Below are 143406 nucleotides of genomic sequence, written 5' to 3' on the forward strand. Positions count from 1 at the left end.
TATCTCTCCCACACCCTCATTAGTGATCTCCTAATTATATGATTGTAGAATCCCTTGTGGACTTTTACTTCCCCATACCATAAGTATGCATGCCATTCAAGTCTGTTATCATGACCTTCCAGATCTAATGTTTCTTCCTTTTCCAGTTTTATTCAGTCCCTAATCCATACCAAACATGCAGCCTCGTAGTATAATTTGAGGTCTGGGAGGGCAAACCCACCTCTTTCTTTTATATCTGTAAGTATCTTATGTTTAATCCTCGGCCTTTTTATCTCAGACCACCCTTTTTCATAATTGTCTTTGTAAACATTTATGGGTTTTGCTGTTAACCATATCCCTAAATATTTTACTTTTTTATGAACTTCTATCTCAATGCTTTGCATCAACTCTTTTTTCTCTTCTTCCTTCAATTTTTTTACTAATAGCTTAGTATTATTTCTGTTTAATTTAAATCCTGCCACTTCCCCAAATTCTTGAATCTTTTCTATCACTCTACTGAAACAAAGTTGTTAACCCAAGGTAGTATTTCTGGGTTGGTGGAGTCTGTAACCTGAAGTGTCTGTAACCCGAGGTACCACTGTATCATTGAATTTGTCCATTGCCAGTCTGCGTTTATGTGCAAGTTGTTCATATGTTGCAAGTTTGTATAAGTTTCCAATTCAATCGTAGAAGTGAGCCGCATTTTTCTTTTTCCAATTCATCAATATCAGTCTTTTTGCTGTGGTAGGGGCACAGAGAGTCCACTCATAATGTCCTTTTGTAAGGTTCTACCTTGTACTTTTGTAACTTAGATAGTAGATTTAAACTTTCCTTCATTCTGCTACTGTAACTACTGCTTCGAGACCTAGATTAAGTAAGTAAACACTACTTTTATTCACAAAACAATGTTTGTGAGATATTTTTTTTAAGGGGGAGAAAAGGGGTAATACCAGGAAAATCCAGTCTGCCTTACAGCACCCTGGATTATTGTTTGCAGAAGGTTAAATCAACCTTGTCTTAGCTTCCAAATTTAAGCAGCAAAGGATGGTATTCTGCTGATCTCACAAACATGAGCAAGGAAGGATAATAACTAAGCAATATAACCTCTCCTAGTGTCAAAACCCGTTCCTACAATTTTTACTCTGCTTAAATAGGTATTTGCATTCTCACACAAGTGAGAGGAGGAAAGATAATTAATAAATAAAATATCTTCTCCTACTCAACCAAATCCATCCAGCAAAGTGCAAGGCAGAGAGGCAGGGAGAAGCTGGAAGAAGAAGAGGGAAAAGTGGGAATGTGGACTTTGGTGGTAAAAGGAAAGTTAAATCCAGTCAAAGGCAACTTTGGGGCGGGCACTCATCTCGCTTCAGGCCGAGGGAGTTTGTCCATAGACAGCTTTCTGGGTCATGTGGCCAGCATGACAAAACCACTTCTGGTGCAATGGAACACCATGACAGAACTCAGAATGCACGGAAACACCGTTTACCTTCCTGCCGCAGCGATACCTATTTCTCTTGCACTGGTGTGCTTTCAAACTGATAGGTTGGCAGAAGCTGGGACAGAGCAATGGGAGCTCACCCTGTCACAGGGATTCGAACCTGTGTTTGGCAAGCCCAAGAGACTCAGTGGTTTCTCTGAACTTCAGGTGGTGCTAGAATCAGAGATGGAAGGAAGGATCCCCAAGGAGAGCTTGCCCAGCAACTCTCCTTATCCACCAAGATAAAACTATGCAGAACAGAAAACAAAGGAGAGATCTATCTATGGCTACTAGACATGATGTCTATGCTCTGCTCTCCACAGCTGGAAGCAGCAGGCAGCAATGCTTCTGAACAGCAGTTGCCTTAAATCACAGGACAAGTGAGTACTCTTGTGCCCAGGTCCTGATTGCTGGTTTCCCACAGGTATCTGGCTGGGCACGGTGAGAACAGAATGCTGGACTAGATAGGCCATTGGCCTGATCCAGCAGGCTCTTCTTATGATTGCTGCAAACCAAGGGCAAGCTGGTGGCTGAGGTTTACAGGATGCCCCACGAGAGAGGAGCCAGGACCACCTTTGTGGCCTCCATGCCAGGGAAAAGTCAAACATGCTCTCCTGGGTTCTAACCAAACTACAAGTCTCTGAACTGACCCAAATTTCCAGCACTTGGGTGTGAATGTTCTGAGAGGTTATTTTTAAAACAATCTGCTAATTAGTTGCTCAATGCTGCTTAAGAAAAAGTAGTGAAAACAAGTTCAGACTGTGTGTCATATTGAGACCTGCTTGTCTAAAAAAAGGTGTTGGTGACACAAAGGCAAGAGGCACCTGCTGTGTCACATATGAGTTTGCTCTTTTCTGTAGAGGTCCCAGTGCCAGCCCAGCCCCTGCTATGATCGTGTGATGGCAGACAGAACCACTATGGGGAGGACCCTGTCCCAGATGATGCAGCCACAAGCAAGCCCATGGATTTCACTGGGAAGGGCCCCATAGCACTATCTGGGGTTCTGACATTATTTCATGGGTGGCTCTCACATGGTTTACAAATCTAAGATTTGCCTTCCCCATGTATGTGGAACGTTGTCCTTGACTCCATAGTGGCAGCCAGCCAGCCAGCCAGCCAGCCAGCCAGCCAGCCAGCTGTGGAGTTCTGAGGAGCTGCTCCACCCAGAAGAAGTCTCCATTGCCCACAACCCAGTCATGGCCCACAATCCAAGCGGGTGCAAAGGGCAGGAAAGTCAGTGGCACATTCCTGGGCCAAGGGGAACTAGGAGCACAGCTTGCATCATCTACTGGCCTGGGACATTGTCTTAGAATCATAGAATCATAGAATGAGTTGGAATAGACCACAAGGGCCATCGAGTCCAACCCCCTGCCAAGCAGGAAACACCATCAGAGCACTCCTGACATATGGTTGTCAAGCCTCTGCTTAAAGACCTCCAAAGAAGGAGACTCCACCACACTCCTTGGCAGAAAATTCCACTGTCAAACAGCTCTTACTGTCAGGAAGTTCTTCCTAATGTTTAGGTGGCATCTTCTTTCTTGTAGTTTGGATCCATTGCTCCGTGTCCACTTCTCTGGAGCAGCAGAAAACAACCTTTCTCCCTCCTCTATATGACATCTTTTTATATATTTGAACATGGCTATCATATCACCCCTTAACCTCCTCTTCTCCAGGCTAAACATGCCCAGCTCCCTTAGCCGTTCCTCATAAGGCATCATTTCCAGGCCTTTGACCATTTTGGTTGCCCTCCTCTGGACACGTTCTAGTTTGTCAGTGTCCTCCTTGAACTGTGGTGCCCAGAACTGGACACAGTACTCCAGGTGAGGTCTGACCAGAGCAGAATACAGTGGCACTATTACTTCCCTTGATCTAGATGCTATACTCCTATTGATGCAGCCCAGAATTGCATTGGCTTTTTTAGCTGCCGCGTCACACTGTTGGCTCATGTCAAGTTTGTGGTCAACCAAGACTCCTAGATCCTTTTCACATATACTGCTCTCAAGCCAGGTGTCACCCATCTTGTATTTGTGCCTCTCATTTTTTTTGCCCAAGTGCAATACTTTACATTTCTCCCTGTTAAAGTTCATCTTGTTTGTTTTGGCCCAGTTCTCTAATCTGTCAAGGTCGTTTTGAAGTGTGATCCTGTCCTCTGGGGTGTTAGCCACCCCTCCCAGTTTGGTGTCATCTGCAAATTTGATCAGGATGCCCTTGAGTCCATCATCCAAGTCATTGATAAAGATGTTGAATAAGACCCGGCCCAAGACAGAACCCTGTGGCACCCCACTAGTCACTCTTCTCCAGGATGAAGAGGAACCATTGATGAGCACCCTTTGGGTTCGGTCAGTCAGCCAGTTACAAATCCACTGATTTTCTTGTTTTCTCTCAATGGAAGGAGAAAATCTGAAGCAGTTTTGTTGGATGATTTGGACAAAGTGCTTTACCTGTAGGCTCAAGCCTTTCCACCACCATTGCTAATTTTATCTAGCAGGGAAGGAATGTCAATCTGGGTCTAGGTGGCTCTCTGTAAATGTTTCTCTAAGAGAGTAGGGGTGCTGTCTGTAAGTAAAAAAAGAAAAAGACCCCTCCTGAAAAAATGAGACCTGTCCCTGGAAAAAATGGAAAGCTATAGGCTTTTTATGATCCCTGAAAGGAAATAGGATCCCCACCCACCCCTACCCTGTACCCCACAGACCTTTAGGGAAAGGATTGGGGCAGGGAGTTAATCTGCTCCTTGCGACAAATCTATCCTTTGCCCCATGGGTACACTTATGGGAACTGATAATGTGGAACAGGATATATGCAATATAATTCAAATGGAGGGATTTTCTTGCAATTCCCCATCCCAATTCTTTCCAGTCCCAGCTTAGGCATAGCTATAGGGCTGAGTTTGGTGCCTTTGCCTGCACTACATGATTTGGGCCAGGTGCTTCTTCCCCCTGCCACCACTGCTGCTTTCAGAGGAGCCCTGCATTGTGTGTGTGCACGCTGCTATTTTCCCTTATGGGCCCTGCTCAGTTTCTCATGGCCTATGGTAACCCCAGGAGACTGTTATCCTGCAGAAACCTGCACATGGCAAAGCTGACCTCAGGGGCTGTTGCCTCCAAGAGGTTTTCCAGTGCTGCTGTACTCAACTTCAGTAGCATCTATCTCTGGGCCCAGGGGAGAGCTTGACCCTTGCATCTGCACTGCTGGCCCCTTGGGGACTGGCACAGATGCTGTGATGAGTCTCCTGTGCCTTGCATCTGCCAAGGAAAGGCAATTATTTTGCAGTTGATTGGAGAGCATTTCAGGGCAGGCAGCAGGAGTGCACCTAGGGACCATCTGTGGCAAAGACTACATTCAGCCAAGAGAGGGGTGTGCACGGCCAAGCATATTTAAAGTCCCCACTTCCCACACCTGGCAGGAAAGCAGGATGGGTGGCTGACAAAAGCCTTTGCTGTGTTGGTTTTTGGGTTTTTTTTTTTTGCATTATCAGGGGTGGAGGGCTTTCCATACCCCAAGGTCCAAATACATTTCCACATGGGGTGGAGAAGGACATACTTCTACCCAAGCAGAGGACACTGGATGACAGACAGATAGAGGGATCTGGGGCTGGTCAGTGAGGCCCATTTAACATTTTGGGATCCCTAAACCAACTCTGATCTCTTTTTTGTCATTATGTAGAGAAGTTGCAGTTTCTGTCTCTGTTCAATCTGACACTTAATCTGTTGTGGATGGAAGGAAATCCACTAGGTGCTCAAGGGACACATCAGGTGGCCAGGCTAAAAAGTACCCCCTCTCAAAGAGGTCATTGAGCACCATTCATTGCTGCCCTCTGTGACCATATTTATGTTCAGGCTGATTACCCCAATGCTGTCCTCAAACCAAACACCCTGGGAAGACTCCTATTGATCATCCTCCAGGAACCCAAGATAGAGTCTGGTTTTAATGCTGCACTGGATATTTCTATGACTGTGGTATTTCACTTTTGAGTTCTTTAAGGGCTCAACTCTTGAACAAATGTCAGTGATCCAGGCACCCAACTCGGCCTAGTTTGCTGATGCCTTGTTCTTTGCCATCTCCCTGCTTTGGTTCTGCTGAGGTGGGAAACCCATGTAGAAATGACTGAGGTGTGGCTCAGCTCCTTCTGTGAGGAAGGAGCTGAGGCGGGAGAGGGGAACCTTCCTTTCCCATAGGTATCAGCATTAACATAAGTCCACTTTCCTCATTCCCCCAACATCTTCTGTGTCTGATATGGTTAAGATTTTTTAGTTGTTGCTCTTTACAGCAAAGTCATTTGAAATTTCTTAGGCTGCCTTATTTCAGGTTCCATTAAGTTTTACTGATTTCAGGAAAGAGCAATTAGGGTGGATGAAGCCTTAGTGCATGTCATGGTCGACTTGGTGCTGCTGTGAGCCCCTATGTGCAGCCTTTTTTATGTTTTTCCTTCTGCTTCTGCTTTGTTTTTACATTTAGCAGCCTCTCTCTAGAATTTCCACTGTTTGGAGTTAAACATGGCTGATGGGGCCATCTTCCCACCCATGTAAACATTGTCATCTAACAATGTGCTGACTGTTGCCAAGCTCTGCCTATGATAAGCTCTGAAGCTTCTCCTTTGGTTGGCTCTCACAACTCCTTAAGAACACAAGAAGAACCATGAGTCTGATCAAAGGGGGTCCATTTAAATCCAGCACCCAGTCCTCACACTAGCCAGCCATGTGTCCCAGTGTGAAGCCTATGAGGAAATGAATACAATTCTCCACTCCTGCTCTTGATCTTGCTCCCAGGCAACTGATATTGGGTGGCTACTATTGTTGACTTTACTCTCCTCTGTTGGTTGTCCATGTTCCAGTGTTTTGAGAGAAGCAAGCTCTAAAATGCTGTTTTTGAGATTAGGCAACAAAGCACTGTATACAATCTTGCTCTGTTTGATTTGCATGAAGGCCTTGGCCTTTCCTTGCATTGTATCCTCCTGTCAGCTCAGCCTTTCCAGTGGAAGCTGCTGCTTTTGCTCTAGTTTGGATCTTGGTGAGAGAGTGGCTGCTGCCCTCAGATCTAGTTTGTGGACCTCCCTTGGGGGCATCTGGTCAACCACTGTGGGAACTTTAGCCTCATCCATCAGCCAGGCTCTTCTTATGTTCTCACAGACTGCAGCCACAGCCACCCTGATCCTGCCCACCAGAGCAGTCCACCGCCTCCTCCAGCAGTTCCCCTCTACCCTGCACCACTGATTGCTCTTTCATCAGTCCACACCCTGCCTCTATCTGGCTCTGCTTTTAATAGCATTCATTTCTATTTGTCCTGCTTCTGCACACACACACCCATGTTCAAGGCAGATTTTCCCCATCCACCAGGCCTTTGGCCAACAAGTGACTTCTCCTTTATAGAAGATAAGGTGGTCTGTGGGGTCTGACTGACACTTCAGGGTCTACCAGTGGGCATTGTGAAACGGTGAAGGAACCTGTTGGAAGGACTGGCTCAGACACCCCTGCTGATCTCTCTCGTCTACGGAGCTCCCAGGTGGGCCATGCAGTACCCACCATGAGGCTAGCCGTCTGCCTCTAGCGGTGTGGGCAGAAAAGAGAGCGGTTGGAAAGAAGACCCTCCCCATGCTTTACTTCTAGTCAATGGTGCGCCATTGATGCGCCTTTTCTGTTTGTTGCTTTTGGGGAAGACGGGAGGGAGATACAGTATTGCTAAACCCTCCTCCAAGGAGGAGGAGGGGAGGGAGGAGGCTGCCTTGCTTTCCTTCATATTGTCAGTCTCAGGGTAACAGCGAGCAGAGAGTGGCGATAGAAGGCTGATCTTGCAACCCTCTGGAAGACGGAGAGACCACGAGGTTCGCGCGTCAGCCGAAACACCCAAGGTTTAAATGCGTTCATCTCCTCCTCTGGATCTGTCCACCGCTGGATCAGCCGCTGCCACAGTCTGCTCCTCGTCACCCGAGACAGAAGCGCCAGACTCTCGGGGGCGCAAAGGCAGGACTGAGAGAGAGCAGCCGCGAGTGCCGCCCCAGTAGGTTTCTGGATCCAGCAGCAGCTCCGCAGGAGGTAAGGACCTGGCCCTCGGCTGTTTGCTCTTCGGGGTTGGGATGGGGCTGGCGTCGAGGGTCGCGGGGGATAAGCCACCCGCTTGCAGGCAGCCGTCGGAGCTCTTCCTAGCCTCGCCACCGAGCGGGAGCGCCTTTATTTGCTCCTCCTCTGCGTGGGAGTGGGCTCGTGGGTTCCTCGGCAGAGCTAAGGGGTGGCCCTGAGAGAAGCGTTCGAGTGCGGTGACTATCTGGCTCTCCCGGTCCCGAAGCCAAAAGGCGAGCAGAATCCTGGCTTGCGGCCCCTCACTGCTCTCCCAATGTGCAGCGCAAGCAGCAAACGCCCAGCAAAGTTGCAAAGGAGGAGATCAATCTGGGAACTGGGGAGGGGTCGGGGAAAGAGAGGTTGTGTGTGGCAGGGGCGCGGGGGGACACACAAAGGCCGGCTCTTCTCCCGCTCCTGCGGGCGGCCCTGCAAATATTCTGGAGCTTGACGTGGCCCCAGCGCAGCCTGCAAAACGCACATTGCCGGCCTTTTGCTAAAACGAGTTAGCCCAGAGGACAAAGGCACGCGGCAGCCGCTTTATCCGTTCCTTTCCTTGGTTGGCGTATGAGGCGTAGCGCTACAAGCCTTGGATTTACGCGCGTCGGCTAGTCTGTGGGTCGAGCTGCTGAGTGTTTCTAGCAAAAAGCAGGGGCCCCGCCAATTCTGCAAGGGAGACTGGGAGGGTCTCTGCGCGTGTGGCGCGGCGCTGTCCACGGTCCTGAATGGGAGGCGCGTCTTTATCTTCCTGGCTGACGCTTTTTCCAAGGGCCCGGTGGACCTGCCTTTGCGCCCCCGAGCGTCTGGCGCTTCTGTCTCAGGTGGCGGGAAGCTGACTGTGGCGGCAGTGGCTTATCCAGGGAGGAGATGAACGCATGCAGTGGGGCTCGCCCGCCCCTCATTCCATAGGCAGGCCCGCTGGCTGGTGAGGGGGACTGTCTGGATTGCCCAGGAGTGGAGCCCACCCCCTCGCCTGCCCTCCCGCAGCTTCCAGGACGCTCTGCGTCTCCCCAGCCGGACAGCCCTCTGGGTACGGCTGATTAATGTGTTGCTGCAAAGGACGGGGAGGGAGTGTTTCTCGGTTCTTCTCAGTCAGTATAGCCCCGGGCTGCATGGAGGAAGGAGCCGCCTCGCAGGGAGGACGACTCTGGAGGGCTACGCCGAACAGGCAAAGGCAGGAAGTGGATGACGCCACTGAGCCCACCGCCTGCCGTGGCGCTTTCCGCCCCCTCCCCAGTCCAGAACCGTTCCCTGTCTTGGGATTTGGAGACCGCTGAGATTTGGGGTGAGAACTGTGAGGGCCGCAGGCTCCCCGGACCATTGCGCCCTGCCAGAGAAGGAACGGTTTAGCCATAGGTGGGAGCTGTGGTGAGCAGAGGCTGAAGGGCAGGGGATGGTGGGTGGGCGAGGCTGGTTAGGATACAGGCAGAGTGGGTGGAAGAGGAAAGGAGCAGCAGCTCTGCAGGTGGGGGGGGGGAGGGGGGACAAGAGAGCCAGGCCTCTGGAGGCTGCATTTGGGGGCGGGGGCGGGAGAGACGGGAAGGGGTGTGTGTGAAAGTCTTGGGATGAATGTGCCCATGACCTTAAGCTTTAGCACAGACAGGTTCCAAGGGAATTAAAAATAGCTCTGGGTCACCCAGGATGGAGTAGAGAACAGCACCAGCAGCAGCCCAGACTTCACAGCTTCACACAGGTGACTGATGAGAGAGTTGGATGGCTGGGCTCGCAAGTGTGCCAGCTGAGGTTGCTCCTGCTGCCCCAGTAGCAAACTGGAAAAGGCTGAGCAGAAACAGATGAACTTTCCAGCAGCATTTTGCTCCATTCAGTTTTCTTATCAGGATTCTGGAGGCTTTCCATTCAGCAGCAAACACAGAAGAGCCTAGTGACTTCAAGTGGTTCTGCATGGATGCCTGGGCAAAGGTCTGTACCTTCACAATGGAAGTTCCAAAGCAGGTGCAAATCTCAGGAAGTCCCAGGCCCCTTCTGGCTTTGCCATGGGCAGTGTGGTGAATGAGCCAGCAACCCAGGATTCAGTTGCCCTGTCCTCTGGCAGCTCCAGGGCCAAATGAACAGCAAGAGCAGTGGTGTGTCTACCGAGAGTCCAGACTTTGGAGAGATGGGCACTGGGTGGTGGGGCTGGTGCAGGCTGCTAGCCCTTAGATAGTACCAGGAAGTACCTAATTCAGAAAGCAGGGGCTTGCTGGTGTGTTATTTGGTGACGGGTTAGCCAGAAAGTGATCAGTTCGTACAATGACTTTGTACGAAATGGTGTGATTTATCATCACAAATAGGATAGTAGGGGGGTCCCCCATGTGTGACTGCCTGTGCTCTCTCTCACATACACTCACTAACATACTTCTTCTCACTTTGTGCCTTTGCATGAGGCTGCTGTTCTTTGCAGAGGACACATTCTTCTCTTCCCCTCTTGCCATTGACCACCACAGGCACATCAGGCCACCCAGAATGCCTGCCCATCCATCTGGAGGATATGACCTTTCCCCTCCCTGCAGAGGGTAGCGTACATAGGATTGTTCCTTACAACTGAGGAGCACACAAAATAGCAACCTGCCTTGGAGGACTGTGGCTGGCCTGGCCATGGGGGTGGGGGTGGGGGTGGGGGTGAGCAGCTCTTGCTGCATCCAGTGCTTTCTGCTTTTTGTCTGCTGATGCATTTCTTCCCTGAAGCTGCTCTTTCTGCTGCCTTTATTCACCTTCCCATTGCTGTGTGTTGGCTCCCTTTTCCTACCTTCCCATTCAGTCATTTATCCAACTCACTCTCTCACACACACATAAACACACACACACACACAGCTCTTTTCCTCCCGAGCCAGCTTCTCTCTCTCTCTCTCTCTCCATTCCACCCTGCATGCCCCTGGCTGTCCTCTTGAATCCCCTCAACCTCATCCTTTTGCTGTGTCTCCAGCAAGAAAACCCGTCCTACTCTCTCTGTGGGTATATCCCTGCCAAATGTTTACAACAAGTAGTTCGATGTACAGACTGAATCCTGGCATAATTATACACACAGACGGAGACCGCATAGTAAATAAGCCAGCTGCTGAAGACGCCCACTTTCCTCCTCGCTTGCTTTCTTATTAGAGCTGTTGCTGCCACCGCTGCCACTCTCACCTCTTTTGCCTCTCTGACAAACCCCATTTCCAGGGCATCAGCGAATGCTCTTCTGGAAAAGAGCTCCCGGACAACCCCCACATCTGGGGAATGAATCAAAGTCGAGAGCAGAGCCCCAGTTCAAAGGGGTGCTTCTTGTCTTGTCAAGCACCCACTTGCCTGGCTCAGCTTCAGGGAAGGTGCTTCACCCCCCTGCCCCCCACAGAGCTGGCAGAGGACCCCTGGAGTTGGAGAGGTGGGGGAGTTGGAGGCTATGGCTCCCCCTCCCCACCACCCCACCCAACTGACCTGCTTATTTTACTGTTCCAACCACAAGAGGGGCAGGACTACCCACAAGTCCACCATGTGCCCTTTCCCTTCCATTAAGCATCCTTCCTAAGGAAGGACGGTCAAGAGCAGAAATGGAGGGGCTGGTGGGATGGGCAAAACATCTGGTAGCTCAGCACTATCTGTGAGCATGAACTATGACTGCTATGTGTGCAGCAGCATGGTGGTGAGTGGGGTGGTTTTTGGCTAGAGTGCTTATCTTCAATGGCAGGGGTTGTGAGTCTGGCTGGCCTGTGCTTGCTCCCCCACCCAACCCCCTGGTGTCCTCGACTAGCAGTTGCACTCTGGGACCTGTGCAGAGTTGCTGTTGCTTTGCTGTCAGTGGGCCCAGGTGGAGATTGATCCACTGACTTGGCTGGGAATCAATGTCCTCTCCTGGAGGAAGAAAAGGACACACACTGGTGTCTTATTTTTGTTTGGTGAAAATGCTGTTTGCTCAGCCTCTGGCTTGCACATCGGCCTCACCTTCAGGCATGTGTCACCAGATAAAGGCTCTGTTTGGGCATCCAATTCCCACTAAAGGCATTAGAGTTACAATGCACCTTGCCTGCTTTTATTTTTGGGACCGGATTCTATGCTTGATGCGATGAAAAGATTTCAAGGTGCATGGTGGCTTCAGCATAGATACAGTTGCTACCTTTCAAGAGATGTTTTTGAGCTGGATGCAAGATGTAACAAAGCCAGATGGTTCTGATCTATTTCCATTTCTGCTCATGGGTGACTTTAAGTGCCAGAAGGCCAGGGATATATCCAGTTGCTGGATGCTCTTTAATTCTTGTGTGGAACATCCCTTGGGATCTGTGGCAAGGGAAGGGAAGCTGCAGACTGCTTGGTCACTACCAGCAACTGCAGTGGGGGCGGCTCCATTAGGGCAGGTAGGGCACTGCCTCACTAGTCTCAGTTAACCCTCCAGTCCAGAGGATGACACCTCCTCTTCCACCTTCTCCTCTGTCTCAGCGTTACCCTTGTAGAACTCAGCAGGGAGGAAGATAATGGGAACAAAACTAGATTTAGGACTTGTCTACACTTCTGCTTTTCCCATGCCCAGAAAGCATGAGTATGAGCTGTTTCCCCCTTTACCCCACTGCTTTCCAAGGGAAAACCCACTCTTTAGTGATAGAACAAATGGCAATCATGGGGAAACCCAGATTTCTGTTTGCTCCAGAGCAGTTTTCCTTGGGGAGAAAGCAGCAGGACAAGATGAAGTGTGGACAAACCCTTAGTTGACTCTGCCTGCCATTGGCTCTGGCTCTACCTGTGGTTGGTCTCCTTGCCTTCCACCATACCAGCCACCACTTTCTACGTATAGAGTCAATAGGCACATCATCTCAAAGACTTTAAGGATAGCATGATGCTCCAATATCTGGTTCTTCTTGTTCTGCTTGGTCCAAAACTAAAACAAACTGAAATATGTAAGAGTGAGGAAGCAAAGGAAAAAAGAACTGTTGTCATATTTCTTACTTGGTTGTATGACAAACAGCATCTGCTAAATGCACCCACATAGTCAGAGGTCTGCATTATCCCCAAACAGAAGTAAACTCATTCATCTAATTGTGTTTGCCAAGGTAGCACGTAATGGGAATAAACTGGGGGACCTCATTCAGCTGGATTCCTGAGTCAGACAAAGCCCTCCTTCCCCTGATCAGGTGGCTATTAAGACTAATTACCATGAGTACCAAAACTCACTTTTCTTGGAACATAAGGCTGTCATTGGCTGCTAGCCATTATGGCTCTGCTCTGCCTCCACCATCAGAGGCAGTCATGCTTCTGGGCTTGGGTCCTGTTTGAGGGTTTCTCATGGGTGTCCACTGGGAGAACAGGATACTGGACTAGGTGGCCTTGTGCAGCAGGGCTCTTTTTGTGCTCTTTTGCATTCACTTGTCACAAATTCCAGGTAATGCTACTCCCTCCAAATCTCATTTCCTACTAGAGAGGCTGAGAAAGGAATAAAGAGGGCAGCCTCATAATCTTTCCACTACAGGTGCTCCTGCTGAAGGAAAGCTAGACCTTGGTGGGCTTGGAGGAAAGCTCTACTCCTCCCCAGCTTACCTTACAGATTCCCTTGAAGTGTGATGATGAGCCTTTGCAATTCATCACCTCTTGATACAGCTTTGCATCTGGCTCAGCTAACTAGATTTGTGGGTCTGTTAGACAAGAAAAGGCACTAATATTGTGGGGTTTTTTGATATTCAGGGGGGATGCAGAGGCGGATTTAGGGTAGCATGGCTGGTTCCTCACACACAAGGTGCCGAATAGAGAGGGCACCTTCCTGCCTCCTTCCCAAAGCCTTGTAAGCACTTACTTTGGGAAGGAGGTGTGAGGGCTCTGACAGGGTCCTAGAGTCATCCTTTATCCTTCCCAAAGCATAGTTAACGTTTGCCCAGCTTTGGGAAGGATACAGGAAAGTTGGATGTGTGTGTTAAATCTTGGCCTTGTACAGGGTACCATATTACCAAAGTCGACCCCTGGGGAGTGGTTGGGACTTGTGGGGAAATTGCAAAATTATAGGGTGCAAATATTATCCACTTGGGTACATGATTTCGGCTTCCTCAGCATTTAGCGTTTCTTAGCATATTCCCCAAATTTTGTTCTACAGCTTTTCAGGGCTCAGCATAAACTACAAGGGTTGAAGTTCTTGGGGACCTGCATTACTGATGCTCTTCTGAATGGGCCGGTCCTGAGTGACATTCTTTGTGGAGGATGTTCCTGTGTTGATGCTGTCAAGAATACTGCAGCTTTGCATGCCAGTATTCCCCAAATTGCCTTTCCTGTGGTGTCTATCCCTCCCTCCCTCCCCCTACCCCATCCTAACCCATCACCAGAAGTGATACCTCCCCCCCACCCCCACTCCCCAGGAGATGAGCTCTGTGTACCTGGGCTTCCAAATTCTGAGAATTTCAAAATGTTGCTTAGAAAATCTGGGGTTGTCTTTTTTGTTGTTCATTTACTTTAGTGCGAGGTTATGAGACATGGTGAATTGGTATAAATTACCTCCTTAGAGATAGGCATTCTAAAGAGTGCCTTAGGAGAGTAACAGTGAGAAATCAAGTAGAGAAAAGAAAGGCAGAAAAGAGAAGGAATTTTTTTAAAAAGTAAAAGGAGCACAGCTTATTTCCTTAAAAAACAAGAACAGCATTTGTCTTTCATATACCTGTCCCAGTTAAGGGCATCATCTGTGATATGGGTGCACTCAATCATGGGTGAGATACTCTGTCCCTTTTACTTCTTCCAAAAAGCAGTCATGGCTTCCCCAGTTTGTCTTGGGAGGAGCTGCTGGTCCTTCTTGCTTAGGGACATCACTTCTTCCACCTAAGAACAATTGAGCTTGGGTGGATGGGTGGGAGAAAGTGGCCACATTTAATTTCCCCAGTCCTTTCCCTTCTAGGATCTCAGTGTTGATGTTGGTTTGGGCAAACTCAAATGCCTCCTTTCAGCTGATCCCCAAACCACCTCAGTAATGAATTGTGGAGCACAGAGAGAACTATGTTTTCGTATTGCCACAGATTTGCAAGGGCTCTCTAATGGGACATGTGCGGTGGGGGGGGGAGGGCATAGTGAAACACAGGCTTTACTGGTTTATTGTTGTTAATCTGTCTGCAACCAGTGTTGTGAATACATCTAAAATTTGCTTTTATGATGCACTGCTGTTTCATATGATGTATTATCCTCCTCCTCTTTTTTTGGGACACTGCTTGGATAGTTTGACGTTCAGCTTACTAAAAATTTTGCACACACACACAAAAAAGAAAAAAAGAAAAAAAACCCCAAAGGGATCAGCTGAAATGCCACAAAAGCAGTTTATTTACTGTATTTGATTTATACCTAGTATTTCAACAAGTTCCCAAGGCATATAATGAGGGATTATGATAGGGAAGCATAATTGAGGATGACTGTATAACCCAAACATACACAACAGCAGCAAAGCTTCGGGACAGAGTTTAAGAGATGCATCTGCAGCACTCTCTACAGCTGTACAATGAAGCTGCCAGATACACCTCTGTGGGGAGGGAGTTCCACAACTTAGGGGCTGCTGCAGAGAAGGCTCTCTCTCCAGGCTACACACACAACTCAAGTTTCTGGCGGCAATGGAGGAACCAAGAGGGCCACTCCCCTGCCAATTTTAGCACCCATGAGGGTCTGTAGGGAAGCAGGTAGCCTTTTAGATATTTATACACAAACAATGTCTCACTGGCACCCGCAAGAGTTTCAGGGAGGTTGGTTAGCTGGACACAAGCCTGAGACACACATTTCATTATGGTGTGTACCCAGGGGATTTTATTTAAAAAGGTGAATATTTGTTGAATACTCACAGACATTAAATCATAAAGGACAATATTTAAATTCATCAAACGAAAGAAAATAAAACTTAACCAAACATATTGTTTTTTTAAATTAACTTAATTACTTTAAAAATGCACATTTTAAAAATGAGGCACAAAAATCCCAATTTTTTGCTTTAGTGATAACCAAAGGTATGGTCAGCTCAGAGGCATGGTGGAAAAAAAGAGTCTCTTCACAGGCAGAAGGAAATACAAAGGAAACACAAAGCAAGTGACCACACACAAAGGGTCCTCTCTAGGAAGTTCAAGAACTCTTTGTTTACTAGCCCTGTTCTTGTCTACATTTTGCTTGCAGACCCCACAAAACAGGCTTAACTTGGCTGGATCTCCCCTTTACAAACCAAAATACCACCCTGCACTTAAAGAGAGCTTACTCTTCATTTTATTTTTAAAAAGAACTACTCATTAGTAGAAGGGAATTTCTTCCTCAATATTTCCTAAAGGAGAAATTCAAATGAGCCAAAATGGTTTTAAAAAATAAAGTAAGTGTTGATGTTTAGTCTCAGTCTTACCAGTGTGCTTCTATCCATTAATACTGGTTCCCATCAAATACTTTAGCTGGTTAATTTACTATTGGAAGGATGCATTCATAATTTACTAGTCACATTATCCTACTTCTGCTCCCACTCCCCCCCTATTTCAGTTGGTTCAGTCCATCAAAACCTTCACAACTTGTCTTCCACTTTGCACCTCACCCAGCAGCTTCTCCCTCACTTTCCTCCCCACTTGCCCTATTCCACACAGCAACTGCACATCCCACTGCCCTCATTCATCACCACAGACAGATGCAGGCAGAAACTGCAGATTGATTCCATAGTGCCAGTTGATTGGGAACACCTAGACCACAGACTGAGCAGTCACACAGTTCCCTGGATGTATTGAATTTCTATTTAAATTACAGTAATGAAATATTTCTAAATTTGCATCTGCACATTTATGTCCTCTTTTTATGATGGTGGTGGTGGTGAATTTCCTCTTTTGGGGAGAAATGGACAAGTGCCCCCCCGACCCCTGGGCAAAGCAGTCTTGCAAATGCTGCAGTATATGGCAAAGTCATGCCACATGGCCTGGTGCAGCCCAGTAGCAAAATGTTTACCAGCACAATATGAATTGTGGCCTTTTCACCAGCTGCATGTTTACACACACAGGAAATAAAAATCTCCAGAACCCAACACTTCTTACCAAAACCAAACTGTGACCATCTACCATGGCAGCCCAGATCCCTCCCTCTCTCACCTTTGTTCCTTCCTCATAGTGGTTGCTGTCACTACTACCAGGAAAACCACATATCTTCTCATATGGCATGCTGACTATTTTCACTGACCAGGAGAGCAACAGCAGAAATGGACTAGAGCCACTGACTGTGAGCCCTTGACTGAAATGATCTCACAAGGAAAGGAAGGGCCAGAATTTGCCTGGTTGTGAGGAGCTTTGGTGTGCACTCACCACTTGGGCTGTGCATGTTATGCAGACTCCTACCGGGAGAATGCAGTGACAGTGTGCTAGAGGTACTGGGATCATCGTCCTGATGCGATATGGCCTTTGCTCTTATAAATACATGCATTTGCTTGTGTGGCATTTCAAAACCTCTGTGGTTACTGAGGTGCCTGAGTCATGTAATTTTGTAGGATGAGATGTCACAGTTATTGTTTAAGGAAAGACCTCTTTCATTTCCTGATCTAGACCAAAAAAGGCAGGCACGTTTTCTACAGAGGCTCCAGTTGGCTGAGATTAGTAAGCCACACTTCCTACCACAGGTGGCCATGGTGAAACTAGCTTGGCTAGGCTAAGTCCCAGTTGGGTCCATCACCTCTTGGTGCTTTCCTTTCCCCTTGATGTTCTGAGCCTGCTGCAGCTATCAGCTGTTTAGTCAGAGGCCCATAAAGCACCTCAGGGACTTTCACCACAAGCTGGCCTTTGTGCACCCAACGCCTCCATCATCAAAGAGAGTGGCTGGTCCCCTTGACCATTTTCTTTTCTCTTCCTCCTTGGCAGGTGTGGACGTTCTGCTGGATAGCATTGCTGCACCCTGAAGTGATGGCATTGACAAGGGTCTGGGCCATACCTCCGCTCTGTGTGACTAGCCTTGGCATTCTGCTGCTGGTTTATGCTCTCCCTGCAGAAGGGTAAGGTGGCAAGAGGCTGGGATTTTATTATATAGTGCAGAGGGAGTGAGGAAGGGTCTGGGGCACTCCTTCTCCCTCACTGTACCTGCAACACCCAATTGCAGTGAGGGAGGCTGTAAGGCAGGCTTTGGGACCCTGGTTAGGTTTCACCTTCTGTCTCTCTAAGACTTGGTCATGGCTCTTTGGAACCAGGAAAACCCCCAGCTTGGACCTGCAGCAAGGGCTTCTAACAATAATCCCATTTTGCCCCACACAGCCACTCTCCATGCCAGCTTTTCTCCTGACTGTGCTAGAGAATGGTTGATCTGAGAAATTTGCCAAGGTGATCTTCCCCATGCCAGAATGGTCAGGACTTTTCCAGAGGCAGTTGAAGTGCCAGGGTCCAAAATGGAATCCTGCATACACAGCAGGCAGCTGCAGGCAACTGACTAACCAGGTACCTGGAAAGCTCCAAGGAGCAAACAAAAAGCAGCTGGCAACCATAGAGACGGAGAGCAGTGGTTTGAATCACCTGGAGTTGCAAGTGCCCCTTTCCTTCCATTTTGGGAGACCTCCCCAGAGAGTGTTTACCTGACTTCCCTCCTCTCCCCCCTCCTTTTAAGGGGGAGGCAGAAGCTTTCTATTCCTGTCTAAGTGATGACATTGGGAGACCCTTTGAGGAGTGGTAGTTCTGGCCTAGAGTGCCTAGGACAACAGTCTTCCCCACCCCCAACCTGATGTCTTCCAGCTGCCAACAGCCCCAGCCATCATGGACCCCTGGATGGTGCCAGGTCAGAGAAGACTGTATGGTACCTCATTCACAAGAATTTTAGCTTTGTATCTCATTCAGCAAAAAAACAAAACAAAACAAAAAAAAACAAAACGAAAAAACAGCACACACACCAGCACCTCCAACTCAACGCATTGGACACCTTCTTTGTGCTCTCTTCAGCATCTGCTTAAAGCATGTAGATGTTGACCTTTTAAAATATTTTTTTACTGCTAATTTTAAATATCTTTAAATGTTTTAAACTGTTTTTATTGCTGCTTTTCATTTTTCTAGTAAACCACTTATATATTAAATAAAATGATTAAACAGTGTTCCCATGCTACCGGTGCCTTCATGAAGATGGTAGCACAAACGTTATTTCTTGAGTACATTTCTGTGATACTTTTGTCTAAGAGAACAGATCCAAGTTGGGTTGCAAATAATAAAACCAGCTCATGATGTGCTGGAACAGAACTCCTTCAAACACACACGCACACATACACCCAAATACAAATAGAGAGTACAAGTTGTACTTGCCCATGAGCTCAGGTGAGCTAGTTTTGTCTGGCAGCTGCTCTTGGGAGGCATAGTCCTTTCTACTGTCGTGGTAAGCAATGTACACAGAATTCTTAGGTTATCATTTCCCACCTGTTTGTTGATTTGATGGTTTGCTAATTTGTAATCAGTTTGTGTGATTATGGCATTTTAACACAGTAAGAAATGCAACTTAACAATTCTCAGTGAGACTTCTGTAATGTAAACATGTAAAAAGGGTGCCATTCCTATCTCTGGGGAAGAGCAAGAATGACAAATAAATAAATGAAAATCCACATGCATGGATGGGGGTGGGGGACAAGACAGAAAGATGAGCATGTGAGGAGGCTGCAGGCCAAGGCAAGAAATGAGTGTGACAAGCACTCTTCTCCTGTGTGAACAGACAGGTTTGTGCATCCTCTTCTGCCTAGAGAAGATTCCAGCATAAATGCAACACTCTGCACCTTCCTGCCTCTCTCTACCTGCACGCTTGGAGCAAGCAGAGGCATCCAAGAGTGATGGGACACATTAGCATTGCTCAAGACACAACTGCAAGAGTTACGGTTATGTCAGCACTTTTGTAGTAAACCCAATCCTCTTCCCAGCTGGCCCGGCATAGCAAAGACTTGGCAGCTACAGCTCATAGCCTGGTAGCAATGATTTCATCTGCTTTTCCTTCCCATTTATCACAAATCTCCTAGTAACACTGAGCAGCAAGCAATAAAATTCTGGAAATAGGAAGCTTTTGATTAAAGGCACAGTTTGCCATTGGAAGCCTCAGTTGTTCTTTGCCAGTCCATGCAGGACAGGCAATTGCCACTGCCATTTATTGCAAATGATAGATTAGCCACCAATCAGGTGTAAACACAGGGTGGTATTCAACTAAGTTTTATTCGGGATTGACCTGCTAAAATCAATGGACCCAACTCAGTTATGCTCATTCATTTCAATGGGTCTACACTAAGTAAATAACAGTCAGAAAATAGTTGAAGGCAATCATTTGACAAAGTGGTTGGTTGACAGATCTAACATCAAAATTGGGGTAGGCAACCTAAGGCCCGTGGGCTGGATGTGCCCAATAGCCTTCTCAATCTGGCCCATGGACATTCCGGGAATCAGTGTGTTTTTACATGAGTAGAATGTGTCCTTTTATTTAAAATGCATCTCTGGGTTATTTGTGGGGCATAGGAATTCAATCAGTTTTTTTCTTCAAAATGTAGTCCAGTCCACCACATGGTCTGAGGGATGGTGGACTGGTCCATGGCTGAAAAAGGTTGCTGACCCCTGATCCAAGTGAATTAATGAAAAGTGGTGGTGGTTATGGTTACCCATGTGCTTCTCTCCCTCCAAATAGCCAACCCAGAGAAAAATGGAAGGGGTGGAGGAAGGAGTAACAGCTGCCGCATCTTGTGAGGTGGCCTTAGACTGATTCACTATGCCTTCCCAAAGCAACCTCTAACCTTGGGCCCCTCAAGGCTACTGTTTTGTTGCCATAGGTATGGTCTCTGCCACATGCTCTTGGCACATTAGTGGCAAATTTATTCCGCCTTATCAGTTGCTCTGCAATGCTTGCTTGGTGCTAACACATTATTGGTGTCCAGAGGGGCTATAGAGCAAGAAAAGCGAGAGGGAAATAAACCAGAGCATTTGTGGTGTAAAAAAAGTTATAAGGTTTCAGTTATGGGAAAGGCACTGACTGGAATGTGAAGCAGTGTGAATGTGCAATTAAAAAGGATGCCTGGAGGGGTCATGACTAACAGCTACTCTGTGTCCAGTTGGAGTTAACATAAGGACATGTGGAGGCAGGGCCAGGTCCATTAAAGGTAAAAAAAGCAGAAAAATCTAGAGAAGGCCTAAAATCAGTGCAAGCCAGGGATGGGATTTTTTGTGTGTGTTTTTGTATGTGAGCACACACAGAGCATCATTGGAGAAGTGACAGACCTTAACCCTCCTGTTCTCCCTTGAAATGGCAGACTCGCTCAAAAGCATGGCCCAGATATTATCGATGATGACAACAAAGACAACATCACCATCTTCACACGCATCCTGGACCGGCTGCTGGATGGATATGACAACCGGCTGAGACCTGGGCTTGGAGGTCAGTCTACTTCAGCTAATTGTCTGTGCAAGTTTGATGGCATTTCCTGATGTCACAGCAGGGGGAAAGTGTGTGTGTGGGGGGGTACAAACAAACAAACAAACAAACAAACAAACAAACAATATATGGACCATCCCTCCAATCTAACTGCATTTCCACTTAAAGCTGCCTGCCCCACATCCTCCTTGGAGTGCTTGCATAAGGGAAGGGCCCCCCCAGTTTGGCAGAAGCAACTCCTCCTTGGGAGGGGCTATTAATCCTAGGGCTCCCTGGAGTCTCTTGCTGGGGATTTGTGGTTTCTTGGGATCCTCTCCAGCCGATTACTTGAAGTCCTTCGGCCCAACAGTTAAGATAATGAAATGTCGGTTTCTGATCCAACAGAGGCTGCTTCATGTGGCTGCCTCATCCTTACACTCACATTCATGCACACTCTCTGCTAGCTTGCTCTCCCTACAGAGCCCTTGAATGGGAGGGGGGTGGACTTTTCAAATTTCAGCAGTGCCCTGTGTGAGGCCAAAATTCAGCACCCCTGCCCCTTGCCTTCCGTTCTGCTCAATTTGGTACGTCATAGTTGCAACACGCTGCAACATCCCCTAGGGTTGGCACCCAGTGCAGTGCAAGCAGTCACACTGCTCAAAATCTGCCTCTGAATGGGGGAAGGAGATAAAGGTATGAAAGAAAAGAGAGATGATCAGCCCTCCTGCAGCAAGACCAGATGTTTCAGTTCAGGCATTGGCATTTTGCTTCTTGCTCACAGGGTCATAGGAAGCTGCCTTGAACCAAGTCAGACAATTGGTCCATCTAGCTCAGTATTGTCTACAATGACTGCCAGTACATCTGTGGTTTCAGACAGGGTCCCTCTTGCCCTACCTGGAGATGCCATTGCAGAATGAACCTGGGACCTTCTGCATGCAAACCAGATGCTCCGCCACTGAGCTTTAATTGTAGCACATGCTCACTTGCTTAGGCAGACCAGGAAGATGCTTCTGTCTCCCCACCTCCAGTAGCAGGTGGCAGTAAGGTGTGGGTCCCACTGGCAGAGGAAGAGGAGTGCGGGGGGAGCGAACCACCCCTGGCAGCATGATCCCGGTGGGGTGCCATTGTGGCTGCTCCCTCGCCTGTGCTGGGTGCCATGCCCCCGCAGGCAGCGTGCCACACCCCCAGAATGCATGCCATGTTCCTGCGGGCATTGTGCCACACCCCTGGGATGCGTGCCAGCCCCGCCCCACCTGCTCTCTGCCCCCTGATGCTGGAGCATGAAGCTCCGCCACTGATGAGTCCTTCAGGGAACTTGGAAGCAAGGTGCCACCTGCTACAACTGACCTGTCAGCATCTCATTGCCACATCTAGCATCCGTGTGGGTTGGGTACTGGTTTGTACTGAAATGGTGATCAATGAGGATGTAAAACCAGCTACAGGCAAGAGTGTCTGTCCCATGTGCTCTTTGCATTCTGTGCCACAGCAGCAGCAGCTAGACTGGGAATAAATGGCTCGGAGTGTGATGCTGGCCTCTGAACTCATGAAATGAGCACTCAGAGCTCCCAGAAGACAAAATGCAAGTCCACCAAATGACAATACATGAGACACACTAGGGCATTACAGAACTGTGGCCAAGAGCATCACCCAGGGCCTCATGGGAACCTATCACGAAATCACAGTATTGTAGATTTGGAAGGATCTTCCACAATTTCTTTTTTGGATCAATCTAACTAACTAACTAATCCCCCCCCCCCAGGAGGTACTCAAGAGTACACAGTACTGGCACCTCTTTGGTTTTTTGGGTTAAAAAGTGTGACACTTTCGGTAACAACTTCATGATGAGTACCAGCACGTATTTTTCTAGAAAAAAAGCACTGTTCTCTCTCTCTCTCTCTCTCTCTCTCTCTCTCTCTCTCTCTCTCTCTCTCTCTCACACACACACACACACACACACACACCTTATAAAGTTGTAGAGTTGGAAGGGACCCCAAGGGTCATCTAGTCTAACCCCCAGCAATACAGGAATCTCAATTAAAGCATCCATGACGGATGGCCATCCAACCTCTGCTTAAACACCTCCAAGGAGGGAGAGTCCACAGCCTCCTAAGGGAGTCCATTCCACTGTTGGACAGGGCCTCTCCTCCTCCCAGAGGGGTGGGGTTTTGAGCGGGGGTAGGCGTATTCGGCTCCCTGCTCCTGATTGCTTCTGTTGCCGCTGCCAAGCCTTCCAGCCGACCAATAGGGCTGGCTAGTGGGCGGGGCTAAACACGTTTAAACAGTCATGGCAGCGCTCTGCTCCCAGTTTGTTCCTGCTTTCTTTGGATCTCCCACCCTCCCTCCTTCTTAGGTCAGCTTCTTTTTGCATATTGACCTTGCTGTAACCAATAAAAGTTGTGGCCTAATTTTGCCCATTAACCTAAAATGATGTGTCTTATTATAATCCTATGCGGGTGGAGGGTCCTCGACTCACAACTCCTACTGTCAGAAAGCCCTGTTTCACACCACTCTTTATAGGGAAGGCACCCAAGGACGAACCCTCATACTGGATAGTTCTGTGTATTTTCTTGTGGAAGGACATGACCACATTGCAAAGATTAGGTGGGGATCCTACCTTACTGATTTATGTGAAGAGTCCTTTTCAGCTGATGAAGCCAAAGGCCTTCATCAGGTCTATGAAGGCAATGTAGAAGGGGCACCTCTGCCCTTGGCATTTCTCCTGCAGCTGGTGCAGTAAGAAAACCATGTTCACTGTTGACCTCATGGTAGTACAGCATATTATATGTAAATCATCTATGACATTTTTTTAAAAAGTCTTCCTTTAGATTTGGTTCCTGGTTGTCTAGTGTTGGTTCTTCCACTTATACTAGAGGTTGCAGTTCACATTAATTTGCTTCCTGGGGCCCATAAGATCTATCTGCAGAACTAGTTCCCTACCTTTCCCTGTCCCCAGAGGTCTTCCAAAGCACCTAATTATGACAGTGCTGCAATTTTGATTGTGCTGCAATTCCTGCATTTCAGTGAATTGGATTAAATGTTGCTTTGGTTCCTTCTAGCTCTACAGTTCTATGATTCTATGCTCTCCTCTGCCCTCCTCACTATGCGCACTGACATTCAGTTGTGCTTCCAGACAGAAGCTCTGCTTGTTGCTCTTCAGCTCTGCATGCCTTGATCCTTCTTGATCCTCTGCACCTAGCCTTGATTTGTCCTTTCCTTAGCATGGGGTAAGTTAATTCCTAGGCAGGCAAGTAGCTTTGAGAGGAGACTAGGCACTGATATAATGGCCCCTGACATCATAAAAGCATCCTTGTCTACCCTGAGCAAAGAAGGGTGGTGCAGTGGGCCCCTTCTCAGCTCTATGTGGGATGTGCACCTGGAGACCCCTTTCTTCATGATCTTCATGTTGTGCCACCTGTCCAGGCAGCTCAGTATTCTCACCCCACCCACCATACAGGCTGGTCATCCTTGTCCAGGAAGGTGCAACTTCAGCCCATACAGACTCAGATGTTCCAGGTCTGAGCCCTCTCAGCTCCAGACAGGCAGGCAGCCCTGACAGGGTTGTGCGGCTTTGGTTATTTCAATTGAACTATGGCTTGGCAACAGATTAGCCCATGTCAACAAACAGCTCTAAGCCTTTAAATCAAGTGGTGCTAGCTTCATTTCTCACTGTAGGGGTGGATGTTCAGGAGACTTCAAAACTCACTAGCGCCTTGAGATACCATGGGGCTAGAGGTGTCCTTTTCTGTGAATGAGAGCAACCAGAGGAGAGGAGAAGGGGTGGAGGGAGGGAGGCATCTGTTGGGAGGACCTGCCCATTGCATCAGGATTTGCAAATATGTGCACCTCACCTGAGAGAGAAGCCTGTGAAGAGAACCACTACTTGCATTTACAAACAAATCCAAAGCATTAATAAAATCACTGTTTTGTGAATTGAGTGAGTGTTTCATTTAAATGCTTCTCCAAAGGCACTGTGGAGCTCCTGGAGTCTAAGCTCAAAATGACTCTATTTTTGCAGAAGGCATTATGTGCTGTTTAAAGGCACTTGTAGGAAGTCATCCCTGATGAATGCCAGAGGGCCCTGATTAGAGGCCCACACACCCCATTTGTGTTTGTTTATGGAATTGGTCATTGTTCAGTGTCCACCACAACTAAGCACAAAAGTGGATCATTTGACTGTAATCCAGGGAAGGAGCAAGCCTGGAGATTTCAAACAAAGCTAAGGCAGAAATTACACAGGGAAACATTCACCATGCGAATAACCCCTAATTACCTTCTTCCCTTTTGCTTCTTCCAGATACAGTAACTGAAGTCAAGACCAACATTTATGTAACAAGTTTTGGGCCCGTCTCGGACACAGACATGGTAGGTGCTGTTGGGATGGATTTGGAAGGTAGGATAGGATCAATTATTTATTAATTATCCTTCCTCTTACATGCTTAAGTAATATTAGCATCTAGTTTAGCAGAGTTAAACATCCCATCCTTCGCAGTATTAACACGGAAACTAGGGGAAAAAGACTGTGTAGCTTTCTATCATTATCCAGGATGTCTTGGGCAGACTGCATCTTCCCCTTTATTTATCCTTCTAAACAAAATAACAACATAAAAATCTGTTATTTTAGAATATAAAAATATTGTTTAGTTACAAAAAAGTTGCAGACTTGATTCAAGCAGAAAATAGCAGTGAAATAAGTCCGGAAAAATATACTCCTAGATTACAAAATACATGATTTTAGGAGCACACAGACCCTGCATCCTATCCCTACAGTTGCATGATGAGAAAAAGAATGTTCTCCGAGCAGGAAGGAAGGAATAAGAATCATATTGCTACTGCTACCTTTCCTGCCTCTCCAAGCAGAGGATGTGACCTCACAGACTGATCTCTAGGAGTTTACAGGGAACTCTATGTGCCTTAGCCTTTTGGTCACCTAGCAAACATGGAATTTTATATTTTGACTGGAGCATCATTTCCCCACATTTGTGGAGGTAGAACATAGCGATCATGGCTAGTAGTCATTGATAGCCTTATCCTGCATGAATCCTTATCCTTCCAGACCTTTGCATCTGGTCGTGACAGGCAAGGTCCCTTTGTGGGGGTGAATGGACATGTACCAGCTGCTGATGGCAAAGTGTAAGTATCAGCTCTTCCCAGGTCAGTGCGGCTGGTGTGTCCTCTCAGCCTCTCCAAATAGCCATCCTCACCCCTGTTCCCTCCCAAAGTGGGTAGCAAGGGAAATGAAGGACAAGCTGTCATGGGAGCTAAGCACCTTTTTATGCTTGGGCAGGTAGGCAGCTCCTGCTTTCTCTACCAGGCATGCCCACTAGAAGAGCCACCTGTTTGCAGCTGATCCTTATTCCATTGGCAGCAAAGAAGAAAAGGGCAGAAGGAGATTCAAAGTGTTCGCTATCAGAAGGAAAATGTGAAGGGAGGGATGGCTGGAAGGTTGAGGGGACACAGCTGGCAGAAGCCCTAAGGACTGAATTGAGGCCTCTCTTCCCACAACTGCATGCCTAATTGAAATAGCCCAAATCATTGTCAGAAAGCAGCACACAGAGTTGCTTCTGTGCCCAAAAATCCCAAACCACAGAAAATGCTGATGAGGAATTAGTTCTTCCTGGGATTCCCCAATTAATAAAGGATGATGCAAGCTTTGTGGGTGGGGACCCTCCTCGCCAGGAGAGGTGCTTTTTATGGGCTCCATGCCCTGTTTTCCTTTCGTGTTCTGAATGTGACCATGCTAGTCTGGAGGTCTCCAAGCACGTTGAACTGGGGGAGGGGGAGGGGAGAGACACTATAGGGAGTGGCTGTTCCTTCCTTGGCAACTGGATTTGTCTTCCACAGGAAGATCAAAACAGAGCCACCAGTCTATGCTGGTGAGACTTGTGCCTGATGGAGTCAGTCTAGACCATTCTTATGGTAGCCCGGTAGAATTGAGTGTTCTATTCTGCTTGTGCTCTCCACAACCCATGCATATTGCCATTTAGGACAAGGGATGCCATTTCCACAGCCCTTCTGGTCGGCTGCTCAGGAAGAGGAAGACAAGCAGCAGAATTCCAAGTCCCAGCTACTGATTTAAGACTATATAAAATAGGGAAAAGAGAGTGAGAATGAGTGTGCACAATCAAATTGAATATAAAATGCTAAATCAGAATTTTAAAACTGGGCATATACTAAGTCACCTTTGGCTTCCAACGTCAGCTGCAGGAGGGACAACAAAATACCAGGACTCTTATCAATAAGAGGTCTTTTGTGCCCAGATGACTTTAAGTGACAGGTCACTAAGCCCAGCCAGTCACAGGACAGCCACATACCACAGGGGTGATGTTGAAGAGAGAGTTTGGGAAGAGAGATTCTTACTCTCTTGTAACAGAGACAGCAGAATGGCAATTGCTCCAAACGTATTAAAACTTGATTAGATTTGCTTCTGCCCTCAACCACCTTTAAACAAATGTTCCCCATGAAAATATTTATGGCTGGAATAAAGACACTTGGCTTTGCAAATAAGTGAAGTGTTTTATGCACAGAGTTTCAGGAGTTACAGCAAATAAGCTTCCATCCTTTGGCAGTAAAATAAAGAATAATACCCCCATGACTTAAAAATAAAGAACTTGGTTTCCTTACAAAAGGATCATGTAAGATGTAAGCAGTAAAAATCTCTTTGAGAGAGATTCATTCGTTTTTTCTACAGCTGTGGGTATTCCTGGATCCTTTGCTGTCGCTTGAGGCTCAGGAGGCCTCAGTGGCATGGAGTGCCTTCCATCAGCATCAGCTGGTGGCCCAGCTGCACCCATATCTGGACAAGGATAGTCTAACTTCTGTGGTCTATGTTTTGGCAATGTGTTATATGTAGGGCTGCCTCTGAAGACAGTTTGGAAACTTCAGCTGGTTCAGCAGCCAGGTTGCTTACCAGGGCAAGACGGGTTGAGCATATAATGCTATTCCTAGCCCAACTGCCCTGGCTACCAATTAGCTTCCAGGCCCAATTCAATGTGCTGGTTTTGATCTATAAAACGCTAAACACAATACTTCAAGGACCACTTTGCCCCATATGAACCAACCTGGGCCCTGTGATCATCATTTGTAGCCCTTCATTGTGTGTCCCCTCCATGGGAAGTCTGGAGGTTGGCAAGATAAGGACAGTTTTTTTCTGCAGTAGATCCCTGCTTGTGGAATGTTCTCCCCAGGGATGCTCATCTGGTGCCCTGCTTACATACCTTTAGGTGCCAGGTAAAAACATTCCTTTTCTCCCAGGCCTTAGGCTACTTAAACAAACTATGGGCTTTTAAATGGGGATATTGTTTTTGTTTGTATTTTGTGTTTTTATATTCCAAACCACTCTGTGATCCTTGGGTAAAAGGTGGTATAGAAACTAGCAACAACAACAAACTTTTTAGCTTAGAGCAAAGGCAAGTAAGACGTTACATGATGGAAGTTTATGAAATCAGGCATGGCATGGAGAGAGTGGATAGAGAGGTTTTTCTCCCTCTTTCATAACACTGGAACTCTTAGATATCCCATGAAGTTGAATGTTGGAAGGTTCAGGATAGAATAAAGGAAGTCCTCCTACATATAGCACAGAGTTAAACTATGAAACTCCTTCCCCCAGGAGGCAGTGATTTCCCCCCAATTTGGGTGGCTTTAGAAGAGGATTAGGCAAATTAATGGAGGATAAGACTACCAATGGTACTAGCCATGATGACTATCCATCTTCAGATTTGGAGACAGTGATGCTTCTGAATACCAGTTGCTGGAAACTGCAGGAGGGGAGAGTGTTTTTGTGCTCAATAGGCAACTGTTTTGGTGACTCTGAGAAGAGGATTCTGTGTGAGATGGGCCTACTTTGACCTAATACAGCAAGCTCTTCTTATGATCTTCCATGGATATAGACTGTGAAGCTGCTCAGTCATGGGAGCTGGACTCCAAAGGATCAGGCAGAGATTGGAGTGACTGGCCCAGCAGGGCTGGGAAATAATGTATTGTAATATCCCATTTTGAGGAGTTCCCCATCAATAAGCTCTTTCTGGCTTTAGAAGGCCCTCTTCCTCTGGGGCAAGGAGTTAATTCAGTGTTCCTGGAGCTGCTACTTTCCCACTTGGTCCGGCTTCTGACTCTTTCTCTGTCACACTCGCTTTTCTCTCTTCACACCAAAGCAAAGAGCCATAATATATTCAGTCATCCAAGCCTCAGGGAGTCTCTCATAATTACTTCTAAGGTGGAGCATATTTGAATAAGGAAGCTTGTATAATGAACTGTGGAGAACAGGGAAATGGGAGGTATTGAAGAACGGGGTGTCCCCCCCCCCCCGCTGTGTGATTTTGAAAAAGGGGCTCAGAACAAGGTTTGCTGGTAAAGAATAATATGGTCACATCCACACAAGCTTGTTTTGGTTCCACAGATGTCATCTGTGCATGGGAAATGTGATGCCCCTTTGGGTATTTTCTTTTTTGTGGGGGTTGGCATCTGAACTGAAGAAATGCTGCCGAAACTATTCCCTCTCTAGACAGAAGGGTACAGGGCTGACTCAAGGCACGTTGTTGCCTGAGGAGGGGCAGCAAATGCCCCTTCCCCAACCAAGATGCACAGAAGTAGTACCTTGCAAGGCCAGTCAAGTTATTTTGCCACCTGAGATCCAACAAATGCATTTTCCCTTCCCTGACAGTCAACACCCAATAGTAAAAAGAGGGATAAGAATGTGATACCTTTTGATGACAACCCAAATCAGCTACGTGAGCCAGTCACATCACTCCATCCAATGGCATGGCTGGTCTCCCTCCTGCACACACAAACACCCACTCACACACCCCTTTAGTATAGGGATTATTGATCAGCTACCCTGGCCAAGCCACGAGGAAACTTTGTTTGTGCCTTGTTGTTTTGGTTGAACTGGACATGTCATTACTATTATTATTTTCATTTAGGCTTGGGTGACTGAATATATTATGGCTCTTTGCTTTGGTCTGAAGAGAGAAAAAAGATTGTGACAGAGAAAGAAAGAATCAGAAGCCAGAGCAAGTGGAAAAGTAGCAGCTCCAGTAACACTAAATTTAACTCTTTTAAGAAAGATGTTGACAAACTGGAACGTGTGCATATGAAGGCAACCAAGATGATTAAGGGTCTGGAAACTAACCCGTATGAGGAGTGCTTGAAGGAGCTGGGTGTGTTTAGCCTGGAACCGATAAGAGTGAGAGGAGATATGATAGCAATCTTCAAATATCTCAAGGGCTGTCACATGGTAGAGGGAACATGCTTGTTTTCTCCTGATATGGAAGGTGGACTCAAACCCATGGCTTCAAGTTACAAGAACTGAAATTCTGACTAAGCATTTGAAAAAACGTTTTGACAGTAAGAGCTGTTCAACAGTGGAATAGACTCCGTTGGGAGGTTGTGGACTCCTCTTCCTTGGAGGTTTTTAAGCAGAGGTTGGATGGCCATCTGTCATGGATGCTTTAGCTGAGATTCCTGCATTGCAGGGGGTTGGATTAGATGACCCTTGGGTCTCTTCCAGTTCTAAGATTCTATGATTTGTATAAGGACGTTATGATAATGGCAGTTTTATTTTAAACCCCTTTCCTAACAATCCCCAGCATGGAATTTGCCTTATTCATGTCTGCCACGCATTGGCTGACATCTTCATCAAGCTATCTACTATAGCCCCAGGTTCTTGTTCCTGGTCCATCACCTGCTGTTGAGGAGGAGGGGGGAGGGAGAAGAACTGCTGCATACTGGTGTGACAGAGACTTTGAGTGGATGAGCAAGAAGGCTCCGATCCAGAAGTCACGCTGTCTTTCTTGGCTGGAGAACAGGGAGTCAGTCTGTCCATGACTCCTCACATGAAGCTGCTTGCTGGGATAGCCTTGGTCCTGAATGCTCCAACTGGGGTCAGCAGGTCTTAGTTACAGGAAGGAGGCTTCAAAAGCAGCTGTACTGGTTCAAGGCTCACCATAGCAGGGGGCATCAGAGATGAAGAAGTACTGACTTGTTGCTCGTTGGGGTGTTTCTATTCTTCCAAAGGGGAAGGAACGGGGGGGGGGGGCAGAATGCCCAGTATCTGTCAAGAGGAAGAGTAGGGCAGCACTGGATCGGGAGGAGGAGGAAGCAGCAGCAGCAGCAGCAGCAGCAACAACAACTGGTCATGTCTTGGGCACCATCTGCACTTACCAGCTGCACCAGCGTTGCCACAGAAACTGCTGCTGAAGGTTTTGTTTGCCTGAACTTGTTGCTGGGTCCTTGATACCACTGATGAATCATTGGGGGGGGGGGGAGTGCTTGGAGTGCTTGGAAAGAACTTTGCTACCCTTCCTATTCAGTTTCAGTGTTTGTGTAACTGAGAGGAGGGGTAGGGCAAGAGTATGAAATTCAGAGGAGAGTTGGGATCAGCTCTCTCATGCTCACACAAAGAATCATAGAACTGCAGAGTTGCAAGGACCCACAAGGGTCATCTAGTCCAACCCCCTGCAATGCAGGAATCTTTTGCTCAACACAGGGCTTGAGAACTCATGACATTGAGATTAAGAGTCTCATGTTCTACCAACTGAAAACATTTTATTTGGGGGTATTTTTTTTAATGTGCATTCTAATAATTAAAATAATTTGCACAAAAAAAGAATGGTATTCAGTTAACTGCTTTTTGCAGGTTGTGGGGCCTTGATACAACTTTGTGCATACACATGTGTTACTAGATTACTGTATCCCAGAATCTTCTTTTGAGATACAAGCAGGCCACCAGGACCAAAGCTGGACAGGCAGAGGGAAAGGGCAGTGCTTTTGTTTACAGTAGTTCTCTATATTCTTTTTGATTTGAGGAGACGTGAAAGGGAAAATACGATCATTTAAACTTTATCCAACCTCTTTAATTCATATACAGTCATACCTCATGTTACGTCTGCTTCATGATACGTTTTTTCGGGTTGCATCCCGCGGCGACCCAGAAGTACCAGAAAGGGTTACTTCCGGGTTTCACTGCTTGCGCATATGCAGAAGCGCAAAATGACATCACGTGCATGCGCAGAAGCAGCTAATCGCGTCCCGCGCGTGTGCAGATGCGCTGCTGCGGGTTGTGTTCTATTCATGTTGCGAACGGGCCTCCAGAACGGATCCCGTTCGCAACCAGAGGTGCCACTGTAAAGTAAAAACACCTAAAATAAGTAAAATCATAGACACATACAACTGTAGAGTTGGAAGGGACCTTGAGGGTCATCTAATCCAACCCCCTGCATTGCAGCAATCTTAACTGAAGTATCCATGACTGATGGCCATCAAACCTCTGCTTAAAAACCTCAGTAGAAGGAGAATCCACAATCTCCCAATGGAGTCCAGTCAACTGTCGAACAGCTCTTACTGTCAGAAAGTTCTTCCTGATTTTTAGCCTGAATCTCCTTTCTTGTAACTTGAAGTCATTGGTTTGAACCCTCCAGAGCAGAAAACAAGCTTGCTGCATCTTCCATGGGAAAGCTCTTTAGATATTTGAAGACTGCTATCATATTTTCTCTCAGACTCCTCTTTTCCTGGCTAAACATGCCCAGCTCCCTCAACCATTCCTCATGAGACTTGGTTTCCAGACCCTTGATCATCTTGGTCACTTTCTGCACACTTTCTAGCTTGTCTATATCTTTCTTAAATTGTGGCACTCAGAACTGGACTCAGTATTTCAGGTCTGGTCCAACAAGGGCAGAATAGACTGGTACTATTTCTTCCCTTGATCAACACTTCTGTTGATATAGCCTAGAATAGCATTAGTTCCCCACCCCACCCCGCTGCATCACACTATTGACTCATGTTACCCTTGGGGTCTACTGAGACCCCTAGGTCCTTTTCACATGTACAACTGGCAAGCCTGGTGTCTTGCATCTTATATTTATGCAGCTCATTTTTTTCTGCCTAAGTGTAGAAGCGGACATTTGTCCCAACTGAAATTCATTTTGTTAGTTTGGGCCCAGTTCTCAAATCTGTTAAGGTCACATTGAATCCCATTTCTGTCTTCTGTGGCATTAGCTAGCCCTCCCATTTGGTGTCATCTGCAAAGTTGATGAGCTTCCCTTCAATTCCTTTGTCCAAGACATTTATAAAAACATTGAACTACTGCGGGCCTGGGTCAGAACTCTGCGATACCCCTCTTGTCACTTTTTTCCAGGATGATGAGGAACCAATAATGAACACTTAGGGTTCTGTCAGTCAGCCTTTTACAAATCTACCTCATCCAGCCCACATTTTATCAGCTTCTGCGCAAGAATATCAGAGGAGACTTCATCAAAAGCCTTACCGAAATTGAGATACCCTATGTCCACCACATTCCCCTGATCTACTAAACTTGTAACTCTATCAAAGAAAGAATGAAATTCATCTGGCATGATTTATTTTTGACAAACCCATGCTGAGTCTTAGTAATCACAACTTCCTTTTCTAAGTGGTCACTGACTGACGGTTGAATTATCTGTACTTGGACCTTTCCTGAAACTGATGTTAAGCTGACCTGTCAGTAGTTATCTGGGTCCTCTCCCTCCGCTTTCAAGATGGAGACAACATTTGCTTGCCTCCAGTTTGCAAGGACCTCACTTGTTCTCCAGTAATTCTCAAATATTATAGACAGAGGCTCTGAGATTACAGTACATCTGCAAGCTCATCAGGCCCTGGAGATTCAAATTCATTTTAAGTAGCTGGGTGTTCCCTTACCTCCTATTTTGGGTTGCAGCTCAAGAAGGCAATGCTTGTGGAATGTACAGTTCCAGTTTCAGGGCCAATTTTTATTATGATTCATCCACTTACTTCTCCTATTCAAGTGTGTGTGAGTGTGTTTAAGCTGTGTGTTTTCCACTTTCAGCCGTATCTGGTTTATCAGACATATTTGCCTATTAATCAGTGATGCCCTGTCTGCAGAAACAACTCCAATCTTTATAGAAGGTGCTATGGACCATAGTACCAAACACCTTAGTTTTAACTAAAGAGCTCATCCACTCTTACCTTCTTGCCCATGCTTTCTAGGCATAGGTCCACACCTTCCTGGTCTGTGTCCGAGTGCTTGGGTTTTTTGCCACACCACTTCCCCCAGGAAAACCTACTCTTTAATGCTGAATCAGATCAAATGGCAATTCGGGTTCCCCGCAGATTGCTGTTTGCTCTGATTCAGCAGTAAAGAGTGGGTTTTCTTGGGGAAAGTACCGCGACCCAAAAGAGAGAGAAAGCAGTAGGAAAGGGGGTTTTAAAGCACAGATATGTGCTTAAAAATGAAGAGCACAGGCAAGTGAGGCTGAGCCCTGACTTGAAAAGGGGAATTGCAATCACCCTTCTTCCTCTATATGCACTGTGTAAAAGGCAGATTCCTTGCTATGGTTCATTAGAAAAGGAACTGGAAATAAAACTGCAAATACCATAACTCCATTTTGCATATCTATGGTGTGGCCACATTTAGAGTACTTTGCACAGATCTGTTTGCTTTACCTCTAAAAGGATATTATGGAGTTGGAAAAGGTTCAGCAAAGGGCCACCAGAATGGTCAAGAGGATGGTGCAATTCCCCTAAGAAGAAAGAAGACTTTTTAGTTTAGGGAAAAGGCAAGTAAGAGGCAACATGATGGGAGTTTATAAAATGATGGCATGGAGAAAGTACACAGAGAAAAATTTCTCTCTTTCATAACTCTAGAACTCCTGGACATCCAATGAAACTGGAAATTAGAAGATTTAGGATGGTTAAAAGAAAGTCCTTCACATAACTATGAAACTCACTCTCACAGGAGGCAATGATGGTCACTAACCTGGGTGGCTTTAAAAAGAATATTAGACACTTTCATGACGGTGGAGAGAGCTATCAATGGCTACTAGCCAGGATGGCTGTGCTTTCATGGTCAGAGGCAGTAATGCTTCTGAATACCAGTGGCTGGAAACCACAGAGGGGAAGTGTGTTGCCCTTGTGCATGGCATCTGGGTGGCCACTGTGAGAACAGGATGCTGGACTTGATGGGCCATGGGCCTGATCCAGCAGGCTCTTCTTACGTTATTCCTGAGTCCACACCTTTTCTCAGTAGATGATCCTTCTACAGTACTGTGTTGTGTCACTTTTAACTACCACTATTTCCTCCAGAGGAGAATTGTAGTTTTGGAGATCTGTGGCACCCCCTTCCCTCATCTGCATTCCAGACTCCTGGATAGAGGGGAGGGCTGTGAAAGCAGCTTAATCTGTAGATCTGACTAAATTCTACTAGCAGATCTATGTCATCCTCCTGGAGGCAGGATAGGGCATTGCTGAGAAGGCAAAAAAGGAAGAGCCAAGATTAGCAGCAGAGAGGAAAGGTGGCTGCCAGGAGCAGATTAGAGACAGACACAGCAGCAGCAGGGAGGCAGGCGGGCAGGCAGGCAGGCAGGCAGGCAGGCAGAGCTTGGCAGGATGGGAATGAGTGCATGTTGGAGGAGAGGTATAGAGGGGGGAAGACTATGGGGCAAATGGAAGAAGTAGTGGAAATGCTGAGGGCAGACCTCACCACACATCTGGTTCCCATGTCGGTGGGAAGAGGAGGATGTGAGCACATTGGTGGGCTCAGAATGCCAAGGACTATCCCAGTTCCTCCCCAGGCTCTCTGGCAGAAAGTAGCCCCACAACAATTATGCTGGAAAGGAATCTCTCTGTCTCTCTCCCTCTCCCCCTCTCCCTGGAAACCCCAGGCAGGGAGAGGGCTCTTGTGCTTGGATCCCACTTGCATAATCGGCATCTGGTTGGTCACTGTGAGAACAGGATGCTGGACTAGCTGGGACCCCCTTTGGCCTGATCCAGCAGAGTTCTCATATTTTCATGTCCTTATGTTCTTATATCTTTCACCTGTGGATCTAACTCTGCTGTAGGTAAGTATACAAGATAGGGAACTCCCCTGCCCCATAGATAGATGGAACAAGAATCTGCCTGGCTAAAAACATTCAAGACCAAAGTATTTTAACTTTGTGAAGTCCACTGGAACAAGGATTTATTTTATTTTTTAGAAATATTTCTGCCTATGTAGTGAACCATCTGCAAAATAACTATTTAAAATCTAAACCTGCATCTTCTCTTCTGGCAGGAGTACACAATTGATGTATTCTTCCGGCAGTCCTGGCGAGATGAGAGGCTAAAGTTTGATGGCCCCATGAAGATCCTCCCCCTCAACAACCTGCTGGCCAGCAAGATCTGGACACCTGACACCTTTTTCCACAATGGCAAGAAATCGGTGGCTCACAACATGACCACACCCAACAAGCTGCTTCGACTGGTGGACAATGGTACCCTCCTCTACACCATGAGGTAGGTGGTGGTTTTGCTTTCCAAAGGCATGTCTTCCTTACATCACCTCCTGGAAGGGATTGAGCCTCTCAGCTGAAATGGGCACCAGAGGGTTCACCTTGGGCATCTTCCTCTGGCCTTCCTGCAGCTTGACTAGCATCTCCTGCTGCCCAAGCATCTTCACAGCCCTACAACCAACCTTAGTGTGTCACAGACACTGCAGGTTAGGCTCCACTGGGAAGAGTGAGCTGCCATGCAACTTTTCTGGAGACCACACCTCAGGGGTAGTAGGAGGATATGATAAAGTATGCAGCCACTGGATCAATCCCGACAGCTTAGAGGAACCTGCAGTGCAGAATGGGATGGGGGTGGGGATCTCTGCCTTTCCCTGTCTGAGCTGTCAGCATAATCATATCACATGAGCCGTTGGCTGACTTAGTATGCATTTTCTCATTTTACTGACGGTCTTAATGATTTGCAGGATGTTGTTCAAAATCCCTGGTTCAGTCCATCTCCTCCTCCCTTGGTCTTGTAGAAGACTTGTCACTCCAACTCACAAGGAATAAAGCTTCAGCAGAATGTTCTTGGTATTTTTTTTGCAGTTTAATGACTCCCAATCCTGCAATGCCTTTGTGTCCCTTTGTACTGGGAGAAGCATGTGCTGCTTATGCAGCTTTAAGAGTATGCATTGCAATCCCCCATGGAAATGTGTGGATGTGAGCATTTGGATTACAGTGATCATTTCAGAAAGCAGTGGCCTACAGGAGCACAACTCGCTCTCAGGAAATGTCCATTATCCAACAGGGAAACTCCTTGCTTGCAGTGGATGAACAGGGTTGGCAACAGTGGGTTTAACACCTGGATATTCCATTGGCAGTGGTCATTGTTTCTTGTAGATTGACCATTCATGCGGAGTGTCCAATGCACCTGGAGGACTTCCCAATGGACGTGCATGCCTGTCCACTGAAGTTTGGGAGCTGTAAGTACTTTCCAGACAGCACAAGCAAAGTGCCCTTGCATTCTTGGCTTGAAGGCAGCAGGTATGGGTCCTTGGCAGGCTAGCTATCAGGCGAGCAAACATCCCTGAGAGTGTGAGCTTATGCGACATCCTGCATTGCTATGAACCTCTATTTTCAAAGTGGCCTTCCAAAGTGAAGCTGTCATTTTAAGGTAATTTTTTCCTCACAGATAAATGACCTTTGAGGTTTACACCTCCATCTTATACAGAATTGGGTGAAAATTGATTGTAGGACAGCAGTCTCTAGAAAAACCCCTTCTTGTAGAATACCATGCTCCCCTTAATTGTCTTAATTCTTTCTAATATTGTATTTTTTAATTATTGTAATCCACTCATCATCATCTAAAACACTTATTTCACTGGACTGGTTAAGTCCAGTCAAAGGCGACTATGAGGTGCGGTGCTCATCTTGCTTCAGGCTGAGGGAGCCGGCGTTTGTCCACAGCACAGACAGTTTTCTGGGTCATGTGGCCAGCATGACTAAACCACTTCTGGTACTACGGTATACCGTGACGGAAACCAGAGCGCACAGAAACACCATTTACCTTCCCGCCACAGCGGTACCTATTTATCTACTTGCACTGGTGTGCTTTTGAACTGCTAGGTTGGCAGGAGCTGGGACAGAGCATTGGGAGCTCACCCCATCGCATGGATTCGAGTCACGGACCTTCCAATTGGCAAGCCGAAGACACTCAGTGGTTTAGACCACAGTGCCTCCCACTCCCTATTATTTCACATGTCTCTCTATGCCCTGCAGTATAGGAAATCACAAGCTCACATGCATACAGACCAGTCTAAAGGAAAGCATCAAATAACTGCAAATGTTGTGCTTTGTTTAATAATGATAATGATAATAATAATAAATTGAACCCAAATCAATATTTGATCAACCAGCTAGGGGAAGATTTCCTTGGCACATGATATGGAAATGGGATCAATGTTGCTTTGCCATACTGGATCTAAGAGCTCCTGGACCTGGTGGCCCTATGACCCCCCCCTGCGCCCCTCTGCTCGACCAGTGGAAATATATTTAGTAGACAGAGGTGCCCCACTGCCAGCTTCACTGTGTGGTGTGTCGAGCCAAGAGTCTGGTTCCCACAGGTGTGGCCAGCCTGGCAAACATCTGGTATCTCTTTGACATGGCGCCTTAGGTGCCTCTCCTTGGGTCCCCATTTGGCCATAGACCTGGCTGCTTTTGTGGCCTCTGTTTGTCTGCCATGAGCAGCCAGGTCTAATTGGAGCAACACATAAGCAGCACAACTGAACCTCCCAAGTCAGCAGCTCCTATCCAATTGCTGCTTCTGCTGCTTCAGAGCCCCATGGAAAGGAGGTGCTGTCACAGTGCCTACAGGGCCCCACTGAGGTTGCCTTCTGGGACAAGCCTCTGAGTGTGGGCTTATTATTTTCCACCTGCTTTGGCTAACTTGAGTGCCCACTGATGCTTCAGCATGGGCTGCAGTCCAGAAATATCTCTAGTGGTCCAGTAGCCTGGTTATTGGAGAGGCCAATGGAAGCCACTGGAACCACCACTGGTCTTTTGCAGGGCGTGGAAGATCTCAGGTGGCAGCCTCCTTCCCTCCCACACCTTGAGGGAGTGCAGGGTTTCAGTCAGGCATCTCTGTGCCAGATACAGCTTTCTAATGGGTGTGTCTTTTCCTGGAGTTGGGGTTGACCTTTGGAAGCCATTCTTGGCACCATTTTGGAGATGCTCCTCATTGGGCAGGAGCTGCCAGGGTGTAGCTAAACCTCCTACATCCCATCCTTTCTGCTTTCTCCACAGATGCTTACACCAAGACAGAGGTGATCTATACCTGGACCCATGGGAAAGTGGAGGTGGCCGAAGAAGGCTCCCGCCTGAATCAGTACGACCTCCTTGGCCACAATGTGGGGAGAGACTCCATTGAATCCAGCACAGGTAATGGAGAGCCTCCTTGGATGGTTTCCTGCAGGGTGTCGGACTACATGACCCTTGGGCATCCCTTCCAACTCTACAATTCTATGATTCTCCATGATGAGCAGCAACCGCAAAGGCAGGACTAAACATCTCACTTGTTTAACGAGGCTTACAATACTAAAAAGCCCAAGCCCTGGTAAAAGAGGAATTGGGGCTTTTTTGCCTAGCACCTAAAGCTATGTAATGATGGCATCAGGTAATCCTCCCTGGGGATAGCATTGCACAAGTGGGGGGGGGGGCTACAACTGAAAACTCCCAATTCTTCTGTCCCTACTCTCTGGACCTCCCACAGATGGGGCACTCAGGGAATGGTCTCAGGTGAAAATTGCAGGGTCAGTTTTTATGTGCATTGTTTTGCAGCCCCTCCTTTTCACAAATAGGCCACTATAGAGGTGGCATTGGGGAAGGTGCTGCCAAGGAGGAAGCAGATCCAGCTTCCAAGGCGCATGCCACAGCCATTGGTGCCACCGTGGCAAAGGCAGTGGTGGTGGCAGCAGTTGGTGATGCATTCCTTGGAGGTCGGATCTGTAGATCCCCTCAAGGTGGTCCCCTTACCTTGCTTCCTGGGTGGGCCAACCCTGAGGAGGGTGGCAGTGCAAGAACAGGCCTTTTCAGTGGTGGCTCCCTGCTTGTGCAGTACTCTCCCCAGGGAGGCTCACCTTCCTCCTTCCTTACATATCTTCAGGCGCCAGGCAAAAACTTTCCTCTTCAATCAGGCCTTTGGCCTTTAACTATCTGTGACCTTTAAGAAGTGGGTGGGATGCTTTAAATGTATTCCCTCCCCTTGCTTTTAATGTATGTGGGGTTTAATCTATATGGAGTGTTTGTTTGGTTGTTTGTTTGTTTGTCTGGTTGTAAGTTGCCTTGACAAATTTAATAAATATAAACAAAAACGATTGCTTTCCATTGCAGGCTGTATCTCAACAATCATGTTTACTGGCAAGGATGCAAAAAAAAAGAAAAGAAAAAGGCAAATAAAAAAACCCTTGTATCCCTCTCTACCCCCCTCCCCTCCATATCACTGCAGGAACCTACATTGTGATGACCACTTACTTCCACCTTAAGCGTAAGATTGGGTATTTTGTGATCCAGACCTACTTACCCTGCATCATGACAGTCATCCTCTCCCAAGTCTCTTTCTGGCTCAACAGAGAGAGTGTTCCAGCACGGACAGTGTTTGGTGAGCTTCTGATGGAGGATGGTCTGAGGGCTGACTGGAGGAAACAGGGAGATGGGGAGAGCATCAAGACTGGTGCTGGAGAGAAGCAGCAGCAGCAGCAGCAGCAGCAGCAGGGACCTTCCTGCCTGTCAGCCACACTCCCTTCATGTTGATGACAGACATTTGCACAAGGCTTAAACTCTGAGGTTTCCCCCAGGAATATCTGCTAGCCATGATGGCTATGTCCTCCCTCCACTGTCAGAGGCAGTAGTGCTTCTGATTATCAGTTGCTGAGAACTGCAGGTAGGGATCCAGTTGGCTGCTGTGACAACAAGATGCTGAACCAGCTCTTCTTTAAATCAGGGGTGGCTAACCAATGCTGCTGCACTCCAGCTCCCAGCAGCCATAGTGGCTAATGGTCAGGGATAGTGATGATGATGGGATTTGTAGTCCAACATCACCAGGAGGGCCCTTACAGGTTCCCCATCGCCCTGTTTTAAATGTCTTGCTAATTTAATTCTGCAACATAATTGTATAATTAGATACAGCTCCACTGGTGTTGAAAATGGGACTGTGCTCAGGTGTGGCACTGGCTCCTTCCAGCTTTTATTGGGGCACCTAGGGCAGTGGCTTCTGTGACAAAGCAGCCCTAGGAGGCTCAATGGATCCCCCTCTACCCTCAAGAGGGAGAAAACCTCCTGTGGCCCCATTTCAGCAGTGCCTTTTCTGGTTTTGTTCCCACAGGGGTCACCACGGTCCTGACCATGACCACCCTGAGCATCAGTGCAAGAAACTCCTTGCCCAAAGTGGCATATGCAACGGCCATGGACTGGTTCATGGCTGTCTGTTATGCCTTTGTGTTCTCTGCACTGATTGAGTTTGCTGCCGTCAACTACTTCACTAAACGCAGCTGGTCTTGGGATGGCAAGAAGGTTCTGGAGGCCCAGGAATTGAAGGTGAGAGAGGGAGTCATTGGAGGGAGCAGGAGAGAAACAAAGAGGAGAGCAATCAGAACTTGATGTACAAGAAGAGGCATTGAAACCTTACTTTGGTTGACCCAAAGTGAGTGGTAGCACAGCCTGGGGGGTTGGGATTCCCTAGGGCGTAGCAGGGGGTGCAGGAGGAGTAAATGACTATCAGATTTTGGAAAGCTGCTATCACTGGATCAAGTTCATCAGTTTTGTTGAATTAATTAAATGAAAGGGTTTTAATTGGATTTTGAATAAAAGTGCAATTAATTTTCACTGTTTTGACTTATATGGTGTTGTTATCTTCCTTAGTGCGTTAGGCAAACTGCTATTCTGAATAGTGCTTTTGTAGGGTAGGGGGCACTAGGGGTGAGATCATGGAACCAAGGGGGGATTGGCCCCCAACATTTTGAGAACCTCTGTCTTACTCCAAACAGAGCTAAACATCAATGTTTTGCAGCCCAGAGAGGGGGAGAGGGAGGGAGGGAGGGAGGGAGGGAGGGGAAGGAAGGAAGGAAGGAAGGAAGGAAGGAAGGAAGGAAGGAAGGGGGAGTCCATTGCTGCTGCTGCCCCTAATCCCCCCTTTGCTTATCCTGTATGGCTTTTACGCATCACCAAAGGAGCTCTGAGAATAACTATAACCCAGAAGCATTTTTTCACCTGTGAAAGGCCAGTTGGCTTCCCACATCAGTGGAGATGATCTCAAGCCCTGCAATGTGTTAAATGTCACCTGGAATTACACAGATGACCTGCTGTATAAAGGGGTTGAGAAATCACATAGATACTGCTCCTGTTCTAAAAGGGGGGAGGGGGAGAGAAGAGAAGAGCCCTACCTGCAGATTCCCTGTGGTGTGAGGCAGCACACGTACACGATTTGAGATTTCACTGGCCATAAATTTCCTGTTGGAGATGCCATGTTTGGCAAGGACTTGTAGCATTTGCAGCTCACAACGTGGTTTACTCTAGGAACATTGGAAGCTGCTTTATACTGAGTCAGACAGTTGGTTCATCTGACTCAGCATTGTATACACTGACAATACTCTTCAGGGTATCAGGCTGGGGATCTCTCCCATCACTGCCTGGAGATGCCATTGGGGATTGAACCTGAGACCTTCTGCATGCAAAGCAGATGCTCCCCTTCCCTCTGATCCAGGTTTGACGTGGTGCATTTTTGAATTGCACCAAGTTCATCTGGTTGTTTTTTGTTTTTTGTTTTTTTTGCAAGCCTTTTATTTCTGCAGTAGCAAGTGTTTCTGGGAGCTGTTTCTGGGCTGGTTTCCAAAAACTTTTTCATTCCTCCTCAGAAAAAAGAGCCCGTCATGCTGGCAAAGAAGACCAATAACACCTACAACATTGTTGGCACAACGTATGCCCTCAATATCACCAAGGAGCCAGGCCTGCCCACCATTGCCAAGAGCGCATCAGCAACTACAGCCACACCTGTCACGGCTGCTGCTGCTGCTGCTGCTGCACCCCCAAAGGTGGCCCGGTTGGAAGAGAAGCCCCCTGAGAACAAGAAGACCTACAACAGTGTCAGCAAGGTAGACAAAATGTCCCGCATCGTCTTTCCGGTCTTGTTCACCATTTTCAACATGGTGTACTGGGCGACGTACGTCAACCGGGAGTCGGCTATCAAGGGCATGATCCCCAAGGAATGAAGCAAGCCCCTCACCCCTCTTCCATCTGTCCATGTGGCCCAGGCAGAGGAGTCTCTGTGGGGGCTCCTTTGTCCCCCGGCTGGTTCTATATTAATTTTATCTTCTTATTAATTTTATCAGCTGACTTATTCCTTCTCCCCATGCAAATCAAACTGTGATTTTTTACAAGGATAACCCCAAGAACTTTTCATTTGTTACTTGTTTGGTCTCTTCTATTTCGTTGTTGTTGTGGAGGTGTGTGGAGGTATGTGTTGAGAGGACGTATAATAGAAAAGTGGTGCCTCCCGCGTGGTGAGTCTGACATCCTTCTCCCCAGAGTCCCCTGCTTGCCCCACGCCAATGGGAGCTGGCTTCATTCCCAGTTCATTTCATGCTAAATTCTGCTGAGGAATGCAGGGCAGTTTCTTTTTCCCTTCTAGTGACCTCTAATGGTCTGCCCTGGTGTCTCCAGTGGTCACGTTTCTCATCCCTTGGTGAGTTTGTCTTGGTGGTTCCTCTTCTGCTGTGCTTCTTTCCTCCAATGATGGGGGTGGGAAATTGTGGCCCTTCAGATGTTGCCGAACTGCAACTCCTATCAGCTCCAGCAAGCAGGGATATTGGGAGTTATAATTGGGAAATATTGGGTGGATTTGGGGGATAGGGGACAGTGCACCCCATCCTCTGATGATGAGGCCTCCCAGAACCACACAGACCCCTCCTGCCCTGGGTGTCTCCTTCCCTCTGCAGTTTTTAAGCAGGGAAAAGCAACCAGACCCTCTTTCCTTTTCCATACTCCATACAAATGAGAAGTGACCCTGTTCTCCGTGCCTACCAGTGGGGAGGGGACTGGTGGCAACCACAAATTATGGGTGGCTAGTTTGCTGAGTCAAACTTTATAATCCCTGAACAAAAGTAAGCCTGTGGGATGTTAGATGGGTTTGGAGCATAGGATGAGATATTCTTCATTATTTATCCTTCCTCGTGCTCACTTGTGTGTGTTTATTGTCTGGTTAGCAGAGTTTAAAATTACCATCCCTTTGTGGTATAAAATGTGGAAACTTCTGGGACAAGGTTGCTTAACCTTAATAATTGTCCAGGGTGTTCTAGCTGACTGGACCTTCCCCCTTTTATCCGTATAAACAAAAGAATAACACAGAAGTCTGTCATGTAAGAATAAAAATATTGTTTACTTTCATAATGTCTCAGACTCAATTCAGCAGTAAGCAGCAGTGAAAAAAGACAGGCAGAATATATTTTTTCAATTACAAAATAAATGGTTGAGATAAATAATGGAATCTGTCCAGGAAAGCACAGAGAAGCATTCCTCTCTTTAGTTACATGGTAAAGGAAAACAACAACCTGAACATTTGGGAGGGAGTAAGTAGTAAGGATTATTTTCCTTTTGTTACTTTCCCCCACCTAGGAAAGCAGGGGATATGACTTCACAGAATGCCCTGTCTCCATGTGTCTTAACCCTTTGTTTGTCTAGCAACACATGAATTTTTATTTTGGCTGCAATGCTATTTACCACAGACTCCTCATACCTGCTCGAGGAGAAAGATGTTCCTGTTCTGGAGAACAATGCCATGGGGTGGTGATGGCCATCATGGGCAGCAGAAGGAAAAGATGCAAGGTTATGCAAATTTGACCTGCAAACAGTCAGGACAGCCAGGGAGTTTGTGCAGGTTCTGTTCTCAGAAACTGGCAAGTTTAAATAACCTTGTTTAAGAGTGAGCCTGAGCTACAGGTGCTGTCAGCAGTAGGAATAGGTTTATTTCACTCTCTGCACTGTCTTGGCACCCCCTGGTTTCCTTGGAGATGCTTTCAAAACCTCTCTTTCCAAACAATGGATTTTGTAGTTCTGCACTGCCTGATAGTTATCTGCCATTTTGCTGGACTTGGATTTCTAGATTTTGTTTTAAAAGGGAGGTGGGACAGAGTTGACCCTTCCTGCAGTTCTCATTCTTTCATCATCCCCCCCCCCCCGCTTCCCTCTTTGGTTGCTTTTGGGGTGAGATGCTAGGACAAATGTTCACACTGTGCCCTAAATGGTTTCTAGCCCCCTCAATGGTTTGTGTGAAGGAGTGGATTATCATCTGCATTTCTACTTTCATTCTTTGTGAATATAATGCTCCCTGTGGATTGTTACAATATCTTGACATTTGGGAGCATGAGAAATGCTTCTTTTAAAATGTTGTTGGGATATTACTTCAACCACCTCATGAAAATGGGCCTAGTTTGGAGGAAGCCAAAAGGCAAGTCAGCCTCTTCCATCTTGGCAGGCCGAGGTTTGGGAGGGGACGGAAATTTCTCAGCTGCTTGTCCCTCTAAGGAACTGAACTGTTGGACAAAGAGGAGAAATAGGAAGTCGGAGTGCTGGTCTTTGTTTGGCAGCAGTGGGCAAATACACTGGGGGTGTTGTGTTCATTTGCATGTTCGTTCAGGGGGGAAGATATAGGTAGGGAAAGTAGAATTCCTGGATGCCATGATCCAAGTTTGGGACTAGTACTCTTTGGTGAGAAAACCCCAGCAGAGATTTTAAAAACATAAAGGTTGTAGACCTTTAACATATGCCCTTGAGAGTTCCAAAACTTCTCTCTTTCCCTAGCTTCTCACACATTTGAGAAGCTAAAAATGGTTTACTTACACACTCTCTAAAGGTCACATTCATGTGCTTATCCACAAGGGCCAGGAGACTTGGCTTAGTTACTAAGTGGTAAAAGTTCCTAAATTAATCAAGAGTGGCTTGTAAGAGCCATGCAGTCTGAGCTGCAACAACCAGCTCAGATCTCCTCACATGTTGAGCTTTCCTGATAGACAGTTTACTCTATGTTCTTAACCCCTTCATGCAATAATTAGACTTAATCATGTTGGGTATATGAGGCTGGTTATCTCACATTGCACACACACATATGCACATACCATTGGCCTCCACAAGACTTCATATATGTCAGGAAGAGAGCAGCCACTCACTCACTCATTCACATCCTTGCCATGATGGGTATCTGCTGCTGGGTGTCCTTTGTGGCATTCATGGAAGCAAGCCTTCTCTCCCCACCTGGACCTGTGTGCCATTGTAGGTGGGATTCCATAAAGAGAGAAAAAATGGGAATGGACAGAAGAGAGCTGCACATGGCAAATTCTCAAATGCTACCACCACCTTCTTTACTGTCTCTGAGAGGAGCTGTCCAAGGCGACCAGAGTCTCTCGCTTCCCCTGGAAGCCCCAGCCCAATTTAGAGTAGAATTAGGAATGTCTCTCCTTATAAGAAGAATGTTGGTCTTGAAAAGGGTTTTGTTTTTGTTTTGAATCAATATGCATCAAGCAACTCTCAGGGAAATCCTGGTGCTTTTCAATTTCCCTTTTGTTGGGGCTTAAAATGTTCAGCTTGTCACGTCTTGTGTGATGTATTGTGGTGCAACTATTGAAGGTTTTTTTGAAAATTTGAAAAGCCATTTTATTTTATTATTATTTTCTCTTTTATACAAAATAATATCAAGTCTTTACAAAATCGCATCACTGTGAAAATCCTTGAGACTAGTAGGGGGAGAATTGTTTTTGAAGCCACTACTTATAAATCTAAATATCAGGACAAGGATGTTATTTTCTCCCCACATCCCATGTCACTTTCCCCCATTTTTTCCTGCTACTCAGAGTGCAGCCCTGTCAAGCCTTGGCTTAACACCAGCCAAGGGCTTGTACTGGAGCATCAAAGCTGGGTAAGCCTGATTTTGCAATCAGCATCCCTTTACCCAACTGCAGAATGGCCATAATAACCATGGCCAGTCTCACAGGACAAGCACAAAGAAAGGCCTGCATTTTGCATAATTTACTGGTGTGACAGTGACTAGACTCACCCTTTCCTTGCTACGCTTCTCTTTCCTTCCATGGCACTTTCCTTTTGGGTTCACTTTGTCCTGCCAGAACTGCATGCTTGAACTGTGTTTTTAAAGAAACGCTAATCTTGAACCCACACCTCTCAGTGTGCCGAACTTAATCAGATGTAGAGAGCAAAATGAATGTCAAGGAAGAGCATCTTGAGGCAGCAGGTTTAGCGGAGTTAAAAGAGCCTGAAAGAAGTTGTCCTTGGGAATGGCATAAATTCATAACTGATTTATTTTCAAAACTGCACAGTTGATGCAGGCAGGGTGTGCGCCTGCCCAAGGCAATGACTGAGTAGGACAAAAGCTTGAGAGACCTCACCTGGACCTCTCATGGGAAGTTTTGGGTCTTAAAATATCTGGAAATAATGTTTGCCACAAACTCAGACTGGTGGCTTGCAGATAGACCAGAGTCTCCTTCATCCTGTGCAGAAAGCTCCATAGATGAAAGGTGCTCTCAACACCTGCAGTGCTTGCTGGATTAGGAAGCACAGGTGTTAATCAGAGACACATTGGCACGTTCTTTCAAATGGGAGTCCTGCTTCTCATCCACACTACAATCATTATTTTCACCCTGAAATGTGCATCCACAATCTGGCACAAAATAGAATGGATTAGAATGCCAGCATCCTTATTCTCTAGCATCCTTATTCTCCCTCTCCCTCTCTCTCTGATTGTAGAATGATTCATTTGGAGGGAGGCACATGGGATATGCATTCTATTTTAATAGACCGTGTAGATCAGGGTGGTCCAAAATGTGGCCCTTGAGGCCTTTTTTTTTGTGGCCCTCAGCAACATTTGACCCCTTCCCCCTCAGCCCTCCCAAAGTCAGGTAAGCAAGGTGAGGTGCTGGGCTTTGGGAAGAAGGTATGAGGGCTCTGACAGAGTCCTCCTCCTTCCTTCCCAGAGCCTACTTAGCACCTTCCCAGCTTTGGGAAGAAGGTGGGCAGGATCTGGTACCCTGCTAGAGCCTCATGCCTCCTCCCCAAAGCCCAGCACCTCACTTAGCCAGTTTTGGGAAGGCAGGCTTGTGGGTGTCAAATTTTGACTTCATTCCCCCCTCCCACACAAGGCAGTGTGTGGCCTGCAGGTTTTGTGTTGAAGTATTTTTGTGGCCCACTTAGTATGAAAAGTTGGACAGCCCTGATCAAGATGGATATTGCTTCCCACCCCCAAAGGAGGCCACTGGCTTCCAACTAAATCCTGGTGAAAAGCCTATTTCATGAAAATACAGGGGAAATAGAGACCCAGTCCTTGGGGGGAAGTCTTCCTCGGTAGAAAAGGGCTGTCCAGCCCAGCAAGGCTGGTTTGCATATACAAAACCTAATAAATATCATCCCATAAAAGCAACCCACCTTCAGAAACCTCATGAGAACAAATAAATTGTAATGCAAAATGTAATCTCTGGGGAGAAGGCATTACATAAAGGAGTCTTAGATCACCAGCAACCTGCCTGGAGGGTTGATAAGCAACAGGTTCTGCTTGGATGCAGATGGACATCCTTGTGATCCATTCTGAGGCAGGATATGTGAATTCCTGAGCCTCTTCACTCTCTTAGCCATGTAACTGCCACCTACAGATCTGACTGCCATACATTTCCTTTGATGTCTGCTTAATGTATCACCATTCTAAATTATTGTGCAAACATATGAGATAAACAACCAAAGGCATTCAGGAAATCTCATTAGGCATCACAGTGCATAAGCTGAAATGGCAAATGTGATCCTCAGGTTGAAGTTTTGCTTTGCTTCAGAGGCCCAGTGAGTCAGCTGCTCTGCATCCAGTGTAGAGCTTAAAGCGTGGCAGGGGGAAGGAAAAGCCCCAGTCTCTTCTGTCTCTTTGATGCAGCACCTCAAGGTACATTTTTGGGGAAGCTCCTGAGAGTGACAAGGAGAGGTTGGAGTCACTGAGAATGCTAAGCCTGCGGTGCCCCCTAAAGCCTTGCATGTCTTCTTCTGTAACAGCAGTTCCTGGATTGTGCTTTGTTTTTTTTGGGGGGGGGGGGAGCAACTCAGATGAGCCAGTTGGGTAGGGTTGGCAAATGCTCTTTGGAGTTCTGGCTTTTTGAGAGCGATCCAGCAAAGACAGCAGCTCAGGCACCTGCTGCCTGGCTTGGCTTTCTTGGAGCAGTTTCTTTGCCTATCATGAAAGAGAGAGAAGTGGGAAGAGATGGAATGCTCTAGCCTGACTTCCATTTCTGCAAAGAGATTACTTCAGTAACCCACTTGACTTCCTTATGTCTGCTGCCCAATAGGTTATTGGGCTGATGAAGGGGATCAGCCTATCTTTGCAAGAAGCATAAGAGGGAATGGAATGGATTGACAGGGAGGGGTATGATTGATGATATGGTCAGAAGAACAAGAAGACTTAGAAGAGCAGAGAGGGTTAGGAGGAGGAGACAGAAAATAAAGTCAAAAAGGAAGCTGGGGTACCATCACAACATTTGGGTCACTCCAACATAAAGCAAGCCAAGCTTGAGGAGGAGCCACGGGTTGGTGTGCAGAGCGAGGAGGAGGTTCTCTGCTTCCTGCTACTTAACCAATTCCTGATCCACAAGAGAACCTCTCCTCTTATTCCTTATTCCTGTTATGAAGATGTCAAATCATTAAGAGAACTCTGGTTTACACACACACACACACACACACACACACACACACACACACACACACTCACATGAAGATGGAGTGTATATGTAAGAGCCCATGAAAGAGAGCCTTTCATAAATTCCAAGTCACTTCTTCATAAAAACAGCTAAAATCGAAGTTAAAGAGAGGGAGGGAGGACAGCTTATCTATAAGATTGCAAGAATTAGAAGTGAGGCTCTGTTGTGGTATGGAAGCAATGGAAGGGCAGAGCGGTGAGGAAGGGGCAATGGGCAAGAAAGAGGGCCAGGAATAGACTGTAGATCAAATGAAAAAGACAAAAACAAGGAGGCTTAAAGAAAGGAATATGTAAATGTTGGAATCCTGGCAGCTAAGACTCAAGTTTGAGGCAAGTACTCTTTGGTGAGAGAACTCCAGCAGAGATTTAGCATTGCAAAACATGCAGCAAAGAAAATCATGGAAATATAGGCTGTAAAACCTTTTAAATGTGCTAATCCAGTGAACCCCCAAATTGTCCCCTTTTAAAAGTTTCAAAAGTCAGTTTTATGTGCTTTTCCATACAGCAGTCAGGAAAAGATTCACAGGCAGTAAAACATTGCATGGGAGTACTGGTCTGAAGCAAAAGAGGTTGGTAAAAGACATGTACTGGAGCAACCAGCTCAGACCTGGGAGCTTGCGACCAGACCTTGCAAACAAGGACAAGGTTTGCTGGGGGAGACTGAAGAGAGTGAGCGTGTGTCTTTTGGAGCCTGAGGGTGTGTGTGGTTGATTGCTCTGTGGGGACACAGGATCTGATGGGGAGGAGTTACAGCTGAGAGAAAGCCGGGCTGAGGAAGGAGTTAGCAACCAGCAGCAGTCAAACTTAGCTCAGTGCAGATCCTGGGAGCTTGCGACCAGACCTCGCAAACAGGTCTGATATTCTTGCGAGGTAAAATGTGTGTTGAACAAGGTAGGTTAGGTGGATTGGTAGCTGTTGACTAACTGAACCCAAAGAGTACTATTAATGGTTCCTCGCCATCCTGGAAAAAGGGACAAGTGGGGTGCTGCAGGGTTCTGACCTGGGCCCATTGTTGTTCAATGTCTTTATAAACAAATTGGATGAAATAATTGAGGGGATGCTCATCAAATTCACAAATGACACCAAGCTGGGAGGGGTAGCTAATGCCATAGAAGACAGAATCAGAATTCAAAATGACCTTAACAGATTGGAGAACTGGGTGCAAGCTAAGAAAATGAATTTCAATAAGGACAAATGTAAGGTTATGCCCTTAGGCAGAAAGAACCAGATGCACAAATAAAGGATGGGGGACACCTGGCTTACTAGCAGTACATGTGAAAAAGATCTCAGGGTCTTGATGGACCACAAGCTTAACATGAGTCAACAGAGCAGCAAAAAAAATCTAATGCTATTATAGGCTGCATCAACGTAAGTATAGTGTCCACATCAAGGAAAATAATAGTATCACTCTATTTTGCCTTAGTCAGACCACACTTGGAATACTGTGTCCAATTCTGGGCACCACAATTTAAGAAAGATGTTGACAAGCTGGAACGTGTGCAGTGGAGGGCAACCAAGATGATCTGGAAACTAAGCCTTATGAGGAGCGCTTGAAGGAGCTGGGTATGTTTAGCCTAGAAAAGAGGAGACTGAGAGGAGATATGAGAGGAGATATGATAGCCATCTTCAAATATCTTAAGGGCTGTCACATGGAGGAGGGAGCACACTTAGTTTGAATGGCCATCTGTCATGGATGCTTTAGTTGAGATTCCTGCACTGCAGGGGGTTGAACTAGATGATCCTTGGGATCCCTTCCAACTCTAAGATTCTGTCATTCTATGATTCTATGAGCTCTAGAACTGAATTCCAGAGAGAGAGAGAGAGAGAGAGAGAGAGAGAGAGAGAGAGAGAGAGAAGGACTTGGTTAACTATTTCTTCCCAGGGTGTATGGAAATGTCATTGGTTAAGCCTGGCAGGACAGCTTACTCTATGGTTTTAACCCCTTCATGCACTAATTTGACTGGTTATATGAAGCTGGTTACCCTACAGTAAAGAGTAGCCCACCTTCCAAAGCAAGTAAATTTTTGCTGGGAGCGTCAGTCATAGCACCAAGCCACCTATACCCATTCAGCATAAAGACTAAGAGTCCATGTTGAGGTGGCCTTTCTACTGGCTGCTGCCTCTAAGGTAACAAAGATGTCTTAATTTTTGCCTCTGGCCTGGGGTGCTGGCAACGGCAGCAGCAACATTCATGAAAGCGTATACACCCGCTCTGTGAATGTGAAGCTAAATGGTGACAGGTGGTGTTCTGGAAGGAGGCCATGACTTGGTATGATATTGATAACTGCAAGGTATAAATATTTAATGTTTGACCTTGTTATTTCTCAGGCAGCCAAACGCTACCAGCTGGCTTGGGGGTGGTGCAGGCAGGGGGAAAGAAAGTGCTTTGTCTTTGTGGCTGGGGAAATGTCAGGCTTTTTGGAATGCTTTCCCTGTGTGTTTGTGTAGTAAATCTACAAAATCTGAAATTAGAATGGAGCAATGAGAACACAGGGCCCTACTTTTGGCAGCAGGAAAAGCAGAGGAGAAAAGAACCATATTTGCAGTCATGGTTCAATAGCAGTTTGCTTCTTGGGCCAATGACACAGTGGGGTAGGGTTGGGTGGAGCAGCTGGCACCTGTCAATAAAATCTGGTGCCTGGGAGGGTCACCCTTTCCACTGATGCTGCCCTCTGGTAGTCCTAGCTGGGAACACAATGTGACTTTCAAAAACCCTCAAGGCACAGCAGAAATCCTAGCAGGTGAAAATTGCTGCCTAAGTATTCTACGCTTCACATCTAAGAAGGGTAGGAAGTGGTTGTTTGGCCATATAAAGGGTAGTCTCTCATTCCCCAAGCCTTCAAAATCTTACCTGGGCTGGAGGTTCAGAAACTTCAGCTGGTGCAGAATTCAGCAGTCAGCTTGCTCACTGGGGCAAGGCAGTTTGAGCATATAACGCTAATCCTGGCCCCACTGCACCAATTAGTTTCCAGGCTGCCAATTAGTTTCCAGGCTCAAGTCAAAGTGCTGGTTTTGACCTATAAAGCCTTAAATGGCTCAGGACCACAATGCCTCCAGGACTGCCTCTCCCTATATCATGGGTAGGCAAACTAAGGCCCAGGGGCCAGATCCAGCCCAATCGCCTTCTTAATCCAGCCTGCGGAAGGTCTGGGAATCAGCGTGTTTTTACATGAGTAGAATGTGTCCTTTTATTTAAAATGCATCTCTAGGTTATTTGCAGGGCATAGGAATTCATTCATTTTTTCCCTTCAAAATATAGTCCGGCCCTCCACAAGGTCTGAGGGACAGTGGACCAGCCCCCTGCTGAAAAATTTTGCTGACCCCTGCCCTATATGAACCAACACAAACCCTGTGACCATCATCTGAGGTCCTTCTTTGTGTGCCCCCTCCACAAGGTATCCAGAGGGCAGCAAGATGAGAGAGGGCCTTTTCTGCAGTGGCTCCCCGTTTGGGGAATGCTCTCCCCAGGGAGGCTTGCCAGGCATCCTCATTGCCTATCATTAGACACAGGATAAAAAATGTTTCTCTATAACCAGGTCTTCAGCTGATTAACAACTTATGGCCTTTTGAATGTGTTTGTCAGAGGGGAGTTATTGATTTGTTTTGGTTTCAATTCCATTTCTGTGTTTTGTGTTCTTATCTTGTATATTGATGTTGTGAACTACCCTGTGATCGTTGGATGAAGGGTGGTATACAAACTTAGCAAACTCTTGCCATAAAGTGCTACATTACAAGAAAATTCTGGAAACCAGTCTGTTTGATTTCTGAATTATTCTTACCCTGGCCTGTGTTCATCCCATACTTGTGGCACCCTCTGATCCAGGTGCAAGTGTGGTGAGTTCATGGGGCAGTTCATAAAAATCATGTCTCATGGGGGGAGGCAGTGGGCTGGGCTAGACAACCTTGTTCAAATGTAGCCTTGTTTCTGTGTTCCTTTCTTTCTCTGATCAGAAGCGTTTCATGCTAGGATTTTCAGAGGATCAGCTTCTCATGCCCCAAAATCCATGTCACATTTCTTCTCATCATGGGCTGAGGTTCATATCCTTCCTCTTTGGTTGTATGCAGGGCCGTCTTACCCATAGATGCTAGGGGTGCGAGGCACCCAGGTGTGGGCTCTCAGGGGTGCCAGGCCGAGAGTCTAGGGCCTGACAGCTGAGTCCAGGGGAGAGCCTGCCCATCAGTTGGAGTGCTGCAGTGGGCTCTTATGCTGTGGGTGGTCCGCACTGCTAGTTCGGGGGTGACCTAGCCTGCGAGACGCAGAGGCGGCCAGCTGGCTCCGCCCTCCTGCACACCTGGGACTGGGCAACTGGGGGGAGGGGAACCAGGCGGATCTTTGCACCCCGGTGCCGCATATGCTTAAGACAGCGCTGGATGTGTGCTATGGAATGCCCTCCCACAGGAGGCAGGGATGGCCACCAACTTGGATGGCTGTAAAAGAAGATAAGAAGAATTCATGGAGGATGAGGCTATTAGTGGTTACTAGCTGTGCTCTGCCTTTCCAGTCTGAGGCAGTAATTCTTCTTACTACCATTTTCTGGAAACTCCAGGAGGGGAGAGTTGTGTTGCAATCAGGCAGGGGCATTGTATTTCACCCCTTGGGGTGAAATGATAATGTTTGGCCATGCCACCCCACTGCCCTTACCTGGGAAGCAGAAGAGCTTCCCACCCAACCACCATCAGAGATGTGGCACTAGCAGCAGCATATGTTTCTGGTGAGTTCTTAGAATCATATTGTAGAGTTGGAAGGACCCATCTAGCCCGACCCCCTGCAATACAGGAATCTTTTGCCCAACATGGGGCTCAAACCCACAGCCCTGAGATTAAGAGTCTCAGCTATCCCGGAGTTGTTGCAAGATCTCACAATATTTTGGTGAGATCTTTCCAGAAACCAGTGTAGCTACCAGTGCTGCTTCTCCACTGGTGGGTGGGGCACCATTTATTCAGCTTCTGCTGCCCAAAGTGGCTGCTTCACCCATACCTCATGGGCTGGCTGGCCCTGTGCTCATGTCCTGCTTTCAGATTTTCTATTGGCTGCTCATTGTGAGAACAGGATGCTGGACTAGATGGCCCCCCTTTGGCCTGATCCAACAGGCTTACCTTATGTTTTTATATTCTAAGCATCATTGGAAGGCTCCGCTTGCAACATCCAGCTTCCTCCCTTTTATCATGTTCTGCTCCCGTTATTCTGACCCGGCCAACAATTTATGGAGCCCATAAAACTGATGGTGGAATGTATGCCTGGATGGAGCAAGCTCTGTTATTCTTCCTAGGGAGCGTTTGATCTTCAGTACCTGCCACCTTGAAATCAGTATTCTCCCTCAATAAGAATCTGCTTTTGGACCTTGCCTTTATCACTCTTTCCACCTCTTCTTAGGCTTTCTCACAATAGTAGTAGTAGTAGTAGTAGTAGTAGTAGTAGTAGTAGTAATAACAGTAGTAGTAGAAAATTGCAGTGCACTGACCGTGGGTTATATCCAGCATAACTCCTTCTTAGTGAAGGTGTATTCAGATCAATAGACTTTATTTAGCTATTCGCATCTACAGAGTAGTGGGTCTACTCTGAGTAGGAGTTAGTTGGATTCTCACAGTGTACTAGATTCTCACAGGTAGACCTGCCTTTTTTCTTTTATATGGAAGACGGATGGTGTAACCTTGGACGATGCCATCTTAAAAATAAAATAAATCCCTAAGTGAGCATGGAAGGTTACAAATTCAAAGTGCAGAGTCTGATCTTGTGAAAACCAATTTTTAAAATGAATATGTTAAGCGTCAGAAACAGATCAGGCCTTGGTGGTTGTGCTCAACTAAGGCTCTTACCTGAGCTAGCCAGTGGCAACTGACTCATCTTCCTCACACTGTGTGACTAAAATATTTCAAGAAAAGGGGGCAGAGTCCAAGGTATTGCGGGGTGGACATGAGTAATATGGCACCTTGAGCAAGGACAAAATCCACATACACACCCAATTTCTTATTTTCACAATAATTCCTTTTGATGCAGTTGCTTTTTTATGGATCTTCTCAGTAGGTCCCTGTATAAATATAGGCATTATAATTATCAACCTCCTCAGCTCGGCACCCTGTGCAGGGGAAACTGCCTGCACTGGCCTAAATCTGGCGCTGAGATCTTGGCATGCTGAATGCAACCCATGGGCCTTAAGCAACTCCCACCCCACCCTTGTATCCAGTGTAGTATACTGGCGTTGGCAGTCCTTTAGCACAGCCTTCAGAAGAGGAATTATTGGGGAAAGAGGAGCCGCCATTGCAGGCTCATCAGAGGCAATGCACAGTGCAGCCTTTTGCCAGCTGATGAGCTGCAGTTTTGAAGGTGCCCAGCAAGGAAACACCAAGGCAATCCATATCAACATGGCAGCCAGGACATCCTGGAGGTCCCGATCCAACTCTGCCTTATGTTGCACCTGCTCCCTTCTGGCCTCCTCTTGTTTCCTCTCTCATCTTATGGGACTGTCTTTCCTCAGCTAAGAGAGAGAAGCGAGCCAGCAGCAGTTGAATGCATGACAATCCTCTGACTACTCCTTAGACCACATCTGTAAATAATTTGTGACTAGGGGAAAAAAAAATACATTTCCTTAATTTTGTTGTATTTTCTTTACTGAACTGGCTGTTAGCTGCCGTCTTAAGGGATGTACTCATGAAAACTGTGATTTCTTTCTCTCCTGTCTGAGATTGGTGTTCTGAGCACTTATGGTGCCCACATTTAAATGCCTGTTTGTATTTATGAATTGTATTTTTCAGCATTTGCTGTTGACTTGTACAGTTGGTTTTAACTGGCAGGATTTGCAGTCTTGCATCCCCCCTCCCCACCAGCTACTAGCTTTTTCAATAAGTTAAAGCAATTAAAATGTTAAAAAAAAACATGCAGGAGGGGATGAAATACTACTGCTACTAATGATGACAACCCAATGGAATGCTTGAGGTGAATCAGAAAAGGTGGATGAAGATCTTTCCAACTTGAGCCTTCTCCTCCTCATCCTCTGCTCCCCAAAGAACACGTGACTTCAGATGATCGTGCAGCCCCTCCTTTGCCCAAAAACATCACTCTGGCACTCACTCCACACACACTCAAAACCCAACTGAAGCAAACAAATAAAATTCATATTTTAACAGAAACTGGCCTGTTATTTTCTTTCTTGGATTGTACAGTACTGAATTGAAGAGTGATTTCGCCTGGTAGGGAATTGGGGTTGGACAAGGCAGCCTGAGCTGGAAGGACCTAATCCTTAGCAGGAAATAAATGTTGCCATTCCCAGCGGGCAGTAGCAAACAATTTATGTTTGCAAATGAATGCCCCCCAAAGAAATGAAAGCCAGCTGAAACCCTTGTGTGTTTTTCTCCAGCCATTGTGGCACTAAGAAGTGGAAACAGCATTTTTAAACGAGCATAGCTTACTTCTCTGGCTGCTTGGGGGAAGGGTGGTGGCCCATTTGCTTGGCAAGGATAAAGGGCCAGGCTCCATCCCCAATGGCAACTCTGGGTGGGGGTGGGGAGGATGGGAACACCCCCTGCTCCTTATTGAGAACAGCTCAGTGGTGTCTCCTTCTGCATGAATGTGTTGATGTTCAGGTCTCTACTTGCATTCCTGCTTCTTATCTGCCCACAACATTCCTTAGTTGTTTGGCTTGAGGAATGAGCTCCATCAAGGCCAACCAGCGCCAGGGACAAGTCCCCTGTGAATCTCAGTCTCAAGGTGGAACAGAGGAAGCTGCCTCAGCCAGACCACAGGTCCCTCTAGCTCAGTACTGTCTACACCAGTGTTTCCCAAACTTGGGTCTCCAGCTGTTTTTGGACTGTAACTCCCATTATCCCTATCTAGCAGGACCAGTGGTCAGGGATGATGGGAACTGTAGTCCAAAAAAACACACCTGGAGACCCAAATTTGGTAAACACTGGCCTATAATTTCCAGCAGTGGCTCTCCAGGGTTGCAGGCAGGGTTTCTCTCACCCCTGCCAGGAGATTCTAGGGGTTGACTTTCTGCATGTAAAGCAGGTGCTCTGCCACCTGAGCCATGGCACCATTCCTTTCCATGGAGATTACTACAGACAAATTGAATTAGTCTCTGCTAGCTGCTGGAGGTGTCAGGTCACAGCTAAGATTCTGGGGCACAGAAGTCATATCTGATCCCCATTTTTGAGAACATTAAGTGCAGCTTTTCCTAGAACAGTCTCCAATCTTAAGGGAAAAACACAGAGGTACCTCATTAGACAGTGATCAGAAATAAAAAGAAATATATGGTTTAAGGGAGATATTTCCCCACCTTCAACTTCTTGCTTATAGATGTCATTGAAACTTTTTAAGAGATCTTATAATTAGGAAAGTTCCATAGCTCAGCAGTAGATCATATGACTTTGCAAGTAATTGGTCTTGGGTTCAATCCCTGGCATCTCCAGGTCATAGCTGTCAACTTTTACCTTTTCTTGCGAGGAATCCTATTCAGAATAAGGGAACTTCCCTTAAAAAAAGGAAAACATTGACAGCTATGTTCCAGGTAGAATTGAGGGAGATTCTTGTCCCTGGAGAGATGGTGCTGTTCAGTGTAAAATAGACAATACTTGATGAATCAATGGTCTGGCTGAATACAAGTCAGCTTCCTATATTTCCTAAGCAGTTAAACAAATATGTGGGGTTTGGGGGAACAGCACTTTGGAGAAATTACTTGCTCCTTCTTTTGTATCCAGTTTAATAAAATTGGGAGTATGTACTACATACAGAAGGACAATTCTCTTATAAACCACACACACACACACACACACACACACACACACACACACACACTATTCTGCCTATGATAGCAGAGCTGCATGGAGGATAAAGCTATCTGTGGCCACTAGTCATGATGGCTATGCTCTACTTCCGCAATTGGCAGTAGTCATGCTTCTGAATACCAGTTGCTGGAAACCAAAGGAGGAAAGAGTGTTGCTCTTGTGCTCAGGTCCTGGTTGCTGGTTTCCCATTGGGACATCTGGTTGGCCACTGTGAATACAGGGTGCTGGACTAGATGGGCACCCTTTGACCTGACCCAGGAAGCTCTTTTTATGGAGAATGGGCAGTATCTCTGTTTATTTAACCTGCAATTAGCCACCTGAACATGACTTTTGACACAACTAAATTGGCACATCAGCAAGTGGTTCAAACGGGTGGATCCATGCAGAAGATAGTGTTGTATCACCTTTTTACTCAGTGGGATTTCAATAGCTTTTATAGCAAGGTAGGAGCTATGGGCTGAATTGCTGAACAGTTGGGAGGGAAATCATGGGTCTTCTTTACCAAACTACAAACCCAAGCTGCCTCCCCCCAGTCCTGATGTTGCTACTGTTGCTGCTGCTCTCCTGCTCTTGCGAACTGCCCCTTGGGTGATGGGCTCAATGCTGTCCCATTTATCCTGGCAGCTGGCTGGGTTGTGCACAACACCAAAATGCCTGGCATTTACTCTATTGTCATGTGTTGCTTTATATAACCAACCAAGTAGGTTAACACAAAACTTTTAACATCATTAAAAATGATATGAAAATCAAGGACTTTTCCTATAAGGCATCAGACATATTTTTATGTTGCAGATCACACACAGCTTCCTGTCCTTTACCTTATACTTTGGAACTCATCACCTTCAGATGTCATCCTTGCCAAGAGTATAAATGAATCAGTTCACAAAAGGCAAGAGTGGGCGCCTGAGGTTATTCATTAATGAGAGTGGCAGGTGCAATGCATGAAAACTAACCAGGCAGTCGTGCCTATGAAATGGAACACTTAAATTCACACATATGCAGTTTTAAATTTTCTGAAAATGCAAATTTTGGAAGACAAAGCCAGCTTATTCAGTCTCAGCAGTGAAATTCAGGTGAGTGAGACCCGGATTTGGGGGTCGAAGCCCAACAGAGTGCCTAGCGTTTTGCAAATGCAGTCATTGCGAGGCAGTTAAATCACCCACTCGCACCCCACTCCAGGAACTTCTTCCAGCTAGCAAGGAGGTCCCAGAAGCCATGAGCCCCAACTGGCCCCACCCAGAGCTCAGTTCATGCATGAGATTACTAGAAATAGGGCAAGCGTTGGGCCACAACACACTGTGGTGTGTGTGTTGTGTAGATCATCTGTTAAGTGAGGTGTACATGTAATCCATTTCATGTAAGCTTTAGGGGAAATGTTACTGACAGCCTTTCTGATATTGTGAGGTTAAGCGTATTTCTTTGTTTGCTTGATTTTTGCCTTGCTCCATCTTCCTGACCTGCCCCTTTCATCTGCTCTATTCATGGCAGCTCTGTGGGGACAAAGCCTGTTCTTTGGTTAGGCTGAAGCCACTTGATGATGTCATTTAAACATTGTTTGATCTGACTTGGTTTGTTGCCATGGTAACTTCCTTGGCAGGAAGGTGAAGCAGGAAGAGCACAGGTCAATGTCTGAAAGGACGCCACCCTTTCACCCTTCCGCAATGAGTTGAATTTCAAGAACCTCTTTGCTGTTTCTGGCGGAGGAAAATGCTTCCTTTTATCGGGAGGAACAGATTGGAAGTGGGATCTGATTTTTGTGCTCAAGGGATCCAGAAAGTACTTCACAGCGCTGCAAATGGAGTGAAGTGGGCACTTGCCGTGTGGACTCCTCAGCCCACATGAACAGCAGCCCCAAACAATAGTGTGCTTCAAATACCCTGACATCCGGAACAAAACAACTCCCTTGCTGGCAACTTAACTAAAGAGCTTTTTGTCGCTTTTCATTCCTGAATGTTAATTTAAAGATGGTACAGCATGTTCTCTTTGTTATTCATTTTGAATATTTACACCCCGACATTGAAGCCAAGTTCTTGAGGTGGTGTTTACAATGCGTAGTGTGATAAAATAGGCAAAAGAAATGAGGGGGTTTTTAAATCTGAAAACCAAAATGGGCAAATATTTGGTGCAACTCTAGTGATGACAATTCAACAAAAAGGGGAAATAACTGAAGAACCTTGTTGGTGGGGATTAAGTACAGCACACCTTAGCCCTCGAAGAGGAAGTTTCCTCCCCCCCCCCCACACACAAGATGGGTAAATTTGTCACTTCTACTTCTTTTAGGCGTTAGAGAGTTTCCTTTCAGGAATTCAGACTTCAGATTGCAAAGAGCTCATGCCCCAGGTGGTGGTTAAGACACCCACCCACCCACACCACTTTGAGGAGTTGAAGGATGACTGATGGCATGACACCCTCCTGGAGTGTCAGCCCAGAAGCAGAGACAGTGTTATATTTAGAAGGGACGAAGGGATGGGCAAGGGGAGGATGCCTCTTGAAAGGGGAAGTGTGTGTGTGTGTGGGGGGGGGAAACAGCGCTGTAGCTGTTGTTATGACTAGGAAGCTGCAGGGAAGATGAGAGGGAATTCTGGAAAATGTGGAAGTTCCTCCTCTCTCTGTTCCCCTGCCCTCCATCCCACAAGCCCGGTTGTTGGAGACAAACTTCTGAATGACAGCCAACTTTACGAGCTTGTTCCTATTCCAGGGGCAGGGCAGAACTGGAATTGCCTGCCAGGCCTTTCTCTCTCCTTAAATACCAGCACTCCAGAGGCCTGGCTCAACAGTGGAACAAATTGATCACCTCGGTGTGGCACCAGTACTTTGCTAATTGCAAGGCAGTGATGAGCCGCTCTGTGTATTGGCCAGGCCAAGTCAGGAGGCTCCGATAAATGTGCTGCTTGCATCCCACAACATCCTTTCCCCCTTGGAGCAGAGAGTGGCATCCTTCCAGACTCACAGGCACGTGGAGAGATGTGCAAGGTGGAGAGCAAGCCATTTGTTCAGAGAGGGAGGCCCAGAACATTTAAGAGCATAAGAAGAGCCTGCTGGAGTAGGTCAATAGTTCCATCCTGTTCTCACAGTGGCCTACCAGATGCTTCTTCTAGGAAACCCTCAAGGAGGATTAAAGCATGAGAGCACTCTTCCCTCCAGTGGCTTCCAGCAACTGCTGCCTCCAACCATGGTTTCATGACCAGGTGAGGATTTTGTGGGATAACCAGCCTCATATAACCAACATGCTTAAGTCTAATTAATTTATGAAGGGGTCAGTGCCATAGACTGTCCTGCCGGCTTAGCTAAGTCACTCCCCCTCATCTTGGGAGGAATATAATCAAGCCTATTGTTCTCCTTCATTCAACCTGAGAAGCTCAGTGTGAAAAGAGGTATGAGCTGGCTGCTCCAAGCTCCAAGCCATTCTGGTGTTCATATAACAATAATCTAGGAACGTTCACCACTGTACCTAAGGCAAGTTGTACTGCCTGTGTTTTCTGGCTGATGTATGGAAAAACACATGAAACTGATCTTTGAAGAGTTTGTAAGTAAACCATTTTTAACTAACCCAACATGGCCTTTTTCTATGCTAGGGGCAGATGGAAGTTTTTGGAACTCACAAGGGCATATTTTAAAAGTCTAACAACCTATATTTCAACGCTGCATATTTTGTGATTTTAAATATCTGTGGGAGCTCTGCCCAAAGAGTACTTGCTCCAAACCTGGATCTTGCCATCCAGGGAGTTCTCCTTTTCATACCTATCATATTTTTTCCTTGCCAGCCAATATATTTGAGCCTGGCATTTCTCACCCTATAAGCTGAAGGATGTTGCACAAAGAGGCTGAGTGTGAAAAGCCTGGAGGGGAGTGAAAAGCGGGGATGCCAGATTCAAGGAGTCTTGCAAAACAACATCAAACCTTGCATTACGTGAAATACATTCGACAAACACACAAGACATAACCGGCTGTGCATTCACATAAACAATACTCTTCTATATATTCTTATCACAACATCAAATGTTTATCTTGCGCATAAACAACAAATAAAGTGCAATAATATAGATGGAAGTCTCAGTTCATTCATAAATAAATCAGTTCATTCATAAAGACCAAATGTCTGCTAGTGTCTGTTCCACATATGTTCATAGTCCAAATTGGAGCCTACTACAGTTCCACAGTGTTGACAAGGATTTCCAGAATAATGCCTTGTTTTGCTCTCATGTGCTTCATCAGTGGTACATGTTCATATGTAGTATATCAAAGTCATAGAACTCGCCCTCCTGGTCTTCATGTGTTGTACATATTCTAAGTAATATAAATGAATATAATGTTGTAATTCAACATATTTTGACAAAATTATATAAACAATTGTGCTATAGAAGTACATACCATATATGAAGTATCAAGATAATAGAACTTACAACATAGTGGTTTCTGCAGTGAACAACAACTGTTACAATGTAAGATTATATAGACAAGGTGGCTCCCCATAGCTTTCATGTATTTACTAATCTCACTCATCTATACTTCTCCTTCTGTGCTGGAAATGGCAAGTTCTTTGAAACAGCCCCAGGGTCAGGACTTGGCCACTAACAGCCCTTCCCTTGGATAATTAGTCGTCCCCCCAGCTGCCTTCTTTGGACTAGTGGGGACCTGATGGTCCAGTTGGCTTGCTCCAATCAGCTGGGCTGCCAGCACATCCCCTCCCTGACCTTCAGGGCTCCCATCCTTCAGTGACAGCAAACAACTCCTTCATGAATGAAGTTGCCCATTCCCCCTCCCCAGCCCCTTGGCAAGCAAAGGAGGGAAGGCAGGACACCACCAAGGAGAAGCACCTCCGAAAGAGCTTTCTTTAGCACGTGTTGTTTTCAGTAAAAGCAGTTCTCTGCCCTCTTCCCTATTCTGCTTGCATCCAATCCCTTGTTTTTTTCCATGGGGAGTAGTGGGTGGGGGCTCTCCCTGCTTCCCACAGGTTGGCAGTTCCATAGTAGGAGGGTGTTTTTGTTTGTGGGTGGGGGTATGGATTAGAAGTGAGTAACAACGTTGGGAAGCCAATGGAAATGCCACTTATATTTAGCATCTAGAGGAAGTTTCTGCATCAGATTATGACACCGTTAAGTAGGTCAGAGCAAAGACACACAGTCGCGGAGGCAGCACTAGAGTCCCCTTCAAAGACGCCCGTCCCTCACTTGCTATTCCAGTCACTTCCCTCCTCCTGAAAGCCCTGTTCCTTTTGTCGGTCTCACAGTCCCTCCAGCCCAGAGCTTCCCACGACACTCCTTGTCCCTCAAGGGCTTCATTAGAGACGCCCCAGTTTCTCTCCTTTCCCCAGGGCCTGGAAGCAGGCACCTCCACTATTATTACTATTACTATTAATTATTACTATTAATCATCATTACCATTCTCTTCTGAGGGAGAAGTGCAGTGGGGAAGACAAAGGGGAAGGGCCATAGCTTAGAGGTAGAGGATCTGTCTTGCAAGCAAAAGGTCCCAGGTTCAATCCCTGGCATCTCTAGGTAGGGCTTGACAAGATCCCCCTGCCAGAAATCCTCAACAGCTTCTGTCAGTCAATGTAGACAATACTGAGCTAGATAGAGCAATGGTCTGACTCAGTATAAGGCAGCTTCCTATGTTCCTATGACCCATTCATCTTCTGGTTTCAAGTAGAAACGCTGGATAGGGAGGGGACCTTCCCTGCCAAGGAGGAGGAGGTGGCAGCTGCTAGCAGGAGGACCACACCAGCCTCCTTTTCTGCAAAATGATTTGGCTGGTGCTGCTTCAGCCTGGGGAAGCATGACACAGAACCTTGGGGCTGGAAAGGGATGTGCTGCAGGCAAAACAGGGTGCCAGAAATCTGCTGGTTGCATGTCTGAGTGAGTAATGGATGAATTCCAGAGCTGAAGCAGATGACTGGTGAGCTGAAGGTGGCAGCATCAGCCTCTTGACAGCTGCAGGAGGGAGGGACACTGGTGGGTATCTCCTGTGAAGATGGCAGAAGAACAACTTACTGCACATGGGTTTATGCACTCCCCCTTCCCAAATCTGTGGGAGCCTTTCATGAGGTCAGATGGATTGAGGAAGGAGTGCTCCAGAGATTTATGGGCCACTGTCCAGAGATTCACATTAGAGTGACACCATTATGCAGGCAACCAAAATGTCAGAAAAAGACATGGCAAAGAAATCAAAAGTGAGTTTGTGGGGGTGATTTGGCAGGTGCTGATTCAGCTTGCAGAAGCACAACAGTTGCATTGAGCTCTATGCCTGTTGATGAAGCTGTCTCTGTCTGAATCTAATATGGACCAAGGGAGTCTTGAGGACTTGAAAGCTGGCACACAGTCTTGTGACAGGTTGGTTGCTCACATTAAGGTATTGCCGTAATGCAGATTTATTTAATTTTATTTGTAGGACAATGCATGTGCTTGTTGCTTTCTGTTCAAAGGCAGTTGCATGTCATGTGCTGTTAAGAGCATCTGACTATGAGAACATAAGCAGAGCCTGCTGGAACAAGACGAAGGGGCCCATCTAATCTACCATCCTGTTCTCACAGTGGCAAACCAGATGCCCTCCAAGGAAGCCTGTTAAGGACATGAGTGTGAAAGCAAACTGGTATTCAAAGGTATACTGCTTCTGACAGTGGAAGCAGAGCATAGCCATCAAGGCTAGTAGCCATTGATAGCCCTCTCCTCCTCCATGTATTTGTGTAACTTATTTTAAAGCCAAGTTGGTGGCATCACTGCCTTCTAGAAGAGTGAGTTCTATACTTTCACTCTGCAGTGCATGAAGAAGTGATGTCTTTTCTCTGTCCTGAATCCTCCAACACTGAGCTTCACTGGATGCCCATGAGTTCTAGTGTTGAAGGAGGGAGCGGGGGGAACTGCTGTGGCTGCCTTGAGAAGAAGGCCACCGACTTGAAGCAGAGATATGTGCTGCACTGTGGATGTGCCTGAAGTGGGGGCTATATGCTTGCACAGCTCCCAGCCCAGCAAAAGAACCAGCAAGTAGAAGCTCAATTATCTGAGTTGCTGGATCTGGGGCAGCCTCACTGGTTTTTGCACCAGCCCACATACAAATATGTCATTAATCAGGTTTGCAAAGGTGCAGTAACACACACACACTTCAGGCTACTTCTGCCAGCTGGCACCAGACTCAACACCTCTAAGGATGCATTTTTTAGATATTTGTTCTCCCCCGCCCCTTCTTTTCCATTGCTGAAAATTTCAACAAACAAACTTTTTGTTAAAAGGAAAGATGCTGCCTCTTTTCTCATCTCTCTTTGGCAATTCTGCTACCCAGGTTCCAACTGACTGGCGCCCTCCATGCTGCAATTCTGGGAGTTTGGAGCATCATTTGCCCAGCAGGTTACACCAAGGTCCAAAGGGTCGTCTGCCATTTCGCTTTGCATAACTGATAGAGCGTCATTGCCACAGCCGTCATGTCTGTGTAGAAAGTGCCCTAGGACTCCACCTTCCTGTATTCCAGCCTGCTGTCAATTGCTAAGAATTGTGGGGGGTGGGGGCTGTCAGTTTCCAGCCCATTTCCTTAGAAAGTCCACAAAGTGTGTGTCAGGTTGTGGAAGAATCAGAGGGTTCTTGACATGATGCCTTCCTCTACAAGTCTCTGGGCAGGCCAGGATCCATGTGTCTGGGGGAAGCAGGCAGGCTCAAGTGGCAGCTATCACCACTAGGCAGGTCAGGAATCAGAGTCCATTTGCAAACACAGAAGGCAGGCCCACTCAGCTGTGCTGCAAAGTCTTCCACTTGTCAGATACTGTTAATCTTCCCAGTGGTTCCCTTCTTGAGGCTGTCACTGCTATGAAAGAAGTGGGAGGAAGGAGAAGGGGCATGGGCGCCACCTGGCCAGGGCTGCATTTGTTAAAGGAATTGTGAGTCCAGAAAGCTTGAGGCAATATCACTAGAGCAGAAGCCACATGATAAAACCCAGCTCCTTCCCTGCTGCACAGGCAGGCTCAGCACTGTTTGCTTTGGACTCAGGACAGCCCTTCTACTCCATGGGAAAAGAGAAGAATTGTGGTGGAGGTGGCAGCAATCTCTTCCCCATGCCAAGCAATATTGCAGAGGATGCCATCCTGCAGCTAATACCGAGGGGAATTGCTGTGGAACAGTCTCCCCATGAGTCATGTTCTGCAATGCCAAAGTTCTATACTAACTGTTCCAGGAAGGCAGGAAGAGTAATTCCCTTCAGTGAGCAAGAGCAGGAGCCTTTTTAGACTAACCCTCAAGTGTAGGAGTCGTGAGATGGGCTTTAGTAAGGTAGGAGAGGATATATTATTTACAATTTATTCCTCCAGTCTCCCATGTTTGAGGGTTTATACAGTGTTTTAAAATCCTATCCGTGGCAGCAAAAATAGAAGCTTTGGAAAATTAGCTTGCAAAGCCTTCTGTTTTGAGCAATTGCAGCTTAGGAATTAAGCTGGCTTCGCCTTGGTTTCCCCACATAACAAAGAATCAGGCAATGACTTGTAAAGTAAGCTTTAAAAATATTGTTTACTTACTTAACAGTCTTGCATTGGTTCACAGCAAAGGTAGCAGTAAAACTATGCAGGTAAAATACTTATATTTATAGCACAACCACTATCAGGATTCTGCTTGAGCTAGATCAAGCATAGCCATGTGTGCATTCGTTGCTGCTTGAAGAAGAGAGAGAGACCGAGAGAGAGTGAGAGAGAGAGAGAACGATAGAAAGGAGAAGAGTTTATATCTCTTGTTTCTTCCTGCCATTGGAAACAGGGGGAATGACACCACACAGAGCTCTCTTTCCACCAATTACATTCCTATGGTCTGAGTCTGCCCACCTAGAAATTTACAGCACCTAGACTTACTCAGGGACGTGGGTGGCACTGTGGGTTAAACCACAGAGCCTAGGACTTACTGATCAGAAGGTCGGCAGTTTGAATCCCCGTGACGAGCTGAGCTCCCATTGCTCGGTCCCTGCTCCTGCCAACCTAGCAGTTCGAAAGCACGTCAAAGTGCAAGTAGATAAATAGGTACCGCTCTGGCGGGAAGGTAAACGGCGTTTCCGTGCGCTGCTCTGGTTTGCCAGAAGCGGCTTAGTCATGCTGGCCACATGACCCGGAAACTGTATGCCGGCTCCCTCGGCCAGTAGAGCGAGATGAGCGCCGCAACCCCAGAGTTGGTCACAACTGGACCTAATGGTCAGGGGTCCCTTTACCTTTAGACTTACTCATCAACAAGAATACACATTTGTTGAATTTGACTGCAGTCTCCCACAGCAGGTACACTCATGTCCTACTTACAGGCTTCTCTTTGGGGTTTCTGGTTGACCAGTGTAAGAAGATGCTCAACAAAATGGGCCCCCTTTGTACTAATCCAGCTGCATGGCTCTTCTTACGTTTTTAACTTCTCTGTGCTATCAAAAAGCAACCCACTTACAAGGTTGCCAAGCTGGGCTAGGGGCTGCGGGGAATGTTGTCCAGAACTTAGACTGAACTTAGAGGAAGGGCTGTTTTGTCAGGGTTCATGAAAGGTGGTGCCTCAGCATCAGGGCTGAGCACTGGCCAGACTGATACCTCAACAAGGTAGGGCCTTATCCTCCACACTCCACATAGAGCTCCACACTGAGAGCCTCCTGCCCTGACCAACCCTTTCCAGGCACTAGTGGACCTAGTAGCAGAAGAGATTCAGAGTAGAGTCAACTCGCATGACACTAGGGTGAGAACTGGAGTTGAGACAATGATGCTTTTGACACAGAAGTGTGTTTCAAGTGAAATAATTATCATTACATAATAATGCATTATTTATAGCTTGCCGTCCTATTAAATGTAAAGTAGTGAACCACAGAGGCCCTGTTTGTCTGTTCTGAGGGGGACCCTGTTTGCCTGCTCCTGAGAGGGTTCTCCGCAAGGTTCTCCTTTGCTTCCCTTTCATTCTCCTTGTTTCTGTTTTTCATGTTGCTGGGGCTTCCTGAGGCCTCCTTCCTTCCTCTCCTTGGAAGGGTGTTCCTCTTTGTGATACATTTCCCCTTCATCTCTTCTAAGCATCTCAGGCTGTGGGATATCAACCCTCATATAACTAACATGCCTAAGTCTAATTAGTGCATGAAGGGGTTAACACTATAGAGAAAACTGTTCTGCCAGGCTTAGCTAGGTCACTTCCCCTCACCTTGGGAGGAAGGTATTCAAGCCTATTGTTCCCCTTCAGTCTACAAGAGAAGATCAACATGTGATGAGGTTTTGAGCTGGTTGCTGCAGCTCAGACTGCATGGCTCTTACAAGCCGCTGTTTTGTTCCTATACCAATAATTTAGGAACTTTCACCACTGTTAACTAAGCCAAGCTTTACTGCCTGTGTAATGTTTCTGGAGAGTTTGTAAGTAAACTGTTTTTAACTTACCATGCATGTGGTCCTTTTACTATGCTAGGGGAAGAGGGAAACTTCAGTAGGAACTCACAAGGGCATATTTTAAAGGTCTAACAGCATATATTTTCACACTTTACCTTGCTGGATATTTTGTGATTTTAAATATCTGCAGGAGCGCTGACCAAAGAGTACTTGCTCCAGATTTGTATTTTGCCATCCAGAGAGTTCTCTGTTATATGTTAAGTTTTTCTTTGCCACCAACAGATTTATCCTGGGTTTAAGAGTGACAAACAAGATTAGCAAACATTAGGAGAGAAGACACCCAAGAGTCACAGCAATTTGCAGTTGTGTGTGCCGTCAAAAAGAGAGTGAATTGCATGTGTGTGATCATTTGTGCAAAGAGGTGCACCACTATTTGTATTCTGAGCATTAGGGGATGTGGGATTTTGGTGTAAACCACAGTTTGCAGCACTAGCATTCCTATGTTTCAAAACCAAACTGAAATTCAGCAGAGCAGGAAGGACACACACACACACACACAGAGAGAGAGAGAGAGAGAGAGAGAGAGAGAGAGAGAGAGAAATTAGCAAATCTGCCCACAAATAATAGGGTGTGGGCCCTAGTAATAACTCCTAGATATGCTGGGAAGAAACACTCAGACACCAATTTTTCAGCCACACCACAGGAAATTTCAAAGTCACCAGAGGATACTTTTGTTGACAACAGTGAAGGGAAGGAGTTTTTAGGCAGAGCTCCGTGTATGCTTTTGTTTAATCTCACATGATGTCATCTGTTTCTTTATCTCTTTTCCACTTTGCCTGCTCTACTGGGAAATGGTTTTCTACACTGGGAGTTGGCCCTCTTGAAGAACAGAGGTGCTCAGATATATTGGGGAGGGGAGAGAGAGTAGGAGGGAAGCTACTTCTTTCCTCCCCTTTCCATCTCTTCTGAATTTCCATCTTGTCACAACTGCTCAACCTGCACTTCTAAAACACTTTCTGTTCCCTCTGTCAGCCCATGGAGCACAACCAGGCTCCTGGAAGCCAAATGAATCCTTCCTGCTTCATCCATGCAGCATCACTGGCTCTAATGATGCTGGAAGCAGAGACCAGCTGGAGGGCTGATCAATGATGTGCAAGACAGGACAGAGCATCTGCTCTGCGCTGGTTCTTCCCAGCTGGCTTGTCTGGTGTGGGACAACTGCCCTTGAAGAGGGACCATAGGACAGGAGAGATGCTTACATCATTGAGCATATTGCTCCACCCAGAGTCATCATCACCTCAGTGCGGCTTGGCTTCTCAAAGGCCCACAGGCCAGGTTACCCTTCAGTGAGTAGGGGCAGCAGTGCCACAACATGCCTTCCAATTATCATACAACAGAACAGGGCTGTAGGCTGGCACCCTTTGGAACAAATAGGGCAGCAAGCCGAGAGACCAAATGAAGCCAAATTCAGTGACCAGCAAAGCCAGTTAATCCTAGTTTTCTTCCCTCCTCCTCCTCCTCCTCTTCCCTGCCAAATTCTACAAAGGGCAACAGTGAGCTTAAGGAGAAGGAAGCTGACAAGCAGCACCATCTTCTGCACTGGTTGGAAGTAAGAAAGCAGGCAAGTGAGGGCTGGCTAATACCAGGTGGTGACTGATGCCCAAATACACCTGCCTCCTCTGGGGTTACATTTGCCAAGAGACAAACAATGCAGAACCCCAATTTTGCCTCATCACTGCCCAATAAGAATGAGCCCATTGAGGACAAGCACTGAGGGCAAGTTTGAGGGAGGGCACAGAGAGCAGGGGGCAATGGATGAAAAAGTTCATTTTGTTTGGGGCTTAGAACCTTGAGCTCCTCAAATAGAAGACTGTGTTTTAAACACAGAAAAGACACTCCTTAACAACAAACCACTTGGCCAGGAAGGGGTGGGAGATTCAGCCTTCCTGCACCAAGGACTGGAACTATCAGTGTGAATCTGAGCAGTATGACTGTCAACTGCCACTTGTACTGCAGAACTCAGCAGCACAACAACTGTTCACATGAGGCCATTGCCAGGCCACCATGAGCTGCCTTCTCGAACTTCTTATCTCTGCTGTAGCCCCAGTCTACCTCTTGAGGAAAAGGCCTGAGTTTTCCTCCCTCTCTCATAACACTAGAACTCATGGGCATCCAATGCAGGTGAATTTTGGAAGACTGGGGATGGATGAAAGGAAGTACTACCATGCAGCACATAAGCTATGGAATTCTCTCCCATGAGAGGCAGTGATGGGCACCAAATCTGATGGATTTAAAACAGTATTGGAAAAATTTATGTAGTGGCTCTTCTCTGCCTCCATGATCCGTTGTTGGAAAGCACAAGTCTCTGCTTCTTTGAGGAAGACCTTCTTGTAAAAGATGAGTTGTACCTCACAGAAGTTGGCAAGAATGTGCTTGCTAAGAGTCTTGTGAACCTGATTAGGAGAGCTTTAAACTAAATCCTGAGGGCGAGGGAAGCAACACTACAGATGACAGGGGAACTTCTGGTCCTGGGGATAATAGCTTCATTGATGCACAGGAAACTGAGGTGGTACTCCAGAAACCTGCTAAAGGGCAGGGAACTACAAGAAGGAAGCAGGTGGAGAGAATGACTCATGGTATCATTGGCTCTACACAAATGCAGAGTATGGGAAACAAGGAAGACAAATCAGAGCTTTTAATGCAGGATGGCAAATATGACCTAGTAGGCATTACTGAAACCTGGTGGGATGAAACTAAGGACTAGAATGTAGAAATACAGGTGTATTAGAGGGAATAGACTAAACAGGAAGGGAGAAGTAGTACCATTCTGCTTGTAAAGTGACCCATGACCCAGAAGGCATATTGAGAGTATATGGGTAAAAATTGTAGGATAAGGAAACAACAGAGACCTTACAGTGGGTGTTTGCCATAGATCGCCAAGCCAGACTTGGATAACGCCTTCCTAGAGCTGATTACCAAAGGTTCAAAAAGGAGAGATATAGTTGCAATGGGAGACTAGACATTTGTTGGGACTCAAACTCTGCCATGAATGTAAGGTCCAACAAATTGCTCCATAGCCTCACTGACAGTTTCATTTCCCAGAAGGTGGAAGAAGCAACAAAGGAATCATCTGTCTTGGACCTGGTCAGAAATACTCAAAAGAGAAGGGAGTCAAAGATGGATGGGAATTTCTTAGAGGTGAAATACTGAAGGCACAAATGCAGACAATTCTAACAAGAAAGAGAAGTGGGAGGCATCTAAAGAAAATGGTGGGGCTGCATAAGGAGCTTAGAGATGAGCTAAGATTTAAGAAGGGCATGTATAATAAATTGAAGAAAGAGGAAATCACAAAAGGAGAGTATGCATGAATAGCCAACAGCTGCAGGGTGAATGTCACTCAGGCCAAAGCTCAGAATGAGCTCAGGCTTGCGAGACAGGTTAAAAAGAATAAAAAAGGTTTCTTCAGCTATGTTTGAAGCAAGAGGAAGAACAAGCAAGTAGTACATCCTCTGTGTGGAGAAGGTGGAAAAATGCTATTGGGTGGCATAGAGAAGGCAGAACTGCTGAACACCTACTTTGCCTCTGTCTACATCCAAAAGGAAAGCAGTGCCAAACCTGGTGATAACAGAATAAACAATGCCAGGAAGTAGCTGCAGCCGAAGATAGGAAAAGAGGTGGTAAAGGAACACCTAGTTACTTTAAATGAATTCAAATCTCCAGGGCCTGATGAGCTGAAGCCAAGGAGCTTGTGGATGTAATCTTGGAGCTTTTGTCTATAATCCTTGAGAATTCTTGGAGAACAGGTGAAGTCCCTGCAAACTGGAGGAGAGTAAATGTTGTCTCCCTCTTCAAAGAGGGAGGGGAGAAGACCCAGGTAACTACTGTCCAGTGAGCTTGACAGTGATAACAGGAAAGGTCCTAATTAAACAATCAATCTGTGAGCACATACAAAAGGATGCTGTGATTACTAAGACCCAGCATGAGTTGCTCAAAAGCAAGTCATGCCAGACAAATCTCTTTCTTTTTGATAGATTTACAAGCTTGGTAGATCAGGGGAACTCTGTGGATGTAGTGTATCTTGATATTCTTGCAGAAAATTTGGTAAAATGTTGGCTGGGCGAGGTAACTGTTATGTGGATTTGTAGCTGGTTGAGAAAACAAGCTTGCACCATCTTCCATTTGACAGTGCTTTATATATATTTGAAAATGGCTATCATATCTCCTCTCAGAAAAAGCCCACAAGCAGAACCCAATCACAAGAGCACTCTGCTCTTACCCTGCAGTTCCCAACAACTAGTAGAAAAAAGCATTATTCCCTCTGACTGTGGAAACAGAGCAAAACCATCATGGCTGGTAGCCACTTGTGTGTATGATATCCCCCAAAGTAGTTAGAAATTTGTGAGAGCCTCATGACTTGACAGGTCCACTGAATGGGAGAGGCCTTCTCAGTGGTAGCTGCTCACAAGCAAATTTGGAATTCCCTCTCTAGAGAAGTTATACTGGCTCCCTCCTTGCTCTCCTTCTAACAGCAGGTGAAGACCTTCCAGCATTTCCCGCGCAGCCCCTTCTAGCTTCCTTCGGCGCGTCCAGACCCTCCTTCCCCCGGGAGTAGCCCTCTGACATATCGAGGGACACTGCCTTTGGGGGCCTGGGGGACGCTGCTCTTTGCCAATGTCGCCGGCTCCTTCCTCCACCCAAGACCAGCAGATGGGGCGTTAGGACCCAGTAGGATGGGAGCCGCTCTCCTGTACGCCCGCCAGCCCGGCCCGGTTGCGTCTCGCGCACACACTTCGCTTGCTGGGCCAAAACAGCGGAGGGCGGCTAGGCGGCGCGATGCTAAACTTTTACCCTTCTCTCCCGAAGGATAAGGGGGAGCCAGGAGTCGGTAGCCCAAGCAAGAGAGCGAGGAGAGGGCTGGGCTGAGAGGCTGTGGACGTGTCGATCTCGCCCGACGGGCGGCAGCGCCTAGTCGCGCTTCGGCGGAGGTTTGGCGCGACTCCCCCACTCACGCGCCCTCCAGGCTTGGGGTTCGGATCAGATTGCGCTCGGCTGTGCTCGTTGCTGCCAGCACGTCGAGGCACCCTCCTGAGGGAATGCCGGTCCCTTCGCTGCCGCCGCCGCCACTTCTCCACCGATTCCTTCTTCCTTGCTTGCTGGTAGCGGCGGCGGCAGCCACAAGTGTTTGCGCTCCCGGAGCCCAGACCGTGTAGTCCCGCGTCCCGTCCCCGCAGAGGCCGTCCCCACGGCGGATGCGCTACTGTCCGGACCAGGAGGACGGGTTTCCTGCCGACGCCGACGCCTTTCTCGTCCGGTGGTCCGGCTGCCGGCCTGCCTGCCTGCCTCCCCGAAGGTGGAGGAGTACCTCCGGGCGCCTGCGGCGGGGCTCGGGCAGCGTCCTCCTGAGGATGAGCGCTGGGAAAGTTCTCCTGATGTACCTGGTCCTCGGTTCAGCCTCCCGAACGAGGTGAGCAAGCGCCCTGCCTACGGCTCCAGCATGCCCCATACTCTCTCTGGGACCTACGACAAGTCGGCCACGGACACGTCGCCACCGCCGCCGCGCTCTGGCATATCCCAGCCCCAACAACTTGTTTGAGAATGCCACACTTGTTCCCTGCATGCTGACTGAGGAGCGCGGGAGAGCTCTGGGGACCTTTTAGTCTGAGCGCAGGCACTCCGAGTCGTGTTCCGCGGAGAAAGGTGGAAGGGGAACTGCCTGCTTGGCCTCACCCTTCGCGCCTGTAAAATGGGGATGTGTGTGTGGAGGGGGGATTCCAGGCTCTTTGCAAGCGCTTAGTGGAGCAGCATCAGGTCCCCTGGCTGGGAGGCTTCTCTGACCTTCTTTAAGACTCAAGTTAGGATGGTTCAGAACCAAGAGTGGGGAGAGAGGCAGCTGCTGGGATAGATTTGGAAGGTGGGATAGGATATATTATTTATTAACTATCTTTCCTTTTATTCACTTGAGTGAGATTCACATCTAGTTATCAGAGTTAAAAATATACCATCCTTCACAAGGAAACTAGGAACTAAGCTGTGTAGCTTTCTATAGTTATCCAGGATGCCTTTGGCAGACTGGATCTTCTCCTTTATTTATTCCTCAGTCTAAATAAAATAACAACACAGGAGTCTGTAATGTAAGGACATAAAAATATTGTTTTCTTACATAGTTGCAGACTCGAATCAAGTAGAAAATAGCAGTGAAATAAGTCAGGCAAAGTACACTTCTAGATTACAAAATACATTATTTAGATCAGGACCACACAGACCCTGCATCCTATCCCTACAGCAGCATGGTGAGAAAGAGCGTGTTCTCTGAGCAGGAAGGAGGTAATAAGAATTATATTCCTACTGTTACCTTTCCTGCCCCTCCAAGCAGAGGGTGTGACCTCACGGAGTGCCCTCTAGGAATTTACAGGTTTTCAGCCTTCCCTCTAGGAATTTACAGGTTTTCAGCCTTGTGTTTTCAGCCTTTGTTCATCCAGCAAGTATGGAATGTTACATTTTGACTGAAGCATCATTTCTCCACAACAGTGGCGTAGCGTGGGTTGTCAGCACCCGGGGCAAGGCAAGTAATTTGCGCCCCCCTAACCCGTGGATTTTAGCACTCGAGTCTCTTCCACTAGATTAGTTAGTGCTAGCGCGCCCCCCAAAATGTTGCGCCCGGTGCAGCCGGCCCCCCCTGCACCCCCCACGCTACGCCACTGCTCCACAACCCCCTTCTCAGGCATATATAACAATTTCATGCACATTTTATTAACCACCCTGAGTCCCATCTTGACTCGAAGATTCTGGAAACTGTCTCTCAGTAGAGGTTTGATGAGAAGATCAGCAGTTATTTATGTTGTCTGGCAATAAGCCAGTTCTACAAGTACATCTTGAATTGCCTCACGCACAAGGTGATAAATTCCCCCAATATGCTTGGTTCTTGAGTGAAAATTCTCACTCCATGACAGCTTCAGACAACTCTGGTTGTCCTCTATCAATCAGTCAAAAGGTCCTCTCCTGCAGTAACCCAAAGTCTTTGGTCAGTTGATTGAGCCAGGCTAACTCTCTGCACACCTCTGTAGCAGGAAGCTGCATGTTCAGACTGTGGAAGATAAACGTACTCCATTCTGTTTATAATTGCCCAAAGAAATGGGAGCCTTTGCAAACATGAGAAAAAATAAACACCTGTGGATTTAAACTCTTTAGAGTCCCCAGCCTAGTCAATGTCCATTTAACCTACGAGTTCAGGGTGACTGTCAGCTGGCAACTTAAGTTTACAGTTCAGTGGGTGGTCATACTTTTTTTGCTCAGAATTCCAACTGTGTTGCCAATATCTGGCCTAGTGGTGGTGGTCAGGTACAAAAGTTTTCCTTTTGCTGACCTGTACTGATTGTTGTCAGGCAACAGTCTTGAGTGTTCTTGGCTCTTTAAAAAGCCAGTGTTCATAGCTGTTGCAACTGAGTGTGCTTCTTGCATCTCCAGATTGTCAAGCAGTTCAGTGACACTCTGCTTTTGACTTAGAAGAAATTATTAATCTTCTTCTCTATTTGAAAACCTAAATAGTAGTGAGCTTTTCCTAATCCTTTAACTTCCATATCCTTGCTTAGATGCTTTAGCACTTGTGTGTAGTCCTGGTCATTTCAGTTGCAATAAAAACATCATCAACGAATGCCAAAACATAATGTCCATAATGTCCAAAATAGTCCATTTTTGCATTTAGTGTACAAATACTTTTCTGTGTAGCCTTGTTTGTACTCTAGTTGTATGAGCATGCTATGTAACTTTTTATTCCATGCTCTAGCACATGGGTTGGCAAACTAAGGTCCGGGGGCCGGCCCAATCACTTTCTAAATCCAGTCTGTGGATGGTCTGGGAATCAGTGTGTTTTTACATGAGTAGAATGTGTCCTTTTATTTAAAATACATCTCTGGGTTATTTGTGGGGCCTGCCCGGTGTTTTTACATGAGCAGAATGTGTGCTTTTATTTAAAATGCATCTCTGGGTTATTTGTGGGGCATAGGAATTCGTTCGGTTTTTTTGTCCCCCCCCCCAAAAAAAAATAGTCTGGCCCTCCACAAGTTCTGAGGGACAGTAGACTGGCCCGGTGCTGAAAAAGTTTGCTGATCCCTGCCTAGCAGCTTGCTTGAGGTCATAGAGTCACTTCTGAAGTTTACACACTAAATGTGCTCAATTTGGTTAGATAAAAACTTTGGGTTACTTCATGTAAATCTTGTTGTCTGAGATTTTGCTGTGCAAAAATGCTGCTTTAATGTCTATGTGTCTCACTTCTATTCGCTTAGAAGCTGCTATGCTTAAAAGCATTCTAATGGTAGTGTATCTTACAACAGGATCAAATGTTCCATCATAGTCTTCTTCATATTTCTGAGAGGAGCCACAGGTTACCAACCTCACTTTATAGCACTGAATTATCTGCACCCTGCTTTACCTTGATCACCCACTTACTTCCAATCCCCTTCTTCTGAGGAAGCTTGGTGAGAGACCAGATTTTGTTCTGGTGCAGTGCATCTATTTTTTCCTGTGCAGGATTCATCCAGAGGCAAGCTTCAGTGTCTAGCATCCCTTCTATCTCTTCCCTGGTGAAAGGTTCTAGGGGTTGCATCAACCTCACAATGCAGGACAGTCTTAGTGGTGGAACACCTCTGTTTGAACTGGCTGAGTGTCTGACCTCTGGTTCTGGAATTGCCTCAGTTTCCTCATCACTTTCTTCAAATTCAGGCATCTCCCCATCAGACTGTTCCTCATCACTTCTGCTGCTACTGCTGGTAGTCTAGTCCTCTGTGCCTTCTTCCTGTTCATCCCCTGTACAAGGGTGCTGTTACAGTAGACTGCAGATCTGGACTGTTATATTAGTTGTGGGAAGTACATGGCGTCTTGTGTTTCTTCCTGTGGTTGCTCAGAGAAATTTACAACAGTTCCTCTTTTGTCAGCTTTGCTGTGCTCATCAAAATAAACTACATGTCTTGAGCTGACATTTCCTGTCTTTAAGCCCATAATTCTGTAGCATTCTCCTCCAGAAGAGTAACTAAGTAGAATTCGTTTTTTCTGTTCTGGAGTCCAGCTTGTGCCCATTCTCTTTGAATATGTAGCTATGGACAATGCTGCCAAAAACATGTATGTGTAACAAGTTGGGTGTGAAAGTTCAAAAGGTGTGTATATAGTTCCCTTAGTTGGTAGTCTGTTTTGGAGGTATTCCACAGTGGCTACTGCGTCTCCCCACATACGTTTGGGAAGATTTGCATGCATCTTGCCACTTCCGCACTAGATCTTTCTCTCTGCAGCTGCACTCTGTTGTGGGGTGTAGGGAACGCTCCTCTTCCAGAAGGCTTGCCATGACATTTGAACAATACTCTTTGCCATTATCTTTGACTAGAGTTTTCTGAAACAATACACTGAAACCTTTTCTGCCCCAAGTGGACACATTCATCATGTTGCAGTTCAGTTCTGGAACATACAGGACTCACTGCAAGGGGTTCTTTTTCACTTCAGTTGCCACTTAGTATACCTGAACCTATAGAATCATAGAATTGTAGAGCTGGAACGGATCCAGAGCATTATCTAGCCCAACCCCCTGCAATGCAAGAATCTCAACTAAAGCATCCAGGACAAATGGCCATCCAATCTCTGTGTAGAAACCTTCAAGGAAGAAGAGTGCACAGCTCTTACTGTTAGAAATCTCTTCCTGGTGTTTAGTCAGAATCTCCTTTCTTGTAACTTGGTCATTGGTTTGGGTTGTACCCTCCAGAGCAGGGGAAAACAAGCTTGCTCCATCTTCCATTTGGCAGCCCTTTAGATTTTTGAAGATGGCGATCATATCTCATACCAATCTCTTATTTTCTAAGCTAAACTCCTGTTAACTGTTTAATATATACAGTTGTACCTCGGGTTACAGGCGCTTCAGGTTACAGGCGCTTCAGGTTACGGACTCCGCTAACCCAGAAATAGTACCTCGGGTAAAGAACTTTGCTTTAAGATGAGAACAGAAATCGTGCAGCGGCGGCGCAGTGGCAGCAGGAGGCCCCATTAGCTAAAGTGGTGCTTCAGGTTAAGAACAGTTTCAGGTTAAGAACGGACCTCCAGAATGAATTAAGTACTTAACCCGAGGTACCACTGTATTGGAATGGAAAATAAATATATAATCTGCGTGCGTTATACTGTGAAACATGACTGGAAATTTCCATTGAAGCTGAAGAGAGCCTAACTGGTTAATCATTAAGTGGGGCTGTATCTTTGTGGCCCAGTCACAAGATGTTTAAATCTCATGAAAAGGATTGTGTTACAGGTCTATGCATATGCTAATCTGTAGACATGCATCTTAGGTGGGGGTGCTCTTTTGTTTTTCAAGCTACTGAGAGAAAGGATGTGTTGATTCTGTTTCCAGTAAACAGCCTCAGGATAATGGAGGCTGGAATGGAGAAGAGTCAGAGCTTTGATTTTTAACTCAGCATGCAAGTTATTTTTGATCTAAGACATTATGCCTTATGATGGGAACAGTGTAAGAAATCATGCATCTAACTGAATGTAACTTTTAGTGTTATGTTTGGAGTAAAGTTCTGTAAGTAAAGATTCTGAACCACATTTTTGCACTGGAGAATTTTTATTTCAAAGAAGAGTCTGTTTTTATTCATCCAACTGCTTCCAAATGTGCAGTATTAATAACCTCAAAAACTCCCTCAACTGTTTCTTATAAGGCTTGATTTTCAAACCCTTGATCATCTTGGTTGCCCTCCTCTGTACATGTTCCAGCTTGTCAATACCTTTCTTAAATGTGGCACCAAGAACTGGATTCAGTATTCTAGGTGTAGTCTGACCTAGGCAGAATAGAACAATACTTACTCATTTCCCTTGATCTGGACACTATACTTTTATTGATGCAGCCTAGAAGAGCATTAGGGTGTGTGTTTTTGCTGCTGTATCACATTGTTGACTCATGTTTAGCTTGTGGTCTACTAAAACCCTTAGGTCTTATGCTTGTATATGCAGATGCAGCCTCTAGATTATCAAGCATCTGAGCAGCAGTTTCGTCTTTCGCTGTGTGAATCATTTCAGAAGCTGAAATATTGTCAAAGGGGAGTGATGCTGCTATATCACTCTCTTAATCCCATTTCCCCTTTGCTGTTACGGCTTCTTGGCTCCCTCCTCTGATCCATTCTAGCTCAATGCATGGCAAAATGCATTTCATTTTAAATCTGGTTTCTGTTTAGGGAAGTTTTTAATGTTTGATGTTTTATCATGTTTTTAATATTCTGTTGGGAGCCGCCTAGAGTGTCTGGGGAAATAATAATAATAATAATAATAATAATAATAATAATAATAATTATTATTATTATTATTATTATTATTATTATTATTATTATTATTCTCCAGCAGATATAGTTGTCCTCTGTAAGTTTGGACAGCTTAAAGTTTGCCTCAACAATAAAATTCTCACTAGCAATCTCAAATATTAAAAAACGGGGGGAAATCACAAAATTGAAAAATTGAGAAAAATGTGCCAAATTCAAAAATAAAACTTAAAATTCAAAATGAAAAACTTCACTGACAAAGAGATAGTCTGCTCATGAGCCAGAGGGGTCTTTGGTCCCATTGCAGTGCAGTCTCTTCTCTGCCATGCCTCACCCCAAGCGGTTACAGTGTCCTTTTGAGGGCAGTTGTGCAAAGGCTAGAGGCAGCAGACAACAACAGGAGAGGCAAGGAGGCAAGCTGAGCCCTGTCCAGGGCACCCTGAGGCCATGATGCTTTTCCAAGGGGGGGGAGGGAAAGATGGGGGGGATTTGCTGTGATGATGACCTCAAGAGAAAAGTCCTGGGGCTGGATCCATAAACACAGACTAAGAAGCCTGGGCCCGCAGTTTGAAAGGTTGGTCCCAGATGCAATTATTCAGTGATGGGGGACAGACAGGTATAGAACAACTCTCCTCTGGATGATGTTCTAACAGGTTCTGGGACAGAGCCCTCTGATGAGGCTCAGCTTAGTCTCCATCCTGGATATCTGCGGCTATTCCTTTGGCTGTTGTCTCTAAATCCTGAATAGACCCATTAGTGCTCCCTTTCAGTAGGTTTGTGCAGCCACAATCCTCAGGTCAAGGGGAGGCATTTGCCAAGGGCCAGATCCTAACCCCCACCACCCCTGCACAGAACCCACTGCCAGCCCCTGTAGCCCGCAGCTGCCATGCTCCTCCTCCTATTCCTTCTTCACCTTAAAACAACAACAACACCTGAACTAGTTTTGATTTTGAAACTAAACCAAAAGCTGAGCTTTCAACTTGGACTGAGAGGTATCCTAAGCCTTTAGTTTACATCAGATGATTAATTTATTTATTTATTTTACAGATCACTTCCTTTGAAACACCTTGAAGCAATTTAGCAATGAAAACACATATAAAACAATTTCATATATATATAAATGGATTTCAAATCCAACACAGATACAGTCAGAGATAATTAATTTGTTAGTTACCCACGTCAGGTGATTAATTGACTAGTTTGAAGAAATCCTCCCCCAAATTTCAGTGCATTATTTAGAAGATAGCATGACCATGATGGATATTCTCCTGGGAGGAGGGGGAGACCCAGTCCTTGCTTAGAAAATCATTTGAAACTGGAGCTGAGGTGTATATTGTTGTGTTGGCAACAGTGCTGTCAGCAGATCAACCATAGTCTCACAGGACTTCTTTGAAAATGTGATGGGAAATCCACAGCAGGCTTTAAGTGAGGAACCAGTTTATCCATGCAAATTACTACATGCTGTTAGAGGGCACTTTGAGAGAAGAGTGAAGATGGTAAACTGAGACCTTGATCACTTCCTTGCTGCCAAGCCTCCTTGTCACAAATAATGCCCTTCTCCTACATTCCTCTTTTGCCAGAATGCAGGCAGGGGGCCAGTGATTGATCCCTCTCATGAACAGATGGAGCTGCCTCCAGTCCATCCTAGGCTTGCCACGCATAAGGAAAATTCCTGACATGTCCTGGTTTTGGGGTGTAAAAATGGGCGCGCGGGGGGGGGGGGAGAGATTTGCCGAAGTGGCAAAATGTCAGGGGAAACCCAGATGTCTGGCAACATGGAAAAAACAGTGGAAACAGTTCCAAAACCTTAAAAATTACTGTTGGGGGAAAGAGCTAAACAATTTGGGTTTGTTCCCAAAAAATGCTCAACAATTTTGGGGTTTGTCAATTTTGCAGATGTCAGGAATTTTACTTTTTGATATATGGCAACTCTTGTCCATCCAGCCAAACAGGCTGCAGGCTGTGAGATCCATGGAACTGTGACCTTCTTCATGCAAAGTATGTCAATCAACTATAGTCCTCTCCCTTTGCAAACATCCCAAGGAGCAACCAAACTATAGCAGGCTAGAGATGACTTCAGAATCAGCTGTCACATGGGGATGGTGGCTTGGGGAAACCCCATGTCAAAATCAGGCCAATTAAAGAGGATCCTATCCAGCTTTTATATTCTTCCCTTTCCATGCCCTGCAAAAGCAATTTTGTGAGTGGTGCCCAAAATGATACCCTCTCATATGTGCCAGCAGGCCCCAAAGTTGGGGGGGGGGGCCTTGCACTGGAATATAAGCATAACCTTTCTGAGTTATCCAAGGTCCATGTAGCCCAGTATTCTGCCACAATTGGTGTTCAGCAGCAGGTTGTTCTGCTACATGGGGGGATTGGTGGCTGCCCTGATGATTGAAGTTAGGCTGTTCACCTCTGAGTTTTAAAATCATCTGTATGACAGGCCATCCCAATATCTCAGCAGTGGACCGTGTCTGTGAATTATGAAGATGTTCTCCTTCCATCTGCTCTCTGCTGACAGCCATTTCAAGGGTAGAGGACAAGATTTGTTGCTCTGGTAGCAAGGAAGAGTCTTGTAACACCTTAAAACTAACAAATCTTATCCCACAAACTGGAGTCTAAACCTCAAGCGCTTCTGTCACAATGGCTCTACTCTGCCTCCACAGTCGGAGGATGTTTCTTTCAGATTACCAGTTGCTAGAAGCTACAGGAGGGGAAAGTCACTGTTGTGCCTGGGTCCTGCTGGTGGGTTTCCCATTATGGGCATCTTATTGGTTCTTCTTACTGGCAACAAGTTTCATCAGAGGTCCTCAAGTGATTACTGCTTTGAGAGAATCTCCTCCACTCCCCACAGTTTTATCAATCAACGATCAGGTCACCTTGTTCTCTGCCTCCATTTCCCCAAGCTAATCCTCCCTTTCCAACCCCAACTCCACTGTATGCCTTCCCTCATACAGGGGCGGAGGAAGGGGAGCAGTGGGGTTGGTCCACCTTGGGTGTTATCACTGAGGGGTGGTGACATTCGGCGTGCTGCCTGCCCGTGACTCCCAAGCCTACCCCGAGCCCTTCATCTTGACACCCCCTGCAAATGAGAGGTGACCCTGTTCTCTGTACCTACCAGGGGGGAAGAGACTGGTGGCAACCACAAATTATGGGTGACTGAACAAATGTAAGCCTGTGGGATGTTGGATGGATTTGGGTGGATTTGGAGTGTAGAGTAGGATAGTCTTATTTATCCCTCCTCTTACTTGTATGAGCTTAATGCCTAGTAAGCAGAGTTTAAAATTGACATTTCTTTGCATTATAAAATGTGGAAACTCCTGAGACAAAGGGTTGCTTTACCATAATATTATTATCCAGGATGGTTCAGCAGATTGTATCTTCCCCTTTTTATCCCTCTAAACAAAATAAACACAGAGAAGTCTATAATGCAAGAATATATTTTTTGTTTACTTACATAAAGCTTCAGATTTGATTGAGCAGTAAGCAGCAGTAAAAAACAAGACAGGCAGAATCTACTTGTACATTACAAAATATATGGTTGAGATCAAAATGGAGTCTGTGCTCAGAAGAGCACAGACAAGCATCCTCTCTCTTTTGTTACATGGGGAAGAAGACTGAGCTCTGAGCAGGGCATAAGTAGTAAGGATTCTTCTTCTTTTGGTTACCTTTCCCTGTGCAGATAAGCAGGGGATGTGACCTCACAAAGTGCTCTCTCTATGAATATACAAGGGAGCCCCATGTACCTTTGCTTATCTAGCAACACATGAAATTTTATTTCGGCTGAACTATTATTTCCCACATGGACTGCCAATCAGAGTTGATGAGCTTACACACCTCCTCAGAAGTGTCTGGACCAGAAAAACAGCACAATTCAGATCTGGAAACTAATCTCTGAATCTGCCAATCTGGTGTGTTTTTGTTGCCCCCTTCTGAGCTGACTACAGTAGCTGAGGTCTGGGTGCTCTTTCTTTAACCAAGTGTGTGTGGCCTCTGCTGACATGGCTTGATTTTGGGATAATGTCAAGCATCACCCAAGGAGGGGATGTCAAAACCCATCTTTCTCTTCTGAATCTGTTAATTAATATGGCTGACACATCCCTGGCCAGGGAGCAAAGCTGTCCCTTAGCTTGCCTGCCCCCCACAGCCCATCATGCACACCCACCATAAAATGTGTGTGTGTGCATGCGTGCGTGTGTGCACTTGCGCGCGCGCGCACACACACACACACACACACACACACACAGGATGATAGTGCTCCAGTAGGTCTCTCCCACCTGAGCTGCCTTTTCATGAATTGCCTGGTCAAGAGAGGTGCTTGTTTTGACAAGCAGGTTTTACAGTATGTCAGGCATGAATACCTTTTCCACTTGATTCTGTCTGAGCAAGACAAGAGCTGGGCTGTACCTTTCACAAGTTGCCAGATTGAATTGCTGTGTCTTGACACAACATCTCCTCCAGCCTGCTCAGCTCTTGATTGCAAAATGTTTGCTGCGTGTGACATTTCCATTAACAGGCACAAGGCATGTCCCCTGCACCTCCCTAATTGCTTGGTGCCTGCAGGAGCCTTGCCATCACTTATTACACCTGGGAGATGGAAGAGCTTCCCCTGCTTATTACTGGGAAGTGGAAGCTGGGAGGGGAGATTGTAAACTTCTCACTAAAATTGAATCAATAAGCAGGCAGAGGAAGGGGCATCTCGAGGCACACGTCTTTAAATCCAGTGCCTTATTGTATTACGGTGTGTGTGTGCGTGCGTGCACGTGTGCTGGGGCACATCACAGCAGCCAAGTTACCCAATGGCACATATTGAAATGATCTCTCAGTTTTCCTGCCTGGGATTCAAAAGAGCATAAGAACATAAAATGAGCCCTGATGTATCAAGCCAAAGGGGGCCCATCTAGCCCAGCATCTTGTTCTTGCAGTGGCCAAGCAGATGCTCAAAATGGAAGCCCACAAGTAGGACCTGAGCAAAAGAGCACTCTCCCTTCCTCTGGTTTCCAGCAGCTGCCATTCCGAAGCATTACTGCCTGTAGAGGAAGAACATAGTTATTGTGGCAAGTAGCCATGGATAGCTCTCTCTCTCTTTTTTTAAAAAAATAATATTTATTGAGTTTCCAAAAATTTAAACACTACAAACAAAAAAGAAAAAAGAAAAAACAAATGAAAAACAACACAATACAATACAAAAACACTACAAAACACTAACACATAAGACAAATAAAACAAAACAAAGACCATTTAAAGCACATTAAACAATTTCAATGTCATATCTTTCATTCGCTTATTTCCATGACTTCCTCACACCTCTGTGCTGAATTTTGATTGTATGCTGCTTGGGAAATGGAGTTCTCCTCTTGTGCTATGTAAAGTACCAGGAACACAGATAGTCCTATACTGTATTGATTTGTACTGCACGAGAAGAAGCTGCAATGCTATAGCACATCAACTTGTATTGAGGTTCACGTATGGCTGTTGTGTTATATACGTCCTCTCCAAAATGTTGCGATGGTGTTGGTGGGCAGAAATGTCCCCTGCTGCACCCACCTGCCCCTGAGTAGCTGCCCCTTTGACTGTCAGCAACTGTCCAGGGTCTGAGATCGACATATGCTTTTCCCATTGCCTGCTCCGCCATGGACTTCCTGTTTCCCTTGCAGGGCAGAGAGCACAGAGGAATATGACTACGATTACCTCAGCAACACCAACAAAACCTGGGTCCTGACCCCCAAAGCCCAGGAGACGGATGCCACACAGATCCTCAACTCCCTCCTCCAGAACTATGACAACAAGCTGCGCCCCGATATCAGCAGTAAGTTTTTTCCTCCTCCCAAGGGAGACCTCAGCTGGAAGGCACCCTTGACTGAAGGGTGCAGGTTGCAAAGAAAGGGGGAGCACATGGGACATGATTGATTGCTGGCATCAGTGTTTTGTATGCTGAGCACCAGGTTCCCAAGTCCAGCAGCACTGGGGTGTAGAGGCAAAGGGCAAAAGTAGTAGAGGGTGAGCAATGAGAGCAAAAGGGGTGCAGCCCCAGTCTCAGTCTACCTTTTGCTTACTTATAGTCAGTCTGGGTGGGCAGGTGGGTGTACACTGGGTGCCAGCTTATTCTGGCTACTTTTACTTTTGAGGAAAAGCAGCCATAGAGGGGCCCCAGGCCAGTTTTCTACTGGAAAATTTTCCCTACCCAACTGCTAGATAGGGGACAATTTTCAGCAGAAAAACTAGCACATGCTCCTGATCCAGATCGAAAACACTTTCTGGATCAGGGCTCCACACCTGCTGTTTCTGCTTCTTTTTTTATTGTGGCTACTTAAAAAAAATGTTAGCATTAGTTTGCTCCTTAGGCTGCCCTTCCAAGTGAGCCCAGAAACTTTAGCTGACAGAGAGTTCTCTGGGAGCAGCAGAGCAGATTGTATTCTGCATTGGAGTCTAAAATGTTTCTGGGTTCAATTTGTGGCACTTGCTTCAGCTGCTTCAGCTGCAAGGAACTGCCAACTTCCAAAGGAATCTTTTCAAGAACTTCTCTTAAGGGTGCTCTCCTCTGGGCCAGGGATAGCCTGAGGTGTTTAGGCACCAGCAGCAAACTGTTCTACTGTTGGCCTCATGATGGGCAGCTGTTAGGCTTCGCAAGGGCTTCCCCTCAAGGAGCAGTCCTTGCAAAGCCATGTTGCCCTACCACGAGGTGGGGAGATTCAATAAGAGCTTTTCCTTAAAGAGAAGTCTTTGCTTAATCTCCCCCTTTCCTGCTCAGCAGTGAGGTTTTGTAAGAGCTTCTTAAGGAGAAGCCCTTGCAAAGCCTCACCCAGGAGTGGCATGCACTCAGGGTGGGTGCGTGCGTGCTTGGGCATGCAGAGGGTGCACCAAGGGACAGGTCCATGGGCAGGGTGTGCTACTGGAGTGAGCCTTGCCCACTGCTGCAAAGCAGGGTGCACTCATGGTGCCCCACAGGCCCAGTGTCGCTTTGCAAAACTCACAAAAACATGCTGTGAGCAGGTGTCCACCCTGGGCCCTGCGAGCACAGCACTGCTTTTACGAGTGTTGCTTGGCTCACAGGGAGGGCGCCATGACTCATTATGTCCTTCTCATAGTGCTCTCAGGCTCCAGGGTGCTGAGTACACAGCAGATCATGATGGGGCAGGGCACGTGATCCCCCCAACTGTGCCTGGGGTGACAGCCCCCTCAATCCCCCATGTTACACCACTATTGCACTGCCTGCCCTATCGCCTCCACTATGAGATCTTGGAGGAAATTGGCACCAGTGCTATTTCTCCAGTGGCAGCAGAAGCAGGTGGCACAGGCAGGGTAGGTGGGGTGCCTATGAAAGTACCGCCTTGGGATCTTTTCCCATCTGAAGTGGCTGCTTCTCCATGTCTCATCACTGGGGCAATCTTGTTCTGGGCACAGGCATAGCAGGTGTGGACTTTTTGACTGTGGGTGTCATCCAAATTATGGATCAGCCTCCCAATGAGAGATGCCCCAGGCCCCTTCATGGCTCACTTTTAAGTAGGCACAGAAAACTGATTTGTGTTCATGGGCATTTATTTTTTTTAAAGTTTTAATTATTGTGTTTCTCTTACTGCTGTTAAGTTTGCTGTCTGCACATTCTCATTGAATTTCATTGGATTGCATTGTTGTATTGTTTTCAGAGCCACTTTTGGGTGCACTTTTGGGAACACATAAATCACTGAGCTCACCTATCCTCGTGGCTGCCCTTGGCATATACCCCTCTCCTATGGCTGACCTGTCCTCTCTTTTGCGGTCTCTTTTACAGTCAAGCCCACTTTCATTGATGTGGACATCTACGTAAACAGCATTGGGCCTGTCTCTGTGATCCACATGGTGAGTGTTGAATCCTTTGGGAGAACAGTGGAAACTGAAAGAAATGTGGAGTGGCGGATATGCATATAAGGGGGTTGGGGAGGGGAAAGGAGAGAAGGAAAGAAAGAAAGTGACTTGTGTGCATCCAGTGAAGCTCAATGTTAGAAGATTCAGGATAGATTAAAAAAATAAAATCCTACATACAGTGCATTCTTCAACTATGGAACTTGCTTCCACAGGAGGCAATGATAACAACCAACATGGATGGCTTTAACAGAGGATCCTCCAAATTAATGGAAGAGGTGAAGAATATCAGTAGCTACTATCCTACATGGCTATGCTGTGCCTCCATGGTTGGAGGCTGTGATGCTTCCGAATCCTAGTTTCTGGAAACCGCAGAAGGGAAGGGTGCTCTTGTGCTTGAATCCTCCTTGAGGGTTTCCCACTGAGGTATCTAGTGGGCCACTGTGATAACAGGATGCTAGGCTAGGTGGGACACTGGCCTGATCCAGCAGGGCTATTCTTATGTTGTTATCTTCTTATCTCACCTGTATACTCACCAGAGAATATGCACACGGAGATAACCACCCACCCACCCACCGCCAATATTTTAGGGACTTAGTACTGCCAGAATTACTAGATGCAAAGTCCCCCTGAAGTCAGCTGGGATTGAAGTTGCTCATGCCCTGTCCTCTTTCTTATATGGTCGGCTGAGACTAGGAATCTTCCAGCCCCACAGAATCATTCCTCCCCCTCCACCCTTGGCCTCATCGTTGCTCAGCCTTCCACTGGAGCAGGCTGAGCTAATCCCTTTTTCATTGCCAATTGCTTATTCAAAGGGGTGAAGAGACCCTTTCCCTGTTAAACCCCTGAACATGTGTTTTCAGTAAGCCATCAGCATTTCCTCGGCAAATAATAAGAACCCTTTTAAAGCTATAATGCCGAGCCTCTTTGCTGAAGCTGCTGCCATGCATACTAAGAAAGGAGAGGTAGGGCGCTGTGCTAGAGGAGCAGCTTTCATTTGTGAAAAGCCTGCTCACAGGAAGGAATGAAGGCTGCAAAAACTCTTCCTTTGAACTAACAAATTTTAAGAGGCTCTTTTTATATTCTGTAAAGTGCTGTAAGGCTTCAGGACGAAGGACAGCACTCTATTCTTAAGACAGCAGAAAAATGTAAATATTAAATTCTTGCACGACAAATTTGATAACCAGGAGGAGGAGGAAGAGTAGAAGCTCTGGCTGGCTGCCGCTGATGAGGGTGATGCTATGCCTAGAAGACAAGACCAAGAGCCCTCCTGTGGTTTCCAGCAACTGGTTTGCAGAAGCTTTCGTTTCACTGACTATGGAAGCAGAACATAGTCATTATGGCTAGTAGGCATCAATGGTCCTCTCCTCCACAAATTTGATCAGTTGTCTTTTAATGACATCCAGGTTGGTGGCCATCACTGCCTCTTGGGGGGACAAGCTCCAAAATTTAACTAAAATGTCCTTCTTTTTATCTGTCCTGAATCCCAACACTCAGCTTTGTAGGATGTCCATGAGCTCCAGGAGACAGGGAGAAAAACTTTTCTGTATACACTTTCTTTGTGCCATGCATAATTTTACAAACTATCATGTCACCTTTTCATTCCCTTTTCATTAAACTAAAAATTCCCAAACGCTGCAATCTTCCTTCACAGGGGAGTCATTCCAGCATCTTGCTGGACTATTTTGCTTGCCCTTTTCTGAATGTTTTCCAAGTCCAGAGTATCCTTTTTGAGGTGAGGTGACTAGAACTTCACACACTATAATAAATGTGGTTGCACCATAGATTTCAATAATGGCATTATGATACTGGCACTTTTATTTTCAGATCCTTTTCTAATGACCCCTAGACCAGAGAAGGGGAAGGGACAGTACAGCCCATCTTCTTCTTGTGGGATGGATTTAGTAGGTAGGAGAGGATATATTACCGTATTTTTCGCCCTACAGGATGCACTTTTCCCCTCCAAAAATGAAGGGGAAATGTGTGTGCATCCTATGGGGCGAATGCAGGCTTTCGCTGAAGCCTGGAGAGCGAGAGGGGTTAGTGAGCACTGACCCCTCTCGCTCTCCAGGCTTCAGGAAGCTCTCCGCAAGCCTTGGGAGCCAGCGGGATTTCCTGCCGGGCTCCCAAGGCTTGCGGACAGCAGCCTGCAGCCCAAAACCCGGGGAGCGCAGCGGAGCACGCCCCAGGCTTCGGGCACCTCTCCGCAAGCCTTGGGAGCCCGGTGCGACTTCCCGCTGGGCTCCCTAGGCTTGCGGATAGCAGCCTGCAGCCCAAAACCCGGGGAGCGCAGTGGAGCGTGCCCCAGGCTTTGGGCAGATATCCGCAAGCTTGGGGAGACCAGCGGGAAGTTGCGCCGGTCTCCCCAGGCTTGTGGATAGCAGCCTGCATCCCAAAGTCTGGTGTGCACTTAGCAGTGTGCCCCGGGCTTTGGGCAGATGCCTGCAAGCTTGGGGAGACCGGTGGGAGTTCCCACCGGGCTCCCAAGGCTTGCGGATAGCAACCTGTTCTGGGGGCTGGGGTCAGGGGAAGCTCAGCCTTCCCCTGGCCCAGCCCCGCGCCTGGTGGGGAAATAATTTTTTTTCTTTATTTCCCCCCCAAAAAACTAGGTGCGCCCTATGGGCCGGTGCACCCTATGGGGCGAAAAATACGGTAATTACAATTATCCCTCCAGTCCCCCATTATGTGTGGAGACTTAAATAGTTAGAATAGTCAGTTTAGCATTTGCACTTAGAAGCTGAGTAGGGCGGAGGTTTAGATTACCACCCCTTGGCAGAAAACTAGAAGCTTAGGAAAGGTTGATACAGCTCATTATATTTAGCAAGCTGACTCCCCCCTCTATAATTACCATGATTGGTGTGTGTGTGTGTGTGTGTGTGTGTGTGTGTGAGAGAGAGAGAGAGAGAGAGAGAGAGAGAGAGAGAAAATCAAACCGTGTGTGTGTGTGTGCGTGTGTGTGTGAAAAATCAAACCACACGTGTGTGTGTGTGTGTGTGAAAAAAATCAAACCACACTGTAAAGTAAGTTGAAAATAGACTTTACTTACTTAAAGTATTGCACACATTTTCAGCAAACAACAGCAGCAAAAGCAATGCATGTAAAAATACTTCTAGGTTACAAAATACATAGCTGACTTCTAAAATGGAATTTGCACTCAGTGAGAGCATAGACATATATCCATCTCCATTGAAAACATGGTGCAGAAGAACAAAGAGAGTGTGTGCAACAGGAAGGATAAGGGATTATATCTCTCATTTCTTCCTGCCACTGGAAACAGGGGAAATTACATCACATAGCCCTCTCTCTCCACCAATTGCATTTCTGTCATTCTGTGGTCATTAGCCCCTAGACTTACTAATTTCCAGAATATATATTGTTAGATTTTGACTGCAAATCTCCTACACTTCTTGCCTGTTGGAGAGCAGAACCCCAGCTCAGCTGCAGCTCTCCCCAACTTTGAGTGGAAGTGTGTTAAAGTACTGTGAATAGGGGAAGGTCAGTGAGCAGGTGGTCCAGCGGTGGTGGTGACACTCCAATCCCATAATTATGCTGTACAGCCTCCAGCTTCTTCCTATCAAAAGCCTTGTCTTCTTAACTACAGACATGTTGTGTTATCCTGAGCAGAACTTGGATGATGTCATGCTCAAGTTCTCTCCTGGTCTCTTAGGTGAGGACTGCTAGTCATGAGCTGAGCATATGCATTTAGGTCATTATGATCTGCTGCTAATAGTGTCAGGCTGCACCTGCTTGGGAGGTGGTGTTGCCACAGGAGGTGCTACAGGAGTATAACTGGCCTCACTGCATGTGGTCTGGGGGGGTGTTGTAAAAATGGTCCATGGGGAAGAGCAGACATACATCTCATTGCTGTAGCCGGTAGAGGGTGCCCTGACCTTCCTGGAAAGGCTCTCTGTCCCCTTACAGGCCCAATGGGCAGTTGAGGAACAGAGGCCAAAAGAGGAAATGTTAATCAAAGCTAAGCCACATTTGACCCCAAAGCTAAGACTTGAGCCACTGTATGATGCCTGTTGACTCTTTGCACCTGGGTTACTTAAAGGCCACCTTAACTGCAATGTGCATTAGAATTGGTGGAAGAAGCCTGTTGATGAGCAATTCTGCATTATGTGTATAATCTGTTTGTTTGTTTGTTTGTTTGTTTGTTTAATTTATATCTAGCCCTTCTTCCCAAATTCCTTCAATAGGCTGGGGACAGGCCCTAGGATAGTCTGATTGTTCAGCCTTTCTCAGAGAGCCTGTGGCAGATGTTGCTTCCAAGCCATATGGCAACCATTACTGGTGCAGGAGCAGGGTCTGATCAGGTAAAAGAAAGAGAACAGGAAGAGCAACTGTCATGTTTGTCCTGCAGTCTTTCTGAAGAAAAGGGAGACAAATGAGAGCAGCAACAGAGCCATTTTGGGGGGAATCTCATCTGAGCCAGGCCAGGCTCTAAAATAATTCAGATTCTCCATCAGAAAATTGTTTTGCTTCCATGGCACCAACCAGTTGGTCTATGCAGGCACTATTTCTTGTTACAGGTAGGTAGCCTTGTTGATCTGCCATAGTCAAAACAAAATTAAAAAATTCTTTCCAGTAGCACCTTAGAGACCAACTAAGTTTGTTATTGGTATGAGCTTTCATGTGCATGCACACTTCTTCATATATCTTTAGGTACCTGAAGAAGTGTGCATGCACACAAAAACTCATATCAATAACAAACTTAGTTGGTCTCTAAGGTGCTACTGGAAAGCACTTTTTCTTGACACTGAACCCCAATGACATTGTTCTGTGGTTCTCTTCCTGTTGCTGTTTTCTACACCTGATCTGTAGAGGCACTTTCCTCACTTAAGGAATGCAGTCATAATACCAGCGTAGCAGGTGTGTACTGGTGCAGTTCCACTGAGGCTTGGCAGGGTTACTGTGCCTTTAAGTGAAAGTTTCCTTTTTGAGCAGCTGTTTAGTTGCTTCTGGTTCTCTCACCTTCTTGAGTGACAATAATTATGGTGTGTCCAGTCTGTCAGTATTTTGAGGGAAGGATTCAAGGGCACACTGTAACTTTTTTGATTGGCATGTTTACAGTGGATTAAAGCACTCTTGTCACCACAGCACAATATATCTACTTTTAAAAAATGACTTTTTACATTTTGGAAAGTTATGGGGAAATTGTGGGATGAACAACTCATTGACAGAGTATGTGTAAACCCACCACAAGCAAATCAGGATGAATTTAGGATGATTGTTCACCATTGCATACCCAACCTGTAATGAAATCAGAATGAATAGCCAATAAAACTGGATATAGTCTAACTACTACATAAGCTTTGTTCAAGCAAATCAGGATGAAGGCTGAATTGACAGGCCATCTGGTGGAATCCTTGGTCAGTTCCTGATCCTTAGGAGCAAGAAAGGAGAATTTAATTGCTGGTTTCTTCTTTGAAACAAAAGCAACTGCAAATAAAATAACAGGAAGTTGTTCTAGCTGGAGTGAGGAAACCAGTAATTAACTGAAAGCCAAAACTGACTAATTAACTTTCAGCCCAGGAATCACATGGCTAGAAAGGAACAGGAACTAACTAGGTGTTTTAAAGGGAAGGAGCAAGGAGGAAACTGCTTATCAAAGGGACAGTGAGAAACAGAACCATAGCGGAATGGGACTTAAGCCCCACAGAAGTATATAAGATCTTATCCATAGAGGCAGGCAGTGCTGAGTTTGATGGGGCAAACAGCACTATATCTATGTGTGAATTTGCATTTTAATTCCACTTCCAGCTGAAAGTACTAGCGCAGTACCTCAGCAGCATTCAAGAGCTGTGTGGGCAGCCACATCAAAGCCAAACAAAGGACACTCCAGTCATTATGTTTCCAGGGGGTTAATATCTGATTTATTGCACAGAGCAGGGCATGGGGGACAATTGTCCAGGGCAAATTAATAGTTGCTCCAGGTTTTTTTTCAACTGCCCCCTTCCATAAAAGTTAGAGTGGAACATACATGGGAGGACAGTTTTGATTTTTTATGGGGAGGGGAGCAGAAAAGAAGCTGCCCCTGAACCAAAGCGGCAACATATCCTGCCTGTGTGTTTTGACTGGGCTGTATTTAGTAATGTGCTTCAGATTTCTTGAGTGCATCTGGATGGGCTTGGGCATCTAGATGAATTAAATTATGAAACACATTAAATATTCACTAAACTATTGGGATGTTTCCTATGTCTTTAACTTGTGTCCCAGTGAAGCTTACAAGTTGCAAGGAGGCGACCTTTGTTCTGGGCTGTGTTGCTTCATTGCTTCCATTCTCTCTCTGTGTGTCTACCTGCAGGAAATATTCCCAGCATGTCTTTGAACTGAACTCTCAAAGCTCATAGCAGGGGAAGGGAATCCTGAGCTATATGCTCTAGGTTGCATTTCCAGAAACCCCCTACCTTGCAAAATCTAAGGCAATTCTCTTGCTCTCCAACTGCCCTTGTGGGACAGTCCTGTGCATCAGCCTCCTGGTCCTCAGGTGACCAAGAAATTTGCTTTTTGGAAAAGTGCCTTGTGACTGAGCCAGAGACAGCAATGACACCTCATCTCTGATCCTGTATAGTCTGTGTCAGCCTCAAGGTTCTTGGCACAAGCACCTGGGTTCTGGTTCCTCCATACAGATGTATTCTTCTGTCACAAGGTAGCATGTGACATTTAGCAACTATGGGGACCTTTTACCCATCCCAGCACGAGACTGAGAGGATTAGTTTAGCAACTGCCCACCAGGGAGCACCTAGAAGGAACCCAATCCAACCAGGCAAGGTTTATCTTCATTATTTGCTCTAGAGGGCAGGGAATCTGCAGCACCACCATGGGTCAATCAAGTACAGTGGTACCTCAAGTTACACATGCTTCAGGTTACATACACTTCAGGTTACAGACTCCGCTAACCCAGAAATATTACCTTGGGTTAAGAACTTTGCTTCAGGATGAGAACAGAAATCGTGCTCTGGCGGCACGGCTGCAGCAGGAGGCCCCATTAGCTAAAGTGGTGCTTCAGTTTAAGAACAGTTTCAGGTTAAGAACGGACCTCCGGAACGAATTAAGTACTTAACCCGAGGTACCACTGTAAATGAATAAAAATAACTAACTGACCAATTGTGTTGCAAATAACTCAGTTCTGCCCCCACCAAGATAAAGCCTGCCCCCCCTAAATAAATATTGGCTATACCCATGAGCACCACTTTGGGGCATGGGAGGTGAGGAGCAGTGGCATAGAATAGGACCTTCAGCCATTTTGTCTTTGGTTCTCCTTCACAGGAAGGTCGAAAGTTTGCACAAGAACAGGAGTGTCAGTAGTTCGTTAGAAAAGGTTTTACTTTTACAAAGGAGAGCAAAATGTTCAGCCCAGGAACCTGGCAATTAAGGAGGATGGAACTCTCCTTCTGGTTGATTGAAAGGTTGTCAGGGGAAGGGAGTGAAAATATTGTATGTCAAACTAGAAAATAAGGTGTTTAGAAAGACAGTCAACAGAATGGAACAAAGAAAGTAAAGCGATGTGGGAGAGCTGCATTGCTGTTGAAGAAAGAAGCCAGGAAAAGGTTGAAAAGAGACCCTGAACTTCTCAAACTGTAATATTAGGTTTCTCTTTTAAAAGCATTTTGTCCAGAACTGTTACCCAGGCACACTGAGTTGCCCCCCAACATTGCAAGGGCCCATTGTGCGTATATGATGTTGCATATGTGCCTCTCCTCCCTCAACCCAGCCAGGCCGACTTGGCCTGCCACCTGCCACCTCCTGACCACCAGCCACCTTACCTTCACTGCATCCCTGGCAGAAGATGTGCCAGCACGAAGATGCTTTGAACTGGTGTGTCCTTTGGGGAACTTGCCAGAGCACTTTTCTAGAAGCCACTCTGGTGATCCTCAAAGGGACATGCCAGGGTGAAGATGCTTCCCGCTGCCACATGCTTTGAGTATCACAGTGGAATTGGGGGGGGGAGAGACTAGGGCCCTCCTTGAAAATATTGGGGGGTCCTGCCCCCCATAGCTACCCATAGATGGCACCAATTTGTTGCCTTATTCAAACTTTCAAGCATTTCAGAAGGAGGGAGCTGGTTTGACTGGCTTCCTTCTTGCCTAACCCTAACCTGTCCCCTCTACAGCCCCCTTTTTTGATGTCACAGGGACAGACATGCCCTCCCTCTGCTGGCTTACACAGCTAGTGAGCTGCTGCTGCTCAGTGAGTGCTCCCACCTTTCAAGGCTGTCTTTGCACATGTTTTTTTTCTGTATTTCGGAACATCTCTCAGTCTGGATAATGCAGATTTGGGACCACCATGTCACCCTACCTGTACACTACGACTAACATGTGTTTCAGAGGATCTGCTACCAGTAAAATCAATAGTTTAATATGTATGAGAGATGGGGTCTTCTTGAGAGGAAGTTATGGAGCCCCCTTTTGAGTGACTTGCCCTTCAGTGCAAAGGACCTTGGAAACTCATCTCTTCATTGCTTCCTTTCCTTAAGGGGGTTCATTACTCGTGTGATTCTGAGCAAGTGATTGTACAGCCAATGTAACCTGTTATCATTCCTTTATGTGCATCACTTTGTGAGAGCCTGGTCCTGAAAAGCCACTTAAGGGACCCCCAAGAGTCATCTAGTCCAACCCCCTGCAATACAAATGCTAATAATGATCTCCACCAAATGTCACCCATCAGGATGAAGAGCTGCAGGTCTCAGTTTCAAGCAGGCTGTGGATAATGTTCTTTTGTGCCTCTCACAGGAATACACCATTGACATATTCTTCGCCCAAACGTGGTATGACCGGCGCCTTCGCTTCAACAGCACCCTCAAAGCTCTCACCCTCAACACTAATATGGTGAGCCGGATTTGGATCCCAGACACCTTTTTCAGGAACTCTAAGAGGGCCGACTCCCACTGGATCACCACTCCCAACCAGCTGCTTCGGATCTGGAATGATGGGAAAGTCCTCTATACGCTCAGGTAAACCTCTGGCTCCCAGGCAGTCATTCAACAGGGATGAAAGAGTCAGGGGAGAGAAAGGCAGCAAAAAATAAGCAAATTCAGGCAGGATGGGGGGGGGGTCACACCACAAATGGTTTTGTGGTTGTCTCTCCCTGGCTTTCACCTACAAAGAGACCATCCAACTAGCCTCTTCGTGCAGAATGGATCCAGTTCCATTTGCTCTCAGACTGGATCACAGAGGGAAGGAGACATCCAGCCTTAGAATGAAATAAATGGATCGTGAAATGGGCCTAGATGTGGGTTTGGTGGCCTCAGGTGGCTTCTGACACACCCTTTGAGGGGATGCTAAAATGCTCCAGAGAGGCTCCAGAAGTATTGATGTTCATACAAGGTTAGTTGTGCTTCTGCAGCAGCTGTCAAACTAGTATTCCCCATCTCCATCTCTTCCCCAGGTTGACCATTGAAGCTGAGTGCCTCCTCCAGCTGCAGAACTTCCCAATGGATACCCACTCCTGCCCTCTGGTCTTCTCCAGTTGTGAGTACCGGTTGCATAGATGTCATGACAGGGCCATGGGACTGAAGGGTAGGGCAAAAAGATGCTAAACTTGCCCCACAAAGAGGCTGTGCATGGAACTAGAACACTCCACCTCAATCACCAAGCAAATAATGTTAATGCTGAGGTTGCATGCCACCTCCAAGCTCTGCTGAGCAGTGTACGAGAATCCAGGGCGTTACATGTGCTCATCCAGGGTTGGGTTTTTGTTGAAAATCAAGATACAGTGGAGGCTGTTGTGTCTAAGAAATGGGGGTCCCAGAAGACCACAAGCTTAACATGAGTCAACAGTGTGATGCAACAGCAAAAAAGCCAATGTTATGCTAGGCAACATCAACAGAAGTCTAGTGTCCAGGTCAAGGGACATGATAGTACCACTCTATTCTGCCTAGGTTAGACCACACCTGGAATACTGTGTCCAGTTCTGGGTGCCACAATTTAAGAAGGATGTTGACAAGCTAGAATGTATGCAGAGAAGGGTGACCAAGATGATCAAGGGTCTGGAAACCAAGCCTTATGAGGAGTGGTTGAGGGAGCTGAGTATGTTTAGCTTGGATAAGAGGAGACAGAGAGAAGATATGATAGCCATCTTCAAATATCTAAAGAGCTGCCACATGGAAAACGGTTGTTTTCTCCTACTCAGGAGGGTAGGACCCAAACCAATGCATTCAAGGAGATTCCAATCAACTATCAGGAAGAGCTTTCTGACAGCAAGAGCTGTTCAACTAGGGAACGGACTCCCTCAGGAGGTGGTGAACTCTCCTTCCTTGGAGTTTTTATGCAGAGGTTAGATGACCATCTGTCATGGATGCTTTAGTTGAGATTCCTGCCTTGCAGGGGGTTGGACTAGATGACCCTCGAGGTCCCTTCCAACTCTACCATTCTATGATTAGGTTGCCCCTTTTGGCCTGACTCAGCAGGCTTGTCTTATGTTCTTCCTTCTTCCCCAGATCTCTATAAATTCTGTGTGGGTGCAGTCCTCACAGCAGCCTCCCTCCCTCGCAGTGGCCCATGGAGTCCTTTTCTTTGTAGATTGTTAGCAATGACAGCTTTCTCTGTCTGTCTGTCTCTTTCTCTCTCACAGTGGCCATCATGTGCTTCCAAACACACAAAGCCCCTTTCAGCCCATAGACTCAGATTCTGATTTAGTGGCTCTGAGTATGGATGGGAGCCAAAGAGGACGCCATCATGATGCTCCTTCCTTCCCTCCCTCCCTGCCTTTTTAATGGGACAGTCGCCTTCCAAACCCTCTCCCTCTCCCCGCCTTCAGCCTGTTCATTTGTTTGCTTTCTGGCTGGTGCTGCTGCTGTTTCCTGGACTGCACCAGCACTTCAGCCTGCCACCGCCTGTCATGTCACTGCTACAGATCCTGTGCACAGCCTCCTCCCTCTCCCTGTTGCCCACCCACGTGGTTCTGAGCAGTCCCTCCCAGCCTGTCCCCATCTCCTCTGCATCTTAGCTAATTAACAGTACACGCCACGCATGCCTGGCAATTAATTATAAACATAGTTTAGCTATGCTACGAGGTATCTCCCACAGCCCCGGGAGGATTTATCATATATAGGCATCAAGATCGCTGCTTTGAAACAGTTTTGACGTTTCAATTTGCAGAGGAAAACCAGGATGCTAGAGACAGCTGCAGCTGGCAGCTCACTGGAGTCCCCATTTCTGCTTTGCCTGCCTCCTCTGCCACATCCTCACTTCCTAAACACAGGGAGAAGCAGGGAGTACCGGGAGGGGGGGGGAGGGATTGCACATGCAGAAACTCTACAGATGGGGCCCAGTGGTAGCCCTATGCTAATCCCACCTCATAGCTTCTCATGTGGCCCTGATGCGTGACTGGAACCTTATAGAAACTCATTTCCACTCTGATGGTGAGACTGCTGGGGGAGGGGATGTTATTTATGCCTATGGAGGGACTCAGAAATTGAGACTCTTCCCTGAATACATCTGTGCTCCTGCTGTGCGGAAGCTCCATTCCCCCTCAGATTCAGACCCTTGATTGTTGTGTGTGTGTGTGTGTGTGTGTGTGCATGGGGCAGGGAGTCACCTGCAAAAGATGAGCAGTAAGAAAACTGTCTGAATCAATCCCCAAATCAGCCTGCACCCAACAATTACAAGTGGAACAATGATGGATGCTGTCTATAAGAACCTGTGCTGTCAAGCCCCCTGAGACCATCCAGAGTACGACTAGTGGCCTGTTGAGGTTAGAGGGCACACATGGGTCAGACACACTTCCAAAAATGTGCTAGAATTAGCACAGAAATGGATTGGCTTGCAAAGTCTTTGCTTTGTCACTGCCAGCAGGGCGTCAGCTTGGACTAGCAATGGAAAGTTTTGCATGCCCATTGTTGATCAAACAGGGTCCAAAGTCCCAGATGCTGTCGTGTCCTTTCATTCCAAGCCAGAAGGTCAGCTAAACACGTGTCTGTGGCCAGTGATGTTCCAGAAAAAGCAAACATGGCTTCAAAGCCATCTCTCTCTCCCCTTCTCCTTCCCTCCCTCCCTTCCTCCTTCTCTTCCTTGAGAGAAAGACCATATCACGCCAACATTCCTCTTTCTGAGCAGCCCTTGCATCTGTGTCAGATTTTTGGTAGTAAACAAGTATAAATCCCAGCAGCATAAGACCTGTTTGGATCTTACCAGGTGCTGAGAGAATGGTGGGGAAGGCCTCCTGGTCAGAGGATATAGGGGCTTTTTGCATCTCTTGCTTGCCTGACAAGGGTGAACAGGTCACGAGTCCTTTCAAGCTGAGGGGGGTAGGGTGTCATGGCTGAGGGGCAGATTGCATGTCTTGCCCACAGTCTGTGTCCCAGTTGAAGGGCCTTGGGTAGCAGAATGGCTGGCAGTTATTATTCTCCAGCAGTCGGAGACAAAGCTGAGCAAGGCGCCCAAAGCATTTGCAACCTGAGGGAAGGGGCTTGTGCCACAGTCCCTGGGCAGAGGGAGGGCTGTGGTTCCATTAAAAATACAGTGGTACCTCGGGATAAGAACTTAATTCGTTCTGGAGGTCCATTCTTAACCTGAAATTGTTCTTAACCTGAGGTACCATTTTAGCTAATGGGGCCTCCCACCACCGCCGCACGATTTCTGTTCTCATCCAGGGAGCTGGGCATGTTTAGCCTGGAGAAGAGGAGGTTAAGGGGTGATATGATAGCCATATTCAAATATATAAAAGGATGTCACATAGAGGAGGGAGAAAGGTTGTTTTCTGCTGCTCCAGAGAAGCAGACACGGAGCAATGGATTCAAACTACAAGAAAGAAGATTCCACCTAAACATTAGGAAGAACTTCCTGACAGTAAGAGCTGTTCGACAGTGGAATTTTCTGCCAAGGAGTGTGGTGGAGTCTCCTTCTTTGGAGGTCTTTAAGCAGAGGCTTGACAACCATATGTCAGGAGTGCTCTGATGGTGTTTCCTGCTTGGCAGGGGGTTGGACTCGATGGCCCTTGTGGTCTCTTCCAACTCTATGATTCTATGATTCTATGATCCTGAAGCAAAGTTCTTTACCTGAGGTACTATTTCTGGGTTAGCGGAGTCTGTAACCTGAAGCGTCTGTAACCCAAGGTACCACTGCAAATGAAAAAGACAGCACTGATTGAGGAAAGAACTCAAAGTGCTCTGCAGAATGCTGCCCATTTCAAATGTGGGGAGCTAACAGCCACTGTGCCCTCCTTCTGCTTTATCTCCAAGCCCTTTTGGGATTGGCAGCTTCCATCCTCCTCAACCACCGCCATTGTTGTTCCTGGGGGGCTTCTAGAGGCTGCTAGTGGCTGGATAGGAAGCTAAGGAGACATGAAAAGATGTTCCCACACATGACAGTGCCACATGCTTAGCTTGAACCCTGGTCTTCCAGGTCCTAGTCCAATACCATAACCAGTACGCCACCACTTGTGCTGCCTCCTCAGAAGCAAATAAGGTGCCTGGGCCAGTTAAGGGCATGGGCACCTCCCCATACCACTCTCCAAATGACCCAGTGGGGGCACCCTAAGAAGGAGTTACTGGGACATTTTTCAAGGGTATCTGCCCAGGGAGGAATGGTAAAGAGGAAACCACACCCAAAGCAGCAGTGGGAGAGGTTTGTGCATGTGTGCATGCTTGGATCTGTGGTTCAGCACCTGCTTAGCATGCAGAAAGTCCGGGATTCAATCCCTGGCAGCATCACCACCAAGAAGCACCTGGGATGCCATGAGCTGCTGTGAGGAGCCTGTCTCTGTGCTTGGTGGACCAACAGCCAGATTCAGAACGTAAGGCACTCCTTACATTTGTATACTGCATTTCCCTCATCATGGGTGGGGGCTCCCAGGTGGTCTCCCATACAAAACATTGACCAGGCCACTTGCAGGCTGTATAAGGCAGAATCTTAGGATCCCCATGTTCCAAATTTCCTCAGTCAATGTCCGCAAATTTTATTTATCATAAGTTCAACAGGGAACTTTCTTTATTATTTTTAAAAAGGCTCACTTAACCATCCTAAGAGAAATGCAAGATAAAACATTACCCAGCAAAGTGATTTATTTTTGTTATCTTATCAATATTTATCTTATTTATTTACCTATCTATCTCATAAAACTTATACACCGTGTGAATTGAAAGAAAATCCTCAAAGTAGTTTACAAAAAGAATAAAACAATTATCTGTTAAAGAACAGTTGAAAACAGCTGTTTAAATGTTCAGATAATAATTAAAAGATGTAACAAGCTAAAAATAGATTAAAACGTATGTAAACATATGTAGGCTTGTCTAAAAAAACATTTCCAGCAGGTGCTTAAAAGAGTACAGGGAAGGCACCTGCTTGGTGTCAATAGGCAGGGAGTTCCAAAGTGTGGGTTCTGCCACACTAAAAGATTGATTCCTCCCAAATGCAGAATGAGCATTGTGTGGCACCTGTAACATGGCCAGTTCTGCAGATCGAAGTGGGTTGAGTTGTATAAACATTTATATAAATATTAAATTAAAGCAGCAATAATTTAAGATGTGGGGGTGAACAGTTCGCTAAGTTACTATTTAGCAAATGGATGCACCCAGTCAAAATCATTAAAAAATTGTAACATGGGTATAATGAAATATAACAATATAAAATATTCTGAAATCATTAGCAGTCAAAAAGCACGGGGATCCCAATGAAAGGACGTCTGAGGGTAACAGCCATACTTTTGAGAGAGGCAGTCTGATCACATTCAGGACCACAAACAGCTTCTGACAAAGGCTGAGTCTTTGAGCTAGTTTTAATTTGGCAAAATCTACACTTCCAACATGAGCTGCCACACGTTCAGATTTCCCCAGACATTTCAACAATTTTCACGTGGTGACTGTTTACGAGGGCTGAATACCGACTGTGTCCGGGAAATTCCAGACATATGGCAACCTTAGATCTATAATAATAACAACAATAACAATAACAATAACAATAATTTATTATTTTTACCCTGCCCATCTGGCTGGGCCTCCCCAGCCACTCTGGGCGGCTTCCAACAAAATATTAAAATACAGTAATTCATCAAACATTAAAAGCTTCCCTAAACAGGGCTGCCTTCAGATGTGTTCTAAAAGTCTGGTAGTTGTTGTTTGGTGGGAGGGTGTTCCACAGGGCAGGTGCCACTACTGAGAAAGCCCTCTGCCTGGTTCCCTGTAACTTGGCTTCTCGCAGTGAGGGAACTGCCAGAAGGCCCTCGGTGCTGGACCTCAGTGTCTGGGTAGAACGATGGGGGTGGAGATGCTCCTTCAGGTATACTGGACCAAGGCCATTTAGGGCTTTAAAGGTCAACACCAACACTATGAATTGTGCTCAGAAATGTACTGGGAGCCAATGTAGGTCTTTCAAGACTGGTGTTATGTAGTCTCAGTGGCCGCTCCCAGTCACCATTCTAGCTGCGACATTCTAGATTAGTTGTAGTTTCCGGGTCACATTGCAGTAGTCCAAGTGAGAGATAACCAAAGCATGCACCACTCTGGCGAGACAGTCTGTGGGCAGGTAGGGTCTCAGCCTGTGTACCAGATGGAGCTGGTAGACAGCTCCCTGTCTTGCCCCTTGTTAGGAAGGGAGGTTGCCAGCTACCACCAGGCAGCTCATGGCCTCCTGACCCCCTCTGTTGCCCTGAATATAATGTGAAGCAAAAAAGGAAACAATCTATCTCAGTATTGTCTACACTGACTGGTAGCAATGGTACCCCAGGGTTTCAAGAAAGAAGTCCTTTGCAACCCTACCCGGAGATGCTGCTGTGGATTGAACCTGGGACCTTCTGCATAAAAGGCAGATGCTCTACCACTGAGCTACATAGACACTTCCCTGGTGAGAAGATGCAATCAGGAACCTTCCACAGATGGGCAGGGTGATTAAAGAGAGTCCTTGCACATCTTCCTTGGCTAGCAGTTCTTCTGAGCCAGCCCAGTGGGCACATCACATATCTCCTGGGGGACAGAGTATAAAGCCCCTTTCATCAAATTAACAGGAGGGAGGAGCTGTGAGGTGGCTTGCAAGAGAATCCACCTTACATGGGCCTTGACCTTCCTGCCTGTGTCTGCTCTGCTCCTTCCAGATGGCTACCCACGAGAGGAGATCATCTACCGCTGGAGAAGGTACTCTATTGAAGTCTCTGACCAGCGAACTTGGAGGCTCTACCAGTTTGACTTCACAGGTCTGAGGAACACATCTGAGGTGCTCAGGACAGGTGCTGGTAAGACATTTGTCCCACAGGAGTTGGGCACATTGTAGGTGGTGGCTTTTTCACACGAAAAACAAGTGAATAGTTTGGAGACTGGAAGGTTGGGAGGGCAGGAGGAGGCGGGAGTGGAGGGTGCAGAGGCAGCCTCTCTCTGCCCCCCCCCCCAGTTCTTGCTGAGAGCCCACAGAAGCTGTAGCTGCTTCCTTTTCCTTCCCCCGCTCCCAAAAGCAGATACCAGGCTGTCCTTAGGGCACCACCACCACATCCTTCAGGGCTTCCCCTCCACTCTGGCACAGGACCTCTTTGGGCTCTCTGGAGTTCATTTTAATATGTCCAGTTCCCTGGAAGTCCCCTTGCAGTTCCTGAGCCCCACTTACTGAGCACATTCAAACTCCTACAAGCTATATTGGAAAAGGAAATATTTATGCTAAAATCATGCATTGATTAATCCATACTCTTAATCCATTTATGATTGGCAGACTGCAAATGAGGATTTTTTATTGCTTGGAAAAAGAAGGTTTTAATTGGAGCCATTCTCTCTGATAGGCCTAAAAGGCAAGTGTTCCTTCTTCCAGGCTGCCTTAATCATGCATTTTCCCGGCTAGTTGAATTTGGTTGCTGGAGGCTGACCTCTGTGACTGAAAATGTTCAGAATGTCTCCTGCATTGTCCAGTATGTTGTAATATTTGGCTAAAAGAAAGCAAGGTTATTCAGTTAATAAACTGAGGGGGGCGGGAATTCTCCAAGGGGCCTTCCTTTCACAAAGCAATCAAGTATCCCTCCTCATATATGCATATATATGGCACATTGTAAGCACTCATAGATCATCACACAGACCAGACTGTAGGGGGGCAGGACTGAACTCTGGTCTTCCTCCTGGTCTCTTATTCTGGACCTTCGTGTCGGCCACACCCAGAGTTCTCACAGACATGTTTCCTAGAAAGTGGTGAGCAAAAGGATTTAGGAGCCAAGGAGGAAAATGGAGCAGGTGCAGCTCCAGTGGTGAAGGTAGTTCCAGACATTGTTGAGCATTGCTGCAGAAGCACAGCCTCCCCCTTGGGAAGGGCCTATGTCTGGCAGAACACCTGCTTGGCATGCAGAAGATCCCAGTTTCAGTCTCATGCTGGGCCTCTCCAGGTAGTGTTAAGAAACATTCGCTGCCTAAACCCTGAGGAGCCATTGCTGCCAGTCAGCATAGACCTGTCATGGGCAAACTTGGCCCTCCAGATGGTTTGGGACTACAATTCCTATCATCCCTAACTAACAGGACCAGTGGTCAGGGATGATGGGAACTGTAGTCCCAAAACATCTCGAGGGCCGAGTTTGCCCATGCCTTTCAAGCTGGAAGCCATGACTTCTGCAGCAGCCCAGCATAAAATCAAGGCATGCAGAGGTAGCAATGTGATTTGCGGAGTGGCCTGTTCTTCTGACCTGCCCGCCTCTCTGTGGCCTTCTCTAGGGGAGTACATAGTCATGACCGTCTCCTTTGACCTGAGCAGGCGGATGGGGTACTTTGCCATTCAGACCTACATCCCCTGCATCCTGACGGTGGTCCTTTCCTGGGTCTCCTTCTGGATCAAGAGAGACTCTACACCAGCCAGAACATCTCTGGGTAAGGAAGGCATTGCCCTCAGCTCTGGTTAACCCCTGCAGCACCCAAGAGGTGGAGCCAAGTACAGTGGTTATTCCATCTCAGTGGGATGACTACACCAGGCAGCATGGCGTGATGGAGCAAGAAGGCTAGTTCATTCAAAACTGAGAGCGAAGAGATGAAGCAAGCTGGAGGGAAGCTGAGGGAATTAGAATGACTCTTGTGAGGAGGGGAAGACCCTTGCAGGGGAGGGCTGTGGCCCAAAGGCAAAGAGGTCTAACACCACTGGTGTTGTTAGCAGCCGTCAGTCTCAAGACACAATGGAATATATCGTTAGGGGTGAAACTGCTGTGTTAGCAGCACCTCTCCAGTGGTCCAAAGGAAAGCAGAGCTACTGTATATGTTTGGCACCAACTCAGCTGCAGGAGCTGCCTAAAGGAAGCATACAAGGCACTATCCAACTGCCTTAGGGACTCCACTCCTGATTTGTGTAGGTTTTCCTCTTCAGCCTTTTCTTCTCCCAAATATGACCCACAAGGCAGGGGGTATGGACTGTTCATCAGGGTTTACTCTCGAAGCCTTTCTGATGAATGAGTATAGCTGCAAGGCAGTGGAGGTATAGAATCAAAGTTTACCTTTTCTTAGATGGACTACCTTCCCAGGTTGATGAGCCCCATCTGCTCCTCCCTTCCCTCTACAGCATGTGCAGAAACTGCCTTCTTGACCATTGGACTGACTATTGGTCTCATCCGCTCAATCCAACATAGATTGCATGCAGTGAGAAGTCCCTAACTCACTGAGGGTTTGAGACCCATTGGCTACCTGGTTTAGCTGGTCAGTGGAAACCATTTCCCACGGTGTGCCCATCGTCACATTCTGACAGCTTCTAGGAGCCACAGTTGAGAGATGAGTGCAGGGTGGGAACCAAAGGTAGACAAACGTCCCCAGAAGGAGCATAACCAGAAGTACTACCCCTCCCCTAAAACCTAACACATTCCATAAACTCAGGTGTAAATATGTGTAATTAAACCATATTTTTTAAAGACACTTCAACCTCCACTGTGTCTTGATTCTCAACAGAAACCCATCTCTGGGTGAGCATCTGGAACCCCCTGGGATCTCATGCACTACTTGGCAGAATTGGGGTTGTGTGCAACCTTTGCAACAATAATAATCTACTTGGTGATTGTGGGTGATGTTCCAGTTCCATGCACACCCTCATTTGTGGGGCAGGTTTAGGGTACATGGGGATCTTCTTGGCTCAGCCCCAGGTCCTGTCATGGCATCTGTACAACTGGTACTCACAGCTGGAGAAGACCAGAGGACAAGTTCTGGAGCTGGAGGTGTGGGCTCTTTGAACAAATGCAGAGCTCATGGCTCCAGGCAGGCTATTTTTCCTACCAGAGAGTTGGTTCTTCCCCTGCCTCTGCACCCCTGTCTCTCTGCACTTCCTCCTGCCCTGCAACATGCCAAATTATTGTCCTGTGTGTGATAGGATCTCTGGACCACCCCCTTTGCCCACCAGGGGAAAAGATGCCAAGTTTCTTGGGAGGAACAAACCCATCTCCCTCAGCAATTTCAACCACGGCCTAAAGCAGCTCCTTGTCTCAATCTCATTAGAATTCTCTGCATCCTGCAGCCATCTTGTTTGGCTTTTAAGACAATTAAGGATGCTTTTCAAACATGGCATTTTAATGGCAAATATTTTGGGTGGGTGGGGGTGGGGGTCTAAATTAAACATCATCAAAAATGGGTGTGGATTGTGGAGGTGGGGGAGAGGAGAATTAGGAAGAATATATATTTGATTTTATTAGTAGCAACATTGAAAAACCAATCCACATGGATTTCATACACCTTCACAGCAACTGTGCTGACCCCTTCCAGCCCCTTCCCCGAAGCCTGTGAAGCCAAGCCCCATGTCCATGGTTTCCCATGGCTCACTCACTCCACTTGGTGGTCATAGGCATGTTAGATATGGTGCCAGAGGAAGATCTGATCTGACCCTTGTGTAGAAATAAATTTTCTTCAGCTCAAGAAATAAATTTTTACTTGCAGAGCATGGTTTTAAATATTACAAAGTAACAAAAAGATACATTGCAGAAAAACAAGCACTGAGTTTCATTCTTACAAACCTTGCTTACACTAATCCTAGGGTGAGGTTTTAAATGTCTTTAATAAAATGTAGCTTTCTGCTAAAGTCAACATACTGTGTTTTTGTCCTTCTCCTGCTTGCTGGCAACAGCCTACCTGCATCTTTGTGTTGCAAACAGTCTCATTTACATATATACAGGTGGGAACCATTTTTTTTGGGGGGGGTGTTCTGTTTCTGGCCCCCATGCACATTGGTGGAGTGCTTATGACCATTACACCCTGTTCCTCCTCCATTCTGCCCTCTTCCAGGTCCAAAAGGACCTGCGCATTGGCAATTGCGCGTCAGTTGGATGTGCCTAAAATGGCCACCACTTGTACACATACATGGAAGCACTCATGTTACAGCTTGTCTGTTGAGTAGCAATCCTAACACAGTGGAACTTTGTGTTACGTACCATCCTTCTTACAAATGCTTCGGGTAACAAGCTCCGCTAACCAGGCAGTAGATGCCCCTTGTTGCACACTTTGCCCTGGGATGGAGCGGAAGTTGTGCGCCAGTGGTGCGCCAGCAGCAGGAGGCCCCATTAGTGAAAGCGGACCTCAGGTTAAGGACAGTTTCGGGTTAAGAATGGACATCCGGAACAAATTAAGTTCGTAACTGGACGTACCACTGTATTCCTGATCTAGTCACAAGGCTTAGTCACTAGGTAGCCTGCCACACCAAGTGGAAAAATTACTAGCTATATGCCTAGAGCTTCTTTTACAACAACTTGAATACAATGTAATTAAATACAACATTTTATATACAGTTAAACTTGTACCTTCAACAAGGCATCCAGCAGTTTCACCCAGGTGTTCTCCTCCTATTCCCAGGAATCACCACCGTGCTCACCATGACTACCCTGAGCACCATCTCCCGCAAGCATCTGCCCCGGGTCTCGTACATCACTGCCATGGACCTCTTTGTCTCAGTGTGCTTCATCTTCGTCTTTGCAGCCCTCATGGAGTATGCCACCCTCAACTACCTGGCAGGAAACAAGAAGCCAACACAGCATAGCAGCAGGAAACCCAGACTGGTGAGCGGGATGGCGGGGCGGGGGGGGGGACACTGCCTGGCAGAGCTTGGTGCCTCACCCAGGGTCCCTCTAAAGGATCCAGGTAAGGGAAGGAGCCAGAAGAGGGAGGAAAGTGATGAGGGACCCCTCCAGGCTGGCATTTTGCTATAGCCGGTATGTTTTCTGCAACATGCTCTTGATGCAATAAATAGCACATTAGTGGTAGATTTATTCTGCCTTATCAGTAGCTCTTTGGTATTACCCTGATGCTACCATGTTATTGCTGTCCAGAGGGAAAAGCCAGAGAAAAATAAACCAGAGCGTTTTGCAGTATAACAAAGTTATGAGGTTTCAAGCAGCAAATTACGGGAGATGTGATGACTGGAAGTGAAGCACTGTGACTGCCCTGAAGCTTTTTGCAGCTGCAAATAGTATTCTTTTGTGCTCTTGATGCTTTTGGAGTGTGCAACCACCCCAAAAGCGTCAACAGCGCAAAGTTCATCAGGAATTTGCATTAAAAAGGATATGGGCGAGGTGGGGGGCTCCTTACTCCAGATGATCCTTGGGGGCCCCCAAATCTTGTCCCAGAAGGCAGTTTGGCTAATTGGTTAGGGAGGGGGTCAAGCTGGTCCATTCCCCCTCTGAAAGTTGTGCCAGAGGGATGGAGAAAAGGACACCCCTGAGCTGCGCCTGCTACCACCTTCCAAGCCAGCACTTGATTGCCAGTTCCACAAGGTATGGGGGGGTCCCCTGTGCCCCTTCTCTGCTTCTCTCATTTGCTCCTTGTCCTTCTCCAGGCAGCCAGCCATGCCCACCTGATGATGCCCTCCTACACTGCCATCAACATCAACAGCCTGGTGCACTGGCCCCCTGAAGTCGAGGGCAACAGTGAAGAGGTGGAGAGCGAAGACTTGGAGCCCTCCTGCTTGGAAGGGAAGGAGTGTCAGCGGTTCTTCTGCTGCATTGAGGACTGTCAGACAGGCACCTGGCGAGAGGGCAGAATCCGCATCCACATTTCCCGCCTGGACTCCTACTCACGGGTTTTCTTCCCCACAGCCTTCCTGCTGTTCAACATTGTGTACTGGATTGCTTATCTCTATCTCTGAGTTTCCTCCAGTAAATGTCTGCACAAAAGGAGGACTTTGAAGTTCGCCTCTCCTTTCCTCCTCACTTGCCAAAGCTGGGATTGTAGGGTGCAGCTGCCAGCCCCCTCCGGTCTAAAGAGTTGCTGCCCCGGGAGACTGTGAGGCTTCCCTCTTGACCCATGTTGGCTAGGACATATAGGGGTTTGGTGGTGCTGCAGTGGCCAGGGAGGCTTTCTATGTAGACTTGACACATTTAAAATGCTTTTGTCTGTAATATTCAGTTGAGAAAAAGCCATTGCTGTCCCCTCACTCACCCTACTGCATATCCTCCAAATCCCACCACCACTCCCACCCCCTGTGGTTTATTACAATGTCTGTTCTCTGTCTCCATGGCCAGAGACCGAACAGCTCTAAATTCCAGTTGCTGAAAATCACAAAGGAGAGAGGGCTCTTGTGCTCAGGTCCTGCTGGCAAGCTCCTTCCCTTTTGGGGCATCTGGCTGGCTACTGTGAGAACAGGATACTATACTAAGATGGGCCATTGGCCTGATCCCGCAGGGCTCATCTTATGTGTGGGATGTTTAAAAGGCTGTCAAATCAACAATTCATGTTTTGCTAGATAGGCACATAATAGGAGCTGAAGGAGTTTTCCTGCAAACTTGCTAGAGAACTTTGCGAGAGATGCTCCCACTGTGCCCTGACAGGGGGGAGGGTGTAGCTGTATATATTCTCCTGCCTGCCTTGGCAGACTCTCCTTATTCTTTTTCATCTCTTTCTGCTGTGCCAGCAATGTGAGAACATCTGCCAAGTCTGAGCTCCAGCTCAGACGCCATTTTAAGCTAGACTTAAGTATGTCTTTGTAACTGAATTACCATTTTAAGCCTGCTGAACAAAGCTGCTGTGTCTGTTACTCTTCAAAAAGTATTCTGAGTGAGTAAATGTTATTTTTACCTTTTACAAGACTGTTTGTGTGGTTATTGTTTTAAGGGGGAGTAAAGGGGGAAACTCCAGGAAAATCCAGTCTGCCTTAAAACGTCCCGGATTAGTTGAATGAAAAGGCTAAAATTAGCCTAAGATACCCTTTTAAGCTGCAACGAGATAGCACTGCTGACTCACAAACATGAGGGAGGAGGGATAATAACTAATAAATATATCCTCTCCTAGGACTTGCCGATCAGAAGGTCGGTGGTTTGAATCCCCGAGACGGGTGAGCTCCTGTTGCTCGGTCCCTGCTCCTGTCCACCTAGCAGTTTGAAAGCACATCAAAATGCAAGTAGATAAATAGGTACCGCTCCGGCGGGAAGGTAAACGGTGTTTCTGTGCGCTGCTCTGGTTTGCCAGAAGCGGCTTAGTCATGCTGGCCACATGACCCGGAAGCTGTACGCCGGCTCCCTTGGCCAATAAAGAGAGATAAGCGCTGCAACCCCAGAGTCATCCACGACTGGACCTAATGGTCAGGGGTCCCTTTACCTTTAACTTTATATCCTCTCCTAGCATCTATTCACATCCCAATATTATGTTCTTATAGGTAGCTGGAAATGTAACGTGCTGGATGCAAGCAGCCAGCTTTCCCATCAAGGTTGGTGATTTCAGCAATGGCCATTTCACACAAATCTGCTAAACAGAATGATGGGAGGTGGTGGGAGGGGACCTTTTCTACTTCACCCCCCCCCTTGCAGGTCAAATAAATGGACATGGGGGCAGTCAATGCAGCCCTCACCAGAGCTGGAAAATGCACAGCTCAGTAAAAGCACAGAGCATCTCCCTGAAGAACAGGATCCTGAACTGGTGTAAGCCACAGGGAAGGCAGTTGCCCCTGCTGTCAGCCTCACAATCTGTTTCCATTTGCTCAAAGCCTCATCCCATTAATATTTACTCCTGATGTAAATTGCAAATAAATGTTTTAAAGAGAACATACTTTACGAGTGAGTGCTACATTAAAGGGCTGTCTCTGGGAGCGATCATGTGGGATGTGGAAAAGACGCTGACAGGGATAGCCAGGCCCTCTTCTCAGAGAGAAAATCCAGGCAGACTGGGAGATGGGCTCTGACACTGTGGAATATGATCCGAATAATGATGTGTCATGTTCAATTCAGTCACAAAACGAGCCTCACAGGGACTCTGGGGAAGCGGGAGGGTGAACCTCACTACCTTGCAGCAGCCCCATCATTTGGAGAAGGAGCTCCTGGTGAGACCAAGCCAGGATTCAGCTGCGAGGCAGGAGCTACTTGGCCTGAGTGGCGGCATCGAGGACTAGCAAGATGGGGATGGGGATGGGGAGAGACACCTGTCCTTGGCCTCTGGCTTTGGGAAGGGAGGATGAGTCAATGGCCCTGCATGGGGGTTTCCCCTCCCCTGCCATATACATAGTGCTGCCCCCTGGACAGGTACTGCTGGCTCTGAGGTTACCCACAGGCACCTGCTGCCCATGTAAGCCAAGCCAGGATCTCCTGGCCTGGCGAGGGTGGGTTTCAGGTGCAAACTGCCTCCCTCTCAATCTCTCTTTGCAAACAAACCAAGGCTTCATGTGCAAAGGACTGAGGATTGATTCACAGGCCTGTTGCCATGTAGATGATTGACATAAAGAGCACGGTGGCGGATAGGTGTTGCCATAGGAGGTATTAGGGAAGGGGGAGGTGGACCTTCCCCCTGGCTTTCCTAACATATGACGGAAAGCTACCTCCATGCAGGTCAGAACAGTTTTTTCACTGAGCCCAGTATTGCCTGTTGTGGTCTCAGGGGAGGCTCAGAAGGCTTTCCTAAACCCATCAGTGGTTGTGCTTGAGCCATGAAGTTGTTGCTAGGGAATGTTTCTGTGTCACAAGTGGGCTGAAGGTGGGCAGCACTGCGTTGATACTGCTTTTCACAGCACTGCTGAGTTGGAAGGATTCTCAGAGGTCATTAAGTTCAGCTCCCACAGTGTGCAGCTCAGCAGGGCTCTGCTTGAAGATGGATTAAGGAAGGCCCTCCCTCCAGCAAAGGTAAAAGGTAAAGGACCCCTGGACGGCTAAGTCCAGTCAAAGGTGACTATGGGGTGTGGCGCTCATCTCACTTTTCAGTCCTCTTTCTGGTGGGAGCGCATTCTCTCTCACACACCTGCCTGTGAACATTTGCCCATGCTCAGTAGTCATGGGGAAATGGCCATGGTTAGGGTTGGAGGACAGCAGCAAGTTGTTTTTTTGTAACTTGTCTTCCTACATGCACAAACATGCACCCAACTACAGTATTTCAATAAGGGCTCATCCATACTTCCTCTCGCCCCACTGCTTCCCCCCCCCCCCCCGAGGAAAATGTCTCTTTAGCACTCAATTAGAACAAACGGGTTGTCTCTGTATTGACCTTTGCTCTGATTTAGCACTAAAGAGTGAGGTTCCCCCGGCAATGGAGTGGGGCAAGGGGGAAACCACTCAGACTCGTGCCAGAAAGAAACTGCTCAGACCTGTGGTTACTAGGCATAGGGCAAGGGGAATGAGCCTAAAGATGGTTCCACCAGCTTTTTAATCTTTTAGCAGGTTGAACACAAAATCCCTGCTAAAGTGCAGAGCAGCAGGTCTTGCAAGCCTTGGAAAGGACCTACAAGAACTCCCTGGCATGGGCCTGAGACTGTCTGTGCTTTGAGGTGTGTGTATGTGAGAGAGAGCTGTTTAAGCACAGAATGAAAAGGCCAACTTGAATCCAAAATGGGGGAGGGTAATGCAAGGGGAGGCAACCAAAGTAAACTGAATAACTAAAGGGAAATGTGATGCAAACATGGAGTGATGTGAGCAGAATAAGCATTTGTGTTTTATTTCAAGGTGGGGCTGCTAGGAGGACCCTCAGTGTTCCCAGTAGAATAAAATGTAGCTCAATGTGTAGAGTGGGAGGGTGGGGGCAGAGACGTTGAGGCAGAATGTAAGAGAGAGGAAATCATGTCAAATTGTGTCTGTCTTTTTTATCCTCTGATAATTAAATTTAGGAATATTCTGAACTAGCTGTGGTTGATACACAAGGTGACCTAAATTAGGGGTTGGTTCAGTTGCTGCCAGCACCTTCGTGAGAACTCAGCCGGAGATGTTCTTTACAATGTCTTTGTTGCATTTAAGGAAAAGAGAACATCATTAGCATGAGGTGTGAATGTTGGGGACTCACAGACCAGGCAGCTCTGCAATGTTGGGAAACCTGGGGTGGGGGTATGTCCCATTCCTGCTATTCTGAGATTGGATCCTCCTGATGCTCCACAAGAGAGGATGCATGGGTTTGATCTGATAGGAAATCAACTGGGGAAGGTGGTAAGCCAATGTAAATTAATGATTGGCCATAAGAACAAATACAGAGCCTGCTCAATCAGGCCAATGGTTCAACTGGTCCTGCTCTCACAGTGACCATCCAGTTGCCCATTAAAGGAAACCAGCAAGCGGGACCTGGGCACAAGAGCCCTCTCCCCTCCTGCAGTTTCCAGCAACTGATATTAAGTAGCATTGCTGCCTCTGAATGTGGAGGCAAAGCACTGCCTACATGGCTAGTGTTATTGTTTAGTTGTTTAGTTGTGTCCGACTCTTCGTGACCCCATGGACCAGAGCACGCCAGGCACTCCTGTCTTCCACCGCCTCCCGCAGTTTGGTCAAACTCATGCTGGTAGCTTTGAAAACACTATCCACCCATCTCGTCCTATCTCGTCCCCTTCTCCTTGTGCCCCCCATCTTTCACAACATCAGGGTCTTTTCCAGGGAGTCTTCTCTTCTCATGAGGTGGCCAAAGTATTGGAGTCTCAGCTTCAGGATCTGTCCTTCCAGTGAGCACTTCAGTGAGCACATCCATTTCCTCAAGAATGGATAGCTTTGATCTTCTTGCAGTCCATGGGACTCTCAAGAGTCTCCTCCAGCACCATAATTCAAAAGCATCAATTCTTCGGCCTTCTTTATGGTCCAGCTCTCACTTCCATGCATCACTACTGGGAAAACCATAGCTTTAACTATACGGACCTTTGTTGGCAAGGTCTCCTGATAGATCAAATCCTCTTTTGAAGCCATCATTGCCTCCTGTGTTAGTGAGCTCCATAGGCATGCATGAAGAATGACTGTCTTTTGTCTGTCCTGAACCTTCCATCCTTCAGCTTCATGTGGAGCCACTTGCTTTGTGTGTGTGACTCAGGGCTCATCCACATTTCCACTAGCCCTGCAACTTGCCCCTGGGAAGACCTACTGTTTACCTCTGAATCAAAGCAAACGTTAATTGGGTTTTCTCCAGATTGACTTTTGCTCCAATTTAGCACTAAAGTGTAGGTTTTCAAAGGCAGGGAAGAGACAAAACCACTCAAGCCCATGCTTTCTAGGCAGGAAAAAGCGGAAGTGTGTACAAGCTCTCAGTATGGCTCTAGGGCTGCTCCAAGTAATTTGTGACATTGAAATATCTGTGTAAAACGGTAAAGGTAAAGGACCCCAGGATGGTTAAGTCCAGTCAAAGGAGACTATGGGGTGTGGCGTTCATTTCGCTTCAGGCCAAGGGAGCTGGTGTTTGTCCACAGAGAGCTTTCTGGGTCATGTGGCCAGCATGACTAAACTGCTTCTGGCACAATGGGACACCGTGACAGAAATGCCATTTACCTTACCTACCTATTTATCTACTTGCGCAGGTACGCTTTCGAACCTGCTGAAATGGAAATGACTCCCAGACAAGGATTTGGAGGAAAAAGAGATTATAAAGTCACAAATGGTGAGATGGAATATTAATTTGATGTGGTACCGATGGAATTGAGAGGGAAGAATGCTTGGGGAAAACTTCAGTCTTGGCTTTTCTTCAGTTCTAGTAAAGAGGAAGTATTCTGCATATGATCTGGGACAAATTCAGAGAATGATACTATTAAGATTATGGTACTTTGTCTGGAAAAAACTGGGGGGAAAGAAAATGGAAGGTCCTAGAGAAGGAGGTCAGGATACTATCGTAAACACAACAAGAGATGGAAATTCAACAGGAAATGGAATTGAACATTGAACTGGACATGAACTAGTGGATATATAATGATGAAAAAATATTGAATATTAGTTCAATGTGTGATCAAAGTGGTGAGACTTTAAGATGGATATGGATGGAAGTATTTATTATCATTCAATATGGAGTAATGGTGGTGGGAATTAATGGAGGGAAAGTTACAAGGGGGAAAAGTTAACATTTATCAATAATAATAACAGGGAACCTTTCTTGGAGTTTTCATGTGAAAAAGAAATAAATGATTCTGAGACACCTTGACTTAAAAGAAATATTGTTTAACAGAAAGTGGAGAAGATGGATGTTAGCATGGACTGAAGTTTTAAATATTTTCTTTTTTATGTAATTGGTAGTTGGAAAACTGGAAGTTTTCTTTTTCTAATGCTTTCCCCCCTTTTATCTTTTTTATTTTATTATTCTCTCTCTCCTTCCTTCCTTCCTTCCTTCCTTCCTTCCTTCCTTCCTTCCTTCCTTCCTCTCTCTCTCTCTCTCTCTCTCTCTCTCTCTCTCTCTCTCTTTCTTTCTTCCTTTCTTTCTTTCTTTCTTTCTTTCTTTCTTTCTTTCTTTCTTTCTTGTCCAATGTTAAGGGCCTTTAGTAAGTCCAGAGATTGTATGCTCATGGGGGTGGTTGATGGTTGATGGAGTACCCTAGATGAGAGACAGGAAAAGGTTGGTCTCCCAGGGCCAGAGGCTGGGAGAAGAAAGGAAAAGTTCTAGGTGACAGCTGGGAAGAACTACTGTCCTCTTTGGAATACTCATCGCAAAGTATTGGAAGACACAAGATCTACCCACTCTGGAAGAATGGCAGATGAAAGTGATGGACTATATGACATTGGCCGAGATGACAGGCAGAATCCGTGACCAAGGAAAAGAGACGGCGGAAGAAGAATGGAGAAAATTCAAAAGTTATCTTAAGGACTATTATAAACTTGAGGAATGTTAGAGTGTTGTGGTTTTTAGGAATAAAGGGATACAGTGATATAAGGTCAGAATACAGAGATGACTAAGATGACAGAGGTTGGAAAGGAACAATTGGGAGTTGCTATAAAATTATAGACACTGGGATGCAGAAAGGGGGGGTATGGGGGAGTCTCAGAAAAGAGGTTTATGAAAAAATGTTATGAAATTATACGTGTTTGTATGTCTTTTTAAGTGTTTGTTTGTTCTTTAAAATTCTGTAAAACCAATAAAAATTTTATAAAAAAAAGAAGAATTAGTTTTAAGAGAGGACTCTGCATTTTACTTATTCAATTTGTATTTTTTCTAGTTGTAATTTTACTGTATTGTGGGAAAATCTTTTTTAAAAATTCAAAACAGACAAACAAAACAAAAAGCGAGGAGATTCCAACTAAACATCAGGAAGAACTTTCTGACAGCGAGAGCTGTGTGACAGTGGAAAAAACTCCCTTGGTGGACTCTCCATCCTTGGAGGTTTCTAAGCAGAGGTTGGATGGCCATCTGTCATGCATGCTTTAGTGGAGATTCCTGCATTGCAGGGGGTTGGACCAGATGACCCTCAGGATGCCTTCCAACTCTACAGTCCTATGATCCTATAATATATGAAAAAGAGAATGAAGATGATTCAGGCATAAATGATGAATAAAAGATGAAGTTGTGAGTGCCTTGTCCCAGCTCTGAACTTTGGCAATTGCTTGTGCCAGATCCAGACCTTCTTTTCTGCACAGGAAGACACATGTGGCAGTTGCTGCTCTGTCCCTTCCTCCTCCCCAATTTGTCTGGGGGGTACTTGCGTGTTTAATTCACAAAAGCCAAATCAAAGCTCTGTTGGAGGCTTTGAAGTTGTTGTGAAACGGATGCAGCCCAGTCTGAACTGGCTCTGTTGGTGCCAGATCAGAGCCCTTCACATTGATTTATTCATAAGTCTGTTTGATGGCGCTGTCAACATTGTGGTGCCAAAGAATATCAGAGGCCCAGATTAGTTTTACTCTCACAGCAGCTCTGGGAAATTAGCCGCAGTTGTACCACACAGTGGTGTAGTGAGGGCTGGACCTTGGGGCCAACATTTGGAGTCCACAGCCCCAGATGGTCCCCATACCACCCCCCCACCCCCACAGAGCATTGGAGGATGGTGGGAAACAGGACCTGTATCAGGACCTGTATCAGCACCCACCCAATGTGGGCATTATTGGGCCCACTGGGGCTTCCTTATTATAGATGCTGGTCAGTCATTGCTACAGATGACGAATGGACCAATGGATTAGATAGAATTCTGTGCTTTGCAGCTGGAATAATAATATAGGAGATAATTCAAAGGAGAGAGGGCTGTGAGTCCATTGAGTCCAGGGTCTACAATTTCCTGGGTATACTGCTGTCCTCACCCAAGAAAACTAAAAATGATGCAGAAGGGGGGGCAAGCTTGTTGGCCAAGGCCACTGTGGATACCCAACTTCTTCTGAGTGCCACTGAGTGTATTATCTAAATCTGGATGTGATCTGGGGACACCAGGCACCTGATGAGTGCCAAGTGGGGCAGAATAATTGCACCCCTTCTGTCTTCTTCCATAGGCTAGATCTGCTGATGCATCTTCCAAATGCAATTACCTTCTCCTCTTTGTGCAGCATCACCTTTCCTGAACACGAAGTGTGATGCTGATGCTTCAAAAAAGCAAGATGGTTCTGATCAGCTAAGTGGATTTCAGGACCTCTGCTTTTGTTAAAAGCACTTTCCAGAACCCCCACCCTGTCACTCATCAGTCTGAAGCCTCTGGGACAGATTCCCTGCTGTCCTCCCCCCCCCACTCACTTTCCCCTGGAAAACCTGCTCTTTAATGCTGAATTGTAACAAATAGCAATTCAGGTTTTCCTTGGAGTGCCATTTCTTCTGATTCAGTGGTAAATAGTGGGTTTTCGCAGGGAAAGCTACTGAGCAAGAAGGAGGAGGAGGAGGAGGAAGAGGAGGAGGAGGAGAAGGAGAAGAAGGAGAAGAATTGCTCGGACACAAATTGTACAAACATGGTACAAAAGGAAGTCTGAATGAACTCTTTGAAACAGGTGGCCAAGTTTCAACCCTTCCAGGCATCCTTGGCCATCTTGACATGTAACTCTACCTCTGGAGCAGCCTTGACAAGAACAACTGGGCAGCAGAAGTGATCAACTCCAGACAGATCCATCACTCTATTCTAACTAGGCTACCTTCTGAGTAATAAGGTCTTGGTAGAGAGGAATCACTTGCAAGACTTTGTGAAAACTGGTGAACCAGTTACATCCCTACTGAAAGACTGCCACCGCCACCAACCATCTGTGCATTACACCCATGGCTACTAGCTGTGATAATGACTATGCTCTGCCTCCATGGTTGCAAGCATTAATGCTTATGTACACAAGCTTCTGGAAACCGCAAGAGGGGAGAGTATTGTTGTTGTGCTCTGGTCTTGTTTGTGGGCTTCCATATGGCCATCTGGATGGCCACCACAAGAACATGATGCTGGACCAGATGAGCTCTGTTGGGCCTGATCCAGCAGGACTCTTCCTATATTCTTATATGCTATGGGTTAGACATTACACCACTGGGGCTGGATCTGGCCTAGAATTACATTTTTTAAAGTCCTTTGTCTTACACACAAACATGCACACTGCCCCCCACAAAAAATATGTAGCTGATGGATCAAGGCCCAGGAGCTATGGTCTGGTGCAGGCTGGCTGGTGTCTCTCTGGCACAGTTGGCAGCCACCTCCTCACTGTTTTTCCAAAGGCAAAGAAAGATCTCAGCAGCAGACCAGGATGTGGTGAAAGAGGTTGGAGGGGGGAGGAAAAGGAAAGGGGAGTGAGATGAGGCTAACGTTTGTGGACAGCTGGCCTAGAAATTGCTGAAGGCTCATGGAGAGGAAGGGAGAGAGGAAGCAAATGCCAGAAAGCAAGAGGAGCAGAGCCCAAGAGGAGGTTTTTCCTTGCTGCAGCTGGCAGCCCCCTTTCCTCATGCCGCCTTTATCAGACCTGGTACCAGGTGGTTGCAAAGTGGCGCATGACTTGTCCCTTGTCCTTGCTGAGTGTTGGGCAGGTTTGGGCACTAGCAGAATCCTCATCCTGCAGAAGGAAAATGCAGCCTAGCATGTAGAGGGACGCCCCAGAGTCTGTGTCACTCTGAGCACTCCAGCTCAATGATTTGGACTCTAGGGACCGTTCAATGAATATTTTATCTGAACCACTTAGAGGTCTTTCTCAATAAAATAGGATAGAAATCTTGCCAAATAAATATCATAAAATAAATAAATCTGCAGGGCACTAACCTTAGTGGGTCACAGAGAGCAGAGGATTCACGAATAGGGAGCTGAGAAAGTTGAGGAGGCACCTCATGAAATTAGAATAATAGAATTGCAGAGTTAGAAGGAATTCCAAGGATCATCTAGTCCAACCCCTTTACTGCAGGATTTATAGTTAAAGAATCCTTGACAGGAAGCCATCCAAGCTCTGTTTGAAAACCTCCTGTAGAGGATAATTCACCACCTTCCAAAGGAGTCCATTCCACTGCTGAACAGCTCTTTAGGAAGAAAGTTCTTCTTAGAGTTTAGGCGGAATATCCTTGTCATTTGAATCTGTTGATTTGGGTGCTCTCTGTGGGAGGATCTGCAACCAAATCACAGATTTCATAATAGCCAAGGGACTCTATGATGTATTATCCTCTAAACTTTTGTGGTGGGAAAGGGAACCATAGAAACTAAATCTACTTCTTTCTGTCCACTCCACACTCTTTTTCCTACCTGCAGTGGGGGAGGGTGTTTATTTGCTCTCCTTCAGAGAGCAATCCTCATTTTGAACTGGACAGTGGATATCTATAATGTTCATAGCTTCTAGAGATAAGTTGCACATGGCTTCTTTTCACTCTGCTAAAATAGATATTTGTAAGAAAGAGGAAGCATGAATACTAAATAAAATATCCTCTCCTGCTCATCAAAATCCATCCAGCATTCCCTTCTGGAGCAGCAGCCTTCTCCATCTTTCATGTGACAGCCCTTCAGGTAGTTGAAGGTGGCTTTCATCTAACCTCTCTGTCTTCTCTTCTCCAGGCAAACATTGCCAACTCCTTCCACCGTTCTTCATAAGGCTTGGTTTCCAGACCATCATCTTGGCTGCCCTCCTCTGCTCTTCACACCTTCTGGATTCCCAATCTCCTCCTCAAACTGGGGTGCCCAGAACTGGACACAGGACCCCATTTGGGGTCTGACCAAAGCAGAATCGAGCAGTACTATTGTTTTCTATTCAACATGGCTTAAGAAGCAACTTCCTAGCAATTAGTTCCCATAAAACGAGACATGGAAACCAGCCATCCATATCAAAAGAGATTGAGTTAGCAATGGTTGTTCTGGAGACCACTTACACTCAGCATTGGGAAAGAAAGGCACTGGTTGTTCCTAGAGGTGGGGTGGGCAAATGGATCTCCCCTTTCCCCCACTCCACAATAGCTGATGACAACCTGGCCAAGGCCCTAAAGGGACTTTGTTGGGGGGGGGGGAGAGTGATCCAGGGGAGGGCTGGGGAGGAACAGGGAGCAGCTTGGATCTGGAGCACCAAAAAGCAGCCACCTGATATGCTCCCAGACTGGGTAGGTATGTGGATCAAGCATCCTCTTCTGACTTCTATTTCTAACAAATGGGTGACGAGTCTTTGCCCCAATCTCCATCCCATTGGTGAAAGTACAGGAGGGCTTTGGATTTTAGATCATTCAGCTGCCCTTTGTCATCCCTCCTTCACTTATGGTTACAGTCTAAGTGAGGGCAGTAGTTATTTCAGGAGAAAGGACCCTCTCTGTGCCCTTCACCATCTAATTTTAATTGCTGAAATAAAGCTGTTAGATTAACTTTAAGTGGTCTAAGCCCGCTGTGTAAGAAATAAAACTGAAGCACCAGCCCCCAGGTCCTAGTGAGAAAACAGAAGATGTTGGGGAGAATACATGAGAGAGGAGGTGTGTGTGTGTTTCATTTGCATCTGAATAGACAAAATCTCATTGCTACCAAGTAGTGATTTATTACATCAGCAATATGTTCTACACATGAATAATTAATTGCCGTCTGTGATGATGGTTTTATTGTCCAGACAGAGCTTTTCCTGGCTTGCTTCTGGGTGTGGAGCAAAGACTCTGCGCTGCATCCTGCTCTTACACTGGAACTGATTATTGCACAACCACCACCACTCCAAGGGAGTAAGGCCTCCTTTCACTGCTTACCACCCCCTTCTTCCTAGGCTCATTGAACATGCCAATGCCTTATGTGGGAGGAGGAGACGCATTTTGCAAACCACCTCTATGATGTCCACATGCTGGAAGCAAAGTCACGTCTGCTGTTCAGCTCCTGCCTGTGCATCTTGCTTCCAATCCACACCATCCCATGGCCCATCACTAAGCCCCTTGCAGCACCTGCATAAGAGGAGACTGAGAGAAAACACAACAGCTGTTTACAAATATTGGAAGGACTGTCACATGGAAGATAGAGCAAGCTTTTCTCCCTCAAACCAACAGAATCAAGTTACAAGTGGAACAGAATCCCTCAGAAGGTAATGAACTCTCCTTCCTTGGAGGTTGTTAAGCAAAAGTTGTATAGCCATCTGCCATGGCTGCTTTAGCTGAGATTCCAGCATTGTAGGGGTTTGGACTAGATGACCCTCGGTGTTCCTTCCAGCTCTACAATTCTATTCTATAATTCCACCTCAGCATGAGTTGGGTGGTGGTGGTGATTGGGATGGTAGAAGGGGCATCCTTTGCCCAACAGGAAAGCATCACTGGGCTTGGTCCTAAATTGCAACAGGTGCCCACAAGGGTTGCAGCAGACAAATCACAGTGTGGTGGTGACATTTGCTAACCATTCTGTGGCCTTCCTCCTGTGGTTCTGGACGTGGAGAAAATAAAGGAGGGAGAGCAAACTGCATCCCAGTGGAAGCAGACATGGAAGACCAAAGGCAGCTCTGGTATATGGTACAAGGAAAGCAAAAGACGCCTCCTCAGGACAATCCCATGGCTGATCTGCTACTTGATGCAAGACTTGGCCAGTCTGTGGTGTGCCAGAAGCAGTTCTCACACATACCCTCTCAATAGTGATGGCTGAATCTTCTGCTGTTTTGCCTTCCCTCTTAAAATGGCCCCATGCCAGTGTGACTGCCAGAACCTTCCAGGATCAGTGTAGAGGTTGCTAATGCTGGACTTGTTGTTTTAAATTCTTATCACAATTGCAGTGACTGTAAGGAGGAACAATCTCATTATTTAAATATATACTTGTGGGATTTTGGGGTTCAGACTCTGAATTCTAAGTTTGCTGGCCTGGAGCCCTCCCTTGAATCCAAAAGTTTGTTTAGTCCAAGGGACCCTCCAAGCTGGTGTTTTGTTGCAGTGGGTGTGCCTCTGCCATATGCTCTTTACACAATAATAGTGCATTAGTTGTGGATTTATTCTGCCTTATCAGTTGCTCTGCAATGCTTCCCTAATGCTGCCACATTATTGCGCTCCAGAGGGGCTATTTTTATTTTATTTTTTAAACAGCTGAACTTTAATTTTATCCAAAACCAAAAATGAAAGCATTGCTGTGTTTGATGAGTGGGGAGGGGCTTGGAAGGAGGTGTGGTCTTGTTTAGAGAGGGGCAGAGTAGAAGCGGGACCTGGATTAGAGGGGTGGGGCAGTGCCATGTCTCTCTCCACAGTGGAGGGTTGAGGAATGGAGTGGGTGGTGGGGAAGGGGCACCACGGATTTTGCAGCTCGCTCCATTGCCCTCTAGCTCTCACAGCACCACTTGCTTGTTGGAGCTGCTGCCAGAGTCCTGGGGCTTCATCACTTCTGGGAGCTCCGGGGGTCTGGAGAAGGTATCAGTGTGGAGGGGCTCAAAGGCATCTTCACTGGCTCTGAAGGCCAAGCCAACTGTTGCTGGGGTCTGAGGTCATGCTGTCTGGCTGGTGAAGAATATTTGAGGTATAAAACCATTACAGAATTTAACAAGAAGGAACAAACAATATTGAACATGGGATAGGGTGAAACCACCCTGATAGTGCAAATCAGTGTAACAAAAGGGGGTGTCTGAAGGGTTAAAAAAACAACAACTTTATTGCCATTATTAACAACCTGTGCAGTAGCAGGCTATTACATGATACCGTATACAAAGCAAACAAACAATAAACAATGAGAGAAAGGAATAGTGACACGCCAATATAAATTCAGACATCCACATTTCCCATGTGGCATGGATTGTGAATGTTGAGCATCCAAACCATAGAAAATAGAATTCCAGTAGGTGACATAAAAGCGTTCTGGATCCTTCATCCCTCTGGAAATGGGCAGGGCTTTCTTTGAGCATTAGTAGTGGAGTCATGTAGATAACATAATACAGAAGAGTGAGAAGCAGGAAAAGATGCTGCTCGCTGTTGGATAGAGCAGTGGTTTTCAGCCAGTGTGCCGTGGCACCATGGGGTGCCTTGAATGATAGTTGGGGTACCACAGGAAACACTGGCCTCTGTCCCTCTTTCTTTCCTTCATTCCCTCCCTCCTCTGTTGCCCTCTTAAGTCTCTGCTTCCCAAAGGCTTGCACAGCTGTTTGTTGCAGTAGCCCTGGCTACAAATTCTGAAGGCGAATGGTACCTCTGGCAGTGGCATAGCTAGCTGCTTGGGTGCCCGGTGCAGCACATGCGTCCTGCAGCCAGGGGTATGGCGAGCCGCCCATGGGGGTGGGGTGTGCTGCGTGGAGCCTCTCCGCCACCTCCCCCTCAGCTGTAGGGTGGCTGAGGGAGAGGCTGTGGGCAGACGCAAGCCCCCTGCTGCCGTTTCAGGCAGCGCAGAGCCTGCAGGCGCCCAAGCTACCACGTCACTCTCAGGAGAGATGCATGGCTCGGGCACATTGCAGGTTCTGCAGTAAGTGCCAGCCTCCATGGTGTAGTGCCCAGTGCCAGCCACATTTCGTTACATTTGTTGACTGAACTAAAAAGTTTCATGAGCCTAATTTTATTATTATTATTTTATAAAACTAATATTTTTGTCATTTTGTCACACCCCTCAGTGATGACACCTGGGGTAGCCCACACCCCCTGCACCCTTCTTCCGCCACTGGCCTCCGGGACGCACCTCTCACTGGGGCGGGGAGGGGACAGTTCAGAGACCAGGGCAATGGCAGCAGCTGCCCAGAGGACTCCCAAGTAGAGGGGAGAGGAGAGGAGGCTGAGGGAACACTCCACAAGGGAGGGTGTTGGGAAAAGGGCGAGATGCTGCCAGCTCTGCAGGCAACAGGTGACATAACTCGGCTCCTGAGCCCCACAGGGGTGCCGCAGAAAGAACGTAGCTGGTCAAGGGAGCCATGGACTCAAAAAGGTTGAAAACTTCTGTATTAGAGGGTTGTTGCTTTTTTTTTTTACTGTTTGCAAGAAAGAAGTGCTGCTATAATCTATAGGAGTTTTCATCCCACCATCAGTGAACCCCTCCATGTATAGCCTGGAAAAAGTGGAGAGGGGAAAGTTTTTCTCCCTTTCTCATAACACTAGAACTCAAGGACGTCCAATGAACTTGAGTATTGGAAGATTCAGGACAGATTTTAAAAAGTCCTTCTTCATGCAGTGCAGAATCAAACGGTGAAACTCACTCCTGTAGGAGGTAGTGATGGCAACCAACTTGGATGACTTTAAAAAAGAATTGGACAAATTCATGGTGGAGGAGGCTATCAGTGGCTACTGGCCATAATGATAATGTCCTGCCTCTATAATCAGGAGCAGTAAATAATGCTTCCAAATGCCAGCTGCTGGAAACCTTGGGGGAGGGGGGGGAGAGTGCTGCTCTTGTGATCAAGTCCTACTTGTGGATTTCCTATGGAGGCATCTGGCTGGTCACTGTAAGAACAGGAAGGTGGGCTAAATGGGCCATTGGTCTGATCCAGTAGGCTCTTCTTAAGTTCTGACTTGGAGAGGGGTTGGGGGGCCTGCATCTGCTGTTAGGCCAAAGAGATAAGGCTAGGGATGGTTCTGTTCATATTGTTACACCCCACCCCAATCTCTGAGCAGTGCAATGTTCCACAGGTTCCAGACACTCCATCAGGCTTCGTGTTTCCATTTGGAAATGAGGCACAGCAGAGACTGTGGTGTCCTTATGCCATATGGTTGTTCCTCGGCCATCTGGCACGTGCTATGGGGTTCCACAGGACATTATTCTCTCCTTAGTGCTTATTTAATATCTATATGAAGCCATTTATATAGTGGACAGCAGGAGTTTTGGTGCAAGGTGTTGTCAGTATGCTGCTGACACTTGGCTCTACTTCTTCATAATATCCAAATCAGGAGAGGCTGTGAAAGTTTTGGATCAGTGTCTGGATGCAGTGGTGGACTGGAGGAGGGCCAATAAAATGTGCTTTAATAACGTTTAATAATGTGGTAACAGAGGAATTCAAGATAGAGAAAGGGACACGACAAGGTTGCCCAATTTCCCCATTACTTTTTATTTCCGTCCTGGAGGTTTTGTTAAACATGATAAGAAGGGACCATCAGATTAAAGGTATAACGGTTGAAGCTAAACAATACAAATTGAAAGCCTTTGCAGATGACCTAGTACTGACATTACAGGAGCCAGAATCTAGCACTAAAAGAGTATTAGAACTGATCCAGGAGTTTGGTCATGTGGCAGGATTTAAGTTGAATAAGTTAAAAACCAAAGTTCTTGAGAAAAACTTAACAATGACTGAAAGAGAGAGGTTTCAGAATGAGACAGGTTTAACAGTGGTTAAGAAGGTGAAATACTTGGGGATTAATATGACAGCTAAAAATGGGAATTTATTTAAAGACAATTATGAAAAATGTTGGTCGGACGTTAAAAAGGACTTAGAAATATGGTCAAACTTGAAGCTTTCCTTGTTGGGCCGAATTGCTGTTATTAAGATGGATGTATTGCCAAGAATGTTGATTTTGTTTCAATCGTTACAAATTTTGGACAAAATGAACTGTTTCAAGAGGTGGCAGAGAGACATTTCCAAATTCGTCTGGCAGGGCAAGAAACCCAGAATAAAATTTAAAATACTAACTGATGCAAAAGAAAGAGGGGGATTTGCCCTGCCAGACTTTAAACTCTACTATGAATCAGCAGCTTTCTGCTGGTTGAAGGACTGGCTGCTTCTTGAGAACACAGACATTTTGGATTTAGAAGGTTTTAACAATGTTTTTGGGTGGCATGCATATTTATGGTATGACAAGGTTAAAGCACATAAGGCATTTAAAAACCACATTGTCAGGAAAGCACTGTTTAATGTCTGGATACGATATAAAGACTTACTTGAAAATAAAACCCCAAGGTGGTTGTCACCAATGGAGGCAAAAGCTCAAAAAAGGCTCAATATGCAGGTCAAGTGGCCAAAATATTGGGAGATTTTAGAGCAAGAAGGAGACAAATTGAAATTGCAGAGTTTTGAGAAATCAAAGGACAGAGTACGAGATTGGCTTCATTATTACCAAATAAGAGAGGTATATAACTTAGATAAAAAAATTGGCTTCCAGGTGGAAAAATCAAAGTTGGAAACAGAATTTCTAGATCCCAATACCAAGATACTTTCAAGAATGTATAACTTGCTGTTAAAACGGAATACTCAGGATGAAACGGTAAAATCTGCTATGATCAAATAGGCACAGGATGTTGGACATAACATTATGTTTGCTGACTGGGAACAGTTGTGGACCACAGGTATGAAATTTACGGCATGTAATGCCTTAAGATAGAATATTATGAAAATGATATACAGGTGGTACATGACACCAGTCAAGCTTGCAAAAATCTATCATTTGCCCGATAATAAATGTTGGAAATGTAAAGAAATCGAAGGTACATTCTTTCACCTTTGGTGGACGTGCCCAAGGATTAAGGCGTTCTGGGAGATGATCTATAATGAAATGAAAAAGGTATTTAAATATACCTTCTTGAAGAAACCAGGGGCCTTCCTCCTGGGCATAGTCGGCCAATTGATGCCAAAGAGGGATAGAACTTTCTTTATGTATGCAACCACAGCAGCAAGACTACTCATCGCGAAGTATTGGAAGACACAGGAGCTACCCACACTGGAAGAATGGCAGATGAAAGTGATGGACTATATGGAATTGGCAGAAATGACTGGCAGAATCCGCGACCAGGGAGAAGAGTCGGTGGAGGAAGACTGGGAAAAATTTAAGGACTATTTGCAGAAGTACTGTAAAATTAAGGAAGGTTAAAATGACGTCTGATGGAAAATAAGTGGTATTGGTAAAAAGATTTCTAAGAAAATGTAAATAGGGATTGATAATTGGAAAATTGATATTTATAACAGGTTAACATCTTGAGTGAGGATAAATGCCAGAGGGTAAGGATTTGCTGAATTTAATATCTGAACTGGAATACAAAATGAGAGGTGTGTGGTCAAGAAACTAGTGAAGGAAGTATAAGATTTGAAATTACTAATCTATTTCCTGTTTTGCTCTTTGGGTTTTTCTTTTTGTCCTTTTATTCTTTTTTGTATTTTTATGTGTTTTGTTTTTTTTGTTTTTTTATATTTTTGTAGTTTTTTCTTTATGTTTGAATGTTGGAAATTTTTATTATTTGTGAAACCTTAATAAATATTATTATAAAAAAATAATAATCCTGGGAAGATGGAGGCTCCTTGGGCGGGTGGTTCCCTTGTTTGGGATATAAGCAAGTAACCTGTTTGGTATATAGGTAAGCAAGTAACCTGTTCTGGATGGGGTTGCTCTCCTCCAGAGGACCATGTGCAATGTTTGATGGTTCTCTTGTATACATTTTTGTCACTAATGGCCCCAGTATCCCCTGTAGCTAGGAGAGCCTTTTACCAGCTTCATAAAACACACACCAGTCATGGCTTAATCTGAGGCCTCTACCACAGGGTGACTCAAGCACATCTGGTAGTATCATCCTCTCCTCCCCTTCCTCTGTACTACAGTCTGTATTTCCCAGAGAGCATTGACCACTATAACAAACCAAGTCACATCAGTGACTGGCATAATATCCTGCCAATAGTGAACCCTCCCTCCAGGATGCTGTCTTGGGATTAATGAGGGGCTGCAGCTTCCACTCCTGCTTTTTCCAAGGCTATAATTAATCCCTTTGGCAAGGCCTTAAGCAGTGCATTAAAGAAACACACATCTGATTTTTTGATATATTTTTTTGTAAGCAGTCAAAATGGGAGCAAATCTCATCATGAGTGAGTGGGAGGGATGGTGACGTTTATCCAGCCACTGAGCCTGAGGAGCATTTGGATAAATGCATGCTCCATGCACTACTGAGGAGCTGCCTGGGCTGCTCTTCTCTCATGGAATCAGGAGTCGCTTGGCATCTGAATCCTGAGTCCCTGAATGCAGAATTTGGCAAAGGCACCTGAAGCTGCTGCTGCCCTCCCTACTTGCACGTCAGGCAGAACCTGTGATGCCAGCTCTGAGATGTGCACTGCTTTGGAATGATACAAAGCACCACCAACGCATTGCACAGAGGGGATGTTTTCCTTGAATTCTCCTCCCACCCACCCCTTCCCTGCCATACAGACAATAAGCTCCATTCCCTTCCAGCATGGAGAGTTGGGGCTGCAACTGGAAATGAGGGCACCAATTGCTCCACAAAATAGTTTTCATGCATTTGGAAAAAGCAGCCTTCCAAACTTCCCAAGTCATAATATGTTTAAATTAACATGCATGACCATTGCTTTGAAATACGCCAATCTCGCTTGCTTATTTGCCCAATTTGGCGCAATTAATTAACAGCTCTTATCAGCTCAAAGGATTCTGGGGCCAGGCACATGGTCAGGAGCCACAGAAATGCGGTCAAATTGGACAACTAGTAGCCTCACCTCAGCCTGTTCTGGAGGAGACCGCTAAGCAAATATGCCACAATTTACCGGTAAGTGTGTTGCTAGGTGTTCAGTTGCATATAAGCACAGAGAAAGAATCAGTAGAGAGAGACAGAGAGAGTGTGTGGAAGGCCTTTGCAGATGACTTGGTACTTACTTTACAAGAGCCAGACACTAGCACAAAAAGGGTTTTAGAACTAATTCAAGCATTTGGTCAAGTTGCAGGTTTTAAGTTGAACAAACAAAAAACTAAGGTATTGGAGAAAAACTTAACAGTTACTGAAAGGGAGCGGTTCCAGAATGAAACAGGATTAACTGTGGCAAAGAAGGTGAAATACTTGGGGATCAACATGACATCTAAGAATGTGAACTTATTTAAAGACAATTATGAGAAATGTTGGACAGAGGTAAAAAAAGATCTAGAAATATGGTCAAATTTGAAGCTTTCCTTGTTAGGCCGAATTGCTGTTATTAAGATGAATGTATTGCTGAGAATGTTGTTCTTATTCCAAATACTGCAAATTGTGGATAAGATGGATTGTTTCAAGAGGTGGCAGAAAGATATTTCGAAGTTTGTCTGGCAGGGCAAAAAACCCAGAATAAAAATTAAAATTTTAACTGATGCAAAGGAAAGAGGGGGGTTTGCCCTGCCGGACTTAAAACTGTACTATGAATCAGCAGCTTTCTGCTGGATGAAAGACTGGTTACTTCTTGAGAATACAGATACCTTGGATTTGAAAGGTTTTAATAATGTATTCGGATGGCATGCATATATATGGTATGACAAGGTTAAAGCTCATAAAGCTTTTAAAAATCATATTGTCAGGAAAGCATTATATAATGTTTGGACTAGATACAAGGACTTGTTGGAGAATAAAACCCCAAGGTGGTTGTCGCCAATGGAGGCAAAAGCCGTGAAAAGCTCAATATGGAGGCCAAATGGCCAAAATATTGGGAAATTTTGGAACAAGAGGGAGATAAACTGAAATTACAGAGTTATGAGAAATTGAAGTTTAAAGTACGAGATTGGCTCCATTATTACCAAATAATGGAGGTTTACAAACAGGATAGGAAAATTGGATTCCAGGTGGAGAAATCAAAATTAGAAACAGAACTGTTAGAACCCAATACTAAGAATCTGTCAAGAATGTATAACTTGTTGCTGAAATGGAATACACAAGATGAAACAGTTAAATCAGCTATGATTAAGTGGGCACAAGACATTGGTCATAATATCATGTTTGCTGACTGGGAACAGTTGTGGACCACCGGTATAAAATTTACGGCATGTAATGCCTTAAGAGAGAATATTATGAAAATGATTTACAGGTGGTACATGACCCCAGTCAAGCTAGCAAAAATCTACCATTTGCCTGATAATAAGTGCTGGAAATGTAAAGAAACTGAAGGTACCTTTTATCACCTTTGGTGGACGTGCCCGAAGATTAAGGCTTTCTGGGAAATTATATATAATGAAATGAAAAAGGTACTTAAATGTACTTTTCCCAAGAAACCAGAAGCCTTTCTCTTGGGTATGGTCGGCCAATTGGTGCTAAAGAAAGACAGGACTTTTTTTATGTATGCTACTACAGCAGCAAGAATTCTCATCGCAAAGTATTGGAAGACACAGGATCTACCCACTCTGGAAGAATGGCAGATGAAGGTGATAGACTATATGGGACTGGCTGAAATGACTGGCAGAATTCGAGACCAGGGGAAAGAGACGGCGGAAGAAGATTGGAAGAAATTTAAAATTTATCTTAAGAAATATTGTAAAATTAATGAATGCTTAAATGTTGAGGTTTTAGAAAAAAGGGGATTACAGCTGTAAAAGATTAAGTAAAAGAAAAGAACAAGGGGAAATTTGATAAAATCAAGGGGGAGGATTTGCTGAAACAAATTTGAAATTGGGATGCAGAAAGGGGAGGTACGGGGAAGTCGGTGAAGTAAGGTTTAAGAAAAAAGGATTTGAAATTATACATTTTGTTTATGTGTTTGTTTGTTTGTATTGTGTATTGTCTGTGTTTATAAAAATTGTGAAAAACCAATAAAAAAATTTATTAAAAAAAGAGAGAGAGAGAGAGTGTCCACCCAGCTAAGCAATTGGCATCTGGGGACGTCGAACCAGAAACCCCAGGGAAGCTTTGATCACCAATTGCTTGTCCCCAGCATTGAGAAACCCAAGGTATACTGCCACTAAATATGGAGGGTTTAGTCCTGTTTATTATCCATAGTAGGCAGCAATAGAGCTATCCTTCGTGAATTTCTATAAACCTGTTTACAGCTACATGTGCTATTATGAGCCCAACACTTCATTCCATGAGTTAATGTTCAAAAAGGTCTCCAGAGCATAGCCACTGTGTTTTCTCTTGCCAGAGCACCAGACCACAATAATTGCCCTGCTAAATCAGACCAGTGACCCATCTTGTCTAAGCAAGGGTCACTAGATGTCCCTGGTTCCTGGATTTGCAAATCTGTCCCCGGACAAATTCCATACCCAGGATGTTCCCCAGATTTGCAAATCTGTCCCCAGGAAACGTGGCAGTGGCAGCCTCAGCAGCCCAGAGCCAGCCTGGTAGCGCAGCTGGCTCTGGCTGGCTTCAGGAGCTGCTCACTGCCGTGGCACCTGCCATTTTTCCTGCGCCACGGCAGTGGGCAGCGAGCAGCTCCTGAAGCCAGCCAGAGCCAGCTGCACTACCAGGCTGGCCCCTCCTGGGCAATGGACGCCCACCCGTGACTCCCAAGCCTCCCCTGATCTGTCAAAACAAAGGGGGAAGAGGGAGGAGATCGGGGGAAGGCTCAGGAGTCACTTGGCAGGCAGTGCACCATTGCCCAGTTCTTAAAAAAACTCTGCACATTTATGTTTCACAGGGTGCGAAAGAAGTGCTTTGCACCTTTATACAATATGCATATGTGCTTGGGCCCAGGGTCTTTTCCCTCACCATCCCCACTACTGACTCTCTGATGCTAGGTAAAGGTACCCCTGTCCGTTAGGGCCTTCGTGACCGACTCTAGGGTTGTGCGCTCATCTCGCTCAAGAGGCTGGGAGCTGGCGCTGTCCAAAGACACTTCCGGGTCACGTGGCCAGCGTGATGAAGCTGCATCTGGAATGCCAGCACCAGCGCCGCACATGGATACGCCGTTTACCTTCCCGCTAGAAAGCGGTCCCTATTTATCTACTTGCACTTAGGGGTGCTTTCGAACTGCTAGGTGGGCTTGAGCTGGGACCGAACGATGAGAGCTTACCCCGCCGCGGGGATTCGAGCCACCGACCTTTTGATCAGCAAGTCCTAGGCTCTGTGGTTTAACCCACAGCGCCACCCATGTCCCATCTCTGTTGCTACTCAGCTTCAAAAAAAAAAAGTGTCCCCGGATTCAATGAAAAAAAATCTGGTAACCATAGTCTAAGCGCCTGTTCTTACAGTGACCAAACAGGTGTGTCCACACAAGCAGGATCTGAACCCAAAAGCACACTACAACCATGTGTGCTTATGTGTAAGGAAATAATTTCTGATTCCTGCAGGGCTCCCCATAGGCCAATGGGTGAACCAATCACTCCCATCTTGCTTCCCCCAGCCTTGCCATAGCCTCTCGATGTTCCCCCCTCCTTTGGGTTTCATTGGGCATCCCATTCCACAACTGCTATCAGGGTCAGAATGGCCTCCTCTCCGCTGTTCTCAACCATGTTCATCCCTGTTACATTAAATAATTCAGACCGTCACAAATCCCGTGGCATGAAGAAGGCGATTAGGAATTAATAGGCACAGGCTAGAGCTGCAGAGCCTGGTCTTTTTAAAATAAATGAGTTTAGATAGAGCACATGAGAGGGATACATCTAAAATTCAGCATGACTTATTGATGTCTATGCTGGATTCCCCCGTGCTATCCCCCCCCCCCACACTTCCTCTGCCTCCCTATCAAAAACTCCCTCCAAGCACACACAAACAGGCACATTGACTTCTCTGCTGCAGACACTCAGATCTATATGTAACCTGATACTGAGGGCAGCTGGGCTACAGGAAGGGGGGCATTTTCTATTAGAGGGCCCTGAGCCCTGCTGAGACTGGTGTGAGCTCCTGGAATGCAGATTAATAACCATAGCAGGGGCTGTTGCTCAGGCAAGCAAGACACGCTCCATCCAAATCAGTGCATGTTGAGTCAAAATAGGAAGAGAAGAAGAGCCTGCTGGACCAGTCCAATGGTCCACCGTCTCCGGCATTCTGTTGTCACAGCTGCCAGCCAGATGCTTCTTGTGTTAAAGCTGCAAGTAGGATTTGAGCACAAGAGCAACTCTCCCCTCCTGTGGCTTCAAGCAACTGGTATTCAGAAACATCACCATGGAGGCAGGGGCATATAAAGTGGGGGGTGGAGGGGGTGGTCCACCCCGGGTGCCACTCGGGGGGGTGACAAGATGGCCCCTGCCTCCCCCCAGCTGTAGAGTGGCCGAGGGCGCACGCAATCAGTATGGGTACCACTTGCATGGCGTCCATACGGGCTGCCACTCTCCATATGGGCAACCGTATGGGCTGCCGCACGTGTGCACTTCATATGGGCTGCCGCACATGTGCACTCCGTACGGGATGCCGCACGTGCTGAGTCCGTATGGACGTCGCCCATGCACCACCAGGCAGTTTGCCCTGCCCCTCACCGTCCCACCCCAGGTGCCAGAGAGGGTTCCTCCGCCACTGCATGGAGGCAGAGCGTAGCCTTTGACAGTCCTCTCCTTCATGAATTTACCTAATTCCTTTCATGGGGTTGTAGAATCCACACCCAGGCAGCTCATGAATGCATGAATATATCCATATTAGGCTTCAGGGCTGGCTGTTAGAGGAATGGTTTTTGGAGAGGACTCAGCCTCTTCTTCGGAAGGCTAAGCTCTCTCTCACTCCCCCTCCTCTCTTTTAATCCTTTGATATTTTTCATGTCAGAAGGAACTGAAATTGTATTCCAGTGATACAAAGACGGGCTCTGGGTGTTTCACACAGTGGGGTGGGTATTCAAACTGGGGGGGGGGGGTATTTTGGAAAAAACAAGTCAGGATTCCAGATTCCATGTCATGTAGTTACTGTGATTCTTAATTCTGAGGCCAAAGAAGTTGTGTGTTATCAGCATAGGAGCAAACTCCTAGGGCCCATAGGGGCTTTGGCCCTCACAATAATATATTTGAGGTGACCAGGCCACTGAAACTTGATGGGCATTCCCATTCAAATGGTGTGTGCACTGTGTCATGTGATCGATTATGTGGGGCGGGGCTTATTTGGGCCCCCACAAATAAGATCTTGAGAGATACAACTGGAAGATCAACCTTGGAGGGAAGAGCAGAGGTCATTGTATGGCCTTGAGAATACCAGAAGAGAAATGTAATGAGACTGAAGGTACATTCTTTCACCTTTGGTGGACGTGCCCAAGGATTAAGGCATTCTGGGAGATGATTTATAATGAAATGGAAAAGGTATTTAAATATACCTTCCTGAAGAAACCAGAGGCCTTTCTCCTAGGCATGGTCGGCCAATTGGTGTTAAAGAAGGATAGAACTTTTTTTATGTATGCAACAACAGCAGCAAGAATACTCATCGCGAAATATTGGAAGACACAAGGTCTACCCACCAGGGAAGAATGGCAGATGAAGTTGATGGACTACATGGAATTGGCGGAAATGACTGGCAGAATCCGAGACCAGGGAGAAAAGTTGGTGGAAGAAGACTGGAAAAAGTTTAAAGACTATTTACAGAAATACTGTAAAATTAATGAATGTTAGAAAGATGTTGGAATGAAGTTATATGGCTTTAGTAGAAATGTTATAAGGAATTAAGTATAAATAGATTATTAGAGCATTAAAGGGAAAAATAAGGTTAGAATGTGTTAAGACAATTATAGGATAGAAAACAGAGGAAGATGGAAAGGAATTGCTGAAACAATTAATAGAAGTGGAATACAAAAAGGGAGGTGTGAGGAGGTCGTGGAAATTAGTGAAAGAAAGATAAGATATTGAATTTGGACTGTGTTTTAAATGGTTTTTGTTTTGTTTTGTTAGTTGTATGTTAGTGTTTTGCAGTTTCTTTTTTTGTATTGTATTGTATTATTGTATGTTTTTTCTTTTTTGGTTTTTTGTAGTGTTGTGTTCAATTTGTTGGAAAACTAATAAATATTATTATTAAAAAAAAGAGAGAGAGAATACCAGAAGAGTTCTGTAACTGGATCAGACTGATGGGGGCCCATCCAGTCCTGTGAATCATAGCATACTGGTAAGTATAAAGATTGACATAACTTAAATATGACATGGGAGTTTCCATCACAAACCTTGCTTGACCTTAGTACAAGCCTGATACCAGCCCCATCTCAAAACACGTCCTGAAGGCATTCAGGGAAACATGCTACGTTTCTCACACCTTGCATAAAAGTCAACACACATAAATCTAGTTGCCAAGTACAGTCTACTTAACTCCTGAATGGGGGTCATTAAGATAATGATAAGGCAGAGAGCAGACAAAATATAACCTGTTCAGTTCACAGCCCACTAGAATGATTTTCATTCAAACACTTAATGTGCAAGTGAGGTGAGAAGCCAGAAGGAAATACTGGGATAAATTCAAATTCATAATAAAACTAGTTGCTCATGTCAAGGCCACCCACACCTCTATGGATGAGCCTTGTCCAAAAGGATATAAGGACCCTAAAATTTGTAGTCAGGGGTTCTTCTAGCTCCAATGGGGACCTTCATTCAGTGCTCACAAGGAATGAGCACACATGCACTTAAGGATGAGCATTCTCTTTCCCCTCTCCATTTCTCCAAAATTGTCAGACCCTTCTGTAGGCTTTTGCAAATAGATAGGGGTCCTTCCACTCTCTGGATCGAGGTGTGTATGCACGGCAGGATATGCATGGAGATTTCAAGGAAGAGCTGGCTTATTCAATCTCTCTGCCCATCTGCCAAGAAATGTGGCCCCCTCTCTCTTGCATTGCTGTAGCAGCAAATTAGATCCTTTTCCTCCCTCCCTCCTTTGGCTGGTTCCCTTTCCGATTGGACCTACCTAGAAGGTACTTATGCATTCTTCCATGCATTTCTGTCAGAACAAATGCATGAGCCACTGCCAACTTCTCTTGAATGCACCAGAGGGATTATTACAATGAGAGGGAATAATAATAATAATAATAATAATAATAATAATAATAATAATAGGTGATATATTGCTTTCCCACCCCTCCCCGCAAAGCAAGCATCAGAGAAATGGCACTGGCTCAGCCTCTTTGATACCAAGCTGGAGCCTCAGTCTTAGCTTTATGGTTCTTTCTCACCACTTTAGGGGCATATCAAAGCCGCCGCCCCCACCCCATGTCAAGGAATGTTCATTGACAGGCTTCCCCAGATGCAAATAATCCACCCTGATTTTTGAACAAAAGCAAAGCCACTCTCAGGAGCTGTGCACAATGCCTGATATGTGGATTGATATTCAGGAGCTCAGTCCAATATTCAGATCAGCTGTGGCAGCTTCTCCCCAGAGGGCAGAAGAATTGTGTTTCCTTCATATCTTTCTCTCCAGCCCACATAACGCTCCTTTCTGTAGCAAAGGAGATGGCATCTTAAAGGATTCTTGGAAGCAAAGATCAAATTAGAGAGCCTTTCACAAATTTGCCACACGTGTATGACTCTGAATCAAGTTGTCCAACTATCAAGGCACAAGCTGCCCACCCCCCTTAGGGAAAGGGTGAAGGAACAGTGGCTGTGCTCTGACTCCACAGTCAGAAGTAGCTGAATACCAACTACTGGATGTAATGCTGGTTTCCCATAATGGGCATCTGGTTGGCCAGTGTGAGAAGGGGATGCTGATTAGATGGGCCCCTGGCCTGAACCAGCAGGCTCTTCCTACATTCATATCTTGCTATACCAGCCTCTGCCTCTCTTTCTCTTTCTCTCTCCAAGGAGGGGAGCTGTATTGCTATTGCTTTATAATCTTCATTTTTGTTTGAAAAATATGACGAAAACAGAAGTATACAAAATGTGTAACATAATTTTATTCCATTCCCCTACCCCAGAGCACCAGTGATGTTCATGTGCTGGATTTTGGATAGCTGTGATGGCTGAGCATTGCTGCCGATTCATATCTTAGCATGTTGTTCCAGAGAGAGTTGTGAGATGCTGATGGGTCCTTCCTTCTCCTGCCTCTTCCCGTGGGGGCCACCATCCTTCCAGGAGAAGTATGGGCAGCTGCCACCCACTCACCAAGCTCCATTTCATCATCTACTGCCTCCAGCTTTACTATTTTACTCTCCTGTTCTTACAATCTGTTATCAATATTGTTCTCCAAAGGTTCTGTGTCTTGTTTGTCTGGTCCATTTTCATTCACCATTTTACCTTAAGAGCTTTAGTCTCCCATCTTCAGCTTAAGGTCTTCACAGTGGTCCTTATCAAACCGCATTCTTTTGCCATAGTGATGAAGAGAAATTAATTTCACTTTGAAGACGCCACTTTCATTGAGGAAATGAAAGTTTAAAATGAAACCTCTTAGCTGTTTATAAACTTTCTTGGTCACAAACAATTAAAACATGCTTTTTGTTTTGCTTACAGTCTTTTAATGATTGTCTCTTCTTAAATCAGCAGTTAGCTCACACTCCAGATGTAAATTTCATCCGGCAGACAGATCATCTCAGTTATGATTTAGAACAATCTCAAAAGTAATTAAGAAAGGGAGGCTTTGCTGACCTTATGCCCTAAGAGCTGACCGTAAGAGCTATTATGTATTTGGGGAAGAGGAAGATTCCATCACTCTAAGTCACTCACTCCCATCAGGTTCCCTGAAGCTTCTCAGTCTCCCAGCATGAAAAGCTGCTTTTTCAAAGCATCAGAGGTTGATCCCATGCTCCCTCTATATTACCAGAGTGAATCTGATAAACAATATTTATGAATTGAGTGTCATTAATCACCACATAATTATCTCTGTTGATGAACTGTCAACAGGAGATATCTAGTCCGGCATCTTCCTCCCCAGAAGTTCATCATGAACAATTTCATAATAGGTAAGTTTGTTGAAATATATTGGCTGCCCAGTAAGTGACAACGTGGGAGTCTTATCAGCATCAACGCGTGTATTGGGTGTTTGGGAATCAACCCATTGGAGGCTGAGCCAAACCTGGACAAACAATTGATCAGTGTCTTGTATATTGGCTGGTTTAGGAGGGTTAAACAATATAATGCAGTCAACAAGCCAATAGAGTCAGCAAACTGCATGGAAGGTTATTGCTTTCCAAATGTGGCTTAGAACTAATAAAATCTGAAATCTTAATTTGTTTCTAAAAAAGAGATGATGAATTCAGTTCTACATCACTGCTTAGGAGCACAAACTATCCTAATAGAACACTAAAAGAAATTTAAATGCAACCCAGGGAGGGGAAGAAAAAGGTCTCATTAGGAGTAAGGAAGACTGCCTGGCTGTGGGAGTGGGAAGCCATCTCCTTCCCCCAATTTTTGCCCCACCTAAAACAGCCAAATAACCATATAATTTCAGCAACTGCATCAGCTAGAACACAAACAAATAAAACAAACAAACAAACAAATAATGAGCTAGCATTTAATTAATTAAATATAAGTAGAATAAAATAGCCAAATGTCTTTTCCCTATCCCTCAAGATGTCTGGGTCCAGCTCAGAAGTAGCAGGAATGACTTGCAATATTTAAGAAGAATTATTTTTTTATAGAGTGATAAACAGTGTCTCTGCTGCTGAGCAAGGTCCCTTAAAATGCAAAGTGGAGCCTTGCACAATATTTTGGGCTTTTGACAATTCCCTGCCTTCCCAAACATGCTTCCTCTCTAATGCTGTCTAATGCTCTTTTGCAGTTGCATGTTATGAACAAGCAGTTGAACCAGCTGCACAGATTAGGTGGTTTTAGATTAATGAGATCAGATCAGATTAGATTTTTTTTTTTAAAAAAGGAGAGATTAGATGGAATCAATAAAACTAGATTCGGGGAAAGAGATAAGAATGAATCAAGAGAGATTAGGCCCCTTGAAAAGGAGACTCGATGCCCAGCCACTGCAGAGAAAGTGTGTACATGTGTGCATGTGCAGGGAGAGAGACCCCTTTTCAGGTCTATTTGTTTGGCTTTGCTTGGGGGAAAGCCATAATTATCACTGGTGCTGCTTTATTACTTGTGCAGCAGAATCACAGGGATAGGGCTAACACCTTTGTGTCCTCCTCATTCTTCTTGCTGTCTCTCTTCCTCTGCTCTTCTTGGGAGTTAAAAACATGGGCAGCCAATGGTAAAATTTCTTCCCTGGGCTTCCCTGGGTAGCCTGGCTTTGCTGCCAATACTCTCTTTACATCAGGAGTGCTTTGATCCTTAAAGAAACCTCTTAGGAGAAGCAAATGATCTGCATATTCGGTATCTATTCCTCTCCATATTCTTAATGCATTCAAAAGTCTGTCATGGTATTCCAATGGATGCTTTCCTGGATCCGGTACTACTTACTCCCTGTACTTTAGTCCAATTCATAGCTACTTCCCCATTCTTCTTATTCCTGCACTCAATTTTTTTTTGACATTTTTATTCCCCACTGGCTCATGGGGGAATTTGAGTCCCACTACTGATGTACATAAGCCACAGTTCCTAAGATTTGAGTGACATAAGTAGGTCTTTGAGTATTATCAGCCAGGTCTATTTTGCTCATTACTGCCTTCATGTGCACAAGCAACTCTCACTACTCAGGCTCCCTGAAAAGGACTTGGATATCTGTTCTGTTGTATGTTGATCTAGGCATGTTGACTGCTCAGTTAGCCAGCTCCATAGAGGAGAATGGGGTATAGGTCTGTACTGTTTGTACAAATGATCCCTCGGGAGGCCACTGGAGAGAAGGTTTAACCCATGGTATAGGATGACCACGTCACTGAACAAAGAGTCTGTAAAGTTCTCTTGAATAATCGAAACACACAAACAAACACACACACACACACACACACACACACATACACACACACAGACACACACACACAGACACACACACACACACACACACACACACACACACACCATGTCTCCCCAGTGGGATAAATTACATTCTTTGGGGCTAGGAATTCCTTTTATCTTCTGGTCTGGGTAATCCTTGCTATGCACACATGCCAATTTTGACCCACTGTGAGTCACTGCTCTTTGCATTCTGCCTACTATTAGAATACCATCTAAATCTTGGAGAGTCAGTGGCAGTCTCTCCTCTACATGACCCTGGGATCCAACCCCATTTGCCTCTATTGCCTGGCAATACTCCTCTCATACAGTCCTTTATTTCTTTTATTCTGGGCTGGCATCCTTAAGACCTTTAACTGCCAGGCAGATGACCCAGTAATTCCAGAGGCAATGCCCAAGATACAGACCGCCAGACCAAATGTCTACAGTTTACATAAGAAAACACAGAAAATGAACATGTGTAAAGTCCTGGGACAGAAAGCCTAACTAGGGCAGCTGTGTTGCTTTCCCCTGGTCCACCTCCAGGAGTCTCTCTTATCACTGAGAGAATCTCCCCGCCACCCACCCATGGACACTCCTGCCATGCATGCGTTGGTGAGACTCACTGGCTTTGAGGAGAAATTCTGCCTCTGGCTACCTGTTTGGCGTCTCTTTCTGTGCACAGCTAAGCAGTGGCTTGCCTCACTCCTGCAACAGGCGAAGGGCTGGGCTGTCCCAAGGATTAGTAGTGCTTGAGGAGCACCACCACCACTAAAAATGTTTCTCTGTCAGAACTCTGTCTTCCTTGTATTTTTTTTTTTTAAAAAAAATTTTATTGCGTTTCTTTCCATAGGTGAACAAAATTGTTTGAACAGCAACACACAAGAAACATTTTCTATATTTATATAAAGAAAAACAGAGAGAAAAGAAAAAGTCATTATAGAATTTTTTCGACATCTTTTTGGACCTCCTCACATCCTCTCGGCATTGCATTCATCATTCCAACCAGTTCAGCAATTTATTATCTTATTTCCCAACTTATTATACCTTTGTATTTATTATGTTACCAATTTCAAAAATTTGTAATTTAATTTTAACACTCTTAATAAACATAATATTTTGTTTCTAGTTTGTCTCATTTTTTTCCATCAATACTTACTTTATCATTTACTTAAAATAAATTGCAGAAGCATAACGTTTCTTAATCGTGCACAATCTTAACACTCAAACAACTTATAATGTTTTTGCAAATAGTCCTTAAATTTTTTCCAGTCCTCCTCCATTGTTTCTTCGCTCAGATCTCGAATTCTGCCGGTCATTTCTGCCAACTCCATGTAGTCCATCAGCTGCGTCTGCCAGTCCTCCAGTGTGGGTAAATCTGGTGTCTTCCAGAACTTTGCGATAAGAATCCTAGCTGCTGTGGTTGCATACATAAACAAGGTTCTGTCCTTCTTTGGCACCTTCCGGTCCACCATGCCCAGAAGAAAGGCCTCTGGTTTCTTAGAAAAGGTATATCTGAATACCTTTTTCAGCTCATTATGTATCATTTCCCAAAAGGCCTTTACTTTCGGACAGGTCCACCAGAGGTGAAAGAATGTCCCTTCTGCCTCCTTACATTTCCAACACTTATTATCAGAAAGATGATATATTTTAGCCAACTTGACTGGGGTCATGTACCACCTGTATACCATTTTTATAATGTTCTCTTTCAAGGCACTACATGCCGTGAATTTCATACCGGTGTTCCATAACCTTTCCCAGTCCTCAGACATAATGTTGTGTCCTACATCCTGTGCCCATTTTATCATAGCAGATTTAACTGTCTCATCCTGTGTGTTCCATTTAAGCAGCAAGTCATACATCCTCGAAAGTACCTTAGTCTTTGGTTCTAGTAACTCCGTCTCCAGTTTCGATTTCTCCAACTGGAAACCCACTTTTTTGTCCATTTTAAATACCTCTTGAATTTGAGCATAATGTAACCAATCTCGCACTTTACCTTTTAATTTGTCCTGGCTTTGGAGCTTCCAATTATCTCCAACTCTTTCAATCAGTTCCCAATATTTTGGCCAGTAGGCCTCCATATTGGGCTTTTTTTTAGAAATCTTGGCTTCCACAGGTGATAACCACCTCGGGGTCTTACTTTCTAATAAGTCCTTGTACTTCATCCAGACGGCAAAAATTGATTTTCTGACAATATGGTTTTTAAACAATTTATGAACCTTCGCCTTGTCATACCACAAATATGCATGCCAACCATACACATTATCAAACCCTTCCAGATCTAGGACATCGGTGTTTTCCAACAGGAACCAATCCTTCAACCAGCAGAAGGCTGCAGCTTCATAGTACAACCTTAGGTCCGGCAGGGCAAACCCCCCTCTTTCTTTTGAGTCGGTTAGTATTTTAAATTTTATTCGGGGTTTTTTGCCCTGCCAGACAAACTTAGAAATATCCTTCTGCCATTTTCCAAAACATTCCATTCTGTCCACGACCTGAAGGGTTTGAAATAAGAATAACATTTTTGGCAAAACACACATCTTTATAGCTGCGATTCGGCCTGACAAGGTAAGTTTCAATCTTGACCAGATATCCAAGTCTTTTTTAATTTCCAAGCAACATTTTTCATAATTGTCAGAGCTGCTTCAAGATCCTAGCTCACAGAGGATCACGCTAGCCAGCGGTCATTAAGTAAAAGTCTTTATTGAATTACAGTTTCCATTCTCACGCTGCTGTCTGCAACTCTACGTCTACTAGCTAGATCGGCGAGGCTCCGTCTGAGTCTCCGCCCCGTGCGCACCAACTTAATATCCTAGCCTTGCTCCACCTTTTCCTCCTGACTGTCCTCCTCTGGGTCCCTCTACCCCCCGGGGCTTCTTCCTTCCGGGATTCTTCTGACGCTGACCCGGACCCTTCTGCCTCCTTGCGCCGGGCTTTAGGACCTGGTTCCCTTTCGGGGCTGCTCACTGCGCCGCCTTCCTCTGCATTTGAACTTGGCGCGCGCGCCCAACCTTCCACTTTCCTCTTAACCGTTTCTTCGCTCCCCGATGGAGGTGTGGCCACTCCTGACTCCTGCCCTCCCTCCTGTGGTGAGCTGCCAGCGCTTCCCCCCTGGCTCCTTTCCTCTTCCCTGCTTCCTGGCGGTGACGCTGGTCCCGATTTCCAGCTGCTCCCCCCTGAGTCTCCTCTGGCTCTATCTTCCTGGGGTGCCTCTCTAGATTCCCCCCTTGCCCTGGCCACTG

General features: G+C 46.2%; 2 protein-coding genes across 6 annotated transcripts; both read left to right on the plus strand.

The window, feature by feature from the left end:
• Window positions 1-7093: 7093 nt before the first annotated feature.
• On the plus strand, window positions 7094-56427 carry LOC308578431 (gamma-aminobutyric acid receptor subunit alpha-3-like). 4 transcript variants are annotated; one of them, XR_014003922.1, is made up of 11 exons: window positions 7094-7485; window positions 17295-17425; window positions 20681-20805; window positions 25076-25143; window positions 35822-36042; window positions 36918-37000; window positions 38820-38954; window positions 40021-40173; window positions 40897-41108; window positions 42425-51024; window positions 54719-56427. XR_014003922.1 is itself a non-coding variant. In XM_081178798.1 (10 exons), the coding sequence occupies exons 2-10, from the start codon at window positions 17337-17339 to the stop codon at window positions 42776-42778; spliced, it is 1440 nt and encodes a 479-aa protein (XP_081034924.1). In that variant the 5' UTR covers window positions 7094-7485; window positions 17295-17336; the 3' UTR covers window positions 42779-56427. The 4 variants fall into 4 exon arrangements, 3 of the variants coding, with proteins under 3 accessions (XP_081034924.1, XP_081034925.1, XP_081034926.1); XM_081178798.1 differs by having other exon boundaries at window positions 42425-56427; XM_081178799.1 differs by lacking the exon at window positions 7094-7485 and adding an exon at window positions 8272-8536 and having other exon boundaries at window positions 42425-56427.
• Window positions 56428-72610: 16183 nt separating this feature from the next.
• LOC308578427 (gamma-aminobutyric acid receptor subunit gamma-4) lies at window positions 72611-110443 on the plus strand. Of its 2 annotated transcripts, XM_081178792.1 has the most exons (9): window positions 73117-73844; window positions 85323-85474; window positions 87437-87504; window positions 96243-96463; window positions 96898-96980; window positions 103537-103674; window positions 105122-105274; window positions 108218-108420; window positions 109197-110443. In XM_081178792.1, exons 1-9 carry the CDS (start codon window positions 73630-73632, stop codon window positions 109503-109505), a joined length of 1542 nt encoding a protein of 513 aa, XP_081034918.1. In that variant the 5' UTR covers window positions 73117-73629; the 3' UTR covers window positions 109506-110443. The 2 variants fall into 2 exon arrangements, with proteins under 2 accessions (XP_081034919.1, XP_081034918.1); XM_081178793.1 differs by lacking the exon at window positions 105122-105274 and having other exon boundaries at window positions 72611-73844.
• Window positions 110444-143406: the final 32963 nt, after the last annotated feature.

Source organism: Podarcis bocagei (genome assembly GCF_964188305.1).
Source record: "Podarcis bocagei genome assembly, chromosome: Z".
Classification (NCBI taxonomy): Eukaryota; Metazoa; Chordata; class Lepidosauria; order Squamata; family Lacertidae; genus Podarcis; species Podarcis bocagei.

Bases quoted from the DNA above. Each gene is read 5' to 3' on its own strand.
- LOC308578431 (XM_081178798.1), top strand. From the start codon at position 17,337: ATGGCATTGACAAGGGTCTGGGCCATACCTCCGCTCTGTGTGACTAGC. The intron at 20,806-25,075 runs GTCAGTCTACTT...TGCTTCTTCCAG, and splicing joins GCTGAGACCTGGGCTTGGAG to ATACAGTAACTGAAGTCAAG. The intron at 37,001-38,819 runs GTAAGTACTTTC...CTTTCTCCACAG, and splicing joins TCCACTGAAGTTTGGGAGCT to ATGCTTACACCAAGACAGAG.
- LOC308578427 (XM_081178792.1), top strand. From the start codon at position 73,630: ATGCGCTACTGTCCGGACCAGGAGGACGGGTTTCCTGCCGACGCCGAC. The intron at 85,475-87,436 runs GTAAGTTTTTTC...TCTCTTTTACAG, and splicing joins GCTGCGCCCCGATATCAGCA to TCAAGCCCACTTTCATTGAT. The intron at 108,421-109,196 runs GTGAGCGGGATG...GTCCTTCTCCAG, and splicing joins GCAGCAGGAAACCCAGACTG to GCAGCCAGCCATGCCCACCT.